This window comes from Diadema setosum, chromosome 20 (assembly GCF_964275005.1).
Source record: "Diadema setosum chromosome 20, eeDiaSeto1, whole genome shotgun sequence".
NCBI lineage: Eukaryota > Metazoa > Echinodermata > Echinoidea > Diadematoida > Diadematidae > Diadema > Diadema setosum.
Genome location: NC_092704.1, coordinates 19,104,135 through 19,210,552, shown reverse-complemented (window position 1 = coordinate 19,210,552; position 106,418 = coordinate 19,104,135). Strand labels below are relative to the sequence as shown.

Here is a 106,418-nt window from a genome sequence, read left to right as displayed (position 1 = left end):
GTAACGTATCAGACGCATCAAAAGTTCGGTTAGCATGCGTTTCAGACCCAGCACCAATCATGCCAATAAATTCATTTTAACTTGTAAGAACATCAGAGTGTGACTTTTTTCGTTAAAACACCGCACTTCTAAACATAAAGAATGATTTCGTTATAGGTAGAAGATTAGATAACCCTTTGACAAATCTTTGAGAAATATGTGAAATACGAGAACCAAACAAACACAAATCCACAATACTTTTTTTTTCTGATATAGTTCCGAAATTTTGTAATAACATGGAAGACGGTAAAAATGAAGTTGGAAAAGATTTCTATGCACATGATATGCACAAATTCAATTTTCCTAATTCTGTAATAAATTAGGTCTCACAAATCGAGAAACGATGGTAACGTATCTGACAAAGCATTTATGTTTATTTACACATTTAACTACTGATTTACATCAAACCCAGATCACTCAATCATGTGATTAAAAATCCTGATGCAAAACATTAAGACATCAAATCCTACAGTCATTTTCAGAGCATTATGCAACCAAGGAAGTGCTCTTGACTTAAACCATAATACTGAGTGCATTTTATGTAGATAAGCTGCAAATTATAATGAACAAAGGTATAGAGCGTTCATGTAGCCTCATTTGATGTGAAGTTGACAACATAAGGTGAGTACCAGACTTCAGCCCTTAAAAGTCCTAAGTTGATTTTTACAGACAAAAATTTATTGTGGTACAAAACGCTCACACAAAAAAAAAAAAAACCTCAACAAAACAGAAATAAAATGGATTTCTAATGCATGACGGCACTTTTTTGTAAATGCCATAATGCTAAGGGATAATATAGTTCTGGTTTACATGAGGATTCAGTTTTTAACCTTTTGCAAGATAATTGAAGTCCACTCATACTCACGAAAAGTTTTTTTGATGAAAATCGGTTTAGAAATGGCTGAGATGTCCATAATAAAGTAAAAGGAAGACGTTCAAATGAAAGTAGATCGGCCATCACATTTTGTTTGGACCTCTTTCTTTTACTTTATTTTAGATATCTCAGCCACTTCAAAACCGATTTTTCATCAAATAAACTTTTAATTCCTTTTAGAACTGCATGTTTTCTTATCAAGTCGTAGAGCATGATGTCAACTGGCTAAATCCGCCCACAAAAGCGCGTCGCGGTTAACTTTGCTGCACGATACATTTTATTGGTAACGTATCTGACGTGTTTGATGGTAACGTATCTGATGTGTCGTTACTATTCTCACACTATTATTTACAAAAATATTAATTTTCTTGAGCAATTTCTGTTCTGTGATCAATCATTACCTTAAGTATTCAAAAGTACCGGAGCTTTGCTTTCATAAAACAGCATACATATTTCTAAATGTAGCAAATTTTAGGTAACGTATCTGATATCAGCTCATCTAACATTAGGTTTCCACGGCTTTGGATCAGTATATTTCTTTGTAGCAAGAGATTCCATGAATAAATCATGGTTCCATGTATGCGTGAAGTTGACTTTGTTTAACACATGAAATTACAATGCTATGCGGCATTACTTTGATCTTCTCTTAATGGTCTCAGAAAGGGTAACGTATCTGACAGCGATTTGGCGACATGATATTAATGATCTCCTGGAGAAGTATCAAAACATCATATTGTTATGTAATATCCTTTTTCATTCAGGCACTTGAGGGGCAACGGAATGAAGCACAAAAGATTTGATTTAAACGATACGTTAATGAATAAGAACTTGTTATATGAGCACGTCTTCTTCTGGTGACATGGGGTTTTTAGGGTTACATCAAACTTTGGATCGTATTTCTAATATTATCCCGGGGGTCCAAATAGCTTTATTGATATTTATTTTACAGGTCTAACCTCTCGGATGAATTGAACTAAAAATGTTGATTTCTGAGGGACAAAATATCGATCTAAATTGTACGAACATGCTGGCGACATGAAAATCGCAGTTTTGCACACTTTTTGGGAGAATGGCCCTTTGACACAGTTCTCCTGTAGAGAGAACAAACACTTGTTTTCTAATGCACAACAGGAATGCTTCCTGTGTTTCTTATCATTGTGGAGTACCCTTGGCTGGTTACCATGGCAGCATAAATCAGCTTCATGTTTGCTAAGGGATTATTAGGGCTTGATCTTCTAGTCTTCATGAAGATGCAGAGACTAATAGTTGTCCAGCTATTCGAGGAATGAGGCAAAGGATCATTTGCATTTCAAATGAATGAAAATGACTATACCTGTAGCAAAAGGCGAGTATAAGGCAGGATGTTTTTGTACAACAATAAAGACAACAAATTACAGTAAACTATGGGGGAGCCATATTGGCTTGTAGCAGCAGTGATAAGGACAGCTTATAATAGCATTAGTAGTAGTTGTTCATCTTTGTACCTATTGTTTATGTTGTTGACACTGTTCATGTAGTTTTTTTTTTTTCTTGATCTTGTTACAGTTCTTGTTTTTGTTCTTGTTTTCAGCAGTAATGTTACTGTGTGTAACAACAACAATCACTGCTAGTCCATAACAGTGCCCATGATTGCACAAAAGATGTCACTTTCTCTTACATTTCCTGCTTTAGGACATGAAGCATCAACATATTATTTATTCCAGATTGCTATCAATTGGATGAGAGAAACTAAGCTGTTGAAATGATCTTCTTTTGTCGAAGCTTTGTGGCTGAATTGTTTTTCTTCATTTTCTGCTCCAATCCCCAGTTGTATTCTACATAGATCCATAAGAGAATATTTACACAAAGTGCCTTACAGGTGAAATGTGTTTGTTAATCTATCCTCCAGTAGTGATTTGTCACCAAGAGATCTGTGTACTCATGATTCCATTTTACAAAAGTGGTTGTAGGCGAATTCAATCAGAATCTGACACACTACAGGGCTTGTCTGGATAAGTCCTGTGTTGACTTGAGATTAGATCTACATGTCTCCAGAGCAGAAAAATCATCTCACTGTCCCAATGTGTCATTTCAATCAGCTAAAGATCCTCCCATGTTCATCCTTCATCATTTTCTCTCTACATGTCTTAGGGCATAGTTCTTCTGCCTAATGGTGCATTATGGAAGTTTATTCATGACATCCATGAGGCAAGGCAGCCTGTGCCATTAGAGTTACAATCAGGGGATACCAGCCCACTTTCAAGATTTCATCTCCAAGGGAAAACAGAAGCTCTTCTTACAGGTTTCTCACAGGCAATAAAATAGCACGTGGAAGCAGCTTTTGGGTACAATATCCAATTTGTAACTTTTCATGTTATCTTTCCTATATTTCCCCATGAAAAAGTAACATTGTTGCTGGCAGACATTCTTTGGCACTCACCAGCAAATCATACTTTATGGTTCTTCTGCTCTTAAGAAACAACAACTTGGTATTTTTAGATGTGCACAAAACTGCAAGTGCATTAATGTGTGATAAATACCAATGGCTTACTGAGCCAGTCATGAATGTTTTTTTAAGTGATGCAAACACATACATTAAAAGAATTGTAATATGGAAATAACAATTCTTAGGGAAAAAGGATAAATGATGATGTATGTTTCCACTTGCGACAATAGGTATATGTTGTACTAGTTTATTACCATCATGATAATAATCTTGATTCATTTATGCAAGTAAGTATATTGGTCATCATCATAAGGATTATGAATATGGAAGAGCTAACAAGGTTGTTAGAAACACTCTAAAAACACAAATGTTGAATTAGCATTTAAAAGGGCCGAGGAGTGACAACATTTTCAAAGTGTTGGTTTTCCTGCTAGATTCAACATTTAAAATGATATCTTAAAAGTTGGATGCAACACTTAAAAAATGCTGTCACTCCTCAGCCCTTTTAAATGTTGATTCAACATTTGCGTTTTTAGAGTGAACCAAAAAGAAACTTCTAATAACCATACCCTTTTCACATTTCATTAATAGATCTGGTTGTAAAACAGAGATTGACAGCCAGGACAATCTTTTGTAAACAGACCACCATCTAATCATGAAAACTTATCTGAGTTTTTTAAAGTCTTTTAGCCATGTGGCATCCCCTCTACTGTAAAAACTGGGGTTGATCAGAGATTACTTTCATGGTCATTGCTCCTTGTCATAACTTCGTTGCCACAGACTTTTTATGGTTCATGAATTCTTAACAAGAATGACTTCTGGAGGGAACGCTCCCACAGAATACATAGTATGCTGGCCAGACGAACCTTAACAGTCGTATAATTCCTTTTACATTATCATTTTGCATGGTCAAAGAATAATCTCTCCCAACAGCACATATGAAATCTTACCCACACCTCAGTTTTTCAAAAGAAATGAGAAACTAACCCCATGTCGCTCAAGAATAGGCTCCCTTATAGTACAAAAGAATAACACATATTACAATTATAACACAATTATGGGGGATCTCAGAAATTAACTGGAAATCTAATATTATTTCCCCTTCCATTAGAAAGAAATTTTCAGTTTTATTATTCTGAGGAAAGGTCTGAATTGCCTACATGTATAGTCTATCAGCTTATGACAGAAATCTAATTGTCAGGTTCATAAAAGGAACACAGGAACTTTGAATGTTAATTACAAGTACACAGGATGGTACCCACAGAGTGCTCATTATTTACTGGATCCTTGAGATTTCCCACTAGAGATTTTCACAATCATATCACTTCTTTTAATATCTTCTTTGTACTCCATGTATTTATGTTTTCAAGTTTGCATTTGATGACGACAATCATACTGATAATAATTGATAATGATGATAATAACAACAACAGCAATAACATCTTATTTATCCAGGGTAGCCTCTTCACTGCTCTACCCATTACAAAAAGTGCGGTGACATCCTCCATAGGAAAAAAGCATTTTTAAATGCACCGCGCAGAGCGCACAATCAGGTCTAGGACTTTTACACGGACTCTCGACTTTACGAACTCATACCTCCCAGAATATGTCTTTTTGCTTAAATGCACCTGGTTTTTATGAAAATCTAGATTTCAAGCTTGCTCCACATACCTCACTTGTAGAGTTTTGTGTAAATTTTACATCGATACCTTTTGGGTTGAAAATTTGGTGTCATTTTCCACTCAAACGCAATCAGCTCTACGATAACACGCAATTTTACATTGACAGCGCGGTGTGCCAACTGTGAGCCTGAAGACCGTTTTGGGAGGGCTATTTCACTGCCATACATGTTGTATTTTTACAATGCACCTACATAGTGAATTGTAGCAAATACTCACATGTATTCATCCTGAGTTTGGAGGAATTTCATGAAACTTCACCATCTGTACCTTTTCAATATTCATACACCATGTCAGTTTAGCCTGAGTAAATATTTGTTCATAAGCCGGGTCATGTCTTTACACACTGAAGTAATTACATGTTATTCCATGCTTCTCACTGGATTATGCTACGCTGATTGGTTAAATGTCGTTGGAGTGTGAGGTCACGTGAGGTCAACGCGTGATCAGGAGATTTTAATATTCATTACCCCGTAGTTATGAAGCTGTATATCTGTGATTGGCCTTAGGCAAATTGTTAACAGGGACGCAGACGCGTACCTAGCGAAATGGCCAACTAGCTAGATGGCCTGGGTCGCACAGCTGGGCCCTGGGAGCTGGAGCGCATGCTGAATTACAAGTCGATTCATCTAGCTAGTTAATTGCTATATCTTGTCTTTGGTAATGAATAAATACAGCTAGCTAGGTGAACTTGGGGTGCGCAGGCTAGCATGCATATAGTTCCCGGGCGCCCAGGCTTAGCTCAGCTGCGCCGGGCCGGCAGCAGGGCTGGGCCGGGCGCGCTCGGTCCGGGCGCCTGCAGGCGACCTTTTACACTAGCTTATATATAGACTTATACACTAGCTTACATGTAGGCAAAGGCCTCTCTTGACTCCCTACCCACCTGAATATCGAATGGTGTATTGGGAGCTCTTGGCTTGGTAAGTTTTGGTGGTACTGCCGATGCCGCTAGTGCCAACGCAACTGGTCTAACTCTAACTTTAGGAGGAGTGGTAGCTCAGTGCAAGTACTACATTCCGTTCTTGATCTTCGCCCATGACGGCATTTGCTCTCCATCTTATGACTTCACTCGTCGCAGGCAATTCATCGTCTGAGCTGAAGGCTAATTTTTTAGGATTTATTTTAAACTAAAACTAGAGCTTTGCTAGCGATCGGTCATGCAGGTGAGCTAACTAGCAACTGCTGTGCATAAATAATGTGCATGTATGTGCAACGTAAAAATCTAGCAAGCCAGGCCGTGCAAAAACGCAGCCGGGCTGGCGCACAACAGCTAGGCTAGCTACTCTTGCCATCTGCATGCAGGAAATGCAAAGCAATACACTGATTGGAGGGGGTGGCGCGCCGGCGCGCACATAGGCATGCAAGTCTTAGGTTCGAGCATGCGCTGTTATCGCTATAGGGCCTGCATAATTTGCATAAATTAGATGGATCAGCTGGGGATTCGATGCTTGATCAGCTTATGAATATGTAAAAGTCTCTTGCGTTCGAAGCACGCTGATAGGCTGTATGTAAATGATGGATATATTTCATAGCTCATTATCTTTTTGTCACCGTTCACGTGCGGACTTTTTGTAATGCAGATAACAACAACAACAATAACATCCTATTTATCCACTGGTAGCCTCTTCAGTGTTGACACTGCTCTACCAGAGGGCCCTGCCATTATTATTATTACCCTAGCGTTGCCAAGTACCCATTTATACACCTGGGTCGAGAGGGAATTTGTGGGCAAAAACATCTTGTCCAAGGATGTAAGCACTGGGTGGGAATCGAAATCGGGTCCTCTGAATGGGAGTCAGAAGTTGTATCCGCTATGCCACAGCGCCTCCACAATTAATTAATAATCAATGTTGAATTAATGAAATGAATTCAAAATCACCAAAATAGTAGATAGATAGATCAAACATGCTCAGTTGTAGTTTTGACATACAAAGCATTCTGTTTTATTTTTCATTGTTGAAGTTTTGCTTGATGTATTGTTTTCATCTATAATGTATGTAATCTGCTCATTACCCTTGGCTTCATATTCCCCTTGTATTTACGTGACTCTGCATCACAAAACCAGCAAAAACTCATCACACGTGAATTTTTGGTTAAAAGGACAGATTCTGTATTGAGCAGACTCTACACTTTAAAATGGCATATAATGCACTACAAATTGACTGTCTTCATCTATCAAGTTATTGGAAAAGCGTATACCCCTGGAAAAGTGTTTACTGAAAAAAGGAGCCTTGAAGTTTAGTGCCTATTCACATGGTGCTCTGTGCAATGAACAGGACAAATAACAGGATATAAAACTTATGGGCCTGTGTAGCAATCACTATGAACAGATTATCAATCAAGCAACAATTTTGTACATTCATTGGCTGCATTCTGTTCATGCCCAACACCAATTTTCACTGCATTTTAAGCATCATCATCTCAAAAATTATTAGAGTTGAAAGTTGTTGAAAGAGTTGAAAGAGCATGTAAAGTGTTTTCAAGAAATGCTCCAAATTTGTAAATCCAAGAAAGCCTACTGGCATAAAAGCAGTGTTCTGGAAAAGTTGCAAAAAAAAAACCCACAAAAGACATTTTCCCCTTTGTATGTGGTTCTTAACTTTAGAATTATACAGAATTGCTCTTTCAGAAAATATAAAAATATATACTGACTAGGTTGATCAATTTCACCTATTTTGAGGCTTCACATAAGAATCAGAACTTGCAAAGCTTTACATCGGTTTTGTGATGCTAGTCACATACTAACATCCCAAGATTTTTCATACACACAAAAACAAATATTTATTGAATTACTGATTTGAACATGAAACAGTTTATATTTGATTTAGCAAATTTGCACTTTCCAATATTTTCTCCTTCATCTTTGACATCAGCATATTTTTTCCTTATTTTATTCTTTATCTGTCATTTCCAAGAGGAATAGCTTGCTATGCTATCTCTTTGAAAACTGCCAGTGTACATTCCAACCATTTGCTTCATAAGATTGACTCCTTACTGGTATATATTCGATACTGTTATTGGTCACAAGTGTGATACAAATATGATTAGATTCTTTAAATCTAGTAAGAAATTTGGCCAATGAAGATAGGTACCTTTTCAACTGCAAATCCTGTAGTCACAAAGCATTAATTGAAAAATTCCAGTGCATAGCAATGTCATCCATATTCCCTGGCAATTATTAACAGCTCCAGTACATTATGTAATCTTTCTGCCTAGTAGCACAGTAACACATTCATGTTTACATTGCCCCTGCAGACTCTACAGACCCTGTTCTGTTGTCTAGCAGTGTTAGGTTTCTATTTACTTATGCATACATTAATGGGACTAAATAGTACACTGTCTAAGATATCTGCAAAAAGATGTCAAGTAAGATCTTGTACATAAGCTAGGAAAGCCAATACCTATCTTCCTCATTTAATAGAGAAGAATGAATTTCACATTGCCTAAGGGAGATATTGACAAAGAACATGGCCCTTCTGCATTTACAGTGCACTCCCGTTTTAACGAACATGGTTATAAAGAAAATCCAGTTACAATGACGTAAAAATTCAGGCCGCAACATTATCAGCTCTATGTATTCTTATTGTTTATTTGTTCAGTTATAAAGAAATTTCAATATAATGAAAGAAAACTGCCGGTCCCGAGGACTTCATTGTAACGGGAGTCAACGGGAGTCAACTGTATTTCAATGCTGATATTCCTATAATGTCTTGAGACCAACTGAAGCTGGCAATACCCATAATACCCATAATACATATGGAGAAAAAAAAGAAATAGACCTAATAAATTCCCTTTGAATTTCATTTTTTCTGGGATCCATTTTGTATTAGATGGTGCTGGGAGCTGTAGCTGAGTCACTCTGTAATTCTCTCTTTCACATATAGCTGATATCAAGCAATATCACCTCGTGATACCGATATCTGATTGATCACTTTTGGGACGTATACTTCCGGTTTTGCGAAAATCATACCAAAGATCCTATGTAGTATAGGATCTTTGATCGTACATTCAAAACGTACAGAAGTCGTCATGCACAAGAAAATATGGATCAACCTCATGATCAATTTGAAAGAATGTCTGTATTGCAATTAAACATTGTCTGTTGGGAAACATGTCACATCCTTCATCCCTGAATATTTTCCATCATTTCATCATTTCGCATCATCGGCCCAGCATTGGGCCTCTTCGCAGAAGAATCCCATTTATCAAACGTAAAGTTACAGATTAGATATGTAACTCTTTTATTCGCAAGATTATAAGACAGATTTTGATATGATCTATGAATATTATTTTGGTAGTACTTCAGCATTCAATGTGCATAAAAGCATAGATATTACACATCGCACGTTCGCTACCCGGAAGTTTATATCTTAAATGAAAGGTGAAAAAATTAGAGCGCCACACATGTTCAGATTCATAGAGCCATATGCGATAAGGAGAATTGATAATTTAGACAATGGTATTCCAAAGTTTGGGTTACACCATGGCACTCCAAAGTTTGGGTTACACCATGGCACTTCAAAGATTGACTGAAGGACAATGTTTATATTCTGTGGTATACTTGATGATAGATTATACTCCATAAACGTATGTCTTAAATTGGAGAATTAAGATTTCCATAAGCTTTTTTTTTTTGGTGAATGTCTTCTCATTATTGGTAAAATAGGTCATGCATGTATGTCAGTGGTGGTACACTGTCTTGTCAGGTAGGCCTACTATGGTTTGTTAAACTTGTCAAAAATATCTTCTCTATGCTATCATTTACCAGATATGAGTCATTCACGTCTACAGCAGACATGGAGGGGGGGTGGGAGAAAACTATTTCACTCATACAGATTTTGTCTCCTTGGAGAATTCATTAAAAAGTGATTACATGGAAAGACTGGGTCATCATTGGTGCAGCCAGTATGCTCACTAATGAAATCACAACGCAATTAACTCCAAAGCGAGACATCCTATACATACTGGGAGATCCGAGTATACCCATTCTACATCAATTTAAACCCTTGCTCCATATGCTCACGATCATTTGTAGGCAGAATTTGCAGGCAGTTGTATTGAGTATCTGTGAGGAATAAATCATATTCAGGTATCACAGATTCAGGTATCAGATAATTCAGTGTTAGACTGTTTGATAACCATCACACTAGGTGCAGTAAAATTTATCAAACTGATTGTTAAAGCTATTTAAAACAATTATGTTACTGTTTTGTTGGTATAGAATCACTGATACAGCTGTGGACAATATTTCATTTCATATCATAGATTCATTTTCATAAATCCTGAGTGAAGATACACAAAGAATGAAAAGTTAAACACAGTTAACTACTTTACTTCCTGATCATTAAAGGTAATGTCATGTTGGAATACCACAGGAAATAAGAAATGTTATGAGGTCTAAACAAATAAGATATCCTGCTCCACACTTTGTTTTCCTACAACAGAGTACATTTTCAATTTGTAAATTAACAAAATGATTTATCCAACTATGACATCAATTTATCTGCTTAAGATGAGACAAAATCTATTTCTGCATGTAGGCCAACTAAGGAAAAGTGAAAACTTATACAGGGGAAATCTACAGTAGATAGCAACTTCATCCAACAAAACACGGCTGATCTGCGCTATATTTTTGAGTAGACATTGAGCGCAAAATGACAGACGTATGTGATGAACACCCATTAACAGCAGGAGCAGTCGAGAAATTGAATTTCTTATTGTTCTGAAAGTGAATTTGATAGATAAGCAGATATACCTGTAGTCATAACAAGTTAACCTGACTTTACAATGAATGTAAAATCATTTGGCATGTGAGCGATGCATTTATGTTTACATTTTATAAAGGGACATTAATGGAGTAAGGTTAAATGAAAGAAAGGAAAGAGGAAAGAAGAATGAAGAGGAAATGGATAGAATGGGAGACAGAAATAAAAAGGGGAAGGAGAATGGGATTAGACGGATGGAGGGATGGAGAATATTAATGTGGAGAATGGTAGCAAAGAGATGAGAGGAGAGAGAGGAGGAAATTAGAAGAGTGGGATAGAGTTCAGGTAAGGTGATGGAGAATGATAGGAGGAGATGAGGGAAGGAAAGTAGGAGATTAGATAGGGAATGGTAAAGGTAAGGTGATGATGGAGAATGGTAGAGGAGATAAGGGAAGGGAAGAGGGGGATTAGAGGAGAAGGGTAAAGAATGTAAGGTGATGGAGAATGGGAGGATGATACGAGGTAAGGAATGAGGGGGACTAGACAGCAATGGGTAAAGGTAAGGTGATGGAGAATGGTAGAGGAGATAAGGGAAGGAAAGAGGGGGATAAGAGGAGAAGGTAAAGAAGGTAAGATGATGGAGAATGGGAAGATGATAAGAGGTAAGGAAAGAGGGGGATTAGACAGAGGAGAAAGATTAAAGAAGATATGGTGATGGAGAATGGGAGGAAGAGATGAGGGAAGGAAAGAGGGGGATTAGACAGAGGAGTGGGATAAAGAAGGTAAGGTGATAGATAATGATAGAAGAGAAAAGGAGAAAGAGGGGGTTAGACAGAGGAGTGGGGTATAGAGGAGGAGATGCCAAATGGGTGAAGAGATGAAGAAAGAGAGGGAGGGAAATTAGATACAGGAGTGGGACAAAGAAGGTAAGGTGATGGAAAGTGGCAGGAGATGAGGGAAGGAGAGAGAGGATTAGACAGAGGAGTGGGATAAAGAAGGTAAGGTAATGTGAGAATGGTAGGAGGAGATGAGGGAAGGAGAGAGGGGGATGACAGAGGAGAAGGGTAAAAAAGGTAAGGTGATGGAGAATGGTAGGAGAAAAGAAAGGAGAAAGAGGGGGTTAGACAGAGGAGTGGGGTACAGAGAAGGTGATGCCAAATGGGTGGAAGAGATGATTAAAGAAAGGGAGGGAAATTAGACAGAGTAGTCAGATAAAGAAGGTAAGGTGACAGAAAGTGGTAGAAGATGAGGGAAGGAGAGAGGGATTAGACACAGGGGTGGGATAAAGAGGGTAAGGTAATGGAGAATGGTAGTAAGAGAAGAGAGAAGGAGAGAGAAGGATTAGTAGTGGGTGAAAGAGAATGTGAGGTGGTGGAAAAGAGGGGGGAGAAGAAAGGAAAGGAGAGAGAGGAACTAGATAGAAGGGATAGGGTACCTGCCATTTAAAAGACAAATTCAATAACTCTAAATATAACAGAAATATAGGAGACCATCATCATAAGCAAACAATTGATGAGGGTAATGGCCTCAGAAATAATGGTGATGGAGATAAGGGGAGGGGAGAGGGAGACTAAAGAGAGAAGCAGGGTAGAGAAGGTAAGGTGATAGAGAATGGTAGGAGGAGATGACGGAAGGAGAGGGTGATTAAACAGAGGAGTGAGATAGAGAGAAGGTATCAAGGTGATGGGAATTGTAGGAGAGGAGGGAAGGAGGAAGAGGGGGATGAGACAGAAGAGTGGGGGAAAAATAAGGTGATGGAGAATGGTATAGGAGATGAGGAAAGGAGAAAGAGGGTGATTAGATAGGAGTGGGATATAGAGAAGGTAAGGTGATGGAGAATGGTAGGAAGAAATGAAGAAAGGAGGAGATTAGACAGAGGAGTGGGATAAAAAAAAAGATAAGGTGATGGAGAACTGGAGAAATATTGGAAGGAAGAGGGGATTAGACAGATGAGTGGGATACACAAGGTAAGGTGATGTAGAATAGTAAGAAGAGATGAGGGAAGGAGAAAGAGGGGGTTAGATAGGAGTGGAATTAAGATGGTAAGGTGATGGAGAATGGCAAGAGGAGATGCTGGAAGGAGAAAGAGAGGGATTGGACAGAGGAGTGGAATATGAAGGAGGAAAGGTTTTGATCAACTGATTTTATTTGTGCATTTCTTTTTCATACATGAATGTAACACAAAGTCAATTGAGCAAACTAATCGAATACAGTTGAAACAGGTTAATGATCAATTCAAGTATACATTATTACTCCCTAATAATACAAACTGAAAAAGAGCACATATTGTTTCATGTGTAAGCAAAGTTAAGAATCACATACAACTGCCATTCAAGAGACAAATTAAACAACTGTAAATATAACAGAAATACCAGGTACAGGAGACAATAGGCATAGCAAATGCTGGACGAGGATAATGGCCTCAGAAGTAAAGGTGATGGAGAATGGTAGGAAGAGATAAGGGAAGAAGAGAGGGGGATTATACTGAGGAGTATAGAGAAAGTGAAGTGAGGAAGAAAAGGAGGAAGGGATGAGGAGAGAGAGAGAGGAAGAGATTGTGAGATGTCAGAAATAGAGATGTGACTATAGATGTGACTGTGTGAGGGATGGGGGAAAGGATGGGGAAGATAGTTGAAACATCTCAAACTTGGGAAACAACAGAGAGAGTCTGTGTAAAAAAATGATTTGTGTACTGATAGAGCTGTCCCAAAGAAGTTGTGATCAATGAATAATGGGTTCTTGAGGAAAAACTTACTTCTTGTCCAGCCTAAGAGCCCAATCCGAGGACATCTTGAGCGGGCGGTGCGGTGAAGCAGCCCGTCTGCATCCCGCCGGTGATAAGGACTGGGCCTGGTGAGGCTGACTCGCCATTGCCCAACTCCAAAGAATGAGAGAAACTTAAAAATTACGAACTAAATATCCGACACTTTCACCAATTCTCACTGACATTCGTGCTGAAACGAAAATCCAGCAATAATTCGCTGCTAGAAAACACCTTATGGATATGCCACCTATAGCAGAGTGCGGAGGATAGCACGTCTCGATCGTCTGTCCACCCATTTACTGATGAAACCTGATTCCCGCTCGGCAGGTTGTATTGCAGCGTAGCGCATCAGGCTGCTGTCTGCTCAATAGCTCTCTTGCTTTTCGGCAAGAGCGCGTACACCCATTCGTACATGCATGCATAACCTCGTGCAACCGTTTCTCCTTCATGCGTTTCACACCGGAGATGGGAAGGGAAAAGAGAATCTTGAAAATAATGATGAATTGAACCAGTGGGGGAGGTACGTAAAGGTTCGCCGCTGGATAGAGCGCGTCAAGCATGCGTTTGCATTGGACCGATGATTACTTATGATCCATTATTCTTTTTCCTCTCTCCCTTTCATTTCAGCTTTTCTGTTCTGTTGTTATTTCTCTTTTATGACAATCGTAAAAAAGAGTATCTAGAGTTCATGTCCCCGTCTCCGTTATTTTGTTACAATCTTTCTAACATTTTAGTCACATACTCCTTTCCGTTTTCACTTTCGTTTTATACGCGATTTTTCTCTTTTCTCTCAGTGTTTATACCCTTGCAACCCAATTCTTCTTTATTTCTGCTTTGTTTCATATTTCAAATTCGGTTGTTACCTCCACCTAATCATGAGAATGCTTTCATATCATCTTAGGCTACATTTATCATAACATTGAGTTGCGGGATCTATTTTGACTCATGTTTTGACAGCATGATCCTATGCAAATATGGTATGCGTTTATAATTTTCTTCTACAGGCGCCGGAAATTGAAGGACACGGGGTGGTTTTAAAAGAAACACCACTTCATGTTGGGGGGGAATCGAAATTTTCACTGAAATCAGACATAAGGTGGGAAAGAAAATTATGGATTTGCGCGGTTTAATGGTTTTCAAACTTTGGTCACAGAAAAGGTCACAGAAAAATGACAAATGTCAAAATTTAATAATACCAATCAGATGAGTGATAGTGTCACCGTACTAAAATTCCACATGTGTCGCCTCAATATGTATGATTGTTGCAGCTCGGATTAATATCACTTCGACTGCAGCAGACCTTATAGGGCCTATATCTCAAGGCCAAACTCAACTCAACGTAATCTCACAGGGAACACCGACAAATTAAAAAGCGAGCGGGGTGAGACTTGTATACAATGTCACAGGTTAACAACTCAGTCTTTCGTATTCACCCGCAGCACAATGGTAACGATATATTAAACATATAGCATTCTTTTTCAAACATTGCGAGATCCATGACAGTCTGGTTTGAGCAATATTCATGTGGTCTTTATAGTTCAATCTTTATATTTATTTTTGTACTGGTATATTTCATTTTAGTTGGGCAAGATAAACATATCCGTTCTCTGTATAATTCCACGCCTAATGAATTTTGGAACATACAGTTTTACAAGCGTTACAGCTTTTATGTAGGCCCCATCGTATTTCTGTTATTTCCTTGTGGCACCTTCATACAATCATGATATGACCATATACATTTGTGTTTAGCATGTTTTTTTATATTCAATCAAAAGACATTCATTCATTCATTTATTTTTCATTTCCAACAGAAACATATAAATATATTACAGAAATTGAATACATAGATTTCATCATAGTACGAAATAAAGGATAAGTTTACAGAAAAATTATAAGTATACGAAAATGTTGGAAATGGGGAGGAATGCTAAAAAGCTGAGCTTGTAGGGTGCATTCCCCCCACACGTAATACAAGAAATTATATGATCGATTGACTGATATACAATGACAATGAATGAAACAAAGAAACTAAGACAAAAAGACCTATAAGAGACCTAACTAATCCGAAACAAAAACCCAGATCAAATCCCTATACACTAAGTCGCTGTCATGGAGCGAAGACAAAAAAATAGAAGAAGACTAAACCAGACGAGAGGTACTGGATGGATGGAGCCGCTTAGCTGTGATTTCAACAGAATATAAGGTTGGATTTTTCACTTCTTTGCAACCAATAAGGGATCAACACAATTTTTCAATTTCATGAAATTAATATACAAAATATTAATTTTCATAATGATGTTTGGATAAATTCTTGTAAATGTTCAAAATGTTTTTCTTCAGATTACTCTTAAAAGAACTTTAACTTGGGGATGCCCTTAAACTGTTAGAAAGGTTATTCCAATATTTAGGTCCAGCAAATGTAAATATAGATTGTCATTCCTCAGAGTGACGAGTCGGATATTAATTTATGGAACATCGGTGTGAGCTCTCCAAGATACAAAAAAAAAAAATTATTCGAAGAGCTTTTTTTCTGGAGACGGGACAGTCTGTCGAGATAGGTTGGATGTGTCTTCCCCCAAGCTATAATACCATAATTAAAATAAGGTGAAATTAAAGCTGAATATAACATTAAAAGGATGGGAGTGGGGAAATAATATTTAACTCTATTAATAACACCAATATTTCGAGATATTATGTGACAAATACTATCAATATGTGACTTTCAAGAAAGTTTATCATCAATAACCAAACCTAAAAACTTCATTGATGAAACTTCATCTATAACTATAATATAATTATCATCTATTTTTATATTATTGGGGAGACTATTCAAAATATTACTAAATAATATACATTTAGTTTTAAGAATATTTGAAGGGTTTGTTTGCAAAAACCGATAAGTCCATTTTTTAAGATTTTGAAGTACGATCTCTGTCATAAAGTACAAAATAATACCTTTTAAATGATATATTGGTCACTACATAATACTAATAAAGGTATATTTTTGAAGTTATGGTCAAAAGAAGCAAAAATTTTTTTATTATTCTCTGTATTTTTCTTGATCTTTAATCGCAAATATCTCCACTTGGCAAATATGGACTTATCGGTTTTTGCAAACAAACTCTTCATTTAAAGACAACTTATTCGACCTTATCCAACATAACAATTTTTTACATTCAGAATTTAACAAATCCACCAAAATAAAGGATCTGAATGAAAAAGAAAAACATTAGAGTCTGCTAGAGTCATGGTTGTATTCATTTTGTATTCTTACTTGTATTATTGTAAATCATTTTGAAATTTCATTGAGAAAGTGGAAATATGAAAATAAATTTGAACTGAACTGAACTGAAGATATTGGCGCTGATCGAAGATAGAGACGAGCTACAGTAACATTGTCCTTACCAAAAAAAAAAAAAAAAGCCAACAAGCTGGCTAAAATACATTTTTAAAAGAGAGAGAGAGAGAGAGATCATAAAGTGACTTTCTCTTGAAGAGACCCCAATAGATACTGTCACTAAAAAAAAAAAAACGAAAAATGATTATAAATGAATAAATAAATAAGTAGTTCATCATGAGTCAATTGCTTCAGGGCTAATCCGCTCGAAATTAATATTGGGATAGTGAACAAGATTTCCTGCAGTGAGGAGTTACCATAATGTTAATGGTTACAGCTCGTTATTCCGAAGGTTCGTTATTCCGAAGGCTCTTTATTCCTAAGATTCGTTATTCCGAAGGTTCATTGTTCCGAATTTCATTTTCGGATTAACCAATCTTCGGAGTAACGAACCTTCGGAATAACGCCACAAATTTTCGGATTAACGAACCCTTTTTCATTTTCGGATTAACGAACCTCTAGATATAAGGAATTTGCGTGTTTCGGATTAACGACCCTTCGGAATAACGAACCTTCGGAATAACGAACAGCACCCAATATGGTTATCTAAGAGACTTCAGTCACAAACAGGAATCAGGATTCTGTCGTAACTATAGAGAGATTTGTGCTTACAAAATGTTTTATCCAATTATATTGTGTGTTAAGGACTACCTGCATATTATACTCTATATACTCTTTACTGCAGGAAAATATAAACATGCGTGGTATCCACTCCTTTCTTTGGTGTGTTTTGATATCCCCGTTTCTTTTATACGGATATAAATTGCATATCATTTTAATTCATCCGACTCAGTCTGGTGCGTATATTATGTAATGAGATATGTTGGTAAGTATCGTATAACTTCTTTCTTTTTTTAGTTTGACCAACAAGAAAAGTCTCTGGTGAGTGGAAAGACAAAGCAAATAATGAAACATAGATGTATATAAATATAAAACAAATGTCCAAGATTAGCGACTTGTATGAAACATCGCATCTTCCTAACCCTCAGGTTAAGAAATTTAAGCGCATAATGACTGCACACTTAAATCCTGTATAACATGGTAAAAATTAGGTTCCATGACATTCACTGCTGTGACAGTTACTTCCATGAAATATCTGCACGCTATATAGGCCTAAATAAGCCAACATAAAACCTACCTGCAAACATAACCCTAACCCTAATCCTGAGGCCTTGGAGAAAATAAGACAGGAACAATAATTGTCGCTAGAGCAAATGTCGAGTCACCAAAAAATAACATCAAACCATTTCACTCTTATACTTAACTCCTATTATAATTTAGATATAACATTATTGGTCTGCTTTAGCACAGAAAAAACGAAATAATATATGAGTTTATCGGCCCCTGCCGGCACAGACCTGGCGATGTCCTAACTGAGCCCTGTTCAGTGTACTAGTAGTCAATAAAAGTTATCGCAATTTCTTGAATATCGCCATCTGTTGCCCCCTTCGTGCGATTGTAGTACTCATAGTACTAGTACCCTATTCTAGACACTACTGAAATAGATATCTTTTTACAATAATTGATAACTAGAGTAATTTTCTGCATCAAAATTTTCATTAATATGTAACCACAAATAACCTTACCTATCGAGTACATACAAAATATATTACAAAAGTGAGATGTTGCTTTTCAAAAGCCCGAGAAGTAAAACTATAGTCAAGCACAGAAGTACATGTATGAACATTTCAATGTGGATCAAACCCAAACCAAAGATAGGTTCTAGAATCTCTTTGACCCAAACCTACGAGCGCGCGCTCTCTCCCTCTCTCTCTCTCTCTCCCCATAAAATACGTGCATGCACCATACCACCACTGTACCTCTCTCCCCATACCAGTCCAGCACAAGGCGCAGCTAGCAAACATGCATGATGAGTATTTTGTCTTGTGTAAGACTACGAGTTAACGAGCAGAGGTGAGGTGACAACCCCAAGTGGGTGGTTTCCCTAAAAATACTTCGCGTCTATCCAAAATGCAGCTAGTTTTCAACATATGAATTCTCCTGCTGGTAGAATGGTTTCTAGAAGTATCACTTATCAGCAAGAGCCGTAAAATGGTGAGTGAATTCAATTCTAATTCAGCCGAAAGCTAGTGATACGCCGTCTGGTCTGTGGACGATCAATCCCGTGTAGGCCGCCGTAGCGTAGTATTAATTTACCCCATGTTATTATCCAGTGATCCACGATAAGATCTGTGGGAGTGTACGGTGCAGTGCTGAAGTCGAGAGTGCAATGAATGAAGTGTAGTAGGCCCTAGGGCCTATTCGTGCGCCGGTGACAAAAGTAGTAAACACTGGTAAACATTGCAATCGTCTGAAACTGAGAGCAAGATATAGGCCTAGACTAAATGTTTTTATACTAAACGTCATTTAGAATATGCTGATTCAAGGTGTGTTTTAGACGACAGAGAGACTAAGGTGTTACACCTGTCTGCAACATTAGACAGTTCAGTTCAGTTATTCAAACCAAATCAAACATGACAAAAATACAAGACATAACTGTACAAATTTAGAATGACATTAGACAAGCTTTTCCAATGTGGTTGGCATGGCAAGTATAGGCCTAACTACACGCAGCCGCTGTCGCAAAGCGACAGCGGCTGCGTGTAGTTAGGCCTATACATGGTTACACCGAAGGAGGAAAATATTTTGCCAAAAATCAAAAATTTGATGTAAAAATGCAGAGTTTAGAATCAAACTGTTTGGCCGATCGCGCTGGAAATCGTCGCACACATATGTTATAACGTTTTGGGAAAATATGTAAATGACGGGAGTGAAGAGCCAATGATGATGCAGCTTCGGTGCAGCTCCCGATTCATGAATGAAAAATGTCATTGTCAATGCGTGAGAGGGCAGTAGCGAATTGCGCATGCGCGGTTTTCAGGGCACGAACCTTCTTGATGCGTACAACATTATAAGGAAAATAAAAAGAGAATTTCACAAAACTTTATTTTGTGAATAAAGTGCACATTTCTTCAACTCGTTACTGATTTGTGTTAAGGGAAATATTATTCCCTTTGCCTTCTGAAAGAAAGAAGTCGAGTGTTCTTATGTGAGAAAAGTGAAAATATGTTGAATTTTCTTTATTCTTCGTTGTACTCATGTGACATCACAAGCTATAGTAGTCTCCTCATCCAGCCGTGACTGAGCAGAAACTTCAAAAATTCATTTTGAACGGATTGTCCGATTTTCCTCAAACTCTCAGTGACGTGCTCTACTAATATTGCTGCATTCACTCAACCCACATGTCTATGAAGGTGAACTTGTCCTTTACAATGGTGTAAGTGGCATGAAGTTTTACAAGCAATTAAAATAATAAATCCAACTCAACTTGTCACTGACACAAATGACCCATAATTCTACCACAACAACGTCCAAAATTTGACCGCCTGCTAATAATACGCTTGGTTTGCGCGTGGTCGAACCTTGGCACAAGGGGCTTGGTGCTGGTGCCGCCATAGCCAGAAAGCTGTACGCAAGCTTTGCTTCCTTTACAACTAACGTAGACAACTAGTCTATCCAATCTAAGTTAGAGTAAAACCCCCAGTTTTCGGCCAGCCTCCAGAATCCGGACACTTATCACTTATTACAAGCCAGCAAATTCTACTGTCACAACACAAGCATACCACGTCATTTCACATACTGGCACACTCGTTCACCACAGGAAAGTGCCCGAGTCACCTCCAAAAATCCATCTAAAATCCCAAGTTTCGCCATAAAAAACGCAGAATCGGCGCAACTTTTCCGCAAATTAGGTCCTGTGATGAAGAATCAGGGTCGCTGAAAAAGCGCAAAAAATTGAAAAATTATGCTGTTCGGTTTCAAGATTTTTCACCTATCGCAAGCTCAGAGTGTAATGGTATCCTCAAAAAACACGAAAGAAAAACAAAATCACTGTACATTTGTACGTGCCAATGCAGTGAATAAATGTTCAGGGGCTGAATGCAAAAGCCGAGTCACCAGAATTCGGACACAAACGGGCACCGCAATGTCCCCGATGCAACCTTGCGCAAACAAGGTATGGCACGCGCTCATTTTTCAGTGGCCTTGTATGCATATTGACATTGAACACGCGTACAAATGTAGCACGTGTCCGAATTCTGGGGGATTAACAAGGTAATAATATTTGGGGATTTTGTGAAATGTTATGATGTATTTAACAAAATCAACATTGAGAAAAAGTAGTTTGATATATATATTCAGCATACTTTTTATAGATCATATAATTTTGTATGTATTATTTGAGTTGAAAAAATATTGCAGAAAAGCTTAAGTGTCCAAAAACTGGTGGTTTTACTTTATAGTTACTGAATGTCTGTCCGGAATTGATTTTGGGTGGTGCGACAGAGTTGACAGATTTAAGGAAAGTAATTAACTTTATAGTACTTGTGTAGTACCATTAGTCGCTGCATAACAAGGTAGAACTAGAAGATGTCTACTGCTTCATTGGGAACTACATTGATTGGTCAATGCACAGGCTGGGAACAAGCGGCTAAGCTACAGAACATTGTAGTTCTGTAACTATACAAATCCCTGTCACTGCACAGTAAGTTGTAACAGGGTTTTCCCAATCGCTTTCAAAATACCTAGCTTGCTAGGGACTCAGTGCGACCATGGTGCGACTATCAAGTGGGGTACACTTGGAAACTCAGACCTACATAAATCTAATCTTGATCATTTATATGCTCTATTGATACTGTAAAACATGACATTTTTGCAGCATGAAATTTTCACATACATAGTATGGAAGCCGACAGCCTTATTCGCAGCATGAAATTTTCGCAAGTTGCCTCTAACATTCATTGCATATACAATGTAGTGTAGACAAGATCTTTAATTTCGTGAAACTTGGCTCTTGCGAAATTCGTGAAATCAAAATGCATGCAAACATTCCTGGTTTTACAGTACGGTTTCCACATGATTATCCACCTAGTAAAGGCAGAAGTTACATAATTGCTGCACTTAAAGGGAACCCAAACCCAAAGAGCAATGTAGATTGACTGAAAGCAGCAACATTAGAACACATCAGTGAAAGTTTGAGGAAAATCGGACAATCGATGCAAAAGTTACGAATTTTTAAAGTTTTGGTGTTGGAACCGCTGGATGAGGAGACTACTAGAGGTTATGACGCACCTGTGGACAACAATATAAAGAAAATATAAGGAAAATTCCACAAAAATTCACTATTCCAGCATTATGAAAGAGCACTTGACTAACCACTTAAGAGAAAGCAGGGGGAATAATTGCTACCCTTAACATATTATGTTAGTACAGTATTCATCGCATAATCGGGACAGGCTGGGAGTAGCAAACACGGCCCCTTTAAGCGGGGTGCCCGATTTCACGTTGAGCACTCACCATACACTAATGGCATACGACATGTACATGTGTAGTGCACACACACACACACACACATGCATACTGACGTACTGTACATGTTATGAATACACAACCACGCTACCCCACGGCGTGACCCTCTAGCTCTCCCTGCATTCTCGCAACGATGTAGAGTCATCGCAACCAGGTTCTTCTTCTTCTGTCACCTCTCTTCGAACACAAAATATGTGGATTAAAAGCTAGCACTTTTTTAAACATTTGTAGAATTCTTGGACACGTAGGGCATTCTGTATAAATACATATCCACAACCATGGGAAATGATTACCCAGAACTGATGTGGGAACGTCAATGAAAAGTCCTTCAATCATTCAATCATCACGGCTTGATTGTTTACTTGCCGCGATCACTGCACTGTGTGTGTTGTCAATATGTAGCGATCTAGCTCGCCATATATACACATGTACAGAAAAGCGAAGGCGGGCAGCGAGCTGAAATGTACTGGATGGACGGAGGTCAAAACACACCAGTCCAAAGCTTGCTTTGTAAGTTCGATGTAAACGACAACTGATAGGGAATCTTTGAAATATTGTGGTATTTTGGTAGATTTTTTGTGTAAAATATCAACAAAATCAAAGATTGCTTGAAGAAAAATTGTCCCGTTTATCAGAGGTCCCCGCCCGATTATCCAGTGAAAATAACGTGCATTGGAAATGTTTCTGAGAAGCGTATGTCATTTAAGCGAGGTTCCCGATTATCAGATGCCCGATTATGCGATGAATACTGTATCAAGTTGATGGAATGTGTAATTTTCATGAAAAATGAATGAACTATCAGTGACGTCGGATATTCCACCAACACTCCCTCATTACCATATTCCCCTCTGCAGATTCACACTTTTTCAGTCGAAATATATGTTTTTTTTTTTTTTGTTGAAAGTAGTTCATTAATAGAGATACCAACAACATACATATATATATATATATATATATATATATTTTTTTTTTATAATTTGCGAGGACTGCCTCACTTTGAATAACTAGTCAGAACATGAAGGGCTATTTGGTGTAGATAGAAGGGGCAGATTATCTTGAGCTCTTGTGTTTTCTGGTAAATTAAAGTACATGAATTATTTGAATAATGCTGGAGATGTATGAAAATTTGCATGATGTACATGCTGCAACGCTGCACATGGATGCATGTACACATTGTATTTGAGTACAAAGTACTGCTTGAGGGCGAAAGAAGGGCTGAACAAAAACATCAACACTCATATAATGCTGGTATCTTATTTCTTTTGTAAGCTTCCATACCTTGAACTATTCACTGCCATGCTTGATAGTAGAAGCTCTAAGAACTTTACCTGTGGATTGAAGATTTATATCATCATTGTCCCAATAGATTTTGCTTGATGATTCATGTTCACTGTAGCTTGCTGCTTGTCAAGACTGCATCACACATTCTCCACATTGATACATTTTTGAAAGAGGACCATACTCATACATGGCACCCAACACAATTTTTGTTGCTAACATTCTGAATACACTATACAAGACATCTCATTCGCTCCAAAGTCGAACAACAGCTATTTTTCAAAACTCATGATTTTATGTTTTGATGTCATTTGTCGTGTAAATTTGTTGGGGTGCCGTAAAGAGAAACTTGTGCACAGGTTTACAGGGTTTAGAAAACATGATGAAGCAACTTTGTACTCTACGTGTTTGGTGTTTTTGTTTGTTTTAAGAGGAAACTCAGAGGTTTCCTGCAATATTCTCCCAATGACTTAGATGGTGCCTAGTCACATAATGTTTCTATTAAAAGGCTAAATAGGTATTATTCTTCACAGGTAGAGTATCAAGCATATGTAGCTGACGTGTAGTACTGATACACTGTGTACGTAATTTGAAAGGTTGTAAAACTGGTATGGGTTTATCTTGGCCTACACGTTTTTGTGCTTTGGTTTCATTCTATAACAGGATTTCTTTTGCAGAGTTGCAATTGTGTATTTAGTTAGTGATATTTGCTGTGAAAGTGTACATTATTTACATGATCTAAAATATGGATATTCTCTATATAGCAATGTACCAGTACATTGTACATATGTACATGTTGTATACTACCAACAATCAAACTAGACTCGGAATTTGTCAACACTGACAAATTAGGTGATCCGATCTATTGGGAAATCAATGATTTGAGTCCTGATCCCAATAGGCATGACCATACAGGTTTCATCTGTCTTGAGGGGACATTGGCCATGTGATGTTTGAAGTCTCATTTAGAAAAGGGAGTCAGACCTGCCATCTTTGGTACCGAATTCCGTATGCACTAACGAAGATACAGAATGAAGTATATTTTGACCTTTGACCCCATTTTGCACACCAAAGATGGCATCTGAGCAAAAAGTGGTTATTTTGTGAAATGATTCTTGTAACATGGTCTTTGCGTGTGCAAAATATGGGAAAGTTAGGACAATTATTCACCAAGATACAGGATGAAACATTTATGACCTTTGACCCTAATTTACATACCCAAGATGGTGTCCGATCAAGTTAGTTGTTATATTATGAAATAATGTACGTGACATGAACTAAACATGTGCAAAATATGGGGGTGATAGAGGCTGTTTTTCTTGAGTTATTGCAAAGAAAGTTGCAAAAAGAAAGAAATATCTCAATACATCGAAGATAAGCTTTAATTTCAACCAAGTTTTTTAGCATGATCCCGACATCGTATTAAGAAACAAAAGGCACACGACGATAGCGCAAAGTCTCAGCTACAACATATTAAAATCTGGGAGAATTTCACCGAAGGGTAAGTGAGCTAGTGCTCGATAAGGACAATCATGTCAACTTTCACATCTAGAAAAATTCCCTCCCATAGAGATAACACGTCATAACGAAGATACAGAAAAAAGTACATATCACCCTTGACCCCACTTTGCACAGACAAGATGGCATCTGAGCAAAAAGTGGTTATTTTGTGAAATGATCCTTGTAACATGGTCTTTACGTGTGCAAAATATGTGATGCGCTCCGTCGGAATGAGTCAAAAGTCGCAAAAAATGAAATCGTAGTTATGTCTATATGTGAATTCTACAGACTCTAAGCTTTACACTGATATATAATACAACTCATTTCGACATCCCTATAGATCATAAAAACGAATATTAACCACGCTTATGATGTCAGTCCATTTTCTAAATAACGGAGAAAATCGCTCTCAAAGTTCAGGCTATGTTCAAGCTCACGACCTGTTTCTTTCGCGGGACGAAACAATACAACAGTCCTGCTTAGCGACGGCGTTTACGCTCCATCGCACGTACTACCATATAAGGCGATAGCTTGGGTGTGTAAGATAATTAACCAATCGCAGGACAGGTCTATCATTAACGATTCTGACCAATACGGCAGCCCGAATGTAAACTTCGGTGCGTCTGTGTCCGTGCCGCTGCCGCCGCATGAATGAGTCGGTACGCGTTGTGTTTCGGCTGCGGTGTAGTTTGCCGCAAGTTTTGAACTCACAAACAATAGGAAACAGTAGAAAGAAAAAAAGGCACGCAATGCGTATTACGAGAAGCGTCTTTTAGTGAGGGCGTTGATCGCTTCCATTCTCCTCCCATGTTGTTGTCAATGGAAACGTTTAGCAAGTACCAATAGCTAAATAGAACCTGTGAACCCATTGTAGGCGGGAGTTCAAAAGACAGCATCGGTAGAGAAAATCAATGAAGTTAATTAACGATAGTCGTCTTTTGAGATTGTGTTCTTTGCATGTATTAAAAACCCTCGAATTATGCGCATGGTCATAATGTTGCAGAGCATCAAAGACTGCTTTTACGTCTGTTCTGCTGCAGCTGTATACAGTCGTAACATTCTGAATTCCCGCCATATTAGGCACATTCCTTTATAGACGTTGCGTCCACAGTAATTATCGCTTATCACACTTGCCAATGCTGCACAGACTATACGTATCAGAAGCAAAGATTGATGTAGGCCTGACAGCTTCACGTTGGGTTTATATGATTGTATCATATATATACTTCTTATTCTCGGTCACTTTTGTAATACCATAGCATATAAAGAACCATTATATTAACTTGTGGCTTAAGCTGAATGTTTTTACATCACATTTACAATTACAATCTTTCTGCATTTGGGATAGATAATTATACTGACAAATATTCGGAATTGATACTTAGGCCTTCTTCATTTCGTTTTGTATTCATAAACCTTACTAAAATAAAAATGATTGCTTGATTACTTTCGGGTAAAGGAACCACCGGAAAAGGAACTGCATTTGATTTTCTTGTTAACGAACCTAAGCTAATAGCGAACCATATTTCATTGTGTGATTAACGAACCTTGAGAACAATCAATTGTATTACCCCCCCCCCCCTCAAAAAAAAGAGCATTTTAATGTCATGCGTTGTCAATAGTGATAAAAGGCCCGTTTTTATTTCGTAGTGTGTCTCAGTACTCCTGTGTTTATTTTTAAGGATGTGTCTCTCTTTATGATTGCGATTGATGTTCAACTATTTCTTTCCCGCAAGCTTGAAAAGGAAGAAGCTAAAAGTGAGGCAAGGAGACGAGTTTTCTTCCATGAGATACAATCATTAAGACATACATGTATTCCCGAAAGTTGTGTGATTGCTTATGTGCGCTAAAGAATTGTGTCCATTACATGTATCAGGCACTATACAAAACGGTTGAAATGTGCTGAAAGTCGAACTTCGGTTTTTTTTTTTCTATTTCCATTTCAAGCGGGGATAGACTAGAAATTAGTTTGTCTATACTGGCAGGAGACATTAGTTTTCCAGTACATACTCCGCATTTAAACAGTCGCCATATTTTCGTGGTCAGAATCAGATAATGGACACGTGATATATTATAGAAATGAAAATACAAAACAACGAACATGTCATATGTACAAACATTATGAATTTATACTTACCTGTAATATTCTGCATAAAAAAAGCACGCCAATTAAATAATTTAATATAATTAATAGAACACACTGTACACAGCGATATCATGCATGGCAGATCAAATCAAGTTCAATTGGTGAGAAAGCTAAATGCAGTTAAAAAGTTGACTTCTTTACGTTTCTCTTTCAATTTATGAAACAGAATTACTTTGTATATCTATTGAAGCGGATTGTCTCTGTTGCGAACGATCGTCATACATGTATATAGCATTGTTAGTCTTCTGAGCAAATCCGAAACCCTAAATACTTTAATTTTTGCTTGATAATGTAATAACCCTTATAACTTTATAAAGGACTCGCAAATTCAAAGTTTCAAACCGTATACTAAAACACTACATTGTACCCGATGTATTTTAATGCGTTGTGCGTTAGCATGTTAACAGCATCAATCTGCCTTTCATTTTCCGTACGTAAAGCGCACAGAAATGTAACCAAATGTTACCAAATACAGTGGAATGCATTTTACGGCGTGGTATTATCATTAGAAGTATATCCCATTCCTTTTTACTTTTATTTGCTTGAAGCAGTAGTCAAACCATGTGTCATTTTCGTAGCGACATCACTTAGGAATTAGAATGTATGAAGATAATCGTTACTTAATTATTTTGCGCTATCATTATAGCATTTACATTTTCCAACTATTATTGACAGGATTATGTTACTGTGATGGTTACGATTACGAATGTTGGTTATGAATTCAAAAGACTGCTTCATTAATCGAACTATAAAGGTAATAGCCGTTTTGAAAGTTGTTTGGTACAAGTTCAAAACGCAATCGTAGTCATCGTCATAGGGGGAACTGATAGCTCTAGAAAACTTGTTTAGGCCAGTAAAGATTGCCGTATGCAATCTTTGTAGAAAGTTTTGACTTAGGCCATCTTTTGAGTACTTTGAGAAATTATATAAAGAACTCTTTGTTTTGATTATGTCAAGAATTAGTTTGAATTATGAGAATAAAAAGGCGCGGTTACCTCAACAATGTCGTAGTGCGATTAGACATGATGGGTAGAGTGAATTCATGACTTGTTGACTTATCCTTACTGAATTGATGATCACTTCTGTAAACCATCAGTTAAGTCTTGTAGATGATACCTCTGTAATCGTAGTCAAAATTCTTTTGAGCGATGAGACGAAAACCAACAAACAAAATGCCATGTATCATCGCTCGAGTTTCCAACATTTGGCGTCACCCGACCAACAATAAGTGCCGAATCAAATGGAACATTATATTGTGGGATAGCAGACTTTGTTACGATTTTTAAATATTGCAAGCAATTGTTTAAAAAAAAAAGAGGAAATGAGGCAAAATTCAAGAAATTCGAAAAAGCATGTAAATGCAGGCGGTCATGTTTAATAGTCAAAGTAAGAGATTACAATCGGCCATGCGGATGTATAATATGATATGATTCTGTACGTTCTGATATAATGCAACTGCTTGTTTGTTTGTTTGTTTGTTTGTTTGTTTGTTTGTTTTGAATTACCATGGTCTTTGTCGGGGTAAAGATGAAGAAAAATAGTAGAGTGTATCACTCTCAAGTCCGGATTATTGCGATAAGTGTGTATTCCCGCCATTTCTATACAGGTAAACGATTTAAGCTTGGTATGCTTTTATAAAAGCCTATGGTGTCACGCAGAAGAACTGATTCCGCGATCGCTTTTAACCTTTCATAAAATTCACGTTTTAAGATAGTAACGATAGCTTGTAAGAGATAAAGTAAGTTAGCGTCCCTGACTGTGGTTCTGAACACAAAAGGGGACTGAAAAATTATCTTACAATTTAGCGTACATAATGCCAATCCTCCAACACTGTTGCTCCATTACAGTATGTCACTGATTCTGCTATCAATGGCGAAGAAAGAATACTGGTTGCGTGATTATCCACCCCTTGATAGCAGGAAGTTTACCTTTCATTGTTCAAGGCTTCGTTGATGCGGGGTTTACTCGGATAAAAGGCGTGAACAGTGTCGCCCGAGTTCTTTCATTCGAATTCCTCACAATACACAATTCAATAGGCAATTAGCGCTGCTACTTCGCAAAGCTGTTAGCCAAATTCTTTGCAGACTTGACCTCTCACTTGTCAGCTACACGTAATACACGACAAACAGCTATCATTACAAGCATTCTGATAAAAACAAAATGAAGAAGCACACTTTTGAGTAGCGACACAGCTTTCTGTCACTTTCTCAAATAGGTCTTACTTCTGAAAAATACACAGATGACAAGAGTCAGAATATCCTCCAAAGGGAACACGAGCTATTTGGGCATAATAATAATGTTTGTCTTCCGATTTCTCTCCGTGCCGTCACGGCCCAAACCATCATAAGTAAATAGGGCAATAATTTTTATTAACCAAGGAAATAATATTACGCATTACATACATTTGGCTAATTATCACACGAACTGTCGACTTTATAAAAACAAGAATAATTGACAACTTAGGCCCTACTATATCTCCAAAGATGAACTTTAAACAGCAAGTCACATACCAGGGAACGAAAGTTATAATCATTTGAATGAATTCATTAATGAGGCCAATAACCGTTGTAAAAGTACACACACGCATCACTAGAGAGGTTTCAAGTTCGATATGTGATCATTTTAGCTCATTGATAAAGTATCATAAATTTTGCGTGATCGTCGTTGGAATAATTTTTTTCAGCGCCATTTGTGCGTCACATCAATCACCACTTCATGAAATGTGGTGCATGTATCAAACGCAACTCGCTGGTCATGCAATTGATAGCCTTGGTCAGCTCACTGTTATTGCGTAATTCTAAAGCCCTCGCCGCCGCCGCCGCACGCACCATGCTTTGTTTTGTCTTCAATGGGGTCAAGAGCAATGCTTCATTAGCATACGCCCTAGCAACGGAGGCGGAGTCTCGATCGGGCGAGAACAATAGGTGCGAAACACAACGCAAAGGCGAGCGTTCGAAAAAAATGTAACCGAAAAAAATGGTCTCAGAAAAACTGCGATTTGGGACACTTGCACTCATTTTTACATGCTGAAATTTTCTGTACAAATAGATAAAACATCAAGGAATCAAAATCCGTCATAAAAAAATTTCGACCCGAGCAGTGCTTCCCCTTCATTTTCGGCTCATTACGGGAAAACTCCCCGTGCGACTTATGACTCATTTTGTTGGAGCGTCACACATATGGGAAAGATAGGACATGTATTTACTAAGATACAGGATGAAATATTTATGACCTTTGACCCTAATTTACATACCCAAGATGGTGTCCGATCAAGTAGTTGTTATTTAATGAAATAATGTACGTGACATGAACTAAACATGTGCAAAATATGGGGGTGATAGGGGATGTCTTTCTTGAGTTATTGCAAAGAAAGTTGCAGAAAGGAAGAAATATCTCAATACATCGAAGATAAGCTTTAATTTCAACCAAATTTTTTGACGTGATGCCGACGTCGTATGAAAAAATGAAGGGCACACTTACGATAGCCCAAAGTCTCAGCTACAACATACTAAAATTTGGGAGAAATTCACCGAAGCATAAGTGAGATAGGGCTCGAGAAAGATAGTCATGTCAATTTTCATTTCCAGAAAAACTGCACTCCCATAGAGATAACACGTAAAATGGTCAAATTTGACAAGATTACTTTGAATCCATTTTTACGAGGTGATGCCTTCATCCAATCAAAATGCTGTTATTATATTAATGAGAAAGCATTTAATAAGCTACAACATACTGAAATTTGTGTGAAAATTGGCAAAGGATAAGTGAGATACGCTCGAGTGAACTTGAAATTTGATGACGTAATTGGGAAAATTTACTTTTTTAACTTTATTAAGAAATTTGATATCTTTTAATCATTTTTTCAGTATCGCCAACCCATGAAATGATATGTACAACTCATCAGCTTTCAAAATATGTAAAGAAAATGGAGGGTCACCGTCCATCCTGACGAGTTAAATCGGATTTAAAATTGGCGGTTTTTTGGCATTGTTGCACTGTATATCGCCATTGACGCGCGCGCGGAATTTCAACTTTGACGGGCCCGTATGACGTCATATTGAGTCGGATTGACTTGAAACTTGGTAGAAACATTCCTTTATATTTCAGACATCCGATCCGTGTGAAAAAAACGGGAAATTTCTGTTGCATACGAGCTGTGCGTGCGTATATGTGCGCGCGCGTACGCGTCCGTCCAATTTTTTCAATTTTTCAAAAAATGCTCGAAATGGTCTGAAACGTGTGCAAAAAAAATTTGAGCTCGATTTGAGCATACAAATATTTCAACGCGCGCGTACGCGCACTTTTTAAAAATAAATGTGAATTTTGATAATATGAGTAGAATGCGCTTGACTTGAAATATATGTGACGTAAATTTCATTGAAAAATTCCTGTCCATTAATGAGATATGCATGAAAATGTGTTTTCATATAATGACGTCATAGTGACGTCACGGTTGACTGATCACTACGATTTTATAAAATTTGTTGACTTTGGGACATGATACATATATGGTATAGTTTTGAAATTGATAGGAGGAACACTTTCTGAGCTAATCGAAACACAACTTTTGAGGAGAAATAAAGAAGAAGAAAAAGAAGAACAAAGAATCCGTACAGATACAGAAGGTGATCAGAGAGGATACTCGGATCACCTAAAAAAAAAAAATCTATGTGAAATACCTTGTTACCCTGATAAAGCAGGACCTTTAGGATAAGTTGTGTGTGTACAATTTGTAGGAGTCATTAGGGCTTTGCAAAACATGTTGTTGTATGACACTTGACAGAGAAGGGCACATACCGGTAACTAATTCCCTACAGGAACCTTGTGGGTAAAAAGATGGCAATTTCAGATTCTCTTACGGAACTGGTTTTTAAAAGGTGATGTCCCACGCTATCGACACATTACATGTGACATTGCTGCAGGACAACAACATGAAGAAAATACTTTAGTATAAACCAAATTTAGCATACAATGTACACTGTATTTCTACAATATTTCTAGCAAAATGAAAGAGTACTTGAAAGTGTATCTCTTTGAGAAAGCAGGGTGAAAAATATGCACACCCTATAACATGTGTAACATGCTGAGAGATTCAAATTCATGAAATTCTTCCGTTGAGATGTTTTCATTGCAATGCTGAGGAATGTGTACCTTTCATTAAAAAAAAAAGATGAAATTTTGTGGACTTCTCTGTTATATATTCTCTAGATTGTCCTGCAGTGATGTCACAAACTACAATGTATTGTAGTCTTCTCATCTAGCAATGATGGCTCTGAAACCTGAAAAAAATTATAACTTTTGAACAGATTGTTTGATTTTTCTCAAACTTCACTGATGTGCTCTACTTAGCAGCTGCATTTACTCAATCCACACACAATACATTTATATACCATTGAGGTGAACTAGTCCTTTTATCAGGAAAAAAAAAATGACTTATTTTAGAAATAGACAAGTATTTTTTTTTTCATAATGAACAAAATTTTGTTTCCAATTTACATGAGAAGACACAAGATCCATAATAACAAAGGGGTTCATAGATTATTTTTTTTAACATTATTTAGTAAAGTATTTGCATGTGATCAGCATTCAATTATTGGTGTATTGAGATCACTTATGTGCAGCAAAATATTCTTGCGTTGAAAGCACTAGATATGTGACAATGTTGTATCTCCACCCATTTTGTGGTAAATCTACATGTAGGATGCAGAGCTAAAAGATATTAGAATAATTGAAAATTAAGACAGTCTGGCAAATTTCTAGTTCCTATCCCTCGTAGTGTCCTGTTTTAGTTTAAATATGATGAAATGTACATCTGTGAATGATAAGAATTTAAATCGGACTGCTGGTATCAAATATTGCTTGTACCCGTGTGTTAATCAACCTGCACAATTCACTAAAGGTGCATAATGCATGAAAAAAAAAAAACCACAAGATCATTGTCATTATATTAGTGCAGGTACACTGTACAGTGTACATAAAATGTGAGTCTTCCTGAGTGCAGTTGAGGTCATGTATTTATAGCTTTAGACACACTACAGTACCATGTGCTATCATTGCCATAATAGGAAAGCCTTGGGAGCTTTGAAAAATATATCAGCAGTAGTCATCTCCTCAAAATCTGCGGTGTTAATACAGTGCAGCTATTGTGATTCAAAATAACAATTCTTGTGACTCTGGCATAGCGGGCTGCAGGAAAGTGGTAAATAATTTATGCAAGATGGTCAACAAAATGCATCCTAGGTAGGCATATTTTACAGCTACCATCATCATAAGTAAAGAAGAAGAAGAATGTATTTCATTTCTTTGTAAAACTTATAAATACCTGGTATGCTTTTATTATACAGTCACATCAGATGCTTGTACAATCACATCAGGGCAGTGTTTTGCTTGTTTGTGCATACCTTTTGTTTGTTTGTTTGTTTAGGGGGGCTGTATTTGTCTGCTCTAGACAAGGTTTCATTGTTTTTTCCTTCTTTTAATTTTGTAAGATGTTTAGTTACATTGTAAGTGTATAATGGGTACTCCAATGCTGATACATACTGTAGGCCTGAATTCACGAAGGTAGTACAAATGAAACCATGGTTTAAACCATGGACAAAAACCATGGAGCGCCAAGTGCCACACGGAATATTTCATTACAAAATTGGTCATTTCGTCGACAAAATGACCATTTCGTTAACGAAATTATCATTTTGTGGACGAAATGTTCATTTAGTTCCAAAACGTTGTCATTCAGTTACAAAATAATCATTTCATCGATGAAATGACTGATATCGTAACGAAATGTTCCATGCGACACTTGGCGCTCCATGGTTTTTGTTCATGGTTTAAACCATGGTTTCATTTATGCCACCTATGTGAATTCGGGCCATAGTGTTTGCAAAGAAAGTTGGTACTGTCTGCAGTTTGGAAACAATGTTCAAAGTAATTACACTTGATTTTAGTTGTGTGAGAGGAAACAACACCTACAAACTGTATTCTATTCTTTCATCTCTAGGTTAGTTTAAAACATTTTTGGCTCACTTGAACGAAAGGCTCAAGTGAACCTGTGATCATTATCATCCCGTGTACAAGCATAACTTTTTACATTTTCAGCTTTACCTTAAAAACCTCATGACAGACTTTTACTAATCTTGGATAGGATCTACCGTAACTTTGTTCTAAAATGGGCACCGTGGGGCCAAGTTCCCCATATTAAGGAATCTGTGAAAATCTTCTTCTCAAGAACTAGAACTGATATTAACTAGAGCTTGAAGTTAATAGGGCTGTGAGTAGCATGTTCATGGGTGACTGTAGTATAAATTTGGTTCAAATGCAATCCGACCCCCCCCCCCTCCAAATCTAAAATTGTTATACATTGTAGACATGACTGATCATTATCTTGAAGCTATTCAGCCAGGAATGACATTATTTTTTGCACTTTTTTTTTATAGAAGAATGTTATTTTTTTTTTGAATCAATCTATCAATGGGAAATTGTTAGTTTGTAACATCATCAGCTCACTCATTTGCATACTATTGATGTCAATATTTCACCTCGCAGTGGGAATTGTCATAATTTTGTTGGCATAACAACATAAGCGGCGATACGCGTGGCCCCTTCTCAACACTCATCCGTCATGAACTTGGCAAAACATGTATCTACTCTTGTGCATGCAATGTATTTTTTTGCCATCATTTACGTAGTGAGTGATAGGCTGCGCGCCATGCATAGCCGAAAGAACCATGCGCAAAATGACATTGTATAACATGTACGTGCACCATTGATCAAAATCCCTAGACTGGACTTACATTGTTTTGCTGTACATGTAGCAATAGCTTGGTTTGGTTGATGCGGTAAAACAATGTATGTTTTGATAAATGCAAATTATTGTAGAAATAAGGGGTCTAGAAAATTAATTTGCATTCAGGATCATTGATACTGTTGGTCCCTTCAGGATTAGATATGAAGTATTAAACAAACACAGAAAAAGAGTGGTACCTTTGCAAAACTTTAAACTCCATTTACTAAAAGAAGTTTCATGTAAGAGTGTTGTTTTGCCATCTCACAGCCGACATTGAGGAGAACAATACTTCACAAAGAAAGAGTTGTTTTCAAGTGAAATACAGTAGTGCCTTGGAAATCAATCATCTTGCTTTAAAAACATGAGTCTGAGTTTGTGTAGACATTATACATCCAGAATAAGGTAGAGTCATTAAAAAGATGGAATAGAGTGGATGCTTTTGGGAGGATGAAAAAGGCATACCATAGCATCCAGCAGGGTACTTCATGATGCATCTTGGTCTGATGGCTTGAGCAATGGAGACAACATGTGTGCAGGTTAGCGGTTAGCAGTCATATTGAAGTATTGTGGTAGTCCAGATAATTAAAGGGAGAAAAAACACAAGTATGGTAACACACCATGTGGCTACCTATAGATTAAACACAGGATGAAGAAAGCTGACACTACATTGTACAGTAATTTGTTTGTGCATGTGGGACAAAGGGTGTGTTTATGCTCAATTTGCGAAGGCAGAATCAGCGTTTTGAAACGCTGATTCAAAATGCTGATTCAAAATGCCATTCACGGGAGCACTGTTTATGCTCACTTCCTTCGAGCCTTGGAAAGAGCGTGCGCGATTGCTTCGCTGACCTCAGCAGAGGCAGGTCAATTGGGGCGTACGTGCGCTTTTTTTTGGAAGTTCTGGCCCGAGTGTGTACATTGTTCATGTTCCGTAGCATGTCTAATATAATTTCGAATACACACAATTCAATTTCAATTCAATTCAATTCAATAAAGGTTTTATTCAATCATGTATCGCAGCCAGTGGCTGAATTGCACATGTTTACAAAGATAAAAGATACAATCATGATTATTAATTCATATAAAACAAGAAAATTGAATCTCCTACAAAATACACTTAACTTAAACTGAAAATATTAACTTAAACATTGAAAAGCTTAAAATATACAAAAAATTATTACTAAAATAATTATCACTATTAATGATAAACAATAAAAAAATAATATGAACATAATTCAATCATCAAATTACAAATTAGTAATTACATTTCTATTTATATACTCCCTAGATCAACAATTTAAAACTTTAAAAAGACGCTTATATAGCTGATGGCATAATTGCACATATTTCTATAATAAACATTAATATAATCACTATTGAAAAAGGCAATATCTAGTGTGTATATACAATGTATAATACACTCAAAGCAATGAAAAATAAACTGACTTACATTGTAATGACGAAAGCATAAAAATATAATTATAAAAGATATTATAAGAAGAATAATCCATGTAATATACTCTATGTTTGATCAAAAAATAATATATTGCACCAGGAACAAAATCAATATTGAAACTTAAATTATGTATTTGAGAATGTGTGCTTATTTGCGCATATGTATGGAAAGGGGGTTGTGTGTTTGAGTGTGTGTTGGGGGTATGTGTGTGTGTGTGTGAGCGTGTGTGTGTGTGTGTGTGAGTGTGTGTGTGTGTGCATGTGTGTGTGTGTGTGTGTTTGTGCGTGCATGTGGGGGTGGGTGGATGTGCGTGTGTGCATACCCACAATCAATGAATCAAAGTTATATGATAAATTATATCAAAATAAGAGCAATGGGAACATTGTCATAATCACCTAAAATATATAAAGTACACAATCTTTGAATCTTGTGCATTGTATCAAAATAAATTGCAAATCCATTAATACGCTATAATGTATTGCTTATTCACCATCTAATTACAAATGACACATTATGCATATCTGAGTATATAAATGAGATGCACAACCCCCCCCCCCCAAAAAAAAAGGGGGGCATATATAATGATATTGCATATTTTTCAACTAAGAAGATATATATATATATATACATACATATATGTATATCAAACATACAGACCAGATATACAATGATTGTGGGTTTATATTTTTTTTTTTCCTGATTTCCCAAATAATACTTATGGTTTCAATACACACGTATAAGAGTGACTGTGCTATCACTTTAAAAATAAATTCCAAATTAGGATATTTATCACCACAAAAACAAATAACAAATTATAATATTTTTTACCATTCAAATATCTTAACAATTACTTTAATAGCTATATAAGCGGTGACATAAGGGGGGAAAAAAGGGCATCGGAACCAACTGAAGTTTCAGTACTGTGACAAAATAAACTTATAAAGATGAATTTATCGCAAAAAAAATAACAAGTAAGATATATTAATTTTCTTATTAATTACTAAACTACAAAAAGGCAGCTGCAATACTGCATTCAATCAGCTACAAAGTTTCACTATTAAGAAGTCTGATGAGATAAGGTATGGAACTATCCTGGAACCTTTTTGTTTTACATTTGAACATTTCATACTTTTTCTTTGAGCGCAATGCATGGTCATGGGTCGGTTTTTGTGGTAGCCAGTTACAAACCAGGGGGTTCTTTTCTAAACTGTGGGCAAAGTCAAGACACAATTTTTTTCTTCTTTCTGACAAAGTGCTGAGATTACACAACTCCAGGGCCTCATCGTAAGTGGAGTACGATGTGCCTAGCATGATTTTGCACGCCCTTTTTTGAATTGTTTCCAACTGATTATCTTGCTTTTTTGTGAGTGCACCATTAAACACAGGGGTTCCATACTCGAGGACAGGTCTGATATATCCGGAGTATACTGTTATCAAATCAGTCAATGGGATATGAAAACGTTTGAGGCTACGAAGCATATACAGTTTTCTATTGCACTTTTTGACTACTTGCAAGATGTGGCTCTCCCATTTGAGATTTGCCTGTACCACAACACCTAGTATCTTAGCTTCAGTTACCACACTCAACTCAACATTGTCTATGAACAGAGGTTCAGGTAGTGGAGGATGTTTGCAAAATGTTACTTGCATTGTACAACATTTTGAAGGATTCAGTTTCATGTTATTGTTACCAGTCCAACTACTAAAGTCATTGAGTGCATCTTGAATGAGGGGTTGTTGAGTTAGCTTTCTGCTTTCAATCAAAGTGAGATCATCCACATATTTGAGGTATTGGACAGGCGCTGTTTCACATGCATCATTGATCATTATTAGGAAAAGTATGGGTCCAAGCTTAGTGCCCTGGGGCACACCTGCATTGATGGTGTTCCAGCTGGACATGCTTCCGCTGTACTTTACGTACTGTGCACGATGTTCAAGGAAACTTATTATCCATGAGACAAGGCACGGTCTAATACCCATGCTGAGCAACTTGCTGACAAGGACATTATGGTCAATTTTGTCGAATGCTTTCGAAAAATCACTGAATACAAGTGTTGAAATGGTCTTGGGAAGTTCTGCATTTTCTAGGATTTGGTGAAGCAATTGTATGAGATAATGGTTGGTGGACAAGCCCTTCCTGTTTCCGTATTGCTTACTATCTATGTGCTTGGAGATATCTTCTAGTAACCATTTAGCCATGAAAGATTCGGCGATCTTAGCGAAGTAGCTTGTAAGAGCAATCGGGCGGAGATTCTGAAGAGTTGGTGGTTGACACTTTGGGATGGGGACAATCTCAGCGCACTTCCATATGTGGGGTACCACACCTTGCTGGAAAGATGCGTTCAACACATTGGCAAGAGGTGAGGCCAGTTCGCAAGCAAACTCCCGCAAGATTCGAACAGGTAAGTCTCCGGTGATGCTTGACTTTCGTTGATTTAAGTTTTTCAGCATTCTGTAAACTTCAAAAGGCTCGATCTGGGGGCACTGATCAGGGGCAGGAAGGAAAGTTGGTAGTTTGTTCCTGTCTAGCGGAGGTAAGTCTGAGGCAATTGAGCAGAAATGATCATTGATACGATTTGCTATTTGAACAATTGACTGCTGGTCTGATTGATCAACATCTGGAACAATGACAGGTGTGTGATCCTGAGGACCATGGGTGATGAGTTTGATCCTCCTGTACCATGCTGCAGGATCACTAGCCTTCAAATTCTGCACTCTTGTGTTGTAGTAATGATGTCTAGCTTTAGCCATAGTTCGGGCGGTTTTGTTTCTGAGGTAGCGCCACAAAGTCAGCTGCTTTCCAGCAAATGCTTCCTGTCTCAGATGTACAAGGGTTTTCACCTCAGCAGTGACCCATGGTTTGTCAGATTTATGCAGGCGGATACTTTTAGTGGGAAGGTAAGTATCTAAGTGAGACTGTAATGTTTTTACGAACGAGTTACATTTCTCAGAAGGATCATTGATGGATCATTGATGTGTGCAATTTCTTCCCATGTATGATGGGTAATCCAATCTCCAAAACTCCGGAGTCCACTTTCCTTCAAGGGACGAACTGTTCGTTTCCTTGTGCCATTGTGATGTTTCTGATAGTTTTTAGGAACCCAATTTACACAGTTATGATCACTAGACGCTATAGGTGCGAGAATGCTGACACGTTGATATAAGTTAGCATGATTGGTTATTATCTTATCAAGCACATTTTCACCCCTTGTAGGTTCTGTCACTACCTGAACAAACCGATCATTTGTCAGAATTGGGTCGATGTTCAAATCATTCAAATCGCCGACAATAGATATCCCTGCATCAGGATATTGAAGCAATAATGAGTCAGTAGTAGCAATGATATGATCGACATATTGTTCAGCATGAGGATCACGAGGTGGGTAATATATGACACAGATGATCAAGCATGATATCTGGCGGGGTAGTCGCTTCGGTCTTAGCTGTATCCACAAGGCTTCAATGACATCCGGTACAGTAACTGGCAGCAATCTAGGTCGATAGTCGTGTTTGGCATATATCGCAACTCCCCCACCGGTTCGACCACTGCGATGTTTCGAGAAGAGGGATAGATCTGGGAGGGAGAACCGGTCGAGTGGAGTGTGGTCATCAAGCCATGTTTCAGTTAAGGCAATAATGTCTACATCATTTTCATCAGCAACGACTGCTAGGTCATCTATCTTGTTGTGTAAAGATCTGACATTCGTGAGCAACACTTTAGGCAGGTTGTACCGTCTTTCACAGTGTTGGGACTGGTTTCTCGGGAGTTTTGTGAGATAGCGTTCAGTTCTAAGACTACATTGTGACAGCCTTTTCCTTGATCTTGGTGTCACAATTACTGGGATTTTCTGACCACTGTCATTATTTGAACCAAATATTGTGTTTGTTAATGTTCGTGTTGCCACCCCACCACGTTTCCCTCTGTGAGAGGCAGGTTTGGAGTTTATACCAAGGTCTTTTATAACATTCCAGATCACAGGGGAAAGTTTAAGATCAGTACTTTGTTCTCCTACTTTGTGCAGAAACTCGCAAGAATACCTGTATTCATCATGGTTCTGCAATGGGCCTGGGTTCGGATTAATGTCACCACATTTCAGGAGGAGTGCACGAAACGTGGCAGTCGATTGGGCAGTGTATGTGATACGCTTGCCAGTAAATTTCCAAGGGACAAGGATACAGGCAGTCATATGCAGAGTAATACTCACAGGGCTCTGAAGTGGCACAGCTGTGACTGCGTGATTCACATGAATTCCAAACAAAAGAAGAGGCAGTAAGAAGAGGAGAGCTTTCTTCATTGTTGCTGATGTTCTCATTCAAGTTTCTTGCAGATTAGCACGTGAGTGCACAATTGAGATCACAATAGAGGGTCGCAAGCTGGATTGAATAGGGGTGTTGGCCGGGCTCCCAAGTCCATTGTGCTTGCTCAGTTGAAGGGTTCCTGCATGAGTGAACCTGCCTGGCTCATAAGATGTCTGCCAAAGCTTGCACATGCAAAATTCAGAAAGTTTTCTCGCTCACTACCCCAACACTGCTACAACTCACGATTTTAAACTTCTCCAGCGAAGTCCAGGCAATTTCATCTGAAGGAAGGTGATAAAACTGCAACTGAATATCAACTTAGTGCAACAAAATACGACTCTAAAAGCAGAGCTCCAAAAGTGTGTCAGCCACATAGGCGAGCACAGCAGACCACACACGTACATTAAAGGACAAGTTCACCTTCATAAACATAAGGCTTGAGAGAATGCAGCAATATTAGTAGAACACATCAGTGAAAGTTTGAGGAAAATTAGACAATCGATGCAAAAGTTATGAATTTTTAGAATTTTTGTGCCGGAACCGCTGGATGAGGAGACTACTAAGGCTCTTGATGTCATATGAGTACAACACTATAAAGAAAATGTAAAGAAAATTCAACATATTTTCACTTTTTTTCACATAATAAAAGAGCACTTGACTTGCCTCTTTTTAAAGGCAATGGGAATGATATTACCCATAACATATGTCAGTATCGAGTCAAGGGAATGTGTACTTTTTTCAAAAGATGAAATTTTGTGAAATTCTCTTTATATTTTCCTTATATTGTTGTACGCATGTGACATCATACACTGCAGTAGTCTTCTCATCCAGCGGTGACTGCACAAAAACTTCAAAAATTCATAACTTTTGAACGGATTGTCCGATTTTCCTCAAACTTTCACTAATGTGTTCTACTAATATTGCTACATTCTCTCAATCCTTATGTTACTGAAGGTGAACTTGTCCTTTTTAACCGTAGACAATGATGGAAAATATGAGTATATATTTCATCAACAGATTGTTGACAAAATCGGAATGTGTAGTTAATAGTCTCGCGTATTAACTATCATTAATTTCATTTATCTCCTACGTTTTAATATTGCGGTAAAAATATATTTTCTATAATAAAACTCACACAAAACAGACCTTAATTTTGTTAATTTTATCCCGACAGGCTTGTCCGGTCCTCCGTACAAAGCCTGCCTTCACCAGCTGCTCTGGGAGAGCAGCTGGGAAAGACACGCGTATGCACAGTACATGGGAAAATTGCACAAGCCAGGGTAGCTGGCTGGCCGGGCGCGCGCTTTTTCACGTGAACCGGAAAGGCGTTTAGATGACGTCACTCTAAACGCGTATAGAAACGCTGTTGCGTTTATGCTTCCCTGTCAAATGTGATTAGTCAGAAATGCTGATCGTAAACGCACCTTTTTGTGCATTTTGGATCAGCGTTTTTGAATCAGCGTTTCTATCGAATTGAGCATGAACGCAACATCGTTTTGCACTAATCACGTTTCAAAAGCCTGATTTTGCCCCCCAAAATGGAAGCATAAACGCACCCAAAGTTGTATATATGTTAGCGGTATTCTACAGTAGGCACTATGCAAACTGTGCTAAAAATGCAGAGATTCAGCCCACTTGTTGGATGAAACAGTAAAGTTAAGAGATCAGACTGCACTGTACCATTCAGTCAGTGAATTGCTAGTTTTTTTTCCCCAATGTTGTATTGGGGTATGCTATCAGAGACAATGCAGTATTGCCGCTAGTAAAGATTTTCAGACAAAGAATTAGTGTTAGCATTTTTGTATGAGATCATAATCTTTGAGAAGGCGTGTACAGTGCACAGTACACTTGTGTATTGATGTGTGTGAGAGGGAAGATTGGATGAATGCTGATCATTATGTCCAGAAAACAAACAAAGAGAAGCCTGCCAAGGATCATGAAGCCGCATAATTCCATTTTAAATGCTCTTTTGTAATGGAGCATTGTCATTTCAACTTAATAGTCTGTCAAAGACTGGTCTTCGTGCAGGTTGGCATGGGTGAATCTACTGACATGAGAGAAGTCATTGAATATAAGCGTTCATACAACTGTACTTGTCTGCATCTATAGACCTACTTGTCAAAGGGGGCATGCTCATACAGGTATTATTACTACTCATCTTCTTGCAATGTATAACAAACAATTGTCAGAATAAGAAAAAAAAAACCAACAACAACACAGAAACATCATACTGTGTGGCAGGTGTGTTACACAATGTATCAGATAAATGACACCCGTTCAACATAGTCAACACCCGTACAAGAAAGTGCATCGAAAAAAAAAAAAAAAAAAAAATGTACTCATAGAGATTCCGTGGCCTTGAGAAATGAATGCAGCCTGTATCATCTTTTATGTTTGATTTTTTGTTGTTGTAAACTTTCCAGTCCTGGAGGAAATTTGGTGATAGCTTACTTCACTTCTGACATTTAATCCAATGCTGCACACTGGCACTGGTCTGATGGTCCCTGACCAGTAAAATTCACTGTCAAACCAGTAACTTTTTGGGAAGTGATTTATCGTGTAAATGTATTGTTTTTGTTTGTTAACTTGAGAAAGTACAATGATTTATGCTTACATTGTATATTATTTACGATAGAACGTGTTATGTGTACATAAGATTTTAATTAATTAAATCTTTTGAAGGTTATAAATGACTCTCTATTTACATCACAATGTCTTCTTGTGATTTCATTCCAGGGGGATCATGTGACTGTTGGCTGGGTGGGGCTGGCTGTGGGCCTTTTCCTGACGACATTCGGCCTCAGCTATCCCATCATCCTTCTCATTAGCTCTATGGCTTTCTTGGCCGGGTGAGTTGTTAAATGATTGTCAGCAGACTTTACCTTTCCTGGGAGACTTCATTATGCAAAATAGCATCACTGCACATGCCGAGGAAAAGTTGTTGCTCCATTTATCTGTTTATGTGCCATGTTCGCACACCCTACTCAGTTGACGGCATGGCAAGTTCGTATATTTTGCTCAAATGCACAAACCCACCCAAATTGATTGATAAATCACCAAATACAACAGTACACGTAGTTGCATTCCTCTCATATGTAATTTGCATTGTGTGATGATTTAATAGCAAGAGATGTTCCCTACTGGATTTTTGAGTTAATTCTAAGTTTTTTTTTCACTGTTTTATGAGTTACATGTTACATGCCTTGACAATACTGTAGCTACTGGTCATTTGAGAGTTGTCCTATAAATTCAATCATAGCAAAGCTTGGCAGTTTCTCTCTCTACACATTTGCTCATTGCATGTCCTGCCTAACAAAAATCTGTAAAAAGATACATGGATTTGAAAAATAGAATTTATTCCCAAAGCATGCCTACATATTTTATGTTGCAGTCTCAAAATAATGTGGCACACAAGGGATTTACACAGTGGCACATAAATACATTGTAGCTAAAATCATTTCACAAACACTATGAGTGTAAGAGGTCTGTGAAATTTAATTCACTTATTTATTTTCATTTGATTGAAATATTATAATGTTGTTGCTGTTTTAAAGAAAGAAGAGAAAGAGAGAAAAATTGGGGCCCTATACATCAAATAATTTGCCCCAGACAATACTAATATAAAACAAATAAATCTTAGAGTATATTAAACAAAAATATTGAATATACCATGATGTCTCCCCAAGAGAGCTCATATATCATCTCCACCAGGGAGCTCATAATGGGCATCTCCGCAAAGGAGCTCATACAGTCTCCACGAGGGAGCTCATATACCAAAATTCAACTATCAAATATTATTATTAAAGTAATATTATCCAAAACCAAAAAATAATCATGTCTCAAAAAAGGGATCATTATAAAGGAGACAATATCTATGTATTTATAATGTAAAAACAATTAATACAGCACCAAATTGCAAAACTGCAAGTGCAAGTTTTGAAGATTACGGATCTTATTATATGAGGAGGTCAACAGGAAGCCAAAGTAGTTGTGTATTGAAACAAACCATTGGAAGAATGATCACAGGTTGGGACTACATACATGTGTAGCTACAATGGTATAAAGGGGGAGGGGGGAGGGGCACAGACAAATGTGTTGGTTAGTGGCTCTGTTTGTGCTTCCCCTTTTCGGGCCATAATCAGCGTTTGGAAACATGATTAGTGCAAAATGTGATGAAAAATGAATGAAAACAATGTTGTATTTAAAAAGGTCACAATTCTTAGTGTACACAACACTGCACACTGGCACTGGTCTGACGGTCCCTGATCAGTAAAAATCACTGGTGGACCAGTAACTTCTTCAGGAATGGTCAAGTAAAAAAATGGAAAAACTGGATACCTACTTGTCCGATAGAAAAATGGGGGATAGTGTGCAGCCCTAGTGTTCGCATTATCTGTCATGCTAGTCTATGTGTGAAGCTTCTGTAGTAGTGAATTGTTTTACAAGTGGTCTTTTTGTCCCCGCCGAACGAGTTCGAGCAGGGGACTGTGAAACGGGCTCCGTACGTGTGTGTGTCCGTGTGTGTGTGTGTCCGTGAGTACGTGTGTATGTGTGTGCGTCCATGTGTGATCAAAATGTTCAATTTGCTACTTCTCTGTCATTTATGAGCCAATTTTGATTCTGTTTGCTTTAAATGATAGCACTACATGGGAGCTTTGAAACTTCTACACAGAATTTCAGTTGTGACCTTTGACCTTGACATTTGACCTATATTGTACATTTTGCTACAAAATGCTGTCTCCTTCGCCATTTCTAACCCGATTTCGATTCTGTTTGCTTTATGTGATGGCACTAGGTGAGGGCTTCAAAACTTCTACACAGAATTTTGACCTTTGATTCTTTGACCTTTGACCTTGATTTTTGACCTATATTGTACATTTTGCTACAAAATGCTACTCCTTTGCCATTTCTAACCTGATTTTGATTCCGTTTGCTTTATGTGATGGCACTAGGTGAGGGCTTTAAAACTTCTACACAGAATTTTGACCTTTGACCTTGATTTTTGACCTATATTGTACATTGGCTACAAAATGCTACTCCTTCGCCATTTCTAACCCGATTTCGATTCCATTTGCTTTATGTGATGGCACTAGGTGAGGGCTTCAAAACTTCTACACAGAATTTTGACCTTTGACTTCTTTGACCTTTGACCTTGATTTTTGACCTATATTGTACATTTTGCTACAAAATGCTACTTCCGGCGGGGACATATATTACGCACCGCGTAATTTCTACTTTTCCTTGTTTTCATTGTTATTCCTTGAATGATGTATGGGTCATAGTGCTGATCAATGTTAAGGAACGATATAGATATTTACCTCATAACAGTGGACACGTATGTTCCTGAAATGCTAACTTGTACATAATAGCACTGTGTGATTTTCTTTCATTTCCTGTCCATGCAGGGGATTGTGGGTAGTGTACAAGGGCCCAGCCTCCGTGGACTCTACAGCCATCTTAGATGAAATCACAGCTACTACCCAGCTTCGGGAGGAAACTATTGGCATCAGACAGGTGAACTCAAATCTTGCAGTCTTATGAAAATCTGTAGCATGCTTGAAAAATTAACTTCAATATGAAAATTTTGCTTGCAGAAAAGGACCAGAGGAATTAGGGGAATTTTAGACTTAATAACTTGAGAATGCACACTTTGAAAAAAAAAAAAGAAAAAAAGGAAAATCTGAGTGTATTGGGCTGATTTATGTTTTGTAATATTCAGCTAGGCCCAAATTACACAATCCATGGACACTTAAAGGCATAATTTACCATTTGCAGATGAAAGCATCAGTGCTTTAAAATAGTTCTAAAATGTGAGTTAGGGATAGAAACAACCACTGTCAAAATTTGAATCCGTATAATCGATGTTAAGTGTTGTTAAATACACGAAATGTGAACAATAGTTATAATAAAAATGTTTCCAGACTAAACCGTATACAGTTACGGTTTATTGAGAAAAACCCTGATATTTCCTTATATTTTAGGTTTTATTGCAAATATTTCATATGGTAGGATGTTTTATGATACAACAGACCTACACATATGCATCAAATGTGATATCTTGAACATTTTTGAAATCACTGCTCCCAAAGGTAAACTGGACCTTTAAGTGATCTGAGACAGTTTTCTGCCTTTTTGTTTGTCATGTTGTTGTTCTTCATACAAAATGTATTCAACCAAATCAGTTTTATCTGAACTTTGTTAGTGATTATTTACAGTTTTAATTTGCCAATTTCCCCCTTACTGTCTATGAGTCATTGCATCATAAATAAAGGAAATATGAAATATGGTCAGTAGGTAGATATGAGATGTTTGTGTGTGTGTGTATTTTTTTTTCTTCATTATCTACTCAATTCCTAACCGATGTAATTCCTTGTATACGATAACTTCTGGAATTAAAGATTCGCAGTTCCAATGATCCCATTTCTGTTTAAAATATAAACACAAAATCTTGACTATTCATCTGGAATATTCATGATGTTGGCTTCGTGAAGTCTTAGGATGTACTCATGATTATTGCTATTGCATGAGAGGCCTTCATTTTATGCTGTGGCCACATAGATTCTCTTGGACTCAGCAGCCCTTCCCCTGCCCATCACAATACCATGATTAGACCATGAGATATCTAGACAGAAGGTGAAAAATGTGTCAGACCTTGATCAGAACATGAGAGACGTGATGAAACCCATCAGAACTGACAGGCTTGAAGGGAGTGTTGTGGTATCCCTGGTAGACTGCAGGCCTTTGATTCTCTTGGACTCAGCAGCCCCATCCCCCGCCATCACAATACCATGATAGACCATGAGGTACATTGTATCTTAGCATGACCAAGCTACAGTATACTTGAATACAGAGAAAAAGAATGGCCAAGATCCCATGGCGCACTGTGTCTGGATCAATTGGGATTGCCATTGCAAACCCAGCAAACATGCATTCAACATAAAGATGTCCAAATCTACAGGTTCAGGCCAAACTGTCTAAGTGGATGTGTTGTAGAGTTTAAACATGAACAAAGCAGAGAAAGTTGAACCAAAAAAAAAAAAATGTTTGAATCTCAAGGGTTTTAGACAGTTGAAATGTAAGTTTGAGATTAACTAAGCACCAGTTTTGATGGTGACAGAGATCCATGGAGACAGCACTAACCCACAACAAAGGCTGTTTTATAGAAGGAAGTCAAACAAAGTTGAACAATGGTTCCAGTTCAGCGGTGAAGTTTTGTAATTTTTTTTTTCCCTGATCTTTCATTCAGTGAGGCAGTAACTGAGTATTGTACATTGACTAAAATTGGAAAATGAGTCATTTCAAGTCTGGTGCGGTTCATCTGACTGACAAAAAAAAAAAGATATACAAACTACATGGAATATATTTAGTTTATATTTTGCACTTCCATGGTTACTGTGTAAATGCCTAATTATGGCAGATCAATATTTGTGTTATTGTTGCTTACACAATGACATCGATAGAACTTACTGATTAGTGTTCATATGGATGTTGTACAGATTAGCTGTTAGTAATAATACACTGTATTCTCCATCATGTCACCATGATTGTGTGTCTGGATGCATAATAATACACTGTATTCTCCATCATGTCACCATGATTGTGTGTCTGTATGCATGTACAGCCATGAGATGGCAAAACAATCTACATGAAGAGTTTCATCACAAAATGAGCTAAATCCATTCTTGTTAAGTTGAGATATTTGTGATTAACCCTATTTTAACTGGGCTATTTGAGACCAAGTTTTTATTGGGGGGGGGGGTTAGGGTTAGGCTTCAGATCTCGGCCGCCGATCGCGTGATTGCTGCAAAATTGTACCTGAACATAGAGCCGGATGTCAACTACAAGATTACATGGTCATACAATAGAAAAATGTTGATTTTATATATTTTAATAAATTCATTATGCAAATTGACACATGAAATCATATTTTCACCTATAACTCCATCAAAAAGACTGGATTGCTAAATTTTTGTGTCAGAGTTCCTCAAGACACATCAAACAATTTTCTTGTAAAAAAATTGCACAATCAAAATCAGTTTCTTTTGTTTTTTATTGTTTTGTTAATTTCTTATGTATTTCATTGTTTTTTCAATCCTTTGTTTTCTATTATTGTTTTGCCAAAATTTGTTGCAGGCACTTTTTCAAGCTTATCTACATTAGAATTGATTAATTTCAATGGTTAAAAGTTGAAATAATCTAATTTATATCTATTAATTTACAAAAAAACACAATGTGCATTGGATGTGCACACGAAATGAATTTGAGCTTTTTTCGGGTTGACATGCATATGCAAAACATTGCGGAACTTCAGAACGGTGTGCCCGGGTGTCGCAAATTTGGTCTCAAAATATGCGGGAGACTTCAATGAAAAAAGTCATGAAACGACACGCAAAATCTTTACGCGTTGCGGAATCGTGGCGCGAAATGTCGAGGGGGGGTCAATTTGACCCCTCCCCCAGTTGAAATAGGGTTAAAGCTGCTAAAAGCAAAGAAAATAATAAGAAAATACATTATTTTTTTTTATCATAACTTCTAGAATATTCCTTATGTTACAAGTGAGGTATTACTGGAAAAGTTTAATTTTACTTTATGATCTGATCATGGACTTACTTTGAAATGTTTAAAAATGGCGCTTTAATAGCTCATTTTGCAATAAAACTCTTCACATGTAATAGTATGCAACCTCTTTTCCAGCAAGTCAAGTTTAAAGTTTTGCAAAAGTAGAGCTCTTTTTATGTTGTTGTTTGTTTGTTTGTGTTTTTTTTTTTGATAATATTTCTTATCTCATGGTCTTAAAAGGCCAACATTATATTAAATACAAATTGATTTCACTAGATCCCTTAATATTTGGAATGTAATTTGCATAAATCAATACATCCATTGTTTTACCCCATGAACCGAATCAAGCTATTGCTACAGTAAAACAATGTACATGTAAGTTTCGATCAGTGGCACGCATACATGTCGCATAAAGTCAGAACTGTGCATGGTTTCGCGCGTGGCCAATCGGCTGACTCTTACTGCGTAGACCTAAAACTTTTTTGTCTGCACAAAAAGACAACTGCAGAGAAGTAGACTTTGGACATTTAGAGGGTTTTTTTTGTTTGTTTTTGTTTTGTTTTTTTGTCTGTCTGTCTGGTTGTGTGTGTGTGTGTGTGTGTTTGTTTGTTTTTTGCTTGTGTGGTTGTCTCTTGAATAATTTGTCAAAAATTATTTGTGTATAATTAGGCCAAAAAAAAAAAATGGTTTGTTTGCCCTTCGCGACCGACCGAAAATCATGGAAATTTCGGGTCGCGTTTTTTTTTTCCTTTTTTTTTTTTTGCTCTTTCAAGTTTATTTTTTTCCACAAATTTCATCTTCTACAAATTTGTGAATGGTTTTAAACCCAAAATTATCCATTTTAAGCTAGAGAAAGAATAAAAAAAAAGTCTAAAAATGTTTTTTTTTTTTTTTTTTTTTTTATCTCATCGACCCGTCGTAATTGTGTTCGGGCCGCGCGGGTCCACAGGCTACGTTTTATAGCATGCATTGAATGCTATGTAGCTACCTTTTTGGCTCACATGCGCGCACGCGCACGAAATCCATTGTACACATGTATGCACTTAGTACAATGACTTAGTACAGGGCTGCACACTGGCGACCAGTTATTCGCGCTAGCTTGCGCATTGGCGCTGCTCACGCACTGCCATGCCATGCAATACATGCAAAGCATGCACAGTGTAACTGCTTTTCGTTTGCTTGCGATCGGCGGTCATTCCAGACAAAAGAAGCATTGATAGAATTAGAAGCGCACGCATTTCTGGGTCATTTTACTCACGATCCGATCCCGGCTTCGCAGCAGCGTGGCAGTTGACATGTTAGAACTAATTTACTTGTGTCGATTTTTAGAAAAGTAAGAACATATTCGATATTCAGCGATACATTAAATGGATCTGATTGCGTTCAGTTTCATTTTACACAGTCATTTCACAAATGAATATTTTCATTCGTTCAGAATGAAGGATCACGAAATCGGCCCTTCTGTGTACTTTTTAAGAACGCATGCACAAAATGTGAAGAGATGATACTAGGGAGAAAAAAAAATCATGAAATCATCGCAGTCCCGCTTACATATTTGAGGTAGAAATCGTCCCAAAAAGGATCATGAATTTGGCCGGCCGCGTCGTATACCTTTCAAAAGCTCATGCAGTGTACGAAATGCGAAGAGATTATAGAGGAGAGAGAAAAAAAAAGGACACATTTGGTACGTGCATCATAAAAGATTACAGCCGAATAAAAATTCATGAAATCAACACAATCCCGTTGAAATTTGAGGAAATAATAGGCGCAAAAAGGATGAATTCAGTCCTGCATGCCGTGTTGGTTATCAAAACGCATGCACAAATGCGACGAGATTATCGGGAGAAAAATAAAAACACATTTTTACCCTTCTGGTGCGTGCATTACAAAAGATTTATTACATCCGAAGTAATTAATGAAATCGCCACAAACCCGCTGATATTTGAGGTAGAAATAGTCGGAAAAAGGAACGTGAATTCGGCCGTGTCGTATACCTTTTAAGAACGCATGTACGAAATGGGAAGAGATTAGCGGGAGAAAAATAAAGGACACATTTTCATCCCCTTTTGGCGCTTGCATCATATAGATTACAGCCGAGTAGTAATTCATGAAAATTTCGCAATCCCGTTGAAATTTGAGTAAACAATAATAGGCGCAAAAAGAATCTCGAATTCGGCCCTGCATGCAGTGTATAGTTTTGAAAACGCATGCACAAATGCGAAGAGATTATCGGGAGAAAAATAAAGAACGCATTTTCAACCCTTCTGGTGCATGTATCACAAAAGATTACAGCCGAAATAATTAACGAAATATCGCAATCCCGCTGATATTATGTAGAAATAGGCGCTAAAAGGATCGTAAATTCGGCCGTGTCGTATACGCATGTACGAAATGCGAAGAGATTATAGGGAGAAAAATACAGGACACATTTTCAACCCCTTTTGGCCCGTGCATCATAAAGATTACAGCCGAATAATAATTCATAAAATCATCGCAATCCCGTTGAAATTTGAGGAAACAATAGGCGCTAAAAGAATCATGATTTTTGGCCGTGTCGTATCTTTTAAGAACGCATTTACGGAATGCGAAGAGATTATGGGGAGAAAAATAAAGAACGCATTTTCAACCATTCTAGCCGAAGTAATTTATGAAATCGTCACAATCCCGCTGACATTTGAGGTAGAAATAGGCGCAAAAAAGTATCATGAATTCGGCCGTGTGGTACATCTTTTAAGAACGCACTTACGAAATTCGAAGAGTTTATCGGGAAAAAAATAAAGGACGCATTTCCAACCCCTTTTGGCGCGTGCATCGTAAAATATTACAGCCGAAGTAATTTATGAAATCGTCACAATCCCGCTAATATTTGAGGTGGAAATGGGCGCAAAAAGGATTGCGAATTCGGCCCTGCATGTCGTGTACCTTTCAAGAACGCATGCACAAATGCGAAGAGATTATCGGGAGAAAAATAAAGAACCCCTTGTATCGCGTGCATCAGAAAATATGACAGCTAAAATAATTCATCAAATCATCGCAATCCAACTGACCACGAAGAGCAGGTTACGCAGCAAGTTCGTGCGCTGATGTTTAGAAAAAAGTCACAAACGCATTTGATACAATCTGATTGTGTTCATTATCATTTTACACTAATTCACAAACAAGCATTCTAATTTTTTCCTGTCTTTATTTTTAAATTTCTTGTGCAAGAAATGTGTTGTTGACCGGTAAATTTTCTGTTCGGACCTGTAAAAAATGGTAAAACGGGGCATTTACCGGTCCGACAGAGACAGGTCGGACCGGCAGAAAAAATGGGTTAGTGTGCAGCCCTTCACAAGATGGCTACTTTTGCAGCATCCGTTATTACCAGCTGTCATGGCACCAAAACTGTTTGGAGTTCAGTTGCCAGCATTTCACTGGAAGGTACTTTTTTGGAGTTGTTTGCAAAATTTAACAAAGATGAACGTTATAAGTGTTTGTCAGTGAGTGTTTCTGCCTCGCGTACCGGGCCCTGGCAAGACGTAAATTTGAATGAATCTCTTGGAGTTTTGAGTGCATTGACATGGAAAAAAGGGTACCCTGTATTTAAAAAAAAAAAAAAAAAAAAAAAAAACCGACCTACCGACCCTCTTGGGTTTTGACAATTAAGGGCAAACAAACATTTTTTTTTTTTTTGCCTTATAACAAGAATTTCATTTAGTTTGTTGTGGCCTCCGATCAAGAAAGAAAAGTCTCTAAATGATTTCCTGTAATGTTCAGTGTGTGGGTAAGTAAAAGTGAAAAAGAAAGGGAATGTGTGCATCTGTGCATACATTGCATGCATGTTGTAGTGTGTGTGTGTGTATGTGTGGATACAATATATTCTCCTTTATCAGATTAGTAAGGAAGTTTGGGGGAGTGGTCTTATCATTATCAAGGAAAAAAGAAACAAAGTCTGCGACATAGCTGTGTCAGGTATTGTGGTACTTTGTAGGTGTACAGGGTAAACATGTGTTATCATTCAGCTAATATTTGTCTCCAAGATATGTCTCAGAACTCTCCCAACACCTTGATGTCATGTTAGCTCAGTTAATTCATAGCAAAGTGGGCTGGTCATAATATTATGGCAGCATTAATCTGAGGGGTTTTTTTACTGATGACGTTTAATACAAAGTTTGAAAGTGATATTGGAAGGAGTTGCAATTGCAGATTTCAAATACACCATGACATTGATAAACCTTAATTCTGTGCTTTAGTAGAAAGAGTACACCGTGTATTTATCTTGTGTTCTGTGTATACTGTGTATACTCCATTGATATCCTATGTTCTCCTTTGCTGGTGTAGGATGTGGAGAGGATGCAGGTAGAGCCAAGGACATACAAAATTGACAAGAGACTGACAGGAGCAAGCATCATTGATGACCAGCTACAGGAGGTAAGCATCCACAGGGCTGTGATCAGTCTTGCTACACTTGGTCCCATTTATAAAAAATACAGTTGGGCCCAGAAGTGCTCCTGAAGCACTTTGACTTTAAGCCCTTTGACTTAAAGGGATCAAATAGTTTTGGTTGAGACCTACAGGTTTCTAACATTTTTTGGTGAGATAATGAGAAACCTCTTGTGAATTATGAAAGAGCGTGTAATTCCACAAGGAATTCAACGTTTATTTGATGAAAATTGGTTTTGAAATGGCTGAGATATCCAAAACAGAGTGATTCTAGTAAAGTGTGGGACCCACACTTTATTACGATCGCTTTGTTTTACTTTGTTTTTGGATGTTTCAGTCATTCCAAACTCGATTTTCATCAAATAAACTTTGAATTCCTCCTAAAATGGTATGCACTGTACTATTTCGTAAGTGTTTTCTTGGTATCTTGCAAAAAGTTAAAAACCCAATTCTCATCTCCACCGATACTGTACCATCCCTTTAAAGCCCCTCCACTTATGCCCCTCTGAGTCTGTTCATATGGAGAATCACAACTTGCTGAGACCACATGTGAAGTGGCTGAGAGTGGCTTTACTGTCATGGTGACAAGTGCACAGGAACTTGTACAATTGTAACTTACAAACTGTATCCGCAGGGCACACCACATACCACTTCCGGAGCGCTCTAAACCTTGATGACCAGTTTAGAGGGCTTCAGGAGCACTCCTGAGCCTGGACTCGAGAGGGGCATAACTTTAGAGCACCCAAGGGCCAGATTGTCTGTTCATACCTAGAGTTTAGATTGCTTCAGGAACTCTCCTGAACCTAGCATCAGGAACAGCATAACTTTAGAGCACTCCAAGGCCCAATAGTCTGTTCAGAGTTCAGAGGAATTTCAAAGCTCTCCTGGGCCCCATTTCATAAAAAGTGGATACCAATAGCAACTCTTGCTGGAATGGCAATTGTTGTGCAGGGCTCCACACTAACTTTTATTTTTGGTGGCCCAGAGGCAAACATCCGACCTTTTTTGGTGGCCCGATCAGGCCACCAAATTCTTCATTTCTGACATTTTGGTGGCCCGACGTGCGTTTTTGGTGGCCCTGGGCCACCGGGCCACCGTTAGTGTCGAGCCCTGTTGTGGTAACGACAAGAATCCAGCTTCCTGATTGGCTATTGCTATTGGAAGTTGTCGTTCCAGCAAGAGTTGCTTTCACATCTTTTATGAAATAGGGCCCAGGAGTACTCTGAATGCACTGTTTGATAAATGAGGTATTGGTAGGGGAAAATGCCATTCCTAAGATTTTCTGGAATTTACAGTTAATAGAGTACTGAAGTGATGATGTTACAGTCTTTTGTTTTAGCATGGGTCAGAACCAGGAGCAAGCATGATTAGCAGAGGTAGCATTCACAGATATTTGGACCAGGTGAGGTTGTTTAGATCCAGTTTCCGTATCGATGACTGGTTACTATTATGACATCACACATTAGTACTCTATGTGATTGCATTTTCCTATGGAAACGTGTGGTCCTAGATGTCTTCCCTTTTGATAAAATTGATGTCATATTAGGTTTGTCATTGTTGTTATAAATTTGATATTGCAGATTTAAGGTTTTTCTGTCCTTTGAGGAAACCTGTGCATGTACAGTAGGAGCAGAAGATGAGATTTAGGGATCTCTTTTCAAGAACAGTAATGGGCAATTCCTTGAAAATGTTACTTTTCTGAAAAATCCTAAATCTGCAATAATTTGAAATATATATGAGCTATAGGGACAAATTTTGTATCAAATGCTAGAACTTGTCAAGTTCTTTCATTTGAGTGGTATTTTGGTACAATTGAAATGCATTTAGGGATTCTTTTTTTTTTTTCTTTAACCCATTTTGGGACAAAATTTGTGATAATTTTTGTAAAAACACATTATCTGTGACTCTCATTATTCCATATTCAGCAACACTTCAGCATTTATTTCAAAGTAGTTTATGGTTAAGAATGAACTAAAAAACACTGATATTAGCCTTGTCTGAGATACAAACTGTGTTAAAGTATGATTATTGGGACTTTAAAAAGTGGACAAAGTTGTAATGTCCGTAATGCTACATTTGTGAACCTGTAGAGTAAATGCTGAATGTGTTTTACACAATTATCAATCTACAACTTAAACAGGACCTGAGCATTCATTTCAGAAGAACCTTTGTTTTACTTAATGCTCTGATTCATAAATTTCTCAACATATCTACATGGAGATCAATAATCGTGTCCCCAAAATGTAGTGTCCATGATGGCAAGCATTTTGTGTTATATTTACCAAATGATTCATAGTAACTGATCAAAACTCAGACTAATAACATTTCAGGATGACTGGGTTAGAATAAACCATGAATGGATTCGGAATGATTATGCTGAGTTGTTGAAATACAGTACCGACAGCGAATTATTTTCCACGCGAACATTCGGGAATATTTCCAAATATTCGCGAATCGCACATTTGGGAATATTCGGAAATAATTAACATATTGAATAATTGAATATTCGCAAATTTACAATGTGCAAAAATGTGCAAACATTCGCGAATATGTGGAAAATAATTCGCTGTCGGTACTGTAAGCCCACAAAGTCACGTCCATAACACTGGAATTGCCCTAATACAACTTAATGTACAAGATGAAATTTAGGGGCCATTCTTCAAGAACATGATAGTTTCATCTTAAAAGATGAGATTTAGGGACCATTTTTCCAGAACAGACTTTAAAAGTTATAACTTAAAATATGTGACAGTAGCTATGCCAATTTGCAAGTATTCAAGTTTCATAATTTGTTGCATGACTGCTGCTGTGTTGACGTATTTCAGTGTAAATTGTAGCAACCTGTTTGATGCAACACAGCACAAAATAACACTGCCTCCATCAGTAGCAAGACAGCCAATATTGCCTGTTAATGCATTGTTTAATAGCAAACACTCATGGTTTATCACAATGAAATTAAGCTTCAACCAACCTTTAGATTTGTTCAGCTAGCTTTCGTCCACGATTGTAGATTTTCTAAAGCAAAATGATTCCTTCACACCTTCACTACCTGTTTGATGAAATTTTAGGATTACTGGAGCATAGATAGGTAACAATGTGGGATTAGTCTTTAACAGTTGACAGGATTAAATGAAGGCTAGACAGCCAATTGTGAAGGTTGGTAGAAAAGCTCGGTAAAAGCCCAATTTTGTTGTGATCTTTCCCCAACCAATGACAGTTTTCTGTATCACTCAAGATTTATTCTTCATGAATCATATAAATTGTATGTCACTTCTTTCACCTGTTGTGTGCATGGATCCTCTTGTTTGTGTTTGAGTGTGTTTTAATTGACACCCTGAATAGAGAGCTGGAAGGATTGTGCATAGTACATGTATACAGTCCAAAATTTGAACACTGCGTGTTTATCTTGTCAAATGAACTCCATTCGCTCATTCAAAATACATATACCGTAAATGAATTGGCTGCGTTTTTGCTGAACATTTTTTGGTTTCGTTTTTGTCTCCAATATATGGCTTGTGAGGATCTAGTATATGTAGCTGATTGTTTTAATTGTCATAGAGCAGCTGTTATTTCTAGTCCAGCCACTTTTCATTCTTTCTCTCTGATTGTCCATTTTAGAGTTTTATTTACATTTGTAAATGATATCCTGCAATTTCATCAAATTGGGATCTTAAGCCTCTTGTGTGCAAGCATTTGTTTTGTTTGTGTGACATTTTATTTTTCCTCTCTTTTTTTTTGTAATAGAGATGACTGCTGATAAAACCAAAGTTGATTATTTGGTAAATTTTTAATATCCATTATGAACTCTGACATACAGGAGAGCATACAGTTGTACCTGTACATGTACATATTTTGCTGCCCAAGTACATCGGGAAATAACAGACATGTCCCTTTAATATTCTCCACTACTTGCAGTGCAGTCCAAATTTCCTTTTGAATGGCTCATCAGGCTTGACTCTGAAAAGTGCGTGAACTGAATACCAATCCATAATGTATCGGATGGAATGAATACTGATTTGAGGTTAAGAGGAGGAAAAGGAACCATGCATACAAATGTAGTATAATGGCAAGTACTCAGTGCACCGAGTGCTTGTAGGGTGATTCATTTCAGTATTGATCATTTATGTCTACAAAACTCCAGATTTTACATGCATATAGATGTCTTGTCAGCTCTATGCAGTTAATAATGGCACAGTGCACACTTGTTCTTTAAATTTGGTATGTAAGCAGCGGCTGCATCTCCAAACTTTGAATTGAAATTCCTGTTGACTAAACTCAAGTCATTTCTTGCTTCATAAGTTTTGCAGACTAGATTTGTTACATTGTTAAGTTTGGTATCGTAGTACAATATGACTGACTTTTTCATCTTGTTTGCTCGCATGCAAACTATTTGGATGATTAATTCACACAGATTTGTTTCTCTTTCCAACACACAGAATTTTCTCTTTTTTGCATTTATTACTCTTTTCCATCCTTTTTTTTTTTCTGTAGAAATACTAGCATTTCTGCATATTGCTAAGATTCAGTGGGTATGTCTGTTTTCCTCATTCTCCTTGTGCCCCGTGCCTGTCATCTCTTGTTAGTCATGTTTTGCATTTCATGCCATGCTTCCCCAGTCTCTCTGCCTTTCTCATTAAGATTCCATAATGAATGGTATTCAGTTCTGGCATTCATAGCTGTCATCTAGCTGATATCTTTCCTCATGCTATCTCTGTTTCATGCTTGTCTCTACTTCACTGAGGATTTGTATCATGTATCATTACTTATCCTCTGTCTTTAATGTTTCTCTTTCTGTTTAAATGAAGATCAATAAATGGCTTTGTATTTCACTTTCACTCCCTCTCTTGCTTTCTCTTGCCTGTATAATTTAAAAGCTTGAAGTAAGAAAACATTGTAGGCTGCAGCCACAGGATCTATCTGATTTACTTACTTGCAGCTGAATCCTCCATCTGGTGCTCCTTTTTTTCTCTCTCTTGATCCTCTGTGCATCGTCTCATCAGTTTATGCAGTTACCATAATTATGTTAAGAGACTTGATATGTATGCACAAAGCACAAGCCAAGGATATGTTGTGTGTGAGTGTAGGATGTCTGTAAAACCCTCGCTCTGAATGCAAAGTGGATGTGTGCTGTGTACTCTGCTCTTAAGAGTCTCTTGATGTACTGTATGTATGAGGAGATCTCTTTCCTTCTGTCTTAAGCAAGTGTATGTGTGCGTGTGTGTGTGTTCTTTTTTTTTTTTTCTTTGATGTGTCTGTATGTTGTTGTTGGGTTGTTGTGTTTTTTTTGTACGTCAGTGGATTCATTACCAACTTATTATGATTATATTGATACGTCTTTATGGTAAACAACCATATATTTCCTAGGTTTCCTGGACATCAGTGATTTATGCCAGTGTCATCTGCTCTAGTTTATGTGTAATTACATTAGTTGCAGACTGCAGTGCCATGACTGTACTGGATTCTGTGAAGCCTTTGTGTGTGGATCTACTGCACACTGTGTGCTGTACACCATCCACACTTCAGTCACTGAATACAGTAGCTCCTTCTTTCCCTCACAGGTTGTTGTGCTGCTGCTGCGTGATTACGTCCATCCCTGGTACCACAAGCTTAGCAATGATGAGGAGTTTCTGCATCACCTCAAACAAGTCATCCAGAATGTCATCATCACCGTGGCAACCAAGTGAGCATCTTACTTGGGTGGAAACTGGAATGTAGAGATAACATCATTATTCAATTCAATTCAAATTTATTTCATATTCTGGTCTCGTAACGAAATAAATGACATCACAAAGTACAACAACAATTATAAACAAGGGAAATGACAAACCAACAATTTGATACAACTCACTAAATGCAACGGATGTGGGGGACTAGCAAAGACCCTTGACCTGTCAAGGTAAGTCCCCTATAAAACTGCATTTATGTAAACATAACAAATTACAAAATACAAAATACTGGGGGGTGTTTCAGCAATGTTTGTCAGCGCTGACAATCACCATAGTAACAGTCAGTGACCAGAGCATCTTAGCCAATCAAAACCAAGGATTTTGCTGAAATTGTCAGCGCTGACAAACGTTGATGAAACACCCCCCTGCTTAACAGATTTCAAACATGGAATTACATAAATATGAAATACTACCTCTTAGACCTTCAGCATATATGATTATAAGTGTATATGTATATAAAAATGTACATTGCATACTTAACAAACTAGTGTAGTGTATAAGCTGTTATTTTCACGAGGGTTTAATTTTCGCAAATTTCACGAATCACTGTTGGACCGCGAATTCAACAACATGCAAAAATGTTTCCATGCAATAGGGTAATTGTGCACTCACAGTAGCCGCAGTGTCTATTCACGAAAATAACATCTCGCGAAAATATCTGTATGCGAAAATGATAGCTTATACAGTATTAATTACTTATTTAACTAAAAATATTTTTTAATTTCTTCTAAAAATGTTCATATGTAGATTTATTTTGTTTCAATGTTACAAGTAACATATATTCCAAATTTTGGTCCTGTGAATAGTCGTAGACAAACTATGTTTGAATAATGGTACATACAAATCACTTCAAGACAGAATTTTATAACTAATGATATCCTTTTAGCATATTATCTTGTCTTTCTCCTGGCACAATAACGTGAACTATGATCATGTATTTTGTCATCATAACAATCATATGACGGATGCATCATTCAGACTATGAAATAAATGGTGAAATACTGTGTATATTATTATTATATAAAGTTGAGTTTTCCATGCAAATATCCATTTGTACCACTTCATTTTAAAATCAATTCATGCTTTTTTCCTATTGTTAAACAGGAAATTTTATATTTTGCTACCATGGGATATTCATCGAATTATGTTGATTTATTCATTGCTTGGGAACCTTTTTTTTTTTTTCTGCTGAACTGAGTTCACAAAAGAGCTACAGTAATGGCTGTAGTGATATCAATATACTAATGGTTAACCAGCATGGATCGACAGCTCAACTCAAAAGCATTGATGAAGTGCCAAAAGAAACATCATCTGAAATGATGGTACTTGTGTCATCATTTATGTCCATAGGAAAAAATAAATGAATAAATGAATAGATAGATAAATAATTTAAAAGAATTAATGTAATGCAGTCCATTTTATTATACTTTTCCCATGTTCTACACATGTACACATAATATCCTAAATTATTTGTTTTTCATCGTGAATAGTGATGTTCCATTATAACAGCCATACAAATATACTGCAAAGAGATGTTATCATACATGCAGTGTAGATTATGTATTACAAAGTTGGAGGTTTAATTCCCCCCCCCCCCTTTGTAAAAAGCAGGCAACAGATGAGAAGTAGGAAATGTATGATTCCCAAGCCATTCATTAAGACAAGGTCAGGCCAAATTAAAGTCATTATCTGATTTTTAAAGTACAATACCTAGTGACAGTGTGATTCTAGCTTCACATGGCAGGAAAACTCAATAATGTGTTTTGGATACAAAGTTCACACAGAGTTCAAACTGTGGTTGTGTCCTATTGTGAATTCAGTGTGTGAGTTGTGTTAAAGGGTGTGTACAGTTCTGGTCGGAAGTGAGGATTTAGCTTTTAACGTTTTGCGAGATATTCAGAAACCACTCTATGAGATGTCAAAGAGCATGCAGTTCCAAGGGGTATCAAAAGTTTATTTGATGAAAATCGGTTTTGAAATGGCTGAGATATCTAAAAACACGGTGAAACAAAGAGATCCTAATAAAGTTGTGGCATGTCGCCTTTTATTATTAGCACTTTTTTTGATATCACAGCCATTTGAAAACCAATTTTCATCAAATAAACGTTGAATCCTTCTTAAATTTACATGCTCTTTCATATTTCATAAGAGGCTTTTCATTATCTCACTTAGGAATGTTCAAAACATATATCCCCACCTCAAGCAGTACTGTACAGTCTCTTTAAGTGTACAGTGTTAGAGACCTGTATTACATATAGTGTCATTGAGTTGTCCTGTACAGAGCTGAGTCAACAGGTGCTTTGAACACGGCAAGGGTGTGATGGTGTTATTCAAAAGTGATTAGCGTGTCAGATATCTAGGAATGATGGTTTAATCAGTATATTAACCTTGATAGCTTCATTTCAAAAATAGCAGCATATTCATGGAATAAGGTTTAGTTGTACAGTACACATAATGTAGCTGTCCTGTTAACAGATTAAAAAGTGTGCTCCATCGACTTTTCTTATTTTCTTTTAATCTCTGCACCTATTTTCGCAATACCAGGAAAAAGAATGATTGTTATCTCTTCACGCATCGGGCTTTGTATGGAGCACAGCTGACTTCATGGGGAAGAAGTTGGCTATTCTAAAAATTTGGGTATCCCTTTACATGAATTTTATTTGAATCAATAGCCATCATACCATTCTGTCTTCTTTCTTTTTTTCACTGCCAATTTTAGCCTCTATGTTCAGATTTTAGTATAACAACTACAGTGTACTGCAGGTCTGAGACAGCATTTGAATGATTTCTCATACCAGATTTCAACTGAATGAGAAACCTATTGAAATACACAATCACATACCTCATGTACCGTCAGGTATATTGGTGGGCACATGAATAATTATTATTGTTGAATTCAACACAGTCCATTCTGTATCGCTCTCTATTCAATATCAAAGCGTGTTCATTATGATAGGAAGTTTGGCAAGTACTGGGTAGTAATTCCAGTTCATTATATATAAAGTTGAAGTGAAACTACTTCAACAGTCTCACAGTACGCACATTGTGCCTAAGGTGCTCTTGCAGCATAGCTGTACCTACTAAAGTAACTTCTGCCATAGTCCTGAACACACTGTAGTATTAGTCCTGAACAGACTGCAGTATTAAACAAAAGCTGCTACAATCTTCTGACAATGGTTTCAATACCTCATACACCACATTGATCATATAGTGGTGAACACCTGCATGTAAGCCCGTTGTTCTATACTTGTCCTTTGACTCTCTTACATTTTATTCTTACTCTGGCACTTCCTCAGATTCTTTGGATGAGATCATGATATTTTTATCAAACAATCACTCAGCTATTACCTCTGAATAGAGCTGACATTGGGGAATGAGTTTTTGAGCATTAGCCTTGCAAGACTATTTAAGAGTTCAAATGAATACTGAAGGTAATTAGCCATGTACCATTTTATGGACAGATCGGGGGAGTAATGGCTGTAGCTGTAGTTGTGTGAATGTATGCACACTATATTGTTTGCCATGTGTTGGCTCTGTTGACTTCCTATTCTGATCATGTGATGATGTCATGTGATTTCAGTATATACTGACTCTCTAGCTTTTTTAATGGCAGATAATCAATGTGTGTGGTTGTTACTACATTTGTTACTCTCTATTAAAATGCACCTGGATGAGACAGAAAAATTCCAGTATACAAAATGTAATTCAGACTTTAATACAGAAACCAAATGAGGGAAAGAAGGGGGACTGAATGTGGTTCTAAAAGGGTAATGATACAAATTTCCATGCAATGCTGATTATTTGGATTAATAGTGAAATGATCTTACTGTATCAGATATAAAAACTTACCAGATATCATATAGGCCTCAGATACCAACACAGATATGGGTATTTAAGTAACACAGTGGACTCTATGAAGATCGTAAACTACAAGCTTGATTTTCAAACCTTTGGTCATGACGATGCTACTTGCTGAGTTACCCTTGAAGGCATTGTGGACATGGTTATTAAAAACAGTCTGGCTTTCGCTAAATGTCATGTGTAGCAGGTTGTATAAATAGGGAGGTGCCTGCCTTCAAGGGCAGTTTGATCTTGTTTGTGACGCATCTGTCCTGTGTCAGACTTAAAGTTATGTGCAAATACATCCCGACACTAGCAGGATGCCCATGATGAAAGACGGCTCAAATGCCAAGTTTTTCATCACTCAAACTTAGTAGATGACTTGTAGAGATACGACTCAACTGTACCCCTTAGTATTGTCGTAGTCTTTGCTTTCCAGACTTGGACCTTGTTGCAAATGTCCACAGATCTATGCAGCCATTTTTATCCTGTGTAGCTCTTTTATATTGAATATCACTTGTTAGACAGACTGGCATTTTTTGCATATTCGCTGACTGTTCTAGTAGAAGTTTCACCAGTCCCAAATTTGATAAATAATTTAGTTTAAAAGCCATGTACCAGCAAGCATGCATTTGAATTGATTCCCTTATCATGTTGTAAACCCAGAAGTGTTTGTGTCTACACTGCCCCAGGTCCAAGGATGTAGGTTGGCTAGACTACTTCACAAGGAAGCTGGTGGACGATGTGGCGTCCCACGTCAGACTGTTTAGAAAGGCTCAGGACAAACTGAAGGTCATCATCAATGCTGAAGGTAAGCTGCTCAGGGACTCCTAAAGATTGGGGGGGGGGGGAAATAGTAGGGACTGTAGAGGAAGGGAGGGGAGGGGCAGCTTTACTTAGTCATAACTCCAACCTAGAAAATTTAGCTTCCATTTAGATTCCATTTAGATTCCATGCCTTGTGTTATTTCCTTCTTTGTTTATTGCCATTTTTGTCTCTGACATCTGTCATTACAATGTACATTTTATGTATTTGAATGAATGGCACGTACAATTTAACCCGTTGAGGACGGGCTGATTTTGCTACAGCATGCATTTCCCATAGATGCCTGCCGGAGTATACTTGGAACTTGTCTTTAATGGGTTGAAGTATGATTAGATACAGATTAACCAGAATGATTTTGAATGATTCATGACATGGTCTATCAGCATGGTTTTATGATATAGTTGACTTAAGCAAAAATGAGAGTGAGAAAGTCAAATCCATGTTCACTATCACAGCACTAATGTGTAGATGGGCCAAAGTCTTAGCTACAATTTTGCATTTAAAGTTTTCAAATGTTATTGCTTTATCATATAAGAAGTGTTCTGTAGACTTGGTTTTGCTTGATATGTCGGCTCTGCAAATCTTTTCAACAGACAATATAGAGCCTCCACCAGACCTGGAGTCCATTTTCTTTGATCTGGAGATTGAAATGGAGAATGGTCTTTGCAGAGACCTCATCTGTACCTCAGCAGAGAAGGAAGCAGGTATGGACACACAGCCGGACACTCTGTCTTCTACAACAGTTAAGAAACCCATATCGTCACTGGGGTGACAAGACTTTGTATCTCAAATTTTGGTGAAATGACTTTTTTTGGATTAATGGTCAGAAAAACAGATAAATTAAGTCTTGTCTGAATCCTAGCTGTCTCACCCAAAACTGAAGCCGCCACAGCATGTCAAAGGAGAGGCTATCCCATATGATATGGGGCTTTGGCTGTCATGTTTTTTGCTTTCCTGAAGATTTGACATTTTGCAGATATGAGGTCTTGTCACCCCAGCAATGGTATGCACATTCACGCAGAATCGCATTTAACAATCCTTCCTTACGGAAGGGCAACATTTAAAAAAACCAAAAGAAGAAATGATTCTTAGCAACTGTAGCTTGAAAGTAAATAAGTTAGTTATAATGAGACATGACTTTTCCATATTTGCTTGTAAAGAACTGATTTAAATGCAACAACTGATAATGTCCCAAATCTACTGAACTCGACAGCAGTGATCATTCTGTAGTTATTCCTTCCTTCTACAGCTCTGTATCAGAATTTTACTGGGAATCAGACTCTTTAATGAGTGCATAGCCTTTGCTAATGTCATTAATATTCATTGAGAGACCATAAACGGGCCACATCATCCCCAGAGTTCATCGCACTGGACCAGCAAATTAGGCAATTTCTGAAAAGTTACTGGCCTTGCCATGATTTTTAGTGGTCCGACCGCCGGACCAGCGCCAGTGTTGAGCATTGCATTTATATAATAATTGTTTTCTTGGAGCTATTTCTGGATGATGGCCTTCGGGAGGGTATTAAGGTTTGTGTCCAGAAAGGAAGATCTACTTTTAGGAATAATTTCAGTTTCACTTTTGTATGTTTCTGTGTGTGTGTGTGTGTGTGTGTGTGTGTGTGTGTGTGTGTGTGTGTGTGTGTGTGTGTGTGCATGTATTTGTACCCTACAAATGTTGTGATGGTTCCTTCAGAGAGATTTGCAGATCAAGCACAAGGAAACTATTATTTTCGAATAGTGTATCTTCATTCACTCTTTATGCACCACGTTTGCACACCCGACTCAGTTTGTGGCTTGCCAAGTTCGCATATTTTCCTCTAACGCACAACCCTGCCCAAACCGATGAATACACTGTAAATCACCAAATGCCACCATACAATGAAAGCTTCACTTGCGAGTCCATTCCTCGCACATATAGCTTGCGTTGTGTGGGGGTTGAACAGGAGTGTACAATATGGGGTTTTAATTTTCTGTAGTGGTTGTCATTGTGTCTGCAAAATGCATGCCTCTTAACCTTTTTCAATATTTGCATAACTATAGGCCATGTGCAAGAAAAATAAACTTAGCTTTGTTATAAAATTTAACTCACAGTAAAGCTTGGAATTTTCTCTACAACTTTGCTCATTGCATGTCTAGCATATTAACGTTTTTGTGAAAGATTTACATGGTTTTGAAAACAGACTGTTTTCTAAAATTGCTCATACGTTACAGTCTTACAGTAATGTAGGAGGCTGTATGTGCCACTAGTTAATACAACCAAGATTAAGATGGAAATATGATACAAGCTAGAAATATTCCTGAGTCTTACGATTAATTATGAATGATTACAAGCAAGAGTACGATGTATATCCAAAGTTATTACAAGTGTATGCCATATTTTGGTGAGTTTTGTAGAACACACACACTTATGTGTTTGTCTTCATGAAAGTTTGTATCCAAAAATGAATAGATAGGTAAATGACAGCTAAAGTTTGTTGTGCATTTGTTGTTGTCTTCAAGAATACCTTCAAGCCATTTCAGAGATCTTGCTCTTCTTGCTGATTCCTGAGGATGAGTTCCAGAGCAAACCACTCTCCTTCGTGCTGCGGGAAGCTGTGGCTAACGATGTGATCAAGACGATGATAGAACATGTGACAGACCCAGACTACGTCAATCAAACCATTATATGGCTTGTAAGTTGGACAAACTTTATCGACTGAGGTGTATACTGTATACACCATATATTTCACAAGCTTTTTATTTTCATGTTTTTGCAAATCGGGTGCTTTTTGCTAATTCAAAAATACATGCGAAAATATTAACTCTGATGTAAACGTGAATGCAACATGCACGGATGCATTTCTGCTTTCATTACTGTACTCCTTGATCTCAAATTTAACCACTAGCTATTAAAAATTGTCAGGAAGTCCTGATTCGTGAAAAAAATTAGACCCACTATTATGTGTATACAATCATCTGATACAGTGCACCCCCATTATAACAAACAAAGTTATAACCCAATTCTCATTACAGCAAAGTAGACATTCAGGTCCCAAAATTATCATCCATATTTCTTTACATACTTAATTGTTTTGATATGGTGAAATTTTGATATGACCAAAGAAAACCGCCAGTCCCAAGGACTTTGTGATGAAATAGTGGGACTGCACTATATCAAGTGAGGAATGTATTGTATGCTTATATAAAACATCACAGGAAGACTTTCAAAGACTTGTTTTAACTTCCTGGCAAAAATGAAAGTTAATCTTGTTGAAGCACAAATAAAAGAGACCTACATTTGAGGGCCAAAGTCTGCTCACTAGGTGCATAAAACAATTTTATGCCACTTCCCTGAAGGGTGCCCGAAGCATTATACTTTTGATGTTTCGCATCTCAGATTGTTGTGGCAAATATGTTTCATGGTTTGGTTTGTACATGTTTAGGGTTTGTGTGTGTGTGTGTGTGTGTGTGTGTGTGTGTGTGTGTGCATGGCAAAGGTATGCTACATGAGGTGTTAGTGTCCTATGTAGATTTAGGGCAGAATCCCAAAGTTCAAAGGTCAGAGTTCAGTAATCAGATTTTTATGACATTCCAGCTGTAGCTTCATATATGAATGTCAAGAAATGAAATAGCTTGGTAAGAATAGTAGAAAAAAAAAGTAGCTAGTGTTTCATATGAAATGACAGTGGTGAAAGGTCAATGTCAAAGGTCACAGTACTGTTGGGAAAAGATAAAACAATGTTATTACCAACCATAACTTTAGCTACGAATGACATGGGCTGATGTAAGTTATTATCAAAGGTCACGCTCTAAGGTCACTACATTTAAAAAATCATTTTTTGTGCAATACGTATGTACCATTAACTATGAACGTTAAGTACCTAAGGTGGTTGTGTCATGTAATTAGAAGGATAGAAATTAATAATAGATAGATTGCCTGAAAAGACTTGTGATTGTTACAAGTTTCACTTTTGTTTCAAGTGCAAAGTATTTCAATGAATGCAATTGACACTATACAATCATGTATGTTTGGTCCATACAGTGCAAGGACAGTACTTTCACGACTGAAGCCTTTCTCTTGACCATCAAAACTGCAACCAACATTGATGAGCTGGAAGCCATGATTGACATCGTTGAACATGAGATGTACAAACAGAGGTCAAGGGACACCAACAAAGTGATCAAAGATGGTGAGATTACACATTGTAAACCTTTTCTATGCTTCAGTAACTGATCAGCACAGGTGTCTCAGGTCTATTCAAGCTCTCAATGAATTAGGATTAGGTTACCTAATCCTCTAGTCACCCTTGGGACTCAAGGCAAGACCTTTTGATGGGTGTGTTCAATTGGTTCACCACAATGGGTTTGTCTAAATCTGTAAGAATAAAAGGGGGAGGGAACTTTGCTGGCATCTGCTACCACAGCTTGGCAGTGACAAGGAAATTTCATGAGTGAGGTGAGGAAATGAGGGTCTACTATCTGGGGTTCAAAGCCTGTTCAAAAAGGGAGAACAGAATTCTACAATTGAAGAGTTTTATCGCAAAACAAATGAACTCTATTCTTGTCAATTTTAGGTCTTAAAGCCATATATATTGTGTCTTGTTTGTATTCAGGACAGAGTGTATGCTAAATCTCATCAACATATATTGGCCTCACCAAAAGAAAAAAAAAGCCAAACTTTTGACTTTGTCATATGTTGCTATTACATGTTAAATACCATGTCCCATTCATCATACATCTCCTCAGACTTAGCAAATGTAGCCATAAGAGAAGGAAAAGCCAGCTTTTCTATCCTGTCTGTGCATGCTTCTTGAGAATGTCTCTGTCAAATATTTACATTTTACATACATTCCCATTGTGAATACCAAATGCAGCAATAATGTATATATTTTTAAATGAATAGAAGTAAAGGTTTCTGTCTTATCCTTTTGCTGTGATACAGAAGGAGTAGATGCTAAGACCCAGCTGAAGAGTCTGCAATACTTGAGACAGCTGTGTTCTGACACTATCAACAGGATTCTCTCTGGAGAGGACTTGGATGCTGCTGAGGAGGTGGTAAGTTACAGCTGGGAGCTAGTCTCCCACACCAGGGGCCTGTTTCATAAAACTTGTCATCAGTGACAACTGCCACATTTTTATGACAAATTTGCTCTCAGCCAATCAGATGCAAGGATTTCAGTAGCTTGTCACATCGATGACAACTTTTATGAAACAGGCCCCTGTGTTTATAACCCATACTTTATGGAAGCCGGTCCAATAAATTTTATTCAATACAAAACTGTCACTGATCGTTACAAGTATTAAAAAGCAGGACATGGCATTGTTGGGGTGAGTTATTGGAGGGCTAGCCATATTGGTCAGTGCTAAGGCAAATTATAAGATATCTTAGTTGTGGTGGATGATAGAAAGCATTTGAGGTGATCCCTGTGTGAGCTAATTAATGAGCTGCATTGTAGTCTCAGTGTAAATCTGAACTTTGGAACGCTACAACATATAGTCATAATTCCCACGTATTGTTCAATTTTTATGACTCTGTATGTTTACTATACACCTACCACACTTTGGCCTCCGTGACTAGACCTGTGTGCAACTTTGGGGATTCCACTTGATAATTGTTAAACAGAGCAGTAAGAGAAATGAGCGCATCAGACTGAGAGAATCGCAGTAGAAGTGCAGTCCCAAGTCACATTGTATCATGATCAAATCCATTTTATTTGCAAAAAAAAAACAAAAAACGAAAAACAAGAAATTATTTTTAGCTCTCCTTAGAAGCCCAGTTGCATCACTTGTCATAATTTGTGCATAGTACGCTTTGATGTCACTATTTTCTTGAGAATAATTTACATAGTGTAAAAATTTCTCTTGAAGTTTCCTTATGAGAACAGAAACCACTGGTAAAGAATTTTTCCCCATTTGATGCCAATGTTGATGATACTTACATCCCTTTTGTATCTTTTGTATACATATTACAGATATCATATCTTAGGTGCATATTTTGTTTTCTCTTTTATCTCCAATCTTCAAACTTTTGCAAAATTCTTTCATGCCACATTTAATGCATATCTATCAACAACAACAACAAAAATCAGAAAATATGCATACTTTTACTTGCTACTTTTTTTGCACTTTTTGTTTTTAACTTTTTAATGGGGATGACATGGTGTTCAACTCTAAATCTGGTTTTATGGTGCTATGCCGGAATATACGTACATGTGTTCATCATTACAGTAATAACTTGAGTTCTCATCATGAGAAAAAAAAGAAAATGGAAGTCAAAATTCAAGATATTCAGAAAATAGAAGAACGGATACATGCTTTACATGGAATAGAGACAAAGAGAGTGTAAAACATGTGGTATTGTGGTATTTGTAAGCCAAAATGTTACTTGATCTCTTTTTGCTGTACTGTGTTTGGTTCCTGTCTCCGGCATTGTATCATTCTCAAGTTATGCTTAGTGCTGATAGCCATTTGATATGTCAGATGAATTATCTATGCTATGATTCTGTACTAGGTACTAGGTATTGTGTGAGAATCGATGTCTAGTATACTCTCTTTAAAGACTATCCACTAACACAGCTGGCAAACAGCAGCATACATGTATTTCATTGCTTCCTTGATTACATCTATCATAAGAGATGCTATCCTAGATCTTATCAAGGGAAAACTAACAATTATTCACACATTGAAATTTGGTGTGGCATTCATGGCATAATAACCACTTCTTCGTAGACTAGTTTCCGTACCATCATTCTACGCATTGTAAAGGCTCAGCCAAAGTTGTATTCAGATCTATTATGAATTGCTATAGGCAGCATGCTAACACATTGGCTTTAACATAAGAGGTTTGTGGTTCAAGCCATGTGGAGACCAGCTGAAACCATCATATTATGATGTCATGGCATCCCTTCTATAGAGAGACAAAGCAGTCAGCGCTTCTTATCATTGGACACAAATTGAGTACCATATGTTGTTGAGAGTCCAACACCAATTCATATGACACCCTCTTATTTCATTTCCCTTGCAGAGTAGCATTAGAACCCTGTGACTGGAAGAATTCTGTGTTTATATTTTTGAGAACTGCTGAACAGTGGACACCTGTGATTCAAAGCTCCCTGAGGATATTGCCAGATTGTGTAAAGAAAGCAATTTGTAGTTGCGTAATAAGATCATCAACATTCTCTTCAATCCTGGCCTGTGGTCAACTTACTTGTGTTTGTATGAAAGATCTGAGAAGTAGACTATTAAACCTCATCCAGTTTGAAGTAAGTTCACGCATCAGGTAACATCATGCTCTTATTAAAGCCACCCTTCATGGTCCCTGCCACCTGTTCTCTCTCTTTCTCTATGTCTGTCCTCCTGTCCATCTGTGCGTCTGTCTGTCTGTCTCTGTGTAGGAAGGAGAGACCCAGTGCTTGGATCCTAAGACTCTCTACTCACTGCCACTGAATATTGTCCTAGTCAACAGCATTGCCCTATCCTACTTCATTGGTGAGTTCAAATATTCAGTGCTCCAAAGGCATTTTCCACCCTTCTGCCCAAAAGGCAAGAATGCATTTCATTTCAGGTGTGAAAAAGTGACTGCTCCCTTTCCCAGTTCCTCTCATTATGTGTGTACAATTTATGGTATAGATGACAGAAAGGGCCAGTAGTGCTTTCAAATTTCACTGCAACAAAGAAACAAATTCATGAATTTCTGTGTAGGTTTTTTTTCTTCTTTGATTGTCTTTTAATGAAAATTAATATCATAATCTGTAATGTATTTCTCTTGTTAGACATTAATCCTGTGCCATTGTGAATTAACCTTTCAAGTGGTGATATTTATAGATACTTAGTATTTCTGTGTGAGAAATTACAGGATCACAATATTTCTTTGTAAATGGAAAGAAATTTGCTACATCAGTAGTTGCTGATCTGGCTTACTAAGTGTGAAATTTGGTCAGTGCAAGTAATAAGAATGGCAAATAAATGGTTTCAATTTCTGTAGATATCCTTTGTTTTCAAGTCGGTATTCATTCATTGATAAGTGCATACGTCCTCATCTCTTAATGTAAGTCTTACATGACTGTTGGTTTATGCAGACTTCATGCGTAAGCAGGATTGTCAGTCTTACGTGTTCTTCTGGCACACTGTGGAGGGTTATCGAGCTATGGCAGAGCAGCAGCTGTCAGCTATTCACCTGGCCAAGGTTCAGCCTAACGAGGGCGCTCCACAGAAAGAGGCAGCCGCCATAGAGATGCTCAGATCAGCAGCCCTCAATATCTTCACAGAATATTTGGCCGAAGATGTGAGTGTTAAATTTTCACAATTGTATTTTTATTGTACTCTGACGTCAATAATAGATCTAAACAGATGTGAAGGATTTTTTTGCTTGGGATACAGTATATGTTTGCAAAAGTCAGATTGCAGGTAATCAGACCTACATTTGAAGGTGTGTGTTGTAGTTCTGCACATGAGAAAGAATAATGAACATTGTTCCAGTTGTATGACTTCAAGGCTAGGGAGATGTCCCATATACTTTTGAATTACAAGTAAGAGAGGTACAGATGTTGAGTTTTGGTGTGGTTATTTCCTGAAAAACAGTCAATAATCCATCTCTAACCAAGCATCCCACCGGAGGCATGAACATTTAATAGCCACCCTGAATTGCCTCATGTTTTTCCCAAGTTGGTACCTGTGTATTTCCGTGTACCTCAATCCCTCATAGCACACACAGGTAGATATATGTTAATTTATGTCAATATGCCAATGCCAATGTACCTCTTACTTTTATATGCTATTTGTGATTCTGAGTGCAGGGGGAAGAATAATTCTACCCTCTTTACTTCCTCAAGAACGGTGTTAATAGTGATAGAATATTAGGTACCAATGTGCGTTGCATCAAAAATGTGTGTTGTTGTTTTTGTTGTTGCAGGCGACCAACAGAGTCAAGGTTGACAGTCAAATTGTCAAGAGAACGAGTCAAAAAATCAAGACTGACGACTCTTTAGAGACAGTCTTTGATGAAGCACAGAAAAGGGTAAGTAAGATCAATGTAACGACAAAATGCTTCTTTCATTGGGAGAATGAGGCTTTTTTTATGCTCTGCATTGAGCAGTACATATAACCTGATCTTATACTGACCTCTATACTACGATTATGTTGTTTCTTCAGCTACTTGTATCATAAGTGAATCATTACCACCTCATATGCCATGGGATCTTATAATCCTCATCTGTTCCAAATAATTAAAACGCTGTTTTGATTCTATTTCATTATTCCATCAGCCATATAAGAAGTGTCTACACATTTTGATACCAAAGCTTACACCCGTTGTCTCTCTGTCATGAATCAGTTTATTGTAAGGACTGCATTTGCAGATGAATTAGTAGAGAATTTATTCTGTAATTCTTATCAATCTGTTGCCATGGTAACGGATGATTCTCCAGGTCTTCAGTCTGCTGGAGGAGGATAGGTTCCTACCAGCCTTCAAGCAGAGTCCGAGCTATGTCAAGTGTCTGGCTGAGCTGGACCTCCTGAAAGATGATGAATCTGCAAGGCTGGGAGATGATGCCTCGGTCCAGCTGGATTCCTCTCCGGATAACAGCACTGTGGCAGTGAGTGGCTTAATCTTCACATGTCAGCCAGAAGAAAGTTATGACATATACTTTTTCCCACAAAGACCACAAAAGTGGATCCTTCCTGACTTCATCTACATCTCAAAATGCAGTAATCATGACAATTCTGTCATAACACTCTAATCAAAGAGAGTGATATTGACAGATACCATCAAAGTGGAAATTATTGCAGAGCAAATATTTTGTACTGGGCTAATATCAGTAAACTTAACTTGTCTGTGGTAATGCAAATGAAAGTATTTTTGTGTATATATTAATATCTCACAAAATATCTGAATGCTCTTATTGTTGCACTTGTTCAAAAGGGAGAAATTTCTTGAAGATAATCAAAGTGCAAAATATTTCATGTTTATAGTACAATAAGATAAACAACCAAGTGTGTTTCTTCACGGTAAAAAGGTAATATTTATAATGCATAGTGTGGAGGAACCATATCTTTAGGGGATGTGCAATGTTGAAACTGTGCTGCATATGAGTAGAAAATATTGTGAACCTATTGGCATTAAATGTGGTCCATATCGTAATCTTTATTTTGAGATGCCGGACCATTACATGTTTCAGAAAACAATTAAAACGAGGAATGTATTTTGGTTGTGTTATCAAAAATTTCTGTGAGTGATAATTTCTCCCTCCTTCTCCTCACTCAGTCATCAGAGGACCTGTCCTCTCTGGGTAGCCGAGGCTCAGTGGAAGGCCTGAGTGAACCAGAGCCTCTGGGTGATGTAGACACCAGCAAACCTCACATTGTGGCTTGTATCACTCATGCCAGTAAGTCAACCTCACAGACAGTTATCTTCTTCATCTTGTTTGATGAATTCTTCCGTCCACAAACTTGTCTAAAATAGCACACATTTAATTCTATTTATATCACAAGTCTTGAACTGGAATATTGCTTTGCATGCCAAGAGACTGGGTACTTGGCAATAAAGTTCCAGCAATGCACTTTGCCGAACAAGTGACAAGTTTTAACAGACTTTGAGCAGAAGACATAGGAATGAATATGAAGGAAGAAAAGAGACCTCATTTCAACAAGACATCAAGTTCTTATGTCAAGTATCCTTTGTCTTGTAAGCATAAGCATCTTCATCTCAAAAGCTTTGTCATTTCTGACAGTTTATTGATTGCATTATCTCCATGCTTTTCCATTTGCCAGCCATTGTCAAAGAAAAGAGCAAGTCGTACGCTGTGTACGCTATCCACGTCACGCGGACAGACCCCCAAGGGGTGACTGAAATCTGGGATGTCTTCAGACGATACAGTGACTTTCACGATCTTCACATGTGTCTGACAGAGAAGTACGAGTCACTGAAGACGCTAATGCTGCCTGCCAAGCGGGCTTTCAAGAACACCAGCTCTTCTTTCCTGGAAAAAAGAGCAAAGGCACTCACTCAGTACTTGCAGGTGAGGAACAAAACTTTATTACTTTAACTGTTTTGAGATGCCTTGTGGCATAATCAGAACTTATACACAGCATGGCATTGAAACTTTCTTGCTTGTCTGCAAGACTGTATTGGTCAGATTACAAGAATGGCATTTGTGTAAAACCATTTGGCATTTTGAAAGAAATAATAATTATGCCTCCGCCACGAAGTGGTGCCGGAGGCATTATGTTTTCGGGTTGTCCGTCCGTCCGTACGTACGTCCGTACGTACGTCCGTACGTCCGTACGTCCGTACGTCTGTACGTCCGTACGCCCGTACGTCCGTACGTCCGTCCGCTTTCGTTTACGCGATAACTTGAATAATATTTACTGGAATTTTACCAAACTTGGTCCAAGTATGAAGTATGATGGGGCAATTATTTGATTAGATTTTGGGTGAAATTGGCTAAAGGTCAAAGGTCAAAGGTCAAGGTCAAATCATGAAATTGTATCCGTTTACGCGATAACTCAAGACTGGATGAAGCAAATTTCACCAAACTTTGTTGGAGGATGATGTATGATGGGACAATTACTTGATTAGTTTTTCAGTGAAATCGAACAGAGGTCAAAGGTCAAAGATCAAGGTCAAATCCTAAAAGTTCTCTGTTTACGTAATAACTCAAAACTGGATGAAGCAGCTTTCACCAAACTTGGTCCAAGGATGATGTATGATGGGACAATTAGTTGAGTAGATTTTAGTGACATTGGCAAGAGGTCAAAGGTCAAAAGGTCAAGGTCAAATGCTACAAATGTTGCAATTTCCCCCATATCTATGCAATGCCCAAAGGTATTTTCTTGAAACTTGGTGTGGACATGTACTACTGCGTAAAGATTCTCCAGAGAGAGTTTCATGTCATAAGGTCAAAGGTCAAAAGGTCAAAGGTTAGGTGAAAATGTTGCAATATCACTTTTCTTGCAAATGGTTCAATGTATCTTCATGGAATTTGGTACATATGCATGTACTGTCTGGCAGGGATTATCTAGGGAATTTAGGGGTCATGGGTCAATAGTCAGGGGTCAAAGGTCAAGGTCAACTCCTCAAAATTTTACTATTTCCCTCATATACTAGTATATGCAATGCTTGTATTATTAGTTTCAAAACTTAATACATGCATTACCTAATGGAGATTCTCCGGGAAATTTCCAGCCAGAAGGTCAAAGGTTAAGGGTCAAAGGCCAGGTTTCAATGACCCCCCCCCAAAAAAAAAAACAAAAAACAAAAAAACACACAAAAAAACACACACACACACAAATATATTTTGTACCATCATCACACTCTTTCTTCATACCTTGGAAATTACTCAATGCATAAACTTCCCCAAAATTCCCCAAATATGTGTACCTGCACTCTTAGAAAATTATAGCAAACCCAGTTCAAGACATTTCTGACAAACATGTCATTTCAATATTTGGCAGTTATGTGAAACTGTCATGGATCGATCACACATTGTGAAGACATTGTACTATACGCCTATTGGGAGAATCATGCATTATGGCGGAGGCATCAGTCGCCATAGCGACATTTCTAGTTAATAATACATGCATACAGCTGTAGTTGTTATTTAGCTTGCTGTCGTAAAAAATAAGAAATAAATTAATCTGCCATTTGTCAATTACCCTCACCTTATTTCTTTTGGGGGGTGGCAGGCTGTTTTGGATATGTAGAAACTATATTAGTGCTGTCTTTTTGCAGTATCATAGGTCCAAAGTTTTCTTTTACAACATTGACTTTTTTCATTTGAAATGTTTAATGGCATTGATGATATCAATGTGATATGAACGTCAACTCATCATCTAGCTAAAGACTAATTTATTTGTTGCTCTAAATGCCGCCATCAAAGTCATAACCTCAATGGGTCATCTATTCTTTATCACCAGACCCTCCTAAACCAGGATGTGATTAGCAACAATCCTGGCCTGCAGTCCATTGTCTGTCATTTCCTGGAGCCAGGAGTCTACACAAGGGGCAAAGGTCAACTGGCTAGGAGGGTGAGTCCAACTACGTACTATAAAAGCTTTTATTTTCACGAGGTGAATTACTGTTGGGCCATGCATGTCACAACATTTAAATATATCACAAAGGAATATGCTTTAGTGCACTTCCTATAGCTTCAGTGCCAAAACAACATTTCACAGAAATGTTTTTGACCCTATAGGCAAAGATATCTGTGTGCGAAAATAATAACTTTTGTGGTACATGGCAGGAGTACTGAATTGGTTTCCATGTCAAAGCAATGCAATAAAACCAATTTGCATCAAAAGGTTTATACTGCTAACAATACTCATATTTAGGGTGTAGCTGAAGTCTTTCCTAGTCTTGTATTGTATTCATTACCATGCATTTCTAAGGAATGTAATGAATAAAAACACCCTGTTTCAACTGAGACCTTATATTGTTTGTTACTCAACGATTTACATGTAATGAGCTACCCTCACATCCAGTTCACAAAACATAAAATCCTGAAAGCCCACTGCCCCATTTGTTACCACATGCAGGGTGCAATCTTGTAGTATGTGTGATGCTAACACACCTTTTGGTCTCCACTAACTTCAAGGTTTTAAGTGTCATTGAAATTAGAAAGTTGCTCTCATTGAGTGACATTAGCTAGGTCTACCCATGAATTTATATCAAGTAAGTACTTTCCATTACATTACCTCTAGTTTCATGGAAATTTACTGTGCTAATCACATCACGTTTCCCTGACAACTTGACAGATGGATCACATAGTGAACCCACTGAAGACGGGCGTACGCAATGTGGCACACACAGTTAAATCCGTCCCAGGCAATCTGTTTGATGGTGTGAACATGGTATCAGACAAGATGACTGACAGTATTAATAAAGTCTTCATGAACAAGGTAAGAAAGAATGTAGTCATTTTAGACTTACTGACTGTCTTATATTGATGATAACTTAATTTTAATCAGCTTCTTCAATACCAGTGCAGCATATTAGCTGTTATCCCATAATGTGGCAGAATGTATAGAGTTGTGATATGTAGGCATTTCCTTTACAACAGAAGTCTACTAATCGAGCAGATGTAGCAAACAGTGCAGCTGTGATTTGTGAGTTATGTTTTTATATTTCTGCTTTTTGATTGATGAGCCTCCTTCTTGTCTCACTCTTGTTCATCATTTTCTGGTTGGTTTACTTTAAAGTCATCTGGACCAGCAGAACAAATTATCAATATCTAATCAAAGCCCAGCAGATGGCAGGCAACATGGACTTTAAAGGGATCGTATAGTTTTGGTTGAGACCTAATTTCAGGTTTCTAACATTTTTTAGCGAGATAATGAGAAACCACTTATGAAAAATTAAAGAGCCTGTAATTCCATGAGGAATTCAACATTTATTTGATGAAAATTGGTTTTGAAATGGATGAGATATCCAAAACAGAGTGATTCTAATAAAGTGTGGGACCCACATTTTATTATGATCGCTTTGTTTTACTTTGTTTTTGGATGTTTCAGTCATTCCAAACCCGATTTTCATCAAATGAACTTTGAATTCCTCTTAAAGGACAAGTCCACCTTCATAGACATGTGGGTTGAGTGAATGCGACAATATTAGTAGAATACATCAGTGAAAGTTTGGGGAAAATCGGACAATCCATTAAAAAGTTATGAATTTTTTAGAGTATCTGCGCAGTCACTGCTGGATGAGAAGACTACTACAGTGTATGATGTCACATGCGTACAACGATATAAGGAAAATAAAAAGAGAATTTCACAAAACTTTACTTTTAGAATAAAGTGCACAATTCTTTGTCTTGTTACTGATGTATGGTAAGGGTAATATTATTCCCCCTGCCTTCTGAAAGAGAGAAGTCGAGTATTCTTTTGTTATGCGAGAAAAGTGAAAATATGTTGAATTTTCTTTATTGTTTCTTTATATCGTTGTACACATGTGACATCACAAGCTAAAGTAGTCTTCTCATCCAGCCGTGACTGAGCAGAAACTTCAAAAATTCATGATTTTTGAACGGATTGTCCGATTTTCCTCAAACTCTCACTGATGTGTTCTACTAATATTGCTGCATTCACTCAACCCACATGTCTATAAAGGTGAACTTGTCCTTGAAAATGGTACGCTCTGTACTATTTCATAAGTATTTTCTTGGTATCTCATAAAAAGTTAAAAGCCCAATTCTCATCTCCACCAATACTGTACCATCCCTTTAAATACCATCTACTGATAGTGAATGGTTGAAAATGTGCATGTTGAAATTGTCATCCATTCATGAAGGAAGATCTGAATGGTAGACATGTGTTAGACATGTGCAAAGCAAAATGCTGATGTTGGTTGTCAATATTTATTTGCTTATTCAAAATCATGTTGTTGTGTGGTCACATTAAAACATTCATTATTGAAATGCCTTAGCATTACTACATTGAGTTGGATTGACCCTTTCCTGTATCCCTCCAGCCACACAAACAACTTCAAGATATAGGCAGAGTCTCTTCAGTTATTGGATCATCAGTGAGTACAAACCGATTTCTAATCTTTTCAAAGCCAAACCTGTAGCAAGATGGTTCTACGATGATAATTGTTGTTCATATTGCGCAAAGTGAACTTGGCTGTATATATTAGACAGTAAAACATTGTTTTACAATATCATATTTGTTATCATTTGGGCCTGGCTTCCAACATTAGTAGTTTCTTATTAGTGTTTACCTGGACATCATACAAAGCCTTTTCTTCAAGTGTCTATTATGACCATCATGAATAATGCATTACATCTCATTTGGAATGGAAAAAAAAAAACAAAAGCAAAAACAAAAACAAAAACAAAACAAACAAATGTTACATATTCCAGGATAGTGTACTGAATCGAAGATGTTTAATTCACCGTAGATTTGCTGATACAGCCCTCATTACTGGCGCATGTTTGCATATCTTGCAAGTATGGACAGGTTTGTAAGCTTAGAATCAATTGTGAATGGGTTGATATGGATTCAAATGTTTACATAGCATCTTAAGGAACAAGGCATTTATGCAGTACACATTTTGAAAATAGAGTTATATCAAGGACTGGTACTAAATGAATAAAACTGATAAATCATGAGCATTACATTGCAAGCAATAGAAGGTTTGCAACTACCAAGTACTGAGAATTTGCTCATATTTATCTCTACATTGACAAACTGTTATGTATTCTTTTATCTTCGTATTTGGTGTCTCCTTTTTGCAGTTTCACCTATAATCTAATTTTGCCATTCTCTTTCTGTTATTACCGCTGTCCTCCCCGTTGTTTTCTGTGGTAGGATGATGACAACATCCCACTTCGAGTCATGTTGCTACTGGTGGATGAAGTATTTGACCTCAAGAACCGAGACCAGTGGTTGCGGCGACAGGTGATCGCACTGCTACGCCAGATCATAAAGGCAGCATTCGGCACTAAAATCAACTCTCGCATCATTGAGGGCGTTGAGGCTTTGACGGCTCCGGGACAAGTCGCTGAACTAGTGAAGAGATTCAAGTAAGGATGTCATTCTAGAGTCTTGATACCCCTCTCTGTCAAGAAAAGTCATGAAGTTATGAGTCTCTGTATAAAACCTTGTAATCTATGGAAATGTGTTTAGTGTTTCGTGAACAGATAAAGATCCCAGAAACGAAAATTATCAAATATGATCATTGCAATCTCATTTTGTGGAATGACATATTGTGGAAATGACATAGAGCATCAGGGTCTGTTGCCTGGTTTGGGTCTGACTATCTAGGTAAAAGGTTACAGCTAACACAGTTATAGGCAGGAAAATTCAGATTGTTCAAGAGCACAGAAATGAGTGCAACAGAGCTGAGAAATAGAAACATAAAAACACGTAAATGAGTGACTTATTTCAAGACAGATGATTTGTCTACAGACAGATTTCCCCTATTGCTCTGATTACGCACTAAAACCGTGCCAAAATTTAGTTTTGTAAACTCTCCTTAGAGGTCCCCAACAGGTAGAATATTTTGAACTCATTTTCAAATACTGCTTACATTAATATTTACCCACTTAGATTTTACCAAAAACTTTAACACTTTTTATTCCCTTGTATTTCCTACGGGGTCGCAACATTGGTTTACAACTAGTTACATGAATACTTGCCACCATGAGTTACTTGATTCTGTGCAAATATACTTCAAGTTTGTGAGAAGCCAATGAAAGCTACTGCTTGTTTTTTAGTGATAGAAAAGATTTGGGAAAATTGAGTGCAGATCTTGTAGATATAAATCATTCACCCTGTTTCCCTTTAATATTCATCACTGAAGCAAGAAATCAAAGGCAGCAATGTTTATTGATCAGGTTAAGTGCTTGTTAAAGAATGCAACCTCTTCAATCATATGAACATACAGGCCCAAATTCACGAAGGTGGTACAAATGAAACCATGGTTTAAACCATGGACAAAATCCATGGAGCGCCAAGTGTCGCATGGAATATTTTGTTACGAAATCAGTCTTTTCATCGATGAAATGATTATTTTGCAACCAAATGACAACATTTTGTAACAAATGGACATTTCGTCCACGAAATCATAATTTCGTCAACGAAACGGTCATTTTGTCGACGAAATGACCAACTTCGTAAAGAAATATTAAGGGCGACACTTGGCGCTCCATGGTTTTTGTCCATGGTTTAAACCATGGTTTCATTTGTACCACCTTTGTGAATTCGGGCCACAGTGTTTGAAATGTTTAGTCACATAAGCATGAAAGGTATGGAGGCATCCACAGTACAGGTATTTGTGTTTCATGTGCATTGGACGAGTCTGTCACATTGATTGTTGATATGTTTGTCTTCATAGTGATATCTTTCGCTCCCCTTGACAGAGAATCTTTCTGGCCTGGAGGTGTTTTGGCTGAGGACCCTACCCCCAGGGAAGAGTCAACTAAACTTAGGACTAGAGTGGCAGCCAAGGCTGAACTCTTCGGCAGTGTGCCAGGTGAGACCTCAGATCAAGTCATAATGACTAGTGATTAACCTTTGATTCATAGAACCACTACATAGATCATCTTATGTCCTCTACTGCAGAGGTATAGTATTGTAGCTTTCGAGTTTGAACATTTCAGTAGCTTGAAATATTGCAGCTGCCAGCCTTTGAAGACCTGAATATAAGAACGACCCAAGTCCAATTTTTGGCCAAATTCAGTTTGACATGGGAAATTATAGCTTATGCGTGGACTCATCTTGTGTATAAATGATAAATCCAAATTACCACCGGAAGTGCCTGAAATGAATGAGTTAGATCTTATATGAATGTAAGAATGAAGGACTTGGGTCATTCTTACATTCATATTATAGCGCTGTCTCTCATCCTTCTCTAATCTCTATAGCAGAATATCATGTATATGAATCAAAGAACGACCCAAGTCCATATGATTCAAAGAACGACCCAAGTCCATCACACAAAATGGCCTCTCCACAATTAATGTAAATGTTAATTGTCATAATAATATATGTTCTAATTTGTATATGCAATGTTCCCTTCCCATCACAGTTAAATAAAATATTATTGGACAAATAAAAAAGATATGAAGGTTTTTTTAAGTTTTCTCGAAATGGTCTTCCATGGACTTGGGTCGTTCTTATATTCAGATACTCTATTGATTAGTTTTATATTTTAACCCTTACAATCCCCAGTGAGATGTAAGGCCAGTGCCAGAATGCACAGTTGTCAGTGTCAGGTTGATTTTGGGAATCAAATAGGCATGTCAGTGGCACTTAGATCTCCTTCATAATCAAATCTGTAGAATGGAGAAGGAGATTGCAGTCGACTTAGATTAGCAATGTAAGAGCAGAGCACATGATACAATGAAGTGATGGAAGGGGTATACACTATTAAATGTTCATTTTGATGTCCGTATTAAGCTGAAATAGGCGTACTAGTATGTGCTTCATTAATGTGGTCTGCTATAGAATATTATTGTTTGTTTGTTTTTATTTGTTCTAGAAAAATTGGTGTAGAAAGTATCTGATACCATAAATCTAAAGAAATGGCAATCAACAAGGTACCATAAGGTATTGTCCTCACACCCTCTTACAGGGAAAAGCAAGTAACATGGTTTGACTTGATTTAGAAAGCTCCATAAACTTGACAAGTCAACACTTTAAAAATTTAAGTGTACTACTTGGACCAAGGACTGTTTGGATGTGACAAAGTCCCCATGTGTTTGCAGCAGGAGTAATATTAATAAGCTGATAATCTAGGCTCACTTGAGAACCCATCATTTCTTTTTATTAGATGATCTGAAAAATTTCATTGGTTCCGAGACGACAAGGCGTGGCATGCTGCGGATATTTGACATGCTCCAGAACCAGATGCTCAACAAGCGCCTCTTCTACGTCCTCCTGGAGAACCTCCTTCAGACTCTGTTCCCGGAAAATAAGTTCAACGAAATCTTCCAGAAACTGCACTCGCAGTCGCCACGGATACGGGCACGCAAGGAGAAGCAGCAGGAGCAGGAGCGGGAGCGAGAGATGCGCCGTCGCCGTGACGCCAGGTGACACAGGGCCAGAAGGGTGCCAGACCAAGAGATTTCTCTCACCGGACTGTAGATTCATCCTCTTCGCCAAAGATCATTCTATCTGTAATCGGCACCAGCACTTGCCAACCCTGAGTCTTTGTTTCTCTGTGTATCACAATGGATCTGACTTGACTGTACGCTGGATGCAGTCAACATGTCAGATGGAACATGTGTGGGAGAGGGGAGGGTCCAATCTCTATGGCAACACCTGTAAGTCTCTGGTTTATGAATATTCATAGATATGTGTTACTGTGTCTTGTGTTTTTCACATGAAACTTCCTCAATCCATTTCCTGTCATTTAGTCTCAACACTATCATGTCTGCATTTATACCTACACAATATTCAGAAGCACTTTCTATTGTTTCTTGTTGGACATTTGTGTCAAGAGGTATTTTTGACAGGACCACCAATATATGCCTTAAGCATCGGCTTTAAATTCCATGAGAAGAGATGTGTTACACACGTCATAGGGACGTACAAATCAATACTGCATTCACTTTTCAAATATGTCACTGCTACGTGGTAGAAATAAAGTCTCTAGGTCACAGTGTGCTAGATATGCTGATAATTACATAGTCACTTAAATCTGCTCAAGCATCACTGGCCTGGTATTAAAGTCGACACAAAGTGTGTTCACATGCATCATTTTTCTTCTTTTTACTTTTACGGGAACTTCTCACTGCAAACTTTTTCAGGTGCAATGTAATTGTGTTTGATTGATATTAGATTTTCTTCACTCTGAATATGATGTCTTTAATGCTCTGTGATGTGTTCTTTCTCAACTAGAAGCAGCTTTGTTTTCTGTAGAGTGACATATGTCCCTTCAGCATTCATCAAATCTGAATATGGTTTGCAATATCAACAGTCCCATGATATGCAAGTTGCATCAACATCTTCTTTGTCATGAATGTGATCTCATATTTATCTTTGATTTTGTGATTGTTGCCGTTGAGCATGATAGCTTGTGCAATATGAGTGGAAGGTTGAAGAATGTAGCTGGCAAATCTGCAGTCCCAAGATATACTGCCACTATTAGGTACCCAGGCCTGAGTGTAATTGCTGTGAGCTCACTGCTGAATAAACTGATAGGATGCACATTGCATCATAGTAACATGTAAACCAGCCTAGCTTGTGCAGACATCATGTGGACAATGTAGCAGTTGATCACCTTTATCTCGGTGAATGTCTTTCTTTCTTATGTTGTTGTTTTTCTGTGTTCATACAGACAAAAGATTAAGTATATAATATGTCACAGATATTTTCTGGTGTCCTTGTATGTAAGGGAAAATCTAGTTTTGCTTCGGAGTCAATATATCTCTGATGAAAAATTGGCACTCTCAGAACTACGTTACTACAGTTGAATAACACATTACTCCTTAACTTAACACAATAATACATGAAAACACAGTTGGTAACATATATTTCTTACTGACATAATAACCCATTAGTTTGATAAGTCTACTGTAAAATTTGTGTGAATGTGAAATTAATTTAGCGATATTTTCTATGAATTTGAAGGTCATCTAAACATTCAAATATATTTCAGGTATCAAATGTGTCCTCCCCGCTCAAAACCTTAAAAATATTGACCAAAATAAATTTCTGCTTTTCTTATTTATAAGAGTGAGCTTTAAGCATTAACTTCTTAAAATTGGACCATCAAAACCCTCAAAATATTGACCAAAATGAATTTCCACTTATCTACTTCATTTATAAGAGTGAGCTTTAAGCATCAAAGTAATAACTTCTCGAAATTGGACCATCCTAACACATTTACGAAGAAATTGAAACATCAGACTTGGGAGGTGCAGTTTCATAGAAAAGGGAGAAAGGAAGGTTTAAAGATAAGAGTCACTCAGGCATGCTGTGCTGTGTAGGAAGTATATTCTATTTCACAGTGAAAGCAGTGCCTCTCCGGAAAAGATATGTTCCAGAAAAATTGTTACCATCTCAGCTTTGATTTTGTTTTAAGCCACCAAATGTTGACAGTAAGTAGAGAAAAAAATTACTCTCCCAAGTATAAAAGAAAAAAAATAGTCAATCCAAATGTTATTTTTTGATCCATTACAGAGGATTCTAATCACAGACTCTTTGTGGGTTTTGAGCTGGGCAGTCACAAATATACTTTGAGAGAGAGTGTGAAATCATTTCATTAGGGAGATGCCATTTGACCAGACACGAAAGACCTGACAGCACTTGCCAATGCAAATCTGGTTTAGAGATGTACAACTATTTACTAGGGAATAGAAAGAGTGTATGGGATCTTACTTTGCTGCCATAGAAGTGCTATGTTTGTCTCTTAGTTTGTTTGTTTTTGGTTATTCTGCTTTATTTATAAAATGTGTGTGTTTGGTTAGGAAAAGAGTTTATTTTTGTTTTTGTTTCAAAGTTTTATGATGGTCTTTCACTGTGAACTGTTTTATGAGGATCTATTGATGTAAAAATGACAAAGGGTGAATAGTGTGTAAAATCAGAACCATGCATTACAGCAATCTATGAGGGGAAAAAAAAAATGTGTCATTTATTTCTAACACTTTTTGCAGCAAGAACAAGTGAGTGAGAGAAATTGCAATACTATGTAATGTAGCTGTCATTAAGACAATAGAATGCCCCCTGCCTTCACTGCGCTTTCAAATTTGGGTGTTTTCTTCTTGTGCACTGAAAATGAGCAAAAGAAATCTACAGAGAGTTTCCAGGGATATGGACTCTTTAATCTGCCTTCTCCAGCTCTCTCCTGGCTGCAATGTGAGAGATTCATTAACCCATTGAGGACTAGTCCCGAGTATTATCGGGCAAGTGTCTATGGGAAATGCATGTTGTAGCAAAATCAGCCCGTCCTCAACGGGTTAAGCAAATTTGATGCTTGATCAAAAGTATGCCGGTCTTGACTGTCTGAATAACAATATTTCCATCATGCCAGATAGATTTACTCCTGACCAGTTATATGTAAAAGTGTTTTTTTTTTTTTTTTTCTATTTCATTTCTTTGTAGTGATAAGATGATTCGACATTCCACTATCTGTCGGTTTCCACTATTGATTGATGAACACTTTGTTGTTTCATTTTACAAAGCAAATAGGTCTGGTTAAGAAGAGGTATTTATACAGGTCTGAGGATACTTGAGAAATGTCAAAGACTTGCATTGAAGTCAGCCCCCAAAGTGAACTCCCTGACATAAGAGAGCTGTTTCAGTCAGTTTGAAGTGAGATTTGATTTAAAGAGGTCTGAACAAGCTTATAATGCATCTTAATGTGTATGATGTTCTTGAGGAATTTGTGAAGCATGTATGTAGCATTTACTGTAAAGGGTACTGAGACAAGACACAAAGTGGCTATGAACCTCCATCTAATTGTATGTTGCTCAACTGACACTATGTAGAATACCTAATTGTGACTCTAAAATCCGGGCTTCAGCCTACATAACAGCACAAAATAAGATGCTATCAATTTATGATTGATAGCAATAGTGTCAGTACAAGTGAGATTACATCAAGTTTGTTAGAAGTCGATTGTACGAAATGTCATGTGAAGTTACCAGTTCCAAGTGACATGTTCTAAATTGTGAATAAGGCCAAGTAAAATATTCAGTCCTTTCTTGTGTCCATCATTCTGTATGATTATATTATTTTCATTTCATTTCTTTAACCTTTCTAACCCTGCTGGTTATTTTTGCTTTGCTTTCAAGACTCCAATCAAACGCACAAATGCTGGTGATTGAAGTGAAGGACTATCACACAAGTATGTATGTATGGTAATAAAATGAAACACTCATTGAGTGTATATTATGGTGGGACTAAAAGTTAACCCTGTTATGTAACTTTAATTCCATTACTGGCTGCTTGTTTCTTTGCTCTGGTCTGTGATTTATGTAGTGCTGTGTCAGAACACCCTGCAAATAGTGAGCAATGTTTAGGAGTCCTACTGCATGACATGCATTGTTTCACCTCTGTTTCAAATGTCTACAGAAGTATCTGTCATTGAGTTGTGTATTGAATTTGTTTGTGTTTATGATTACGGATCACCTACAGGTGAAAGAAGTTGCATTCTAACACAGCTTACGAATGAAATGAATTGATTCCATCCACATTTTACTCTTATTTCTTTATGTTTGTAGTTCTAGAAACAAACAGATATGCATCTTTATTAGTCATGATCAGAATTAGTCAGTTTACAGAATAATTTGTTTGTATTTACATACAAAAAAGGAAGAGAGACAGATTGGAATAGGCATTCTTGCGGAGTATATGTCAGTTGTACCAATGGTCTACATCATTAAAATGTAGGGCAGCACACTCCTTTGTCAGTGTAGTATCGTACACAAGGCAGGTTTGGTTCAGCATCACATGGGCCTTCCACACTGTCAGACATTTAGGACTACCTTAACATAATCAGCATTGAGTAATAATTGTACTTTCACCTGATTTTACTTGTGCTTTGATTATTCACCTTTGTGCAATAAGCGACAATGCCTAGGATGCTTTGTCATATTATTTTGGTGAAAGAATTCAAAGTGTCTACTTTTTCTGTTTTTCTGTTACTGGGCATATCTACCTGTCTCTTTCTGCAACTGGTAATGTGTTCTTGATTTGGCTATATATTCCCCAAGACTATATTATGTCTTTGACAAGACTATTAGATGCATTATGACATTTTGCCATGGCTGGATAATGCATCGTGTAAATCAATTGTAATGGGGGGGGGGGGGGGGGGGGTCCAGCTGTGGATATGATACCATTGTTCTAACATGAAGATTCTGAAATGTTGAATCATCTTTGAAGTAGCCTGTGCTTGCAGAAGACCAAACGTGGTTTTAGGTAAAACGAGATGGGAAGATGTCTCTCAGCATGATTTCATTTGAAGTTATTAAATGTATATGTGACTGTCTTTTCTGTATAAACTAACTGCCCATGCAGTGTGTGTGAGTGTTTTATGCATCTTACTGCCATTGGAGGTAGTGAAATGGTAAATACCTTCTACTTGTGAGAGACCATTTGTCTCTCACAAGTAGAAGGTATGCTGTGCAGCTTTGTTCAGTTCATGCCTAGATTTCTTAAAAAGTCAACTGCAATGCAAAGTGTTTTCCACCTGTCCTCACACGTTCTTCTATCCAAACCATTAATAAATGGAAAGGGGGAAGATATTAAAGTGGATATGTTTAAACAGAAGCTGTGTCATTCAAGCCTCTGTGAACTTAATCTCATTTGAAGCAGAAAGATTTGTCAAAACACACATGTCAAATATTTTCTGTTCTATAATCGTTTCTGTTTTATTGAGGAGAGAGAATCTGAAGATTCTCCCTGGTAGTGATGCAAGCAAACATATGCATTATGATCGAAACCATCTCTCTCTCAGCAAAACATATCTGGACCTCTCAGAGCCAAGACAAATTTTTGTAATAATATGTGACCATGCACCTCAAAACAAACAAAACGTCGCCAGACATAAATTTTTAGTTAAGACCATATTCTGAAAGAGCAGACTTTAAACTTTAAAATGATGTATAATTCAAATCAAATGGACTCTCCTAACCTATCTAAATATTGGTAAGAAAGCACAAACTCAGGAAAAGTGTGAACTGAGAAAAGAGGCTCTGAAGTACAGTGTCTATTCAAGCGCTTAATCTTTACCAAACCGTGCTGGCTGTGCGATGAATGGGACAAAAAACAGGAAGTAAACCACCAGAGTAACAACAATAAAGGGATTATCAGATTAAAGTCAAATTAAGCATGCCTCATTAACACATTCTGTCCATAATTAATGCCAACTTTCAAAGCAGTAGCACTATCCTTTCAAAAGTTATTAGAGTTAAAAGTGAAGAGTGTGGACAAGGTTTTTCAGAAATGAAAAGGGGATTCTAAAGACACACCTAATCACACAATTCTACCAAAAATGTTCGAGATAAACTGCTAAAAAACACACTTTCCTGCCCATTTTATGATACCAAATTTTAGCATAATGTAAAAGAAGACCCGCTCTTTCAGAAAATATGAAAAAGTCAAGTTCGGCTAGGTTGACCCATTTCACTTATTTTCAGTCCTCGCACAAAATCAGTGTGTGCGACTTTATGTTCGTTTTGAGGTGCACAGTCACATATGTAGTGTGGTGGGTTTTTTTTTTTTTCAAATCTGCAAGCACATAGGTAGGTAATAGATGTTCAGTAAAAGCTTGTCCTGTTGATCTGATGCATTCTATCACTCCCAAGAATGTGTACAGTGTGGATGTAACATCAGAAATAACATTTTGATTTCACACCAGTAAATAAGCTTGTTTTTCTACAAATCCAAAGATAGTACTCAGCACTCAAGTAATTCATCTTTACATGCCTTTATACTAGTTTGGCACAACCTTCTCTATGAATTTTCCATCCAGGATTATGAAGTCCCTTTTTTTTTTCTTTCTTTTGTTTTGTTTTGTTTTGTTTTTACATGAAATCATGAAGCATAAAGATAAACACAAGTACTGAGAGATAAGCAAACATAAACTGCACATTCCACTGTGTAAAAACAAGTCAAGGCGACTTCACTGTACTGCCATCTTGTTTCTTATCCTTTAAAAGGTCTTTAAGACGAGAAATAAGAAAACATTGCACAAATGTACTTTGTATTGTCTGGGTATTATCTCATATATCGACTAGTAAAAAGAGGATTGAAGAGTGATGTGTATGCCATGTACAGTTAATATGGGATAATATCTAGAGAGTTTGAAAGAGCATTAGGTCCAAAAACATAGTGTAAATGCATTTGCTCCCAAGTTTCCTGTGTGTGGTCATTACAGAAAATATAGATGGCATTGTTCCACCTTTTTTTTTTTTTACCCATCACTTCACTAAGTGACTGCATTTTGAGTGTTGCATATTGTTGGTTTAAGTTAATTCTTCAAGAATTAGAAGTGAAAACTTCATGACTAATTTGTTGCTAACTACTGTAGATGTGTAGACTTTGAGCATCCAGAGAATACATTCATGTACAGGCTGTATTGCTGTCACCTCTCTTATGATTTAAACACCGTTAGTACAATATATTGATACATGTGGATGCATTTTTTCGTTGCTAGGTGATAAAAGTGCTAAGTAAACCTCAGGAAACATCTTTAGATACCATCGAGAGCCCCTGTGAGAGATAAGATGAACACACAGGACCAAGAGAGTGCAGTCGTGGCTTTTATCATGAGGGACAGCCACTGCATTAAACTTACCTGCAGAGATGGCCCACACGACTCTTACCTTTTTTAGTTGAGCCAAGAACTAGATAGATTTCTCATCAGATTTTTAGAGCTAGTAAAATGTTGATAACTTTGCCAGAGGTTCTCAGTTGTGGTAGTCCTAGTTTGTAGAATTGATCACTACACAGACACCTTTGTCAAAAGGAACATGTGGAGCAAAGGTGCTACTGCCACACAAGACTATTCTAGTAGATTGCTAAATATGGTGTAGCATCACAAGAGATCTAATTGAGATCTGATGTGAAGTACAAAATATGTATTAAAGGTCCACAGAGGAACAACTATGTTTGAAAAGACTGCAGGATATCTGCAGAACAAGTTGATATGCTTTACGAGACTATTGACCTATTTTGGTGATTTTATAGTAAATGTTCTTGTGCCCTTATCCCAACCACAAATACAGAGTAAATATTATGTGACTGTCTTGAAATTAGAACCCCAACTGAAGTATACCTGTGTCCTGTCAGGGACATCCCAGGCACATTTTGTACTTTCTAAATGTCTTTTTTTGTGTGTGCACATTGTGTAGATTTTTATATTTTTGCTCACCATTTGACTGTGTTTGATATTGAGCTCCAGAGTAAATGGCATTGTTTGGTGCAGTTTGTGATATCACCAATGCTATGTACATAGCAAGTGAATATAAAGTTTATATTTGGAAGTGTTTTCCAGAACTGTTGAAAAGTAATAATTGTGGATACATATCTGGTCTGTATATTGTGTTTCTATATGTGTACATAGACAGATAAAAGAAAGATCTACTGAATAAAATATGATCCACATGTAAGTCTACCATCAGTGTGACAATGACATGTACATACTGACACTATGCATCGTCCTTTTTCTTGGAGTTTGGATGAATGTTTGGTGTGTGAACACTGGTGCAAGATGAGATTTGAATGTCGGCATAGTAGAAGATGAGATGAAAAAATATAGGTGCAAAGGTAGAAATAGAAAGGTAGAGACTTGTATAGAGAATGATAGAGAAGAAGGTAGAATGAAAGTGGAAGAAGTTTGGATGGATGGGTAGGACTTATGTAAATGAATGGACAGGTGGAAGGATAGATGAAATGTGGATGGATAGGAAGGTCCTATGTAAATGAATGGATAGATGGAAGGATGAATGAAATTTGGATGGATGGGTAGGACTTGAGTGAATGAATGGACAAATGGAAGGATACTGTACGAGCTGAAATTTTCGCGTACAGATATTTTCGCGAATTGCTACTTGGAGGACATTTTCGCGTCTTGTTAATTTCGCGGTAGCGAGGGTCTAACTGAACTTAGTTATTCACGCGTTGTTATCTTCACGTGTTGTTATTTTTGCGGTTCAAAGGCGATTCGTGAAATTCGCGAAAATAAAACCACCACGAAAATTTCAGCTCGTACAGTAGATGGATGGTGATATCGTGTGTGTCTATGGATAGCAGGAAGCATGAAGGGATGGAGAAGTGGAGTTAACACACAGGTCTCTTGATAGATGTTCATCCAGCACACTGAGCACAAAGTCATACATCACTCACGAAACATTTTCTATCCTTGCCAACACACCATTCGGATAAAGGGAAGCAAAACGTATCAGTCCTTAAGATGCCTTTTTCCACCAGCTATGAAAGTGCAAGTCATAATTAATGTTGTTTTGGGTTTACTACAGGGGAAGATTTTTTTTTCTGCACCACATGGAAGACACATTTTAAAAGTTCTAAATACATGAATGCTGTTGTTGACAGATACTGCGCAATATGTCATCGCTACTTCAGTAACTTCCAAAGGCTGTGACATTAAGCCATCCCCGAGGAGGCCTGTTTGCTTGATGGTCTCACCTACTACATTACTTTTGTTCACTAATCCACAAGGGTGCCCTGAAACTGTTCAGGAATGGGTATGATGTAATCCTCTACTCTTTAATGTATTACAATAGCCTTTCTGTAGCAACGTCAGCAACATACTTGAGGGGGTTAGTCTAACTTACACAACAATAAAGTTTCGAAGGGACTCTACAGATACTATTTTGTAGGGTCAGGAAAAAAAAAAAGTTGCTTATTATGATCAATCGCATAAATCAAACACTACGTCACAATCACTCAAATATGGCAAAGATAGCTGCAGATGCATGTATACAGTGTGCAGGTGAAGCTACACATTGTAAGCATTACACACCTTTCTGCAAAATCAGTCAAATCGCTTTCCATAATGACCACCTCATGATAACTTTGGACACAAATTGCAAAACATTCCAAACCTTCCTCTCTTTCAACATTTAATATGACTTTATTATCTGTATTTTCTGTTCTCAGAAGTCATTAGTGTTTCCATACACTCATTTATTTACAAATAAAGTCCCTCACTAGACTGGGCCACTCATGCTGAATGAATTGTGACAATGTAGACATCAAACATGTCAAACTCTGCCATCTCATCAATGCTTTCTTTTCTATTGGCTACAAATTGTGTATATCATAAATAGACAAAAAGCACTCTTTTGGTGCATCATTAATAGCATAACATTGATGTCACATGCACCAAAGCATGAAGCACATTTACATTTTCATCTGAGTAAAACTGTCCAAAATACAGTGCACTTTAACCCGTTCCATACTGAATTCTGAAATGCCCATAGACTTAATGTACAGGTTACCAGGTTCTCGTATGGAACGGGTTAAGCAATGATGCTGGCACTCATGGTGCTTAGCTATATGAAGTGTGTTGAAAAAAGCAAAACATGTTTGACAGGATCATGCCACCTTCACAGTATTAAGAGACCATGGTGGTATCAAAACACAGCTGTCCTATATAAATGAATAACTCCCATACAATATGGTGTGTCCTTCTTTGTTCCCTTTTAGTAGCCCCAGACAGCATGGGAACAATTATAATGTTTCCTGCACAACAAACAATAGGAGTCTTCTACCTTGACCTAACATTAAACTTATATCCCTGTCAATGGCACTCAATACTTTATGTGAACATGTCTTTATTTCTTCCAGAGATGGGTGCACAAATGTAAGCTTTTCTTGGAGACCTTGTAAATCTAATGATCATAGTAGGACTGAGATAATGTTAAACTACTCTTTCAACCTGTCATTGGCATGTCATGCCTGGTATGCAGCAAGAAGCTTGTAAAGACTAGATATGATAAAGCAATGTCCAGTGAGAATGGATCATTGCTTCTGTAACAAAACATTTCACTGCTAAACATCTGATTTATGTGTGTCGTAATTGTAGCCCTGACTGCAGCCACACAGTTAACTTGTGAAGTGAGATATACATCTGTACACACCAGACACATGCTGGGTGCAAGTCACAACTTCTGTCATCGTCATCATCACAGTTCATTCCAACCAATCAGGTGAGGGTTGCTAGATTTCCATGGTTACATCTCCCTGGGCGGTGCCATGGCAGTGAACTCTGACCTACTTGAAGAAGAGTTTGGAGATGGGTTGGTCTGGACTGTACCCTGGCTTGAATCCCTTGTGAATGGAGTGGTTCTATCAAAAACAAACGGGACAAAATGTTTTTCATTCATCCTAGCAATACTTTGAAGTTTTATTCACAGATCCCCCCCCCAAAAAAAAAAAGAATCAAGTTAACATAAAACAAAACAAATGACATCATAATACTCATAAGGCATATTCATTCAAAAGGGACATAAAACTCAGTGCAGAAATATGCAAATGCAGGAAAAAAAAAACACTTTTCGCAGGAACATCACGAACCACGGTGAATGAGAACTGCAGTTATTGTCACTTGCAAGAGTCTCTCATACATAAAAGGTTTGACCAAGTTGCCATCAATACAATTTCGTCAGCGAGTCAAACACAGTGCTGTAAATGTGGTGTGCAAAGTAGGTCAGATCTCTTGATGTTGCATCTATTCTATGACAAAGGTTTGCCAGGAAAGTGAGCAAAAAAAAAAAAAGGTCAAGCATGGGCTTTCATTTAAACACTGTCAAAAATACACATTGGGATACAACAAAAAGAAAGTGTGAGCTAAAATTAGCAAAACTGTACGTTATAAGGGTCTACGCTTGAATATTGCAACTGTCTATAACAAGTTGGTGGAACTCAAATTAAAAGGGGCTCTGGTGCTTGGTTATGACAGGGAACCTGTCAAATTTCAGCAGGCCAAACTTTGCATGGCAAACGGTTTAGGGCTTCACATGGTGAACACATCTGCCTCATGCAGGACTTTTGTGATTGGAAGCAATATGGCGACAATCTCAAACTGAGCTGGCAAAACTGTAACAACAGAGGGCCTGGTCACTCACTTCCTCAAAGTCTCGGGTCAGGCTGTTGAACTGGTCAGCTCCAAATGTGATTTCAGGGAGATACTTGGGCATCCACATAGACCGCGTCACCTCCATCTTGTTACGCACACTGCAGGCAGACAAGAAATCAGTTTCAATGCAAAATCACCTCCACACCATTCTATCATGGGTATATGGGTACATGGGTATAGATATACCCATGTACTAACTACTATAATCACAAGCTGAAATTGATGTACTATGTCAGTGTTATCATGCGATGACAGGCATACAAAAAGTATACCAGAAAAACAGTCAATCTAGCGATACAGGATATCATTGTTCTAAGCAGAGTTTAAATGCTGACACGTGGAAGCAAAGCTCTCTACTTCACCCACTTGGCTAGCAGAAATGAAGAACCATAAGGGTAGTCATAGCAATTTAAGCTACTCAGAAGCAAAGCTCAGTTTAACACCCTTTTAACACTCTGCAGGAGGAGAAGTTTATAGATCTTAACTGGTCCTTAAAGGGGAGCGTCAAGATACAGAAGACTTTTGTATACCTGATTTTGCTGTAAAGGGGACTGCCAAGCTAGCAAGACTTTTAATTTAACTGTTTTTGCTTTATGCTAATGAGACATGTATTATGGTTATGATTTCTGCAAAGAGATACAAGTAACCAAGAAATGATCTACAGTGTTTGCAAAATTCATAAAACACATGAATTCCATGCATGACTTTTGTGTGTTTGTGTGCTGGGCACACTTTCAATGCTTATTGCTGCTAAATTGTTGGTTGCACAAAAATAGTGGTGCATCAGCTGCATAAACCCACATACAATACATATAGACTTGCTAACCATGCATGCACAATCAGTAGCTGCGACTGGTTGCATGCGGGGGCCAGCGATAAATTGCCCTACAATATACTAGTACACCCATCACATCTGGTGATGTATTTTCTATTTCTGATTTCATGTACAATGCTTCTTAATTTGTTAATAAAGTGAACAGAACAGAAATGTGGCATGCTCTCTTAAGAATCATCCAAGTTTTAAATGTACAGTGTACCCTGATAAACAAAGAAATAATAAAAAGAAGGACAGTACAAGAGAGGTTGAGTACACCACAGTAGTACTCACAATCTGTAGAGCCTGTCAAAGTTGTCGTCAGTCATCTCGTTCCATGGAAGATGCTCATACTTCAAGAACTCAACATCCTCAACCATCTGCCACGAAAAGATAAGGAGTTAAAACCAATTATCAACTTTGTCAAAGTGATTACTTGTGTGTACCAATATTTTCCTGATCAGCCTTCCCGAAACTGGATTTACTGCCACTTTGAGTTAGTTTGAGCCTCTCGGAAATCAGTGAAACAAGATAATTTTTTCCATAGAGCAACACTTAAGTAATCTCATTTCTTGATTGTGCCAATCAGTCACCAATACCGTAAAACCAAATATTTTCCCAGCATGAAATTTTCGTAAATTGCTAACTGGTTTCCAATGCATATAGTGTAGACATGAACTTTCCCTTGAATCTTGGCTCCAAACGAAATTCGCAAAAATTTTATGCACACAAAAATATTTGGTTTTACAGTAGTTCCATAGAACTCCAGTAGCTATCAAAATCAAAGGCCAATTCAATGCAGACATAGCCTGAATGGAGGGAACACATTAAGAAACAAGGAAAATTATGCATTCTGAGTCTAAACTGTGGCTTTATGGGGTTTTATCACTGATCTCTATGGGAGGTATCGAGATATCTCATTGGCCAACTGCTTTGAAGCCACTGTGCCCCCATCTTACCATGCACATCGTCATACTCTTTCTACAGAGTTCAAGACATCACATGATCTTGGTGGAAAGCTCTGCTGGAAAATGTGTGCAAGTCCCCATAGAGTGTGCACAATAACATGGCCGCGCAGAGGCTAAAATTGTATGTATAACATGAATGGGTTGATGAGATATCTAGATGCCTCCTGTACAGATGAGTGGGTCTTACCCTGTCCACATCCCTGGGACTGTTGACATCGTACACCAGGACCTCCGACGTCTCTCCCATGGCGGGAAGAAACTTCTCCTTGTACTCATCCTCTATGTGCTGCAGGTACTCCACAGGGATGTCCTGTTCATGAGGCTGGCAGAAAGACAGATAGAAGGGAGGGGAAGATGGAGAAGGACAGGTGGGGAGGAGATGGAGAGATGGAGGGAAGGGAGGATTGCCACCAGACGCCAGGATACATTAGTACCAAATTCACAAGCATGTCAACGGTTATCACGATTAAACAATATCACCAGACATGTAAGATATCAAACAGAATTGAGAGAAAATGGGTAAAATTGTTTTGTGCCAAAATGAAGGAAATAAACAAGAAAAATGGATTGCAGTGGCATGGCAAACAGAGATGAAGGCAGACATGAAGGAAAGACAAGAGAGGAAAGTCACAAGAACAAGAAATAACAATGTGTCATGCACAAAGACAATTGTCAAGAAAGGGACGATACGGTGAAGTGATTAACAGTAAAGACAAATAATCAACGTGTAATGCATGTGAATAGATATGAAAAAGGTAACATAGAAAAATGTGTGTAGTTTTCAATAATGTAGGAATGAAATTAAATATGATCACAATGGGAGGGTACATACAGCATGCATTATGCATACAGATTGGGGGCAGTCACATACAATTAAGACAAAGAAGAGGAAGGTTGGTAAGAATTAGAGATGCAAAGGAGGCAAAATGGGAAATTTCTTTTAATGTTAAAAACTGCAGGATTAAGTTCACGTAAAGATGCAGAGTTACAGTTCCCAAGTGACCCTTTGATTCATAGACATAGAAAAGTTTGGAAACTCATGCCAGTTCATGAGTCTTATGTCTTAGCGGCCAAGTTACCTGAAAATTTACTATATCACTGAAATATGACTAGCTTGCCTGGTCACAGTAGAGTCATCTAATTCTACAATTACATGCAACAGATGGCTTTGGTTGAGTTTGCATTTGATGATTATGAATGAAGCAAATCAATAAATGTTATGATTTAAGCAAGTAGAGCATACAGTGTGATCTGCTATTTAGTTTCCACAAAGCCTAAATATATCAAAACCAGTCTTCAAACCTTATATTAGGAATTACTTTGTGTGGTGGATGATAAAAGGTGACTGAATACCTTGATAATTGATATATCCATGTATAGCAACTATGCACATACATGTAGCAACCACATTTCTTAACCGAAATACAAATCCCATTACCTCAGTAGCTTTACCATAACGCTTTTTTGCTCTCCAACAGTAGCCGCATGGAAGTACTGGACATGTCACTCATAATTTTACAAGGAGAAAGAAGGAATCTATGATTTAGGCCAGATTAAGTGAATTTAGACAAATCTTTTTATATTTCTTTGACTGTAGATGTTATTACAGTGGTCCACACAGAGACTGCTTCATCAGCGTTTATTTCACTTAACATTTCTTGTCTTATTTTTTCAGTCAAGAGGTTACATTTCAATTCAGCATGCTCATTTTCTGTAGTCTACTCACAAAACGTGCTCTGGCAGAAAGAGAATAATTATAGATAGTTTTAAAATATATGAGAATGTAAGGCACAGAGATTTGAGAACAGATCACACACGAGCTCAGAAATGGGGAGATGGAGTGATGTCAAAGTATGCATGCTTACAAGACCCCTTGCCTTGATATGGGCATCTAGCTGGGCCACTGGAGTATCGAGGTAGATGACTAGATGGGGTGGCTTCAGGCGGTACAGTGAAATCTTCTGTGCCTCATAGTAGTAGTCATAGCCTGAGAGAATTGGAGGAGGATGAGTGAGATGGAATAGAACATCATCCACTGGCATGTACTGGGTCTACATAAAACAATGCACTTGAAATGATATGAACAATATACTATACAAACATATCATGCACACACCTAGAAATTACCTGTACACACACTGTGTATTAAACCATTTAAGATGTGGGGTTGCATGTATCTCTACTATGCTATCTTACCGATAATCTATAGAAGATCATGAGGTGTCTGCTGCCTCAACCCATACTGGCACATCTGCTGGTGTGCTCATTAATCATTCTGCACCAATGTCCTAAAATTCACTGTCAGTGAATAGGGACTACCAAAAAAGACAAAAACAACAAATCTAAATCCCTACTGCAATGTAATGCACTTAATGTGGAACTACTGTACTGCAGAACTCGAGCAGGTTCGTCTGACGAAAACCAGAGGCAAACTTCGAGAGAATTAATCAAATGCAAATGAAATATTGAAGTTACAGCACAGTTCTTCCACATAAAAAATTTATATTACAGGGAAATATATACCAGTAATGAAACTTCCATAAAAGATGTTACATTCATTGTATTAAATTTAAATATGCATTGTCCATATTCAAGGCATCCATACTATTCTTCTTCTAGTGAAGCATGTGAATAGTCCCTTCGGGCATAAAGTACTAATAATTTAGTATGTATCTGAATGGGAGACTCACACTCTCTCCTGAAGTAGCCCATCTTGTACATGGCTTCCATGAAGACACTGTCACTGTATACTGACCTCTCCAGCACCACACCTTGACCTGTAATGTACCAGAGGAAACAATTATAAGGTCACTAACAATAATAGCATAATATGTTTTGTAATATTAATGCACAGTACAGTGTGTATCCAAAAAAAAAAGAAAAAAAAAAAGTAATCCAAATCTGGAGGGCTACTATTTCATGATTGTCAGCAATTAAGAGGGCAATGTTCATCGTGGGGAAAGAAAAACTCTTCCTCTTTCCATTGATTCCTAATTATGTTGACAAATGTGATGCATGACTGAGCACATAAACTTTAAAGACAACAATGACAAACTGCACCTTTTTCCACTGTATTTCATATTTGAATGCACCATCACTATACCCTGACATTTTTTTCATTGTGCTTAATGTTGCATTTAGCCAAAATGTATATGAAAATAATACCTCAGAAAAAAGAAAAAAAAAACAGAACGGTGCACATGTGTATGACTATTGCAATTGGTGAATTGCTTGCAATAACCCTTATTGAATTGTCCGTCATTGTTAGTTTTCCGACAATAAGAAGAATGCCCACGAAAGACATGATTATGCATACAATACTACATTTTGTACTTGTTTGTCAAGACACGTGGGTCCATGTATACTATTGTTGTAAACAATCAAGAATGATTATAAAACTTACATTTTCCCCATGTCTGTTTCCACCACTGAGGCAAATGTATTTCAAACATAAATTCAAAATATTGCATTGTTCAGTAGCAGACAATCTAATCATGGCAGTACAATCTACTTTCAGACCCGTATTGTCATAAACACTGTGGCAACAGTTTCATTAATAAAATATCTTTACAGCAAGATAGTCTTGAAAGGTGCTACAAACACACACACACACACACACACACACACACACACACACACAAGTTTACCCCAACTGCCACTAGCAACTAAGGCAACTACACATCTGGTCAACAAAAAATTACACTTATATTTTTGTGTCATAGAGTGAGACATGAGACATTCAGTGGCTCACCAGTCTCTAGTAGATGTTGTACGGCGTCTGCGTACTGCACAAAGCGGACAGCATACATCATCAGCTGGAAGCGGAAGGAGTGACCATCCTTGTCAAAGGGGTCAGCATAGAACCGCTCTAACGAACAGTAGCCTGTGGACAGTAGACAGAAAAAAACAATATTCTACTATGTAACATCATTTGTACTGTCCTGCACAAGTATGACAAGTAAATCTATATAAATATTGTCAAAGAATTCAGCATTTACTAACACACATCACCTTTCATCTGCAGATAACATGATATTTGCTGTACTTGTTAGAGCAGACTGTTGGGCACCCTAATGCTTAGTGGTTTGTGTTGATACAAACATTTGAGATTCTCCATCCTATTGTTGCCATAAATCACACACAAACTTGCTAAAAGCTAATGTACGCAAACATAGTAACACAAATATAATTCTGAGTATGTGGGGCTTGTACATTAAGTTGTTAAGGTTTGTGTACAAATTGATTTTACAGCAAAGTTTTTCTCTAAACCTGAAATGCTTATGTAAAACACTATCTAAGTTACCGTATAATTTTTAAGGGGGTCCCAGATAACAATCTAAGTTTGATCTATCAAACATGTTAAAGACTCCATACCCACGAATTTGTCATCGTATTTCTTGCCCTCTCCCAGATCTTTCTCATCAAAGTAGTGCAGAGTAGCTTCCTTCATGTACCGCATCCCAAGCTTTTCTGCAAGACCTTTGGCCAGGGAGCTCTTCCCAGCACCAATGTTCCCATCTACGACGATGATCTTGCTTCTCTCATCAAACTTATCGAGGAACTTGTAGCCAAAGAGGTTGCCTAGAATGCTTCCTGTACCTCGACATCTTTTCGGTTGCTGAGTGGGAATTAAAGAAAACACTTGTTAAAGCACAGGTTCATTACATTTACAATACCTGCATATACAGTATTCATCGCATAATCGGGCATCGGATAATCGGGAACCTCGCTTAAATGACATACGCTTCCCAGAAACATTTCCAATGCACGTTATTTTCACTGGATAATTGGGCGGGGACCTCTGATAAACGGGACAATTTTTCTTCAAGCGATCTTTGATTTTGTCGATATTTTACACAGAAAATCTACCAAAATACCACAACAATATTTCAAAGATTCCCTATCAGTTGTCGTTTACATCAAACTTACAAAGCAAGCTTCGGACTGGTGTGTTTTGACATCCGTCCATCCAGTACACGTACATTTCAGCTCACTGCCCGCCTTCGCTTTTCTGTACATGTGTGTATATGGCGAGCCAGATCGCTACAACACAGCCATGTACAGTGCAGTGATCGCGGCAAGTAAACAATCAAGCCGTGATGATTGAATGATTGAAGGACTTTTCATTGACGTTCCCACATCAGTTCTGGGTAATCATTTCCCATGGTTGTGGATATGTATTTATACAGAACGCCCTACGTGTCCAAGAATTCTAGCTTTTAATCCACATATTTTGTGTTCGAAGAGAGGCGACAGAAGAAGAACCCAGTTGCGATTACTCTACACAGAATGCAGGGACAGCTAGAGTTTAGAGGGTCGCGCCGAGGGGTAGCGTGGTTGTGTATTCATGTACATGTACAGTACGTCAGTATGCATGTGTGTGTGTGTGTGTGTGTGTGTGTGTGTGTGTGTGTGTGTGTGTGTGCAATACATAATGTACATGTCGTATGCCGTTAGTGTATGGCGAGTGCTCATCGCGAAATCGGGCACCTCGCTTAAAGGGGCCGTGTTTGCTACTCCCAACATGTCCCGATTATGCGATGAATACTGTACAAATATTATGTCACTCCTACAGTGGCGGATCCAGGGGCGGGGGGCGCACCAGGGGCCCGTTGCATAAAACTCCAACCGGATTTTTTTCCGGTTGAAATCACAAAATTCCGGTTGGAAGCTCCCAACCAGAGTTTTTATGCAACGGATTTTACATTCTTAGATTAGCAACCTTAAAAAATTCAGGTTGGGCAAATCCCAACCAGAATTTTCTAAGGTTGCTAAAAAAGTTTTATGCAACGGGACCCAGGTGTGCGCCCCCTCTTTATTTTTTGTTGAAACAAAAGAAATAAAAAGAAAAAAATGGGGAGAACGTGCGCCCCCCTCCCATTTAATTTTGTAAAGGCGCCTCCCCTTTACAGAATTCCTGGATCCACCCCTGCTCCTATCATTTCCAATTTTTTTATTTAATTTTTATTCTTTATATTTTCTCAAGACCTTGGATTGAATTTGAATATCAACGTTGCCCATGCTTATATGCAAACAGCAAACAAACAACAAGAGACCCGCGGGTCTAGCGCTCACCTGAGTATCGCAAGTTCACCTTTCATGCAGTCACTAATCTAAATTATTCACAGCTTTACTAAAATTTGACTAGGCATTCTCAAGTAGAACATGAAAATGTACAATAAGGGCCAAAATTTTTAAAGATTCCTTAGTTTGGGGGCATTGGGGCCCCCTGGGTGCCACTGGGTGGGGCATGGTGCCCACTTTGATAAATTGAGATCCTGACCCCCTAGGGATGCTACCTGCCAAGTTTGACGAAAATCCATCATGAGGTTTTCAGGAAGAAGATGAAAATGTACAATTCAGGCCCCCATTTGGACCTTCCCAACCCCCCCCCCCCCCCCCTGCCCCCAAGAGGGGCACCCCTGGATCTGCTATGAACAAACTTGAAACTACAGTCATTAATGTACTCACTCATAGTATTATCTTAGCTTATCTTAGAGAAGATTTTTGAAGATTCCTTCATTTTTTTTTTTTTTTTTGGGGGGGGGGTTGGGCCCCCCTGGGGGCCCCCTGGGTGGGGCATGGTGCCCATTTTAACAAAATGAGATCCTAACCCCCTAGGGATGCTACCTGACAAGTTTGGTGAAAATGGGTCATGGGGTTCTCAAGAAGAAGATGAAAATGTACAATTTAGGCTCCATTAAAACCCCTCCCCACCCCCCTCCCCTGGGTCCCAAGGGGGGCACCCCTGATTCTGCCATGAACAAACTTGAAACTTTAGTCATCAATGTACTAACTCGGAGTCATAGTATTAACTTAGCTCTATCACTTCTGGTTCTAGAGAAGAAGATTTTTACAGATTCCTTAATTTTGGGGGGTTTGGGCCCCCTTGGGGCCCCCCTGGGTGGGGCATGGTGCCCATTTTAACAAATTGAGTTCCTAACCCCCTAGGGATGCTACCTGCCAAGTTTGATGAAAATCGGTCTTGGGGTTTTCAAGAAGAAGATGAAAATGTAAAAAGTTTACGCACGACGCACGATGGACGACGGACGACGCACGACGCACGACGGACGCCGGACGAAGGGCGATCGCAATAGCTCACTTGAGCCTTTGGCTCAGGTGAGCTAAAAACAAACAATTAAGGAGCAACAGTAAATCCTATATATACGTACATATATACACATAATCAAAAGGCATGCCATATCTCATAACTGATTTCAAATTCCTGTGGTCAGCCTTATGGTAAAATCCTTAAAAACTATTTGCTACATTGTATGCAAGTTTCTGCATGTTAGCCGAGAGTTGATTAACTCAGAGATGCCAAGTTTCTCAACTGCCTGGGAGTGAGAAATGACAAAGCAACCAAAGGGGGCAGGGTAGAGCAGATGTTGTATATTGCATGTACAAAACTGTAGATGGTAGAGTCCACAATTTAGAGACTAGACCTCTTAATGTTGTACGTAATACATGATCACGATGATCACATCATATGATTCATAATTTACATGCATACCATAATAAACTACAAAGTACACTACAGAAAACTACACAGGTGTACAAATGTTGATTTGTCTGCTAGAAGTTGAACTGTAATACCCCGTCCCAAGAATACTCTGCACAGTGGTGAGGGCCTCGAAGGTGCAGGTGCAATACTGTAAAACGAGGAATGTTCGTGTGCATTTTAATTTTGTGAATTTCGTGAGAGCCAAGATTCGCGAACTAGAAATGCACATGAAAGTTCTTGTCTACACTACACTAGAATTCTATAAATATGCATTGTGTTGAATGTTATAGAGGCAACTCGTGAAAATCTCATGGCGCGAAAAAGACCGTCGGCTCCAATTCGCGAAAATTTCATGCTGCGAAAATATTGTGTTTTACTAACCGATAACCGATGGTATCTGTCTCTTCACGGTGGGCTTCTTATCTGACATTGGGACATGATGGCACGGTCAGCCCCCGCCCCCGTTTGTTAGAACGGGGGCTGACCATGTCCCAATGACAATGTCAGATAAGAAGCCCACCGACCCCGTGAAGAGACAAATACCACCACGACCATCAGTCTAGAGTACTGTGGTAGGTCAGTTAAACACCACCATGTCCATGGCATGGTGTACCAAAAAAAAAAAAAAACACAACAAACAAAAAACAAAAAAACAAAAACAGAAAAGTCAGACATTCAAAAGTCCAACCCTAACTTGTTAAAATTCAAAGAATAATGTTAACTCACATGCGTTTGTACATAATTTCGCTGATAAGGGAGTTTGACGGCGGCTGCTCCAAGCACGCAGAAATGGGCTGCCCTTCGCGAGCTGGAAGCGAGCATTCCCAACCTCAGCACGGCACGAGACATGGCGACACCTGAAAAGTCATTTGCAACAGAGCAGAGTGCAGTGCAGTCACAGTAAAATTACTCACGGATCAATCAATATACAAAGGGCTTCGATGGTGACCCTACCTAATTCTATGTTTTATTACATATATTATGAGCTATGTATAACGTAGCATTAACCTAGGGCCTAAATGTATACTGAGTCAGCTAGATCAAAGTTGTATACTAACCTCTGCTGAGGACCTAGCCAGCAAACCAAATACTGTCACCGACTCGAGCAATGTATCCGTACGCGTACCGCGTACCGTGTAGACGTATAAAGCCGTGGCGTAGCTAGTATGCATCAATATACGTACGTAAAATAGAGTACACACGGGCAACATGAAAGAGTATGCACTGGACTACAGTATCGATGGAACGTACTTACAGGCGGCAGCAAGCAATGTGGCGGATAGCTGGCGCTATTTATTTTGCCGGTGACTTCAATTCACCATCCTCGGGATCAACAATGATCAATACACATTTTATCACACCCTGGAGCTCCAACCATTTCCCTCCTTGGAATTCGTCAGATTTGACTGTATTGTCACCAGTTTACCTTGGCAGCATTTTGTTCGTGTTATGTATTTAAGAAGCACGATTACTTACGTATCATTTTATCAAATTTTATCAAAATTAATGTTAATATAGAATCTCTTTTTCTTTCTTTTTTTTTCAAGATGACATAAACAATTTTTATTGGTAAAACACAATCGCTTCAAAGTACAAGTTAACTACAATTTAGCAAAACTAGAGTTAACAAATTTAGCCAAACTAAGCTATCAAAGGTCAAATAAACTGAGTAAAATTACATTGTATTTACCAATAATCATTATTGATAATCAACTACCTAAAGGCTTTCGTAACTGGATGAGAAAGGAAAGTCCTCGAAGGGAGAAGACAAGACATTTTTTTTTTTTTTACATTCTTAGCATGATGTATTACAATTGTCTATAATGATTACTTTAAAAAAAAAGCAAATGCATATTAATATACAAAAAAAAACACACACACACCTCTAACTACTTTACGACTTTATCATGAATATAAGCTCTAATGATTCATTGCCAATTTAAATATCGGGTTCATAGGTACATCTTGAACTTTTCAACTTTGTCGACCTAAAGACTTTTGCTTCCATCCTGCATTTCAGTTTT

General features: G+C 37.8%; 2 protein-coding genes across 5 annotated transcripts; one reads left to right on the top strand and one right to left on the bottom strand.

Moving 5' to 3' along the window:
• The first annotated feature begins 18,804 nt into the window (after window positions 1-18,804).
• LOC140243290 (sorting nexin-13-like) lies at window positions 18,805-83,795 on the top strand. The gene is made up of 22 exons (XM_072322959.1): window positions 18,805-18,938; window positions 43,449-43,561; window positions 46,118-46,226; window positions 53,592-53,681; window positions 59,252-59,373; window positions 63,952-64,070; window positions 64,678-64,788; window positions 66,584-66,756; window positions 68,106-68,253; window positions 69,006-69,118; window positions 71,458-71,551; window positions 72,142-72,347; window positions 72,975-73,079; window positions 73,489-73,656; window positions 74,325-74,445; window positions 74,831-75,078; window positions 76,976-77,086; window positions 77,813-77,956; window positions 79,524-79,577; window positions 80,363-80,577; window positions 81,916-82,028; window positions 83,328-83,795. Exons 1-22 carry the CDS (start codon window positions 18,936-18,938, stop codon window positions 83,588-83,590), a joined length of 2,943 nt encoding a protein of 980 aa, XP_072179060.1. The 5' UTR covers window positions 18,805-18,935; the 3' UTR covers window positions 83,591-83,795.
• A 9,282-nt stretch (window positions 83,796-93,077) lies between these two features.
• On the bottom strand, window positions 93,078-105,572 carry LOC140243385 (NADH dehydrogenase [ubiquinone] 1 alpha subcomplex subunit 10, mitochondrial-like). Of its 4 annotated transcripts, none has more exons than XM_072323063.1 (10): window positions 105,453-105,572; window positions 105,121-105,251; window positions 101,265-101,508; window positions 100,642-100,773; window positions 99,581-99,667; window positions 98,756-98,877; window positions 97,078-97,212; window positions 96,217-96,302; window positions 95,098-95,206; window positions 93,078-94,318 (listed from the first exon to the last, which is right to left on the bottom strand). In XM_072323063.1, the coding sequence occupies exons 2-10, from the start codon at window positions 105,241-105,243 to the stop codon at window positions 94,244-94,246; spliced, it is 1,113 nt and encodes a 370-aa protein (XP_072179164.1). In that variant the 5' UTR covers window positions 105,244-105,251; window positions 105,453-105,572; the 3' UTR covers window positions 93,078-94,243. The 4 variants fall into 4 exon arrangements, with proteins under 4 accessions (XP_072179164.1, XP_072179165.1, XP_072179166.1 ...); XM_072323064.1 differs by having other exon boundaries at window positions 97,078-97,200; XM_072323065.1 differs by having other exon boundaries at window positions 98,768-98,877.
• Between the last annotated feature and the right edge of the window lie 846 nt (window positions 105,573-106,418).

What these genes read in the sequence shown, in the direction of transcription:
- LOC140243385 (XM_072323063.1), bottom strand. Translation starts at nt 105,243, where the DNA reads ATGTCTCGTGCCGTGCTGAGGTTGGGAATGCTCGCTTCCAGCTCGCGA. An exon ending in ATACGATGACAAATTCGTGG is followed by an intron (nt 100,774 to 101,264) that starts GTATGGAGTCTT and finishes TACTGTCCACAG; the next exon opens with GCTACTGTTCGTTAGAGCGG. An exon ending in ATATCAAGGCAAGGGGTCTT is followed by an intron (nt 97,213 to 98,755) that starts GTAAGCATGCAT and finishes TCTTTCTGCCAG; the next exon opens with CCTCATGAACAGGACATCCC.
- LOC140243290 (XM_072322959.1), top strand. An exon ending in TGGATGCTGCTGAGGAGGTG is followed by an intron (nt 69,119 to 71,457) that starts GTAAGTTACAGC and finishes GTCTCTGTGTAG; the next exon opens with GAAGGAGAGACCCAGTGCTT. An exon ending in AAGGTCAACTGGCTAGGAGG is followed by an intron (nt 77,087 to 77,812) that starts GTGAGTCCAACT and finishes ACAACTTGACAG; the next exon opens with ATGGATCACATAGTGAACCC.